Here is a 116,789-nt window from a genome sequence, read left to right as displayed (position 1 = left end):
TTTTTTGTAGCGCCAACCAACAAAACAGCTTGTGTAAAAGAAAGAAGATCTCCAGTGTCTAGACTCCGTTCATCATCCCAAACAGGTATATGTGGGGAGAGACGCCGAAAACACAGCGATATTGGTACAGTAAAATAGGTCATATAAAATCAGTTATATAAACTATTCGAGAACTATAAAGAAACTAAAGTACTAAAAAATACTCCAAACGCTCAAAATACTTAAAAACACTTAAAAAAAACTACATGCTGAATCACACTGGGGATAGGAATGTAGCCTTGCACAGCAACCAGTGGCTGACTTTAAAAGGGTAGAGAGAAAAAGAACATGGCATAATAAAATTTTTAATAACAATAGATAAAATTAAAAAAAATGGCTGCACTCACAGAGGCTTTAGTGAATAGCTTTCCAGGCCAGTATTCGGCCACTAATCCAGCTCTCCCACGGCTGTCGCTTTGCCTCCAAACTGCGGGGTTTCTTTGTGGTGTCTATCTCAGCTACTCCTGGGTCTTCCGCTTAGCGGTGGTTCCCCTGGCTCGTGCACAGCCCGGTTTGAGCCCTCCGATACCGTTCCTACCAGGGTCCAGTTTGCGCAAGCGGCTCAAAGACTGGAGCAGGGATATCCTGAAAACCTGACCTGTTGGTGGCTATTGAGGGCTGGAGTTGGCCACCCTGCCTTAGGTGAGCCTATTATGCTCTGCACACGATCATTTCAACCCGAATGTTGGTCCCCTTAAAGGTATCGCAACATAAAGCAAGTCACCATTTCTCCAGGACAAATATGGCGACTGGATCTACAAATTCAAGTTATAAAACAGAAAAGCAAAAAAGGACAAATATATAGGAATAAATTCTTAGGGTGTAATTGTATTCATTAAAAGGTTTAACCCTTATGTAATCCAAAATTGGGTTCCAGCATTCATATCTAAATTCTCTTACAGACAAAATAAGAAAATGTGTATAAATTAGCTACGATTTAAAGTAAATAATATCACTTGTGAGCACATTCACATTGCTCAGACAGGTCTGTAACCCTGTCTTTCCCCATTATCTCTTAGCATACAGTGCTTCCCCTGCAGCCAGGGATTCTGGGAAATGATATGCAAATAAGCACATAGTGTCACCTTTTGCTTCTTATCTATTTTAACACGGACCCCTATAAGCATATGCCTGCTGTATTACACCGCTTTTCAGCACAGCCTAGGTTAAAGAAGTGCAGAGCCAGTAACCCTACTCACAGACAGTTGTTTTGTCTTCCCAGCTTCATATTGCAAAGCCAGTATAACTAACCTCACACTGATGAGACCCCTATGTAGGCCTGGGGGGCACGGTGGTTACAGAGGCTCGCGCTCTTCCCCAAGGCATTTAAATTAAGTGCCCGGGGGGGGGGGGGGGGGAATCGCACGAGGCCTTTGTAACTTCTCTTACCTTGTCTCCGAAGACGGGGCAATGTGAGGACACGTGACCCCCTTGGTGTCATTTGACACCGGAGACAAGGTAAGGAAGGGGGCAGTGCAGGAGGGAAAGTTTGCACACCCCTGATGTAGGCTGACTGAGATATGAATGTGCTCTACAGTTTAAATAAAATGTAGACAACATCGGTAAGTATGTACAGTATAGGTTGCAATTCACACAGTAAGCCTTATTCACTTGCATACATACATTTAAAATCAAACTGGATAACATGGGTACTTGAGATATGATACCAATTAGACACAAGACTCCAAAGACAACACACACACACTTCAGAAAGTACAGTACTGTTTCCCAAGCCTAAATGAGCAGTTGAATCAACTTCCTCTGGGTCAAAATCTGGCAAGGTTGACTTTAGATTGGAACGATGTAATTAGACGATTTATTTGAGAACTCAGAAGGCTGATGGCTATAAATTGAGGGAAGGGTGGAAACTTGGTAAACGGTAACTTTATGGGTTTTGATGTTGAATTACAACGAATACACATTGCACTTTTAAATACAAAAGCAACTTTTCTACCAGTAAAGTTCTGACATTGACGGTGTTATTTCCAAATATGTAAATGGTGCCATTCCATGTGACCAGCTTCAAAATAGCCTTTTGTAATCAATGTAACAATCTAATCAAGCAAAAAAAAAAAAAGCATATTCTTGATTTCTTTGGAAATGAATTACAATTGGCATATTTTGGGGCCTCTAAATAAAGATGTAATTTGTCAGTGAAGTCTTTTTTTAAAACTTTTATCCCACCCTGTTCTTATCAGGGAGTCAATAAAGATACGGGCCATCAGACAAAAGGCAGTAGCAGCCACAATATTTCGGGGCACTGTACCTTTAAGCAATATGTATGCTGTACAAATAGATAAAGGGACATTCGTTCTTAAAGAAACCCAATTTTCCTTGAAAATAAAAAGTGTACATGTAAGTTTTTAAATAAGGGACTGTTGGTACTGAGCAGTGGTACTCGGCACCCAATAGTATCATTATACTTCAACCACTAGGGTATATGAGTACTGTTCTGCAATGCAAAGCGGTCCAACAGGGGGTTGTGAGCAAACACAGACCATCGTTTTCAGCGGTTGTCAATTAAATATTGAGCCAACCACAAGTATCTGGCCTCTAATAGGGAAATCAGTTGTAAAAACAATGCCTGGGCCAGCTCTGGGCAAAAGTTTCCAACAACTCCTTGCTTTATTTAGACTGGCTGAATCTGCCAAGAGTCCAGCAATCCGAAAGACAGCTACACCCAGAGACACTGTCATGTAAGTGTTTCCATGTAAGGTAATAACTGTGTTTATTTTATTGATAGTTAATCCTTTCGATATATATTGATCAAAATAATCCATCTAAATCATCCCAAGTGATGGGCGTCACGGTTCCCCTCTGTGTGCCGCCATGTTCAGCGTCTCTGATGTTCGACTGTCACCTCCTGTGATGTCATTTATGGCTTTGCCTGTGACAAAAAGAGTGGGACAGGGACAAGGGACCATTTGGTAACAGCAGTAGGGGAGAGACTTTAAAAGTTTGTGATTCGAATGTAAAATTATAATTATGGGGTCCTTCATCACCCCCTAAGGGACCAATAAGGTCCTCAATCACACCATACCAATCATTTTATATATGACGTACCGGTACCATTTCAATATTTTGATTTCATATGCCAGCAAAAGGAAGAAGGACATACTGTCCTCGAGATAGGTACAAAGCAAAAATACCAGCAGTTAGCTAAAAATTTCATTTAATGCTACGAAAACTGAACACAAAGAAACCTCAAATTGTTAACAAAAAAATAAATGAGAACGATGTTGTGGTTTCTTCTCAATTCAAATCTGGGAACAAGGGACAGTTTTCGATAAGGCAAGGCGCATATCAAGGCTTGCAGGGGTGTAACTATATAGGGGGGGTGGCTCGGCTGGGCGTCAGTGGGAGATAGACATGGCCGGAGGTCGGGGGCCCCATCTCCATGTAGGGCTGCCGGAAACCTTGGTTTGCTGTGGGCCCTCACGCCAAGCCCTCCTCCCCCCCTGCCAGTGTATCCGTGTCCTGGTCGGTGCCAGAAACCCGGCCCAAATTCTTCATCTGCCGGCGTGACCCCAGTTTCCGACTGACGCAGGACCTCTAGGCCTTGCCTTCGTCCCACATAGTCCACAAGGCAAGTTAAGAGGGGGGAGATTGAGTGACAGTGAGCCTGTGTCCACGCTACCGCTGCGGTCAGCACAATCAATTTTAAAGTATCTGCTCACGCTGTGCTCGTGGGCGCTAGGTGCTTGCCGAGACAGATAAAATTGAGTTTGAGGCGCGTTTAAGGGTCACATGACCTCAGCCATGCTTGTAGAGTTGGTGACGTCATCATTCTCAAGCATGAGCGCGGTCAGCGGCACGCGGGACGCAGTCTTAAGAGAGGAAGAGTGAGAGTTAAGGAGGAGGGGGGAGTTAGTTAGACTGAGAGGCGGAGGGGAGACGGGGAGAGTTAGGGAGAAGGGAGGGAGAGTTAGAGGTAGAGAGGAGTGTTAGACAGAAGGAGTGGGGAGAGTCAGAGAAGGAGTGCAAAGACTTCGAGATGAGGGAGGGAAGAGTTAGAGTGGGAGAGAGTGACAGAGGTGGGCCTTTAAAACATTTTTGCATGGGGCGCCAAAAATTGGAGTTACGCCACTGGTGGCTTGCATCCAGCCGGTCCCAATCTTGGTTTGAATGGCAACCAAATTGAAACACCCTGATTCATGCAAATAAGTGGTTGCGTTTAGTAACTATAGACGAAACAATTGAAGCATGCCCAAGAAAACAGCGCATCAAAAAACCTTGTGTGCAAATATCAAAAATATATACAAGTGTGGCTAGGATAATGTATGGGATAGCAAATAACTGAGCAATGAGTCCACATAAACTTAAGGCTGATTAATCCCGCAAACAAAAGGTAAATCCTCCTGATTGAAGTAACTTAAATCAGTAAAGCATATCAACATACATCAAATGTGAACAAAAGAGACTGAGGTCTGGTCCCGTGAGGAAAAACCTGTTCCTCAAAATCTAATGATATGCATGCAATGAGGAATTGACACAGTCCACAATATTTGAGTAAACAGGACGACTTTCATAGAGAAAGAGACTGCAGGGGTACTCACGGGATCCCTTTAGGTGTGGGCTTCCGTTGGCGTGCTTCTGCCGTAAGAAAGATGTACAGCTACGAAGATGGAATGCACAGCGCATTCGAAAGAACCGAGGGCTGGAACTTGCAGCGGTATGAAAAATGCATTGGCACATCACATAAAACAGGGTAAAAAAAAACACTCCCAACGCGTTTCACACCTTGCTGGCGCTTTGTCAAAGAGTATAGGGCCCCCTCTTTTTAGTAAGCACGTGTAATTAACGGAGACGAAAAATAACGGGGTTGATCCCTATCGACCGCGCATTTGTGTGGCGGGACATAAAGAAGCTTTCACATGATGTCTCAGCCACGTGTTATTTTAACAGAATAAAAGTAATAAAATGCTACAAAGAAAGAATGGAACGAATGTTTGATGTCTCGAGTTTAGATACTTTTTCATATTCCAAGACTGAACCACTGATTGAGCCACCTGTGCTGAAGCAGGGATATCCAGAAAACCTGACCTGTTGGTGGCCCTTAAGGACTGGAGTTGGCCGCCCCTTGCTTTAGCCTCACACTTACCATACGATGTTTTAAGTCTTGGCACATCTTGTTGCCCTTTCACTGGTCATTATAAAAAGAATAATAAATACATTATTAACATTATCGTTTATTTAGAAAGCGCCCCAACATATTGCTGAGCGCGGTACAAAGCAGGTACAGAATGATGTATATTACATAAACATAGAAAAGTAAGAACCCCTATGCAGATGCTCCAGATATGAGGGAAACTTCAAATATAAGTAATCATCATGTCTCGTCATGAGTATACATAAACGTTTGCGTAAGTGAGAATGACGGGAGAAAACTGCTGTTGATCTATGTTGAGTTTAAGACACCGGTGCCTGCCGTCGACTGAAAACTGCAGCTAGAGGAAGGAATAATCGGGGAGAGTCCTGCAGCCTGACCTCCAAAAGCCCCTCGCTAGCAAGACACCAAACCCCCTTACTAGCACTTTGCAGTGCTACGCCTAATTTTTTCTTTTTTATGTAGCCCTCATTGGTTTTGGGCTATAGGTCTGCCCTCCTCCTGGCAATAATTCCTAGTAAGGGTAGGTTTGCCAGAAGTAATGATGGGTTTCCCCCATTCATTGCAGTGCATTGAGTCAGAGAAGGTAGTGTAATCAGGCCTTGTGTCCAATCAGAGGCACAGGGGTGGTTCCTGCTGGATCTGTATTTAAGGCACTAGACTTCCTTTATTTAGTCAGTTGCCTCTACCGTGAGAGAGGCTGGTCTACCCGAGAGCAGGGTGCAGGGCTCTGCACACTGTGTGCCCTCCCTTAGGTGGGCGATGGGAGACTGTTCCCCTTACTCTACCAGAGAGTAAGGGAAGAGCTAGGACTGCTCTCAGTGCCCTTTGGCTGGGAGTGAGGTCAGGGACATCCTGAGGGTGGAAGCCCTATAAAGCTGAGATCTGACTGCTGTGCTGAATACGGAGGGAATAAAGAGACCTGTGTTTTACTATACTTCTGGCCTGAGAGTGAAGTCTATTGGGAAGAAGGTAAAGAGATTCTCCTGCAGAGACTTCTCCCCATACACCTGGGCGGGGGGGAAACAGGGTTACATTTGCAATATTACATAAACAGACTGAGATACAATTAAGGACAAACAAGCACAAACAGATAAGAAGGTAATGAGGGCCTTGGCCCTGAGAGCTTACAATCTAGAGCAGTGTTTTCCAACCAGGGCTCCCTGCAATTTTCTGGTCAATTGAAAATTGTATCAAATACAGAAGACTTTACAATTCATCTGATCTCAGACGCGCTATTAGGTAGGGTTGGGCTTCCTTATGTAACAGGGTATGTCTTTTCTGCCTGTCTTTCCTGCCCTGTTATGTAAGTCCTGCTAACTACAGGCTGTAAGGGGTTCATCCTATGGGCTTGTGACCCCCCACCCATGCTCCTCTCTGATGGACAGAAGTAAGGTGGTGACTCATGGCCTGTGTAAGCCTACCAGGGATAGGTATAGACCATGAGCCCATCCCTTCTGCTTCCTGATTAGGGGAGTGCCAAATTTATTCAGTCCTGCTCTGGTTGAATAACAGAGCAGTAGGGCTATGAGCCTCTCCCATCAAGGGATGACCGTGCCCACCTCCAGCCCCTGAGGCTGGGGGAACATCTGATCATACCATCAAGATGCCCTATAATATCTGGGGTAAGCATCATCCGGAGGCCTGGAGCCTCTGAGACCCTGCACCGCTGTGAGGAAGATCTGCAGTGAGTGCATGTCATGCAATAAAGACCCTTCACTATCATACTCCTGTCTGCATGTCAGTCCCTGGGCAGGAGGTAAGAAACATGCAATAGTGGGGGCTGATCTCCGAACTCCATGGAGCCCACTACTGCTGGAGGCGCTAAGCACCCTGAGAAGAGCTCGGAGAAGAACCTAAGCCTGTCCTGATCTCCATACCACCGCAGATCAGACTCAGCTCTCTTGACCCTAACTGGCACTTGCACCACACACAAGGTTTCCTGACAAAGCTGCTGTATGTAACGAAACACGGTGAATCGAAGGAGTAAACTGAGTGACATCGTGGTGTGCCGACACTGAGCAGATTTGGTGTTTCTTGCGGCTGCAATCTGGAGCATCTTCCGCCCGGCGTTTGTGTTTCACCAGGCGTGGACTCTGACACTTGGAGGATCGGTGAGGACATCTTAGCTCCATTAACCTTTTCCTATTTGCCTGTTTTTAATGCACAAATTGTAAGTGCGCACTTGTGAGTTTCCTTTATTAAATATATGTCCTAGGTAGTCTACGCTATGGTGTCTCTCTCTTTCCTGTCCTAGTACACCCCTACACCCTTCCTACGCCCAGAGGGCCCTTCACGTTGGACCACTGTTCCTATACACCTTATTTGAGTGTGACATGCTTTACTTGCTCACACGTATGTGAGTATAACATTCGCAGACTCTCTGTGTTCTCCACTATTCAGTCTACTGTGCTGTACTATTTTGTTATTTTTCTTTTCTGCATATGCGGTATCCCGCTCCCTCACTCCATTTGCCCGTTACCGCACACAAGGTAGCATAATCTGTGTATCTCCCTCGGGGGGTGGGGAGGGGGGGACAGTGCTACACTTACAATGCATCTGATCTCAGACGCGCTATTAGAGAGATTGAGAAAGAGAAGCGCAGATTTAAATACAAATGAATATACAATGAGCTTCTCTGTGGAGCTTTAAAATAAACAATATCTAGAATATCGTATGGAAGGGTAAGTGAAAAATTAAAAAGCGCAATAGAGTGCTGACACCCCAAAGTATCTCTAACTGGGAAATATCCCAGTACCTGTGATGTGATTATGGTTAGGTGAAGGAATCACTCACAGAATCTGTAGAGTGGGGGTCTGGTTAGGCGTAGCTCCCTCTTAGAGAATAAAATATAAAAAGGAGTACATGGCATAATACAGTTTTAATGCACAAAATGGATTGAATTCAATTGGAAGGACACACTCACAGTCTCCCGAAAATAGAATAGCCACTCTGGTACCGCCACTGGAAATTGAAGAGTCGCGTTGTAGGTCCCTGCTCGCCGCCTGGATACTACGATCCTCGTTGTTTTGGGCGGCCGTCTGCACTTCCGCGTCTGCGCGCGCAGAAAGATACGGTGGCTCGCAAGGGACTTGGACTTCTTCCCCACCAGCTACGGAGTCTCCAGAGGGCCAAAAACCCTACGCGTTTCGCCTACTATCCAATTCGGCTTCCTAAACCCCTGAGGGGTATCCAGGCGGCGAGCAGGGACCTACAACGCGACTCTTCAATTTCCAGTGGCGGTACCAGAGTAGCGAGAGTGTGCCCTTAAAGCACTCACTGTGATTCTATTTTCGGGAGAATGTGAGTGTGTCCTTCTCCCTGAATTCAATCCATTTTGTGCATTAAAACTGTATTATGCCATGTACTCCGTTTTATATTTTATTCTCTAAGAGGGAGCTACGCCTGACCAGACCCCCACTCTACAGATTCTGTGAGTGATTCTTTCACCTAACCATAATCACATCACAGGTACTGGGATATTTCCCAGTTAGCGCTATTAGAGAGGGTTGGGGTTCCTTACAATGCATCTGATCTCAGACGCGCTATTAGAGAGGGTTGGGGTTCCTTACAATGCATCTGATCTCAGACGCGCTATTAGAGAGGGTTGGGGTTCCTTACAATGCATCTGATCTCAGACGCGCTATTAGAGAGGGTTGGGGTTCCTTACAATGCATCTGATCTCAGACGCTATTAGAGAGGGTTGGGGTTCCTTACAATGCATCTGATCTCAGACACGCTATTAGAGAGGGTTGGGGGTTCCTTACACTGCATCTGATCTCAGACGCACTATTAGAGAGGGTTGGGGTTCCTTACAATGCATCTGATCTCAGACGCGCTATTAGAGAGGGTTGAGGTTCCTTACAATGCATCTGATCTCAGACGCGCTATTAGAGAGGGTTGAGGTTCCTTACAATACATCTGATCTGATCTCAGACGCGCTATTAGAGAGGATTGGGGTTCCTTACAATGTATCAGATCTCAGACACGCTATTAGAGAGGGTTGGGGTTCCTTACAATGCATCTGATCTCAGACGCGCTATTAGAGAGGGTTGGGGTTCCTTACAATACATCTGATCTGATCTCAGACGCGCTATTAGAGAGGATTGGGGTTCCTTACAATGTATCAGATCTCAGACACGCTATTAGAGAGGGTTGGGGTTCCTTACAATGCATCTGATCTCAGACGCGCTATTAGAGAGGGTTGGGGTTCCTTACAATGCATCTGATCTCAGACGCGCTATTAGAGAGGGTTGGGGTTCCTTACAATGCATCTGATCTCAGACGCACTATTAGAGAGGGTTGGGGTTCCTTACAATGCATCTGATCTCAGACGCGCTATTAGAGAGGGTTGAGGTTCCTTACAATGCATCTGATCTCAGACGCACTATTAGAGAGGGTTGAGGTTCCTTACAATGCATCTGATCTCAGACGAGCTATTAGAGAGGGTTGGGGTGCCTTACAATGCATCTGATCTCAGACGCGCTATTACAGAGTGTTGAGGGTTCCTCAGAATTGGACTTAGGGTTCCTTAACTAAAAAAAGGTTGGAAACCACTGATCTAGAGTATAGGGTCTTTTTTTTCTTTAATAGCACTGACAAGGTCTACAGCGCTGTACATAGATTTTTTTTGCAGGCATAAGTTCTGCCCAGAAGAGCTTACAATCTAATTTTGGTGCCTGAGACACAGGGAGCCAAAACGATTTGCACACGAGGAGCTGACACCGGGATTTGAATCAGTTCTACCCTCTTGACAGTCGGGGTTCTTCCCTCCCCCTTCAGCGCTCTGCTCTTCCCCTCCCCCTTCAGCGCTCTGCTCTTCCCCTCCCCCTTCAGCGCTCTGCTCTTCCCCTCCCCCTTCAGCGCTCTGCTCTTCCCCTCCCCCTTCAGCTCTCTGCTCTTCCCCTCCCCCTTCAGCTCTCTGCTCTTCCAAAGTGACTTATTGTCGTGCAATGACTTTCCATGGCTGCCGTATCCCAGCAAAAGACAGGGGCTAATCTGTACTCAGCAGTCTTACCCCTCCCAGCCTATTGAAGTGAATGGGAAGGGAGGTGTATTCCAGCAGGGAAGGGGTCTTATAGCAGAAGACTGCTTAGTAAACATGTGCCAATGTCAGCAGCACAGGTACAGCATAGAACCGGTTCCTGTGCCAAGATACCAAGACCCCACCCCACTCCCAATGATATTAACCTTAATACTGAGTATGATTTCATAGAGCAGCGGTGTGCAAACTGGGGGCGTGTGGGGGGGAGGGGGGAGGGAAGGTGCAGCGGTTAGAGGCCCCATGCTCTTCCCCAAAGTATTTAAATTAAATGCCGGGGAGTGCACAGGGCCCCTGTAACTTAGGCCTCAGATATAATGGGTGCGCAAGCGACAGAGTGCATGGCGTTGCGTGCGTGTGTCACCAGAGTGATGTGTGAACAGAGATCGCTCGTGATGGGGAGGCGTGGCCGTGATGTCATGTGGCTGGATCGCCTTCATTGGCTGAACTGCTCACGTGACCCAGCCGTCGCGCGACAAAATCAATTTTTTTTTGTCGGCTCAAAATTCTGCCGCGCGGTCGCGCTCACTATGGCCGGCCCTATAGAACTGCTGCATTTTGTGCGTGCCGCACGTGCCAATCGCTCACACTATGGACCAGCCTTCCTTACCTTGGCTTCGGGTGACACGTTGACGTGGGTGATGCGGGGTCATCTGACGCCGGTTCCTAGGTAAGGGGGGGGGGGCGCAAGCACTCGGGCTGAGCTGGCAGGGGGCACAGCGCAGAAAGTTCGCGCTCCCCTGCCATAGAGCATCCTCACCCCGGCAACTTCCAGCTGTAATCATAATAACAACGGTGCGTGAAATCTGGGCGATTTATGCATTGAAACAAAAATCCTTATGTATCAGAGTATGTCTATTCTGCCTCTTTCCCCTTGTTATGCAAGTTCCTGCTAGCTGTAGGCTGGGACAGGTTAATTCTGTGGGCTTGTGACCCCCCATACATGCTCCTCTCTGATGGACAGGAGTGTGGTGGTGACTCATGGCCTGGGTAAGCCTATCAGGGATAGGTATAGACCACGAGCCCGCCCCTGATGAGAGGCAGAGACAAATTTAGTCAGTCCTGCTCTGGAGGAGGAAGGGAGCAGTAGAGCTGTGAGTCTCTCCCATCCGGGATGAGTGTGCTCACCCCCAGCCCTAGAGGCTGATTGGAATCCAGTAGATTCCATGTACTATCTGGGGCAAGCATCATCCTGAGGCCTGGGGCCTCTGAGACGCTGCACCACTGTATGAAGAACATCTGCAGTGATTGCCGAATAAATACCCTTGTTCATTATACTCCTGTCTTAGGCCGCGTTCAGGGTGGCTGCTACGCGACACCTCGCACGTCCGTCGCAATTTCAGGTTGTTCGGTGCGAGTGTTCAAAACTGAACACTGCACCGGCGGCAAAGTGCAGCGCTGACGCTGCTACATTTTGCCGCTACAACCAAAAATGATATTTGGGGCTGCAGTCGTGTCACGTGAGCTGGTACAGCGAACCAGCTCCGTGACACGTTCGCCCCGCCCCCCGCCCCCAATCGCAGCGACCCAACTCCTGCAGCCCGGGAACAGATCGCGGCCGTAGCAGCCACCCTAAACTCGGCCTACGTGTCAGTCCCTGGGCAGGAGGGAAGAAGCATGCAATAGTGGGGACTGATCCCCAGACACCCTGTAGCCCACTGCGGCTGGAGGCGCTAAAAACCATGAGAAGAAGAACTTTAATCCTGATCTCCATCCATCGCAGATCAAACTCAGCTCTCCTGATCCTAACAGGTACTCGCACCACACACAAGGTAGCAGAAGCTGTGTATCTCCCACGGGGGTGAGGGGGGGGGGAGGTGTGTGGGGGGGGGGACAGTGCTATACTTATACTTGTCTTTTTTAGGCATCTATCACCAATGTTTCCCCCATTTCACCATTGCCATTAGATCGCCCTGTTTGGGAATGTAGTTGTACCTTTAGCCCCAGAACAAGGCGTTAACATAATTGCTGGAGCGAAGGGGTTAATCATTAACTCACGCCCCATAAATTAAATGAATCATCCCTCTAGCAATAACTAAGGTTTCTTTGGAAAGCAATTTGCCTAAAAGGATAGCTATGCATCCTGGATGGCTTCCAATTCTGTAAAAGCCTTTGCTGTCACATTAGTTAGGGAGACTTATTCCCATTAGGACACAAGGTGGTGTTGGCCTTGAGAACTGACCGTGCGCTCCTTACCTGCGTGGCACGGCTGCGGTATTCCACTGGTCACCAAACGCCGGCGTTGCCTTAAAGCCGCCCCTGTGTCACCTCACGATGTACTAGTACATACACAGACATATAAGGGTGTGGGGAGGATACCTGCGCTAACTCCTATTCATGGGTCCCTGTTTCCCTCAATAAACACAGATTTACCTGTGACAGGTGTTTACTTCACTGGGGACTGAGAATGAAGATATCAGCCAAGGTTTTCCCTATTCAATGTGCCTTGAAGCCGCTTCCCAGAGCTGGAGAAGACTTCTGCCACACAGAGAAGCTGTTTTGTGTCTTATTGAATAAGGGACATTCCGTTGGCATAGTTGTATTTTTAAAAATGTCATATATTATTTCATTATTATGTAACCGCTACATCCCAGGTGCTTAAAAAAGACACCTTACTGATATTGAAGTATGAAGCGTCCACTGCAGTTACAAGGGTGCATTATATATCACATACAGATAGATTGCAAGCTCCTTGGTGCAGGGAGCTCCTTCCTATTGTCTCAGTTTGTTTTCATATATATCTTAATATATATGTACTCTTTTGTCATACAGTATTATTGTCCTCCCTCCCACATTGTACTGCGCTGCAGAATATGCTGGCGCCATTCAAATAAAAGATAATAATAATAATAATAATAATTGCAGTGATATAATAGCCTAGTAATTTTAAATTAAAGGCCAAGTTTATTTTGGGAAGCTGTTTGCCCTGTTCGCTATGTATTTGGACACCTCTTAAAATATTGTTACCACATTTTGCACAATGGTTTCCGAGACCAAGGGGCCGGTTTTGTGTCAATCTTTAGATATAATTGGATACGTTCTATTTTTCATTCTATGAGTTACATAGAAATGACAATTTCTCTGACAAGCAAGTCAGCCACTGGGTGTTGTACCTGGCAGGCGACATCATAATGCACATAGCCTGGTGGCAGATGAGGAGAGTCAGATGGCTATAAAGGTTACACAGAAAGCAGGCAAAGAAAGAGGGAGGAAGTCAGTTGGCACGTGAGGAGAAAGTAAGGCTGAGTCCATAGAAGGACAGGCAGCGCTGAGCCGCGCGGACGCTCCGCGAGGAGCCCCGTCATCCTCAATGAGGATGTCTTGAGAGGGGGATCCCGCGAGCGTCCGCAGGCGTGCTGCGGCGCAGGGATTTTCAGCCCACAGCAGAACCTGTTTCTCAGCGCGCTGTCGGCTGAAAACCTCCAATCAGAGCGAAGCAGCGTCAACGCCACGGCGCCGTGACGTTGACGTCGGCGCTTCGTGGGCTATTGGCCCAGCGACGTCAGTGCCCCGCCTCCCGATCGCGCGGAGGAGCGCGGCCCCCCCCTCTATGGACGCAGCCATAGAATGCTGGAGAAGGAGAGAGAGGAGGAATTGGGGACAAAGTAAGGCAGGGGAGCGCAAACTTTTGTTGCTGCGACCCCTGCCTTTCCTCCATTTAATTTAAATGCATTGGGGAAGAGCGCAGGGCCTCTGCAACTGCCACACCCCTCAAGACAAATCTCGCGCCCCCCAGTTTTTGCACCCCTGAAAGTGATGGGAGAGATGGGGGGAAGGAGAGAGATGGGGGAGAGAGAGAGATGAGGGGGAAGGAGAGAGATGGGGGGAAGGAGAGAGATGGGGAAAGAGATATGGGGGAGAGAGACAGATGAGGGGGAAGGAGATAGGGGGGAGAGAGAGAGATGAGGGGGAAGGAGATAGGGGGGAGATAGAGAGATGAGGGGGAAGGAGATAGGGGAGAGAGAGATGAGGGGGAAGGAGATAGGGGAGAGAGATGAGGGGGAAGGAGATAGGGGAGAGAGAGAAATGAGGGGGAAGGAGAGAGTTGGGGAGAGAGAGAGAGATGAGGGGGAATGAGAGAGATGTGGGGAAGGAGAGAGATGGTGGAGAGAGAGATGGGGGAAGGAGAAGTATGGGGAGAGAGAGAGATGAGGGAGAGAGAGAGATGAGGGGGAAGGAGAGAGATGGGGGATAGAGAGAGATGAGGGGGAAGGAGAGAGATGGGGGGAGAGAGAGATGAGGGGGAAGGAGAGCGATGGGGGAAGGAGAGAGATGGGGAGAGAGAGATAAGGGGGAAGGAGATGGGGAGAGAGAGAGATGAGGGGGAAGGAGAGAGATGGGGGAGAGAGAGAGATGAGGGAGAAGGAGAGAGATGGGGGAGAGAGAGAGATGAGGGGGAATGAGAGAGATGGGGGAAGGAGAGAGATGGGGGAGAGAGAGATGGGGGAGAGAGAGATGGGGAGAGAGAGAGATGAGGGGGAATGAGAGAGATGAGGGGGAAGGAGAGAGATGAGGGGGAAGGAGAGAGAGAGAGATGAGGGAAAAGGAGAGAGATGGGGGAGAGAGAAGAGGGGGAAGGAGAGAGATGGAGAGAGAGAGATGAGGGGGAAGGAGATAGGGGGGAGAGAGATGAGGGGGAAGGAGAGAGATTGGTTTCTTAGAATTCCTGAGCAACTCCAGGTGCTTCCAGCTATATTATATACATATATGCTGAAGGTTTACTTCAATGGGGAATTCCAGCCCAAAACTGCCCACTCAGCTGATATAGAAAAAGCCCTCTACTCTTTGGTAGACAGTCTAATTTACAATACGCCTCATTCATTACAGAGCGGTCTCACTAGTTGATGGGCACTGGACAGTAGCTGTCATTATAAATCAGTCTCCCTCTCATTTGATGTGTTGGCCCTATAGAACAGGGATGCGCAAACTGGGGGGGGGGCTTACAGAGGCCCCCCGCTCTTCCCCATGACATTTAAATTAAATGCCGGGGGAGCGCGCAAGGCCTCTGTAACTCTCTTACCTGTTCTCGGCCGGCTTCTAGCGATGGGTCGCCATGACAACGCAGTGTCAAATGTCAACGGGTTGCCATGGCAACATGAGGTCGTGATGCCAAATGAGGCCGCCGATGCCGGAGAGAAGGTAACAGGGTGGGGGCGGCCGTGAGCAGGGGGCTGCAGGCAGGGGGTGGGGGGGGGGCACAAAGAAAAAAGTTTGCGCACCCCCCGACTATAGAGTATACGTTTCCGAATCTCACAGGGTACTTCTTCAGGATTTAAAGCTTGTTCCCTGTAAACTAATGTGGTACCAATGAGAGGTATCTCTGCCTGTCTATTCTTCCTTTTACTATTTTATGTGGATGTAGCCAGGTCCCCCGTGGATGTCTACTGTCCCGCGACCCCTCACCTGTGTTCTCCCCTGCCGCGGGTCACTCGATGGACCCGCCGGCACTTCTGGATGGTGGGGGCCAGTGCAGGGAGAGCTTTGCCGTTCCGGCGGTCCCCGGCTGTTCCCGAGCAGGGCGCCGCATCTTGATGCAGGTTGCGCATGCGCAGTAAGTCCCCGGCGGCCCTGCAGAGATCGCGCATGCGCAGGACAGCGTGAGGAGAGCCTGCAAAACCCTAGCCTACCAGGGAAGGCTCTAGGCAGGGACTATGAGTCCCCTGAGCCTCTGCGCGCCCCACGTGATGCCAGGGAGCCAATAGGGCTTAGGATCTCCCTAGAGGGGGAGAATAGATACTCTTCGCGCGCTGCAGAACGTCAGTTGGAGCTGGGAGCTAGGAGGGAGCAGGAAGGGTGTAGGGAGCAAGTGAAGCTCCTGCACCAGGTAGGTTTCCCCATCCCAGGTAGGCCCCAACTCACCATCAGGCTAGTGGGTAATTGACAAGGGACGGCCCTAGGTTAGGGACGCTGCCCTTAGGTTCGTGAGGGGCCTTATTGTCCGGTCACAGCGGTCAGTGCTGTGAGGGCGGACAAGAGGGCATAGTGTTAGGTTGTAGTGCGTTGCTGCAGGGATTAGGAGAGGCAGGTAGCGTGAGGCAACTGGGGGGGTCATAGCGGTTACCAATCCGGGGACCATGGCCCAGGGCCCGCGTTACGAGTAGTGTGGGTGCAGGGGGTCAGGGACCTACCTGTATAGAATAGGCGACCCCGTAGGCCCTAGGAGTTTTCCCCTAAAGTCATGCAAGGTTGCTGTGCTGTAGGGATGGCCTATAGTACAGCGAGTGTCACGTTGGTTCACGGAGTCAGTTAAGGACTTCTTTGGTTACGCTGCGCATCCGTGCAGAAGGTTGGGCGCCGTTCTTCGTTGCGGCTGCAGAGGCTATCCTGGTGGGATCGTCCTGGAGAGGGGTTCCGGTGTTCCTCGGTCGCCGGATCCTTTGTGAAGCCAGTTGCAGATCCGAGCATACTCTAAATCTACAAGTGCACCAATAAGGCCTATCACACTCACAAGGGACATAGTGGCTGCGCAGTCACACATATCATTCTTACTGTGTAGGGAGGAGGAGAGGTGGAGGTGACGGAGGAGGTGGAGGTGAAGGAGGAGGTGGAGGTGGACGTAGCGTCTTGCATGACGCCGTGTATAGTGTCGCCTCTAGGGAGGGACACCGGTTAATATATGTACATGTGTATGAGATTGCCTGCTACTAAAGTCACTGATTGTTTTACCTACGTGTGGAGTGATATATATATATTTCCTGTGAGGAACCACTCCCCCTCTGGTGGGAGCCATCGCAGGTGGAGGCACTGCACCCAATATAGTATTGCGCGAGTAACCCCAGGCTCTCCGTGGCAGAGTCTTAGGCCCTGTGAGCCTACAGGTAACATAGCACATGGTAGCCGCTTGCTAGCGATAGGAAGCAGGGTTACATTTGGAGGCGCTGCTGAGATCGGACCTGGGGTAACCTATTGCAATTTTTTTCAAATTGTCCATCATGGTGGTAAAGTCCGGACACGAAGTCCTTGCCTGGGCTTTGAGGCAATATATGGAACCCGGCCAGGTGGTGGCGGTAGGGGGCCTTCCCGCAGATATACCCGCGGTCAGGGTCGAGTGTTATGTGCGTAAAATTCCGGGGTGGCCACACGCCTGTGTCTTAGCGGAAGAACACGACCCCATGTCCCCAAGGAAAACTATACTTTTTGTGGCAACCCACACGGAGGATAAATGCTTGTCAGAAGCACCACACACACTGTTTCTGCCAGGGGCCCCGTCTGAGGGGTACCCCTTAGTCTATGCCGACCCAGTAAAATGGCGTCTCCCGCCAAAGCAGGAGGTGAGTGCGTGTACATTTAATAAGGGACTGTGGCAGGACGGCCTGTAGCCGAGGTCAGGGAACAGTCCACACGTGTAGTTTCAGGATAATGAAAAACGTTCAATGGCTTTATTTCTCCATTACAACATAACATGCGGGTACACTGTCCCTTTAAACAAATGAATCCTGCTCCATGTTGGGAGAAAAACTGACTAACACAGCAGACCTATCTAGCAGGCTGGCTGGCTAAACCATAACCAAACCTTCAGAGTCTTTTAAGCAGTCATGAAACAAATGAAACAAATCTTACTTTGGCTGCAGTAAGTAGTGTGCTGTATCCGTCTGTCTAGCAGCACATATATCCATGTGCTCTTGTCTGAGAGCCAGCTACTGCTAGTAACAACATCCTTTTCTACCTTGCTGGCTCTCAGGTGTCAGATTACATCCTGACTACCTAACTTCCACCTGAGTTAACCCTTATGAGTGCTGGATGAAGCACTCAGACATATGTCTCCCAGGCGTAACTGATAGGAGTTGACTTCACTCTGTCACATACCTCCCCTGTTTGTGTGTGGCTAGTGTCCCACACGGCTGAAGCCCGACCCTCCACTCCTCATGACAAAAAATCAGCATTTCCATGGTCCTTTCCAGGTCCATGCTGAATATCAAAAGAGAAGGGTTGGAGGGCCATATACCACCTGGTCAACCTTGAGTTTTCGTCCTTCATGGTGTTTAACCACTTCAAGGGCGCATGGTCAGTGACCAGGGTGAAGTGTACTCCGGCGACATAATGTCTCAAGGCCTCAATTGCCCATTTTATAGCGAGGCACTCCTTCTCAATGACGGAATACCTCACTTCCCTTGGGAACAGCTTCCGGCTGATGAACAGTATGGGATGTTCAACACCATCAAATTGCTGGGACAGCACTGCTCCCAGTCCTACCTCTGAGGCATCCGTCTGGATGATGAAGGGCTCTTTAAAATCTGGGCTCCGAAGAGCGGGGCCCTCTGACAGGCACTTTTTAAGCATGTCAAAGGCGTCTTGGCACTCCCAAGACCATTTAACTTGGGTCGGGGCACTCTTTTTTGTCAGATCTGTTAGGGGTGCAGAAATTTCTGAAAAATTGGGGATAAACCGCCTGTAATACCCTGCTAACCCCAAAAGTGCGCGGACCTGTGTCTTTGTCTGTGGGGTGGGGACTTCCTTTATGGCGGCCACTTTGCTAGCTAGTGGCCTTACTATCCCTCCCCCAACGGCATAGCCCAAGTACTTTGTAGTGGATTTACCCAGGGCACATTTTTTTGGATTTGCAGTGAGCCCTGCTTCTTTAAAGGACGTTAGGACTGCCCTTAACCTTTTTATATGCGACTGCCAGTGTCTGCTATAGATGACAATGTCATCCAAGTAGGCCGCGGCATATGCCCTATGGGGTCGTAGTACCTTGTCCATTAATCTTTGGAACGTGGCTGGAGCCCCATGTAACCCTACTGGCATAGTGACGAATTGGTATAGACCGAGAGGGGTGGCGAAGGCAGTTTTGCATTTGGATTCTTCCGGTAGAGGTATCTGCCAATATCCTTTCGTGAGATCTAGGGTGGAGATATACTCTGCTTTACCAAGCGAGTCAAGCAATTCATCCACCCTAGGCATGGGGTATGCATCAAATCTGGATACAGCATTTACCTTTCGCAGATCGACGCAAAACCTCACCTTCCCATCTGGTTTAGGGACCAACACGATAGGGCTACACCATTCGCTGTGAGACTCCTCGATCACGCCCAATTCCAACATGTCTATTATCTCCCTCTCTACCAGGTCTTTTCGGCCCTCTGGCAATCTATAGGGACGGGACCGTACTTTTACGCCAGGTTCTGTCTCAATCCTATGGGACACTAAATCAGTCTGCCCTGGCAGCTCAGAAAAAACATCTGGGAACTGGTCACATACCTCTAGTAGGTCTGACCTTTGTTCTGTTGTTAACTGCCCTCCCATGGGAACCTACTGGTCATTGTACATACTACCCTTTGGAAGCTGTGGACCCAAATCGTCTCTCCTTCCCGAGGGTGAATGAACAGTGATCTCATCGTTTTCCAGGGTTTCAGGAGGTTCACGTGGTAGATTTGTTTACCCTTCCTGGACCCTGGTTGAGAGATCTCATAGTTCACCTCTCTCGGTGCGGCGGAGAACTTGGAAAGGACCCTGCCACTTCGCAAGGAGTTTACTCTCTGATGTCGGTAGTAGTAGCATCACTTGGTCCCCAGGTTGGAAGACCCTCAAGCGAGCATTTTGGTTGTACTGCCTCTCTTGACGTTCTTGGGCAGATTTGAGGTTTTCCTTAGCAAACCGACCTATCATGTCTAGGCGGTTTCTAAGGTCTATGACATACTGAAGGGTATTCTTGGAGGGGGAAGGCTCCTCCTCCCAGGATTCCTTCAGTAGGTCGAGAATACCCCGAGGTTGGCGTCCATATAGGAGCTCAAACGGGGAGAAGCCTGTGGATGATTGGGGAACTTCTTGTACCGCAAACAACAGGAAAGGGAGAAGTTCATCCTAAGTTCGCTTTTCAGTGTCCACAAACTTCCTAAGCATGGTTTTTAAAGTACGGTTAAACCTCTCTACCAATCCATCAGTCTGAGGATGGTAGACCGAGGTCCGGACGGATTTTACCTCCAATAACTTCAGGACATCCTGCATTAACTTTGCCATGAAATTTGTTCCCTGGTCAGTAAACATTACTTGGGGAAGTCCTTCCCTAGAAAACAGTTCTAACAGCCTGTGAGCAACCTGTTTAGCAGTGGCTGATCTCAGAGGGAAGGCCTCAGGATATCTGGTGGCATAATCTACAACAACGAGTATAAATTTATGTCCCTTCGCAGAGGGTTCTAAAGGTCCGACCAGATCTACCCCAATTCTCTCGATGGGACGGCTACCAAGGGCAGAGGAACCAAGGGAGCCGGCTTCTGTCCTTTTTGGCTAGTTAACTGGCATTCAGGACATGTCTCACATAGTTTCATGATGTCACCATGTATGCCTGGCCAGTAAAACCGGGACGAGATGCGGTCCGTGGTCTTATCTCTGCCCAAATGACCACCCCATGAGAGAGTATGGGCTAGGGTGAACACTGTTTTAATTAACCCTTTAGGGACTAGCATCTGTCGAATGACCTCCCCTGTTTGTGTAACCTTATTCACACGATATAGGATGTCATTCAACAGTTCAAAATGTGGGAACACTTTTACACCTTGTTCATCCATTATCTTGTTGTTGACATATTGTTCTCATATTGTCTAGCCAGAGATGGGTCCTCCCTCTGCCTCTGACGGAAGTCAGGAAGATCCAGGTCTGGCAACATTCCCGTATCTATCTGTTCCCCACCCTGGTCATCCCCAGCCATGACCTGCAGTCCTTTGGGCTGACTAATGTTACCAAGAGTCCCAGCCTTTCTTAACCAGTCCTCTTTTTCCGCACGTCTCTGTTTACGTGTCTTTGGGACATGGTGTCTATGGGGAAAAATCTCTGGGGAAAAAGGGAACAAGTCTCCGGGCTTCTCCGGTACCAGAGAAGTAGGCTCCGTAGGAGTAGGAGCCAACAATGTTTCGAGGTAGGGCCAGTCTCGGCCAAGTAGAACAGGAGCAGGTAGCCAGGGAGCAACTCCCACTAGTAGGCTAGCCTCTTGATCCTGGATACGCAGAAGAACGTTCGCCGTCGGGTATCTCTTTGTATCCCCATGGATACACTCGATATTCCAAGGAGAGTCATAAGATAGTCTATTGCTTGGAATTAGGCCCTCTAGGATCAGGGTTTTTCCAGAGCCCGAGTCCAGCATGGCGTTTACTTTTGTCCCCTCCAGAGATGCTGGGACTAACCACGGATTGTGGTCCCCTCGGAGACAAGCTGTGGCAGTGGTTCTGCCATATGAACAGTCCATCTCATCATCTCCTGAGTCCGCAACCTCGGTCGTCAGCGGCTCTCGACGGGGCTCGGTGTTTGGACCTCTCCGCTGTTGGATGGGATCCTCCCTTCTGGTTGGTGGGGTTATCCTCTCCACCGGGTGGGTGACAGGAGTCCAGGTTCTCGGGGAATACTGTGGGTGGCGACCTCCCTTGAGTGATCCAGTGGCCTCGGACCCGGGATGGGCATCTCTGCAGGAGTTTGTTCCAGGAACCCTCCGAGATGGGAAAGGGTCTTCCGATCGGGTTGACTGGATCTCCCGAGCTGGCGGGTTGTAGACCCCTCGATTGTCTGCTCTCCTGCCTCTAGCATCACCGGAAGCAACTGGTGTTTGCACTGGCCGTTCCCAGCTATCCTGTTTTCCACCAAGCGGACTGCTGACTCCAGGAAAAATGCAGCGTGTCTTTTTACCCAGGAGCGGGAGGAGGGGGGCAGTATCTGTATGAACTGCTCGAGCACAAACTGTTCAAGGATCTCTGCCTTGGTATGTTTTTCCGGTTGTATCCACCTGGTACATAAGTCTACTAAGCGGTGGGCTACGACCCGGGGTCTGTCTCTGTTTATATATTTGACTGTCCGGAACCGCTGTCGGTAGGTCTCTGGCGTGAGGCTTAGGCGATCCAGAATAGCAGCCTTTAGTTTCTGATAGTCCATGGCCTCGTCCGCTGGAAGAGCCTGGTAGGCTGCTTGAGCTTCCCCTATGAGGAGTGGAGCCAGAGTCGTTACCCAGCGATCAACTGTCCAGCCGTGGGCCGTGGCTACCCTTTCAAAAGTGAGGAGAAATGCCTCTGGGTCTTCGGTTGGCTTCATTTTAGGCAGCATCACCGGTGGGTTATTTGGAATCCCTGGTCTGCCTGGGGCTGGGCCTTCGGCCAGCAATTGGAGTAGCTTTTCCTCTCGCCGGGCCTGTTGCTCATCTTGCTGGGCTTGTCGCTCATCTTGCTGGGCTTGTCGCTCAGCTTGCTTCTCTGCTAGCTGGAGCTGTTGCTCAAGGAACTGAGAAAAGATTGTCTCCATTTTTTTTTCTTTCTGTGTGGCCCTTCAGATACAGGGGCCGTCCGACTTCACACTTCTGACACCACTTGTGGCAGGACGGCCTGTAGCCGAGGTCAGGGAACAGTCCACACGTGTAGTTTCAGGATAATGAAAAACGTTCAATGGCTTTATTTCTCCATTACAACATAACATGCGGGTACACTGTCCCTTTAAACAAATAAATCCTGCTCCATGTTGGGAGAAAAACTGACTAACACAGCAGACCTATCTAGCAGGCTGGCTGGCTAAACCATAACCAAACCTTCAGAGTCTTTTAAGCAGTCATGAAACAAATCTTACTTTGGCTGCAGTAAGTAGTGTGCTGTATCCGTCTGTCTAGCAGCACATCTATCCGTGTGCTCTTGTCTGAGAGAGCCAGCTACTGCTAGTAACAACATCCTTTTCTACCTTGCTGGCTCTCAGGTGTCAGATTACATCCTGACTACCTAACTTCCACCTGAGTTAACACTTATGAGTGCTGGATGAAGCACTCAGACATATGTCTCCCAGGCGTAACTGATAGGAGTTGACTTCACTCTGTCACAGGGACCAATATGGCTATCACTATTTTCTCATATGATGTAAAACATTCATTTTCCATGCAGTATACCACAGGCGTCAATCCTAAATTGTCGAGGTGAAAATGACCCATGCGCGCTTCCGGCCGGAAGTCGGGTCTAGCTTCCGGTGCCCACCAGGCAAAAAAGAGGCCTGGCACGGGGGAGAGGCTCGCAGGAGCTGAGGAGGGCCAGTGTCCGGCGGCAACCAGAGATCCGGCGGTTGGCCGAAGAGGTTGGGCCTGACCTCTGGTTGGGTTGAACTTCCAGTGCCAGCCAGCCCCCCCCCCCCCCCCACAGCCACCGGGCCCGGGAAACACTAGTCCCGATGACCCTGTGTGTGCATATCATTTCGAGGCATATGAAACAGCTGTCTCTGAGTGGGTTCTCGGACTCAGCAGCATGAATTGCTACTGTAAGGCTAAGATTATAGTAGGTGTCACGTGGACCAGTCGCCAGAGCGCTGGGTGAACTGAGCTTCCAGCAATTGGGGAGGCGATGGGGAGGCGTGGCGGACACGTAACCAGGCTGCTTCACCCTCATTGGCTGAACCGCTGACGCGGTCTTTGAAAAAATATGCCGCGCGGTCGCTCTGCATCGCCCCCGCACTACGGCCGGCCCGTAACCACTGCTGCACTATGTTCTAGCAGCACGCGAATTCGCGCACGCACCGTCGCGCCTACTATAACTGCGGCTTAACAAATTCAACCTCTGGTAAAGAAATCAGCAGAGAATTGTTTTTAATTCATGGCAATTTGATGCGGCAAACGGCAAGCTAGACCAATTTATCGTGCGTATTGATGCGGAAGTCTCTGGAAGTGACACGGCTGCAACGTCCTTGTGAATCCTGGAGATAAATCGATACTCGTGGCCAGGATATCCTCATGATAAAACAACTGTCCTTGAACTGGTCATTCAGTTCTCTGCTCCACGCTTATCGGAAATATCGTATTTGACACGGAGTAAACTTGGATTTTTGCAGCATGAGGGCGGTTATCTGGCTCCAATTTACTGTGTTTCTTCAAGTCTTCCGGCTGTACAACTCCGCTGCAATTAGTGCAATTTAGCCTTAGAGAGGACTGACCCTTCGCAGGACCACAGGGTACTAATGCCAGGGTACTAATGCCAGGGTACTAATGCCAGGGACATGTTTAAGGGCGCACATCTGGGCAACAGATGCATTTTTTTTTTAACACAAAATATGACATCTGGTCTGACATCTTTCAAATCCTATTTTTAAACCTGGTTCGTAAACATGATGAGCGGAGACGTGGGACCCCCTCCCCTGATTTCCCCTGGCTGCTCCTTTTTATCTGGTATCACTGTGTGTTCTACAAGAGTTTGCACAGGCAAAGCCCCCTCGTCCCCTGTTCTCATGTTTATAGGATCTCTGATAAGGACGGGGTGGGATAATGGTAAAGAAAACACCTGATTGATAAACACTCCCCCATTCGGAGGCCCCTAAGAAAGGCAATTTGCAATTAATTGCCAGAGAAACAAAATAAGACAAATCTTTGCGTTTTGCACTGTTAGATTAGATTAAGGAAGCAAATTAGTTTTGTTACACTGTTTACAAAAGGTTGGTTCTTTTGGCCGGCTATGTGGGATTGCCCCTGTAATCCTTTAAATGCCCCATGACGTTATGGCAATGTCCTATTATGTGGCAACCAGGGGGGGCCATGTTGCTCAAGGGGAGACCATGACTTCAGCTCTCAGTGAGACTACATCGCGATCTGTAGAAGGGCACCTCCTTTTCTGTTCCTAGCACCCCCGGGGAGATCGCGGGCATGACTTCGAGGCCTGGGTCGGTGGCACTGGGTGCAGCAAACCTTCCCGCACCCAAAGGGTTAAGGGATTAGGGTGAATGATTATCTCAGGGGGTGCTCAACTCCAGTCCTCAATCCCCCCCACCCACCTCCTAACAGTTCAGGTTTTCAGGATACCCCTGCTTCAGCACAGAAGGATTAATCAGTCCCAGTTTCAGCACAGATGGCTCATCGGTCCCTGCTTCAGCACAGGTGGCTCAATCAGTCCCTGCTTCAGCATAGGTGGCTCAATCAGTCACAGATTTAGCTCCGGTGGCTCAATCAGTCCCTGTATCAGCACAGGTGGCTCAATCAGTCACAGCTTCAGCACAGGTGGCTCAATCAGAACCTCTGATTGAGCCACCTGTGCTGAAGCTGGGATATCCTGAAAACCTGACCTGTCGGGGGATAGGGCTGGAGTTGAGCACCCCTGGGTTATCTGACTGGCCAGTCAGTGTTAATGAGTTAGTCAATGAGTTGATTTACCAGAAGAATCCAAAGTTGACTCACTGGAAACAGAAGGAATGTGGAAACGCCCCAAAGCAATGAGCAGGCGCTTCATCACCCGGCTGTTTTTAGCCTTTGGTCAGGTCTGGAGAGGAGGAGGCGTAAGGCAACTCTGGACTTAAACTCACAGGCAGGAATAAGTTCATTGAGCAGGGTTAATGGGACTTAAATGGAACATGTACAGTTAGGTCCGGAAATAATTGGACACTGATACAAGTTTTGTTATTTCGGCTGTGTACCAAAATAAATTCAAGTTACAGTTAAATAATGAATATGGGCTTAAAGTTCAGTCTATCAGCTTTAATATGAGGGTATTCACATCCAAATTGGAGGAAGGGTTTAGGAATTACATCTCTTTAATATGTAGCCCCCTCTTTTTCAAGGGACCAAAAGTAATTGGACAATTGACTCAAAAGCTGTTTCATGGACAGGTGTGGGCTATTCCTTCGTTATTTCATCATCAATTAAGCAGGTAAAGGGTCTGGAGTTGATTCCAGGTGTGGCATTCACATTTGGAAGCTGTTGCTGTGAACCCACAACATGCGGTCAAAGGAGCCTCAATGCAAGTGAAACAGGGCATCCTTAGGCTGCAAAAAAAAGAAAGAAAATCCATCAGAGAGATAGCAGGAACATTAGGAGTGGCCAAATCAACAGTTTGGTACATTCTGAGAAAAAAAGAACGCACTGGTGAGCTCTGCAACACAAAAAGGCCTGGACGTTCACGGAAGACAACAGTGGTGGATGATCGTAGGATCCTTTCCATGGTAAAGAAAATCCCCTTCACAACATCCAGCCAAGTGAAGAACACTCTCCAGGAGGTAGGCATATCATTATCCAAGTCTACCATTAAGAGCAGACTTCACGAGAGCAAATACAGAGGGCTCACCACAAGGTGCAAACCATTCATAAGCCTCAAGAATAGAAAGGCCAGATTAGACTTTGCCAAACAATATCTAAAAAAGCCAGGCCACTTCTGGAACAGCATTCTTTGGACAGATGAAACTAAGATCAACCTGTACCAGAATGATGGGAAGAAAAAAAGTATGGAGAAGGCTTGGAACGGCTCATGATCCGAAGCATACCACATCATCTGTAAAACACGGTGGAGGCAGTGTGATGGCATGGGCATGCATGGCTTACAATGGCACTGGGTCACTAGTGTTTATTGATGATGTGACAGAAGCAGCCGGATGAATTCTGAAGTGTATAGGGATATATTGTCTGCTCAGATTCAGCCAAATTCAGTGAAGTTGATTGGACGGCGCTTCACTTTACAGATGGACAATGACCCAAAACATACTGTGAAAGCAACCCAGGAGTTTTTTAAGGCAAAGAAGTGGAATATTCTGCAATGGCCGAGTCAATCACCTGATCTCAACCCGATCGAGCATGCATTTCACTTGCTGAAGACAAAACTTAAGGCAGAAAGACACACGAACAAACAACAACTGAAGACCGCTGCAGTAAAGGCCTGGCAAAGCATCACAAAGGAGGAAACCCAGCGTTTGGTGATGTCCATGCGTTCCAGACTTCAAGCAGTCATTGCCTGCAAAGGATTCTCGACAAAGTATTAAAAATGAACATTTTATTTATGATTGTGTTAATTTGTCCAATTACATTTGAGCCCCTGAAATAAGGGGACTGTGTATGAAAATGGTTGCAATTCCTAAACATTTCATACGATATTTGTGTTCAACCCCTTGAATTAAAGCTGAAAGTCTGCACTTCTATTGCATCTCGATTGTTTCATTTCAAATCCATTGTGGTGGCATACAGAGCCAAAATTATGAAAATTGTGTCAGTGTCCAATTATTTCCGGACCTAACTGTATGGGAAACAAAAAGACCTTCTTTTGGATTATGGTACTTAACCCTTTCAGTGCCGGAGGGTTGGGCCTTCTCCGCGTCCACGGACTCTCCGGCAAGTCCGCCTCACGTGAATGCTTTTCGGAGCGGTCATGTGATGGGGTTTCTGTGCCTGCGGTCGGGCCAGATGTGACAGGGAGAGGGTCACAGGGCGGGGGGGGGGGGGAGGGGGCGTCCCGCTTTAGTTTAGTATGTGTGGGAGCGCTGATCACATACAGCCCCTAAAAAACGAACAAGGGGTAATGACATAAGGGCCCCTGGGGTAGCACTTTTATTGACGTACATTAGGGCAGCGCAGCGGTGGATTTCCAGATGCGCCGCCCCCTCGCTCTCTTCCCCTCACTCCTCCATCTTTCACTCACTCTCTCTTCCACTCCACTCACTCCAACAAACCCCCCTCCAACAATCTTGCCTTGGGGTGAGGAGGTTTCCTCACTGCTGCGCCGGTCCGGAGACTCCGCAGCTCCCTCCTCCGGGTCGGAAGTTGGACAGGAGGAGGGAGAGGTTGCAGTGACCGCCCCGGGCTGCATGGGGAGCTGCTGAGACAGTGTGTCCAATGACCAGCAGCACGGGCTGTGTCCAGCCTTGACGATCATTGTGTCCCACAAGTTGAGAAGCATTGCGTTAGGGCACCGGAGGGATTAAAGGGGCACAACCTTTTAGGAACAAAGTGACCTCAGTCCAGTGACATATGTAAAGGGTCTCATCTGGGTGATTTGATGTAGGTATATCTTTGTGTATATATATATATATCACAATTATTAAGGTTATGGTGGGTAAAAAAAGTGACAAAAACCCTCCACAGTAAAGCATAAAGCAACTGTAAATATTACTGTATGTTCATTTCCATGTCTTAGACAGGTCTGCAACCCTAGGGTTGCAGACCTGTCTAAGACATGCAAATGAACATACAGTAATATTTACAGTTGCTTTATATATATATCTATATATATATATATATATATATATATATATATATATATATATGTATATATATATATATATATATATATATATATATATATAGCGCCATCCAGGTATATAGCGCTTCACAGCAGTAATACACGTGACATAATAATATAACACAACAAATAATACAAATACCACATAATGGGAATAAGTGCTTCAGACATAAAAGTAACATGTATGTATGTGTCCGGTATTACCTCTCTGGACATTGTGACCTGACCGGCTTGGGGGGCCGCTGGATTTCCCTGAGCAGAGAGAGAGCAGGGCTGCAGCTAGGGGGCTGGGCAACTTCCTCCGGCCTGATTGGCTGCATTACCCAGTAGCAGCCAATCAAGAGGAGGTGTCAGGAGCCTGAGGGTGAAGCCAAGGAGAGGAAAAAACAGCATGGAGCAGAGAGAGAGGTGTGTGTGTGTGTCTAGAGCGCGTCGCACCTTTCACCATTGTGTGCAGTATTTTTGGAGAAGTCGCCTGGCCACCCTACCCATATCTGACACCTTTAAGTATTTGTAATGTATTTGTTGATGTCAGGCTTGGGAGGGGGTTTATGTCCTCTGAGGGCTTCCCTTGTGTGACCAGCATGTGCTTGCACAGCCAGGGTGCCCCCACCTCTCTACCTCCCCACCTCTCCTTATCTGTATTGGATCTCTGATAAGGACAGGGTGGGATAAGGGGAAAGAATACACTTGCGTCACAAACCCATCCCCATTCCGAGACCGGGAAGGAATTCTACTAGTAATTGATTTCCTAAAACCTGAAAGCAGCCAACGCTTTGCTGATGGCATTATTAGAGGTGTTTAGGGTAGGGGTGGCCAACTCCAGTTCTCAAGGGTCACCAACAAGGCACGTTTTAAGGATATCCCTGCTTCAGCACAGGTGGCTCAATCAGTAGCAGTATGAATTGATGTTTTAAGCAGGAATGACAGACAAACACATAACATCTACTGCACACACACACAAATTCTCATCATCTTCAGCCATAGTCTCCCCACTGCTGGATGAAGGCCTCCCTCTCCAATGATCTCCCAGGTACTGGGGTTGCAGCCTCTCCTCTCCACGTTGCTCCAGCACACTGTCCGATCCCATCCTCCCATCTTACTTTTGGCCGTCGTCGCCTCGGTCTTTTACATCTCTCTTGAGAACGGAAAAAAAAAGAGAAAAATGTGAAGCGAGGTTTGATGACTGCATGTTTATAAACATATCCCCCAAATGTTCACCAAGACACGTCTCCATTCGTTTACACAAGTATTCCCGAAGCCACCTTAGACCACAACACACCCATGTATCCTTAGCACAGAGTGACTGCACCTTGCAGATGTATTAGTTGACCGTGCTACATTTGTCTCTGTAGCTCTGTTGTTGGTCATCGTCTAATGACTTCTTTGTGTTTCCTTCTACCTGGAGTTTTCTCACGCTTCCGATAGAATCTCCCGTATTGTTTTCCTGTCGCTATTGCATGTGTCGCCTTCTCTCATTTTCTTCCTGGGATAGTCTTCCTTTGTAGCTGCAAATTTAACACGTTCCTAGTCAGTACGTTACTAAAATATCAGAGAGGTCTTCCTCCCAGGACCAAAAATCGCTGAGTTTGGGGGTTCTGGGCCAACAGCGAAATGGGAACGAGTAGTCAGATTTATCAGAGAGACTCCATTGAAGTCGGTGAGATGGAGCGGGACATCTCGCCGCCGCCATCTCGCTGCATCCATTTATCTGCCACTGGACATCTCACCGCTAGCATCTCGCTTCCGCCGCCACCGCTAAGGTAAGTGCAATAGCGTTGATTAGTATTAGGGGCTAACTTGAGGAGTTTTAGGGTAAGCGTTTAAGCTTTTTAGGGTAAGGGGTTAAGGTTAGTGGTTTTAGGATAAGTGGTTAAGGTTAGGGGTTTTAGGATAAGGGGTTAGTTAGGGGTTTTAGAATAAGGGGTCCAATTAGGGTTTTTAGAAATATGGGTTCTGATTAGGGGTTTTAGGAATATGGGGTCCGATTAGGGGTTTTAGGAATATGGGGTCCGATTAGGGGTTTTAGGAATATGGGGTCCGATTAGGGATTTTAGGAAGATGGGGTCCGATTAGGGGTTTTAGGAATATGGGGTCCGATTAGGGATTTTAGGAAGATGGGGTCCGATTTAGGGGTTTTAGGGAAAGGGGTCCGCCTAGGCATTTTAGGGAACAAACACACAGATACCCACCAAGCTCTCAGAAACCCCCCCAAATTTCCACAAAATATATATGTGTATAAGTGTCAAAAGGAGTGCTACTGGGCGTCGCTAATTGTATAAAACAAGAAACAAAGAAGCAACATCCAATGTGACAAAAATACACAGTGAAATAGCTATATATCTGGTTCAATGCCAGGACCATCCTTCCCCTAATTATAGAGGTAAATAAGGATTTTAATCAGTTAGTGTTAGGACCTGTGATATTATGGTCATGCCTTGAAAGTGGCTCGCAGGCTTATACGCTTTGGCCAAAGAGTTAACTAAATTACCCTTTTTTCAAGAGATATACAGGTATTTGACTGTGTATTTTTGTCACATTGAATGTTGCTCGGGACTTCTTTGTTTCTTGTTTTAGGGAAAGGGGTCAGATTAGGGGGTTTATGAATATAGGATCACATTAGAGGTTTTAGGGAAAGGGGTCCGATTGTGATTCCAATTCCAGTTGCTCAGAGATGTTAACCTCTAAGGACCCAGATCAGTGAGGTTTGGGGTATTCCTGACCCCCCCCCCCCCCCAAAAAAAATGGCAATCCCATACAACAGCCTACCAGTGACGTCGATGAGGCAACAGCTTCTTAAACCAGCGCGTTCACGGAATATCAGAGAAAGTTCACATCTGGTTGCTATGTGGGGCTGTCACACATCAGGAAATCTATGATTACCTACAAGCGGTCTCCTGTTCTACCGAGATAACTTATCTCGCTCGCTCTTGCACCAACAAATGCTTCACACGCCGGCTTGTTTGGGTATAACTCATTTATTTAATTTATAAAGCGGTGTTACCAGGGAGTAATACATTGAGAGTTACCGCTCGTTTTCAAGTATGTCCTGGGCACAGAGCAGGGCCGGCTAGGAACATTGCGGGGCTCGGTGCCGGGCAGGAGTGCCGTGCCTCTTACCTTCTCCTGCACGATCTCTTGCTGTCATATCCCTCCTCATGGCGCCGCAACGTCAAATGGTGTTGCCCGTTAGGCCCGGGCCTGTGGGCGGCAACATTTTGGGGCGGCAAAAATGTCCGCCATATACATTTGCTGTGCTCTGGGGGCCTCTCGGGCATAATGGGAAGTCATTTTATTTGTTGCGGCCAACCTGCTTGCCTGCCGCCCTGCTTCTCCTTCAGAACCGCAGCGTCAAATGACGCCGCGGGCGTCACCAACGTGATGTCACGGCATCACGTTGCCATGGAAAAGCGACATCGCGGCGTCAAATGACATCATGATGTCGCGTTACCATGGCAACGTGACGTCGCTGCGGTTCAGGACGAGGAGGGGGGGCGGCAGGTAAGGAGGCAGCCACAACAGCTAAGTGCATAGGGGCAGCGGATAATGAAATCCGCCGCTGGGAAGGTGGTACCATTCCAGGCGGCTGTGGCCGGAAGGGCGGTGACCTTCCAGGTGGACTTTGTGGAAGGCGGTACCATTCCGGACTAGGTTCGGTTGGTGTGGTAGTGACCTTCCGGTGGGGGCTCTGTGCATTCAGACTAAGGTAGTGAATGGCTAGATGAGCACGAGCTGGGGGTGTAATAAATAAAGCGGTGGCCGTTAATTTCTCCCAAGAAGCTGTATGGTGTGTTTATTGGGAATGGGAGAGGGGTCCAGCTCGAGGTGTCGGTAAGTCATGTTTACTAACTAAATTGAAAAAAAAATCGAATTTAAAATACTTTTCGGTAGGTGGAAATAATTGGAACCCTCAAGCGCTGGTCACAGGAGGAAAGTATGTGAGGGAACGAATACTACTGTATTTCTTTATATACTATCCCCCTGACTCTTATGCTTCTATTTCAGGATTGTATAATGGCGTTGGTCCCATTTCGCTACCGCTCTCCCCTTTCTCGTTTTTGTATCCTTTCCCTTCTTCCCCCCCAACCCCCCACCTCCAGCAAAATGTCAATAACATGTTTTAAGTGAGACACTGTCACTGGCATAAGTACACTTTGGTTTTAACACACAGTGCTCATTTGCATGTCATTACCCAGAATCCCTCGCTGCAGTGTAAGCACTGTATGCTAAGAGATAATGGGGAAGGGCAGGGTTGCAGACCTGTCAGAGACATGTGAATGTGCTCACAAGTGCTATTTTTATTTGCTGTATACTGTACGGTGCAGGGTTTTTGTCACTTTTTTTACTCACCACAACTTGCTTTGTGACTGGTTCTCAGAATTCCACATAGTACCATAACGTGTGCTAATGGCAGTGACATGTTTAAGGGTTTCCAGCTGAGGGCCCTGCCTCTTCAAAACCACTTTGTGTTTTTGGTTTCATTCTGCTTTTACTCAGACAGGAGCAGGAAATGGCTGAATCAGAACATACTGACTGCCAAACGTTTGGGATTTGGGATGGACATTGCTCATTGTGTGTAAGCACTAGTCTGAGATTATAGAGTCGTGCGATGGCAAGAACAACAGGCAGAATCCCCATGGGGCCGCTCCTAGTGCGCGCGCGAGGGCGCAACCGTGTTTTGAAAAGACCGAAAATGTTGTCTTTTCAAGCGACGGCTGCGTCACATGAGCGGTTCAGCCAATCACGGCGAACCAGCCTGGTGACACGTCCGCCACGCCTCCTCATCGCCTCCCCAATCGCTGGAAGCTGAATTCACCCAGAGCAAGAGGTGCGCGTTACGGCATGCGCACGGGTGCCAGCGCGGTCTATAACCTCAGCCTTAGGCTGCGCTTATAGTGCCGGTGACGGCGACCATCGCGTTAAAACAAATAGATTGTCGCCGTCGTCGGCGCTTATAGTGCATGTGACAAAGCGACGGAGCGACAGCGCTACCAAAAATCTGGTAGTCGGTGGAATTTGATTTTTTCGGCGACGGTCTCCCCTTGCGGCCAATCAGAGTACTTCTCCGTCACTCTGCCCTCCCCCTTTATGACGTCGCTGCCTTGTAGCCAGCGACATCGCCTAAATTTGAAATGCAACTTTCGCAATGGTGACGGCGACGGGTGACGTCATCGGTCGCGTCGCCGGCACTATAAGCGCGGCCTTAGTTTAGCAAGGGTTTTGTGCCGGACAGAAAAGCATTGAAACGTCCTTGGTTCTCTTAACCAGATGTGATTTATCTCACTCCCCAGCTTCCGCTGTATAGCATTAGAAGTCAGGGTTTCCTCCTCCAGGAAGCTGACACAGCATACTCACAAGTGATAAGAAATATTCATGTGGTTACACCACTTGCATCCAAAATAGAACGCGGGGTGATGAATAAAGGCGCGGTTTCTCTTCTCAACACAGTCTGTGTGTATGGATAGTTACAAATGCAGGAAACCCCCGAAAATAATGACCTTCTTTGAAAGTGAGTCAATGTGTTTCCATTTACAAAGGCCCAAAGCCTGCAGTAGAGTGTTCACTTCTATTTATTTATCTCAATGTCTTGTATATAGCGCATCACACACAGAGCAAACCCTGCTCCTATGCACTTTTCAAAAACTCCCAAAGGGGAGCGAAGAATCAATCGGGGTTCGAAATACATTTGTTGTTTATTCTAACTTGTTCCACCCTAGTACAAGGGGCACAGAGGCTGTTCTCAGTGGCGATCTCTAAACAGGTTTATCAATGACACAGTCTTATCCTGAGCCTCTCTGATAAGGTTTTTTGAAGTCTGACAATGTCAAGTGAGAGGGCGGGAGTAGCCGCCATATTAGTTTAGGTTTCTTGCTCATTTTGTTGGGAACAAGGAACATACTAGGACATCATCAATACAATACAACGAAGTCAAATCAATGGGTTTTTTTCCCCAGACGATCGTACATTCGGGGTATATTAAATCACCCCCTTTACAATCAGTGAGCAGGGAAAAACCAGACAGGTGAAATCAGAATTAGCCTTATAGTACAGTATTGTGCATACATCTTTAAAACAGGAAAACTACACATGCAGGAGGAACGGCGATATCATAATAATGCGGTTACATGCCATTCTAGGACCAATGAGTTGTTGGCCCCTCCGGCAGCGAAAGGGTAAATGGGACTAAATCTGGGGGATAACATGGCCGCGTGTCCGTCCCCTGCGTAATCTAAAACAGGAGGGGGGTCCACTTCCGTTCCATTCCCCAAACGCGATCTACTCCTAGAAATGAGCTTTAATAGCAGACCAACGAGGAGCGCCAAAAGGGCTCAGGCGTGAGACGCCATCGAGAAGGAGCGGTTCAGCGAGTAACGACACGGACTCTGGTTCAGTCCCCGGTGTCAGCTCCTTGTGACCTTGAGCAAGTCACTTCTTTATCTCCCTGTGCCTCAGGCACACAATTGTATTGTATTGTATGTCTTTATGTGTATAGCGCCATTAATGTACATAGCGCTTCACAGTAGTAATACACGTGACAATCATATAAATAACAAATCTTATACTATATTAGTGAAAGCACTGTATGCCTGTCTGGATGTCCGGTGTCCCTAGGGGAAATCTCATTGGTCCCTTGGCCTGCCTGCCCCCGCACACCTCTCATTGGCCTGAGGCGGAGTGACGGGCCAAAGGACGGAGACACACACACACACCTCCCCCCCCCCCAAAAAATAAGTACAACACTCCCCCCCCTCTCACCCCTGTGGACTTGCCCCCCCCAACTGTCACCCCTCTGGCCCTCCTCAACGGCTGGCCGCCCTTGACCACCCACCCTCTCACCCCTTATCCCTTCCCGGCGCTGGCCTGCAACAACAGAGCCAACCTCTATCACCATTACGGCCCCTTTGCTACGCCCTTACCCCACGCGGCACTTTCCGCCGCGGGTCCTCTAAAACGAGCACGCTGCCGGCGGGGAGGGGTGGTTTCGGGGAGCAGAGGGGTCTGGCGGCCAGAAGAGGTCTAGCAGTCAGGTTCCCCGCTTCGGGTCCGGCGGCCGCGCACGGTAGGCGGAGGTACAGCCACTGGTGTGCCATGTGGTGCTCCCGCAGGGGGAGCACAGGCACTGGCGTGCTCCGAGCGTTAGGCCCGCCCGGTCCCAAGGCGGGAAGTGGAGCGGCCAGCCATGCGCCCCCCCCAACAACACCCTCTATCAGCACACGTACCCCACATCACCGCCGCCAGACAGCAGAAACAGAACACTATCACCACCCCTCCTGCCACCACTCTGCGGGACCTCACAAACAGCCCGCTCACCCCCCCCTCCCCTCTCTTTCTCCCCCCCCCCTCCCCTCTCTTTCCCCCCCCCCTCCCCTCTCTTTCTCCCCCCCTCCCCTCTCTTTCTCCCCCCCCCTCCCCTCTCTTTCTCCCCCCCTCTCCTCTCTCCCCCCCCTCCCCTTTCTCCCCCCCTCCCTTCTCTTTCTCCCCCCCTCCCCTCTCTTTCTCCCCCCCTCCCCTCTCTTTCTCCCCCCCCTCCCCTCTCTTTCTCCCCCCTCTCTTTCTCCCCCCCTCCCCTCTCTTTCTCCCCCCCTCCCCTCTCTTTCTCCCCCCTCCCCTCTCTTTCCCCCTCCTCCCCTCCCTCCCCCCCTCCCCTCTCTTTCCCCCCCCTCCCCTCTCTTTCTCCCCCCCTCCCCTATTTCTCCCCCCTCCCCTCTCTTTCCCCCCCCTCCCCTCTCTTTCTCCCCCCCTCTTCTCTCTTTCTCCCCCCCCTCCCCTCTCTTTCTCCCCCCTTCCCCTCTCTTTCTCCCCCCCCTCCCCTCTCTTTCTCCCCCCCTCCCCTCTCTTTCTCCCCCCCTCCCCTCTCTTTCTCCCCCCCTGCCCTCTCTATCTCCCCCCCTCCCCTCTCTTTCTCCCCCCCTCCCTTTCCCCCCTCCCTCTCTTCCCCCCCTCTCTTCCCCCCCTCCCTCTCTTCCCCCCCTCCCTCTCTTTCCCCCCCCTCTCTTCCCCCCCTCCCTCTCTTTCCCCCGCTCCCTCTCTTCCCCCCTCCCTCTCTTTCCCCCCCCTCCCTCTCTTTCCCCCCCTCCCTCTCTTTCCCCCCCCCTCCCTCTCTTTCCCCCCCTCCCCTCTCTTTCCCCCCCTCCCCTCTCTTTCCCCCCCCCTCCCCTCTCTTTCTCCCCCCCTTCCCTCTCTTTCTCCCCCCCTCCCCTCTCTTTCTCCCCCCCTCCCCTCTCTTTCTCCCCCCCATCCCCTCTTTTTCTCCCCCCCTCTTCCCCCCTCTCTTTCTCCACACCCTCCCCTCTCTTTCTCCACCCCCCCTCCCCTCTCTTTCGCCCCCCCTCCCATCTCTTTCTCCCCCCCTCCCCTCTCTCTCTCCCACCCCTCCCCTCTTTCTCCCCCCCTCCCCTCTCTTTCTCCCCCCCTCCCCTCTCTTTCTCCCCCCCTCCCCTCTCTTTCTCCCCCCCTCCCCTCTCTTTCTCCCCCCCCTCTCTTTCTCCCCCCCCCCTCTCTTTCTCCCCCCCCCCCCCCTCTCTTTCTCCCCCCCCCTCCCCTTTCTTTCTCCCCCCCCCTCCCCTCTCTTTCTCCCCCCCCTCCCCTCTCTTTCTCCCCCCCCTCCCCTCTCTTTCTCCCCCCTCCCCTCTCTTTCTCCCCCCCCTCCCCTCTCTTTCTCCCCCCTCCCCTCTCTTTCCCCCCCTCCCCTCTCTTTCCCCCCCCTCCCCTCTCTTTCCCCCCTCCCCTCTCTTCCCCCTTTTTTCCCCCCACACCAACCCACCTCTTTTCCTTTAGATACAAAGGGGGTAGAGAGAAGACATCCTTGAGCAGTACGCAAGAGTGGTGGGATGGTGAATTCTTTCAACAATACTTCTATTTAACCATTTTAAAATACTTTGACGTCGTTTTCCGAAAGATTAAAACTTGGCGAACATTGCTCGGTCTGGACTGTAAAATTAGCTTGAAGTTGCGTAGAAAGTAGTCGTCGTTCACTCAAACATATTAAACATTGGGAGTTTACTTTAGAAATGTTGATGCTGTAGAAACAGCCATTGGGAAGCTTTCCCATATAGATTTCTTTTAGGAAGAAGGTAGAAATTGTACGTTTGTAAATACAAAGTAGTAATACTCCAAACCCCCGAGTATCATCTCGCTTCTAACTTTGCTTTCAACAAATTAGTTAACACATACTGCGCCCTATATAGTGTCGAATTTCCAGGTTTTAGTCTTAGAGGTCACGGCGACCTCTCCGTGAGAGACTGCTATTCTAACGCAGGGGGTGATAAACTCCAGTTCTCAACCACGCCCCAACAGGTCAGGTTTTCAGGATTTCCCAGCTTCAGCACAGGTGGCTCAATCAGTCCCAGCTTCAGTACAGTTGGCTCAATCAGTCCCTGCTTCAGCACAGGTGGCTCAACCAGAGGCTCAGTCGAAGATTGATTGAGCCACCTGTGCTGAAGCTGGGATAGCCGGAAAACCTGACCTGTTTTGGGGGCTTGAGGCGCACCTATCGAAAATCGCCTTTTCCACTTTCCTCCGATTTTCGCTTTACGCGGGTCCTCAGAACGGAACCCGCCGTATTAGTGCGGCCTTCCTGTATCTCAGAAAAGGAGTGCAACAAAATCTGGCATTCTGCCTGTATTGATTAGGAATGATCTATGCGGCCAAACTCCAGTCCTCAACGGCTGTAAGATTTCCAGTTCAGCGACATTGTTATATTGTAATTAGGTTTGAATCCGGAATATGAAAACAAGTGCCACACACATGATAACATTCTGATTTGCAACGATTCTTCCTTAATACAGACTGTCACATTCTTGAAGGATTCTAATAGTAAATGAATCTTCTCTGCAGATTAATTGTTACATTAGGAAAGGGTTACAAGTTTTATAATGGGATTGCAGTTGACTTGACATGTCTGGGAAAGGGCCGCGCAGGTGACATTTTAATTACAATCGACAGACAGATGCTATTGATAACTGAAGATACGCTGAGGTCATCATTTCTGCAATATGAGGTTATTCCCTTGTATGGAGGATGGGCAGTTCCTTATCAGGTATGACATCACGTTAACAATAAGGGTTAATAGCATGACATGTTAGGGACATGTTACCACTCTGTAGGTACAGCAGGATTCAGACACCGGTTGCAGGACGTTCACCCTCAGAATGCTGGTGTATGATTCCAAAGTAAGCAGCTCAGCGTTGGGGAACCTTCCCACACCGTCACGGAGCTCTCAGCAGGGTTAGTCGCCACGCTGCTTCCGGGTTACTCCACGCCGGCGTGTGACGTCATTAGGCGGCGTCTCTATGCTGGTCGCGTCTTTGATGCGTCACTGTCTCACATTCAGCAGTCCAGCGGCACACAGAGTCCCAAACACGTCCCGTAGCAGAACAAATGTTCGATTTAAAACCGCAATGGGGATACAAAAATATAAGAATGAAGGAACGCGCCCTCTCCTACGCGTTTCGTACTTCCGTACTTCGTCAGGGAATGAAGGAGGAGGTTCCGAGGGCGGTTCTTATACGCTCAGCATTACTGCTATTGGCCGGGCTGATTGACTTCAACTCCCCCCACCTGGAGAGACACTTAGTCATCCCGTGGGGGCGCTCGATCAACAATTAAACATACATAAGATAAACACTAAAATTAATAAACTTTAATATCATATAGCCTGTCTGTATCAATATATGATATTAAAGTTTATTAATTTTAGTGTTTATCTTATGTATGTTTAATTGTTGATCGAGCGCCCCCACGGGATGACTAAGTGTCTCTCCAGGTGGGGGGAGTTGAAGTCAATCAGCCCGGCCAATAGCAGTAATGCTGTGTGTATAAGAACCGCCCTCGGAACCTCCTCCTTCATTCCCTGACGAAGTACGGAAGTACGAAACGCGTAGGAGAGGGCGCGTTCCTTCATTCTTATATTTCTGTATCCCCATTGCGGTTTTAAATCGAACATTTGTTCTGCTACGGGACGTGTTTGGGACTCTGTGTGCCGCTGGACTGCTGAATGTGAGACAGTGACGCATCAAAGACGCGACCAGCATAGAGACGCCGCCTAATGACGTCACACGCCGGCGTGGAGTAACCCGGAAGCAGCGTGGCGACTAACCCTGCTGAGAGCTCCGTGACGGTGTGGGAAGGTTCCCCAACGCTGAGCTGCTTACTTTGGAATCATACACCAGCATTCTGAGGGTGAACGTCCTGCAACCGGTGTCTGAATCCTGTTGTGCCTACAGAGTGGTAACATGTCCCTAACATGTCATGCTATTAACCCTTATTGTTGATGTACGTGCAATACTCACCATTATACTATAAATAATTTTTTAAATATACTACACAATGGTTTTTTTGCGCTGTTCTTTTTTTGTTTCCATGTAGCCTTGGTGTTTGAGCCATTCCCACAGACCAGCTGCACAAAACCTCACCCGTAAAGGTTGTATTGTATATTTTATACATACCTTTATATGTAAATCACTTTTCCTATCACAATCACTTATGAGCGCAAGTCCTGTTTTTGTTTTCATGACATCACGTTAAATGAAGTAGGGTGTTCTGATAGACGCACTATGCCATATTTGGTCACAGTATTTGGAAGATGGAAGGGCTGACTATGGGATAGTCTCTGGATGAATACAGTTGTGGCAGATTTAGCTAGTGGAAGAGAAGTATTACACCAAGAAGAAGAGACAGGGTTAACATCGGGAGAGAAGATACACCGCAAAGATCGGACAGAAGGTTAGCACCAGGAAAATAATAATGATGCAATCATCTTTGAAGATATTATAACTTATTTGGCGTCACCGCCATTTATATACTATTTCTGACGCCTCGTTTGCATGCACTTTTCACACAATTTGCTGTAACTGCATGGCATCAAAAAGCAGAGGGTCTCTAGAGCTGAACCCCATTAATTTAAGCTCTGGGGATCCCCTGCTTTCAGAGATAGGCCTCCGTAGGGGGTGCCGGTAGGCGCTCCTCCTGGGCAGACTGGGGTATAAAGCTTCCGCGTCATACAGGCTTAGAAACTCCGCCAGTACATGAACCCTGCTAGCCGAGTGGAGAGGCTACCGGCACCACCTACGGCGGTAAATATCTCCAGATGCAGTGGGTCTCCAGAGCTGAAACTAATGGGGTTAAACTCCCGAGACCCCCTGCTTCAAACCTATGTTAATCTTACTCCCCTCCTAAAGGGTTACTAACATAGATATTGTATACTGGGCCCCACCCTAGGCTGCTATGGGGATACAGGCATCACTCACGGGTATTTAAGGAGGAGGGACATTCCTAGAAGTTTAGGTTCCAGAAGGACACGAGGAGAGGAGCCTCAGGGAGAGTAGATCACTAATGTTTCCAAACTAATAGTACAGATCAGCCCCCCCCCCCTGTTTATTATGTTGTAGATAGGGACAGTACCCGTTAAGTTAGGATTTCTGAAAGAAGGAATGGAGTCCTGAATAAGTAATATAAAGGAATACGGCGCGCCATAGAGGGTCTCGGGAAAGAGGGCTCCCGGGTGCCGACGGATCAGCTCTAACTGTGGATCGGTGCTAAAATTCCTCATCAGTCTGTGTAGAAGTGGGAGCTTCCAAGCAGGCAAAAGGTATTGGGTCACGTAGGAAAGACCCGCCAGGACTCCCATAGGGGCTCCAAATAATCGGATTAATACCGATGATGCTTCCGAAGCAACAAGGGGGGCCGGGTCCCACACTTACTCAGAGCACCTAAGTTAAAGTATCTTCATTTGAGTGTTGAGTGGGTCGCTGATGGATGAACCGTATTCATGTATGTGTGATATAAAATACAGTGCAACGTTATTACTATGTGTATGAGCGTCCCTGTGCTTGGGGAACACGAACAAATGAAAGTTGTACTACAATAGCTCCTGGCTCCCATTATTTTACAACCTCTCCACCTCATCGCCCAGCCCCCGGACTCCAGCTCCCGGGACCTGGTAACCCATGCAGGGTTATACATATCACACCGACCGATGTGACCTCCCAACAAGACGGACAGAGAGGGTTGCATTAACAAAATCACATGCTTGGATTCCCTATTTAACAGTCATAATCGCTGTAGATTATAGTAATAACGGTAATAAAAGTAATCATAGTAATTACATTAATAGTAATAATGGTTATGATGGCGATAACAGTGATAATAGTAATGACAGTAGTATTAGAAATGATAGTAACAGTAGATGCAATAATAGAAAGGGAGTCTTTTTATTTATTTTTATTATGATTGATATCTTAATAACAAACAGAACAAAATACACTAGAGTATAACACTGACAGAAAGAAGGATACGGCAAACGTTACACACATATATATATATATATATATATATATATATATATATATATATATCATGGAAATATTACTGTGCGCTCATTTGCATGTCTTAGACAGGTCTGCAGCCCTGCCTTTCACTATTATCCCCCAGCACACAGCACTTCCACTGCAGCAAGGGATTCTGGGAAATGACATGCAAATGAGCACTCAGTGCCACTTTTTGCTTCAAATCCATCTTGACATGGAGTCCTATAAGCTTACAATTCATTGCAACACGTTCAAAATGTGTGCGGTTTAACCCTTCCCTAACTTCTCCCATGGATAACCCTCGGGCAGCGCACTGCGAGCTCTGAAACGCGCTCAGCGGGCGCCGTTGGATAATATCGCTGCGCTTTATTATTTCCTCTGCCTTCTTTCTAAATAAAATATTTTAAAAAAAAAATCAAGTTAAAGAAACACAGTAATGTCGTGTTTTTGATATTTAATGTGTTATTTATATATCTCAAAATCACTACATTAGTGAGTTTCTTTAAATTGATTTTTAAAAAATTTTTTATTTAGAAAGAAGGCAGAGGAAATAATAACGAGATGCGACATTATCCAACGTCGCCCGCCGAGCGTGTTTCAGATCTCGCAGTGCGCTGCCCGAGGGTTTTCCGTGGGAGAAGTCAGGGAAGGGTTAAACCGCACACTTTTTTTTAGAACGTGTGGTAATGAATTGTAAATCTGTTCCTTTCCTCGGTAGCACACGCCCCACGTCACAATCGGACTACTCCCCGTATGGGTTTTTTTTATAGCAACTGAGACGTAGCCCTGGCAAACAGACGTTAGGTCATACATTGCATCAGCTCAGTGTAACAGACCCAACTTATCCCAAACAAGCCTATTAGAGCAAGACTCAGGCGTGGTGCGTCACTGGCTGCACGGCAGCGCCTGGCGATGTATCACAGAGATTCAGTGAGCTGACCGTCTTGCCAATAGGGAGAAGGCTCAGGGAGTAAAGACACTGCCTGGCGCTGAGTTTGGAGCAGGGGATAGTGGAGAAAGGAACTACGGCGCTCTCTGGGACAAAAACAAATAAAAGGTTTCGATACTACCGTACGCAGGACCTATACACAGGATACTATTGATGTAGGTGCACTACTGCGAAGACCAGCGACTGCCGCTCGACCCTAAGGGTCTATCCAGGGCCCTCAGAATGAAGAATGAAACATGGAAAAGGGTAAGGGGAGCGCAGAACAAACGAAATACAGTAATAATCTCACGAAGGGGTTAACACCAATCACCCACTAAGATAGGGGGAAAACTCCACAGGCTGCAAACCGTGGTAGGTGGAAAGGGTCAAAGTGAAGCATGAAATATATATATATATATATATATATATATATATATATATATATATATATATATATATATGATAAAGAATCACTGGCACTCCAATAAAAATTCAATAATGAATAGGTGCATGTCCCATATAAATAATAAAAGTATACATTACCGCATAGCAGCAAAGAGGATTTACACAGCCATGTGTAAGTAAACGGCATGGAAAAAGTTTAAAAGACAAGGAATTTAGTTTTTTTATTGTGTGACAATGTGTGCAGCGCTGTACATCAAATGCCGTGGGCATGTAGCACCTGCCCTGCAGAGCTCACACTCTATTTTGAAGGAGCGGCTCAGCGAGGAAAGGCACTGGCTCTGGAAACAAGGACACAGACATTTATGTAAGTCGAACCCCGGTTCAAATCCACGTGTCAGCTCCGTGGGCAAGTCACCTTAACTCACTGTGCCTCGGGCCCCCCACCCCCAAAACATTAGATTGTAAGCTCTTCAGGGCAGGGATTGTGCCTGTAGAAAGATATGCACAGCACACTACTGTAATGGTCAAGGTGTTGCAGTCCCATTGGGAGAAAAGCCGCTATATGAAATAAAGTGATCCTGTTAATTCGGTACCTGAGGCACAGGGACATAAAGTGACATGTCCAAGGTCACGGAGAGAGCTGACACCGGGGTTATTAGAACCAAGACCTGCCCAGGACGAAAGGGAACTAGGACAGTGACATCTTTAGTAGGATACATGAAGCCGCTTGATACCCTTTTAAAGTATTTTAATAGAAAATATGTTTGTTTTTTTATCAGCTAGCTCAGGGGTGGGCAACTCTTGTCCCCAAGGGCCACCAACAGGTAAGATTTTCAGGATATCCCTGCTTCAGCACAGGTGGCTCAGTTAAAGACTGAGCCACTGATTGAGCCACCTGTGCTGAAGCAGGGATATCCTGATAACCTGACCTGTTGGTGGCCCTTGGGAACTGGAGTTGGCCCACCCCTGAGCTAGGCTCTATTGAAGTCTATGGGATGCTGCTGATGTTATAAATCAGTGAGACTGACCCCAACTCACAGATAAACAATGCTGATATGCCTGGGGCTTGCCCCTGCGTTGTGGGAACCATCAGAGATTAATGATTCACTTGTTTATCCCCTGCCTCTCTCCCCTCCCTCCCCTCTCCCCTCCCTCCAGCCTACACTGTCCCGTTATACAGAGCCTGGGCAAGAAGGAGGGGGGCGTTCTTCATTGTAAGGTTGCTGGCATCTGTCATGTAGGATAGGGAGTGTCAGAAACAAGGCAGAAGCAAAGCCAGAGAGGAGGAGGAGGGGGAGAGACAAGGAGAGGAGGGCCTGGAAGAGGTGAAAGAGAGAGAGAGAGAGAGGAGAGTGAAGGAAGAGAAAAGGGAATAAAGGGAGGAGAGTGAAAGGTAAAAAGGAGGAGGGAAGAAAAAAAAAGCAAGTGGAAGGGAGAGAAGAGAGGGAAGAAGAAGAGTACAGATGTTAAGGGGAGAGGAAGGGGTGGGGGATAAAGGAAAGGACAACCAAACAAGGAGAAAGAAGCTGGAGCAAAAAAAGGGGGAGGGAGTGGGGAGGAGAGCAGAGGAGAGCAGCCCCGGGAGGAGAGAAGTTGGCTGTGTGTGAGTTGTAGCGGCACAATCAGATCAGCACTCTCACTGGGAGCAGCAGCACTCTCACTGGGAGCAGCAGCACTCTCACTGGGAGCAGCAGCACTCTCACTGGGAGCAGCAGCAGCACTCTCACTGGGAGGAGCAGCAGCAGCCGCAGCAGCAGCCTTTATTGCTATCACTGGGAGCAGCAGCACTCTTATTGCTATCACTGGGAGCAGCAGCACTCTTATTGCTATCACTGGGAGCAGCAGCACTTTTATCACTGGGAGCAGCAGCACTTTTATCACTGGGAGCAGCAGCACTCACTGCAGCATGTCTCTGTCTGTGCCACAGAATGGAGTGCTAGAGGACAAAGACAACCTCATTGAACTCTTTGTGAAGGTAGGTGGATTCTCTCCCTGCAGTGCCTGTGTGCCAACCCACCTCTCACCCACTCCCTGTGTGCCCACCCACCTCTCACTCCCTGTGTACCCACCCACCTCTCACTCCGTGTGCCAACCCACCTCTCACCCACTCCCTGTGTGCCCACCCACCTCTCACTCCCTGTGTGCCAACCCACCTCTCACCCACTCCCTGTGTGCCCACCCACCTCTCACCCACTCCCTGTGTGCCAACCCACCTCTCACCCACTCCCTGTGTGCCCACCCACCTCTCACTCACTCCCTGTGTGCCAACCAACCTCTCACCCACTCCCTGTGTGCCAACCCACCTCTCACCCACTCCGTGTGCCCACCCACCTCTCACTCACTCCTTGTGTGCCAACCAACCTCTCACCCCCTCCCTGTGTGCCCACCCACCTCTCACCCCCTCCCTATGTGGCCACCCACCTCTCACCCCCTCCCTATGTGCCCACCCACCTCTCACCCCCTCCCTATGTGCCCACCCGTCTCACTCCCACCCTGTGTGCCCATCCGTCTCACTCCCTCCCTGTGTGCCCATCCATCTCACTCCCTCCCTGTGTGCCCATCCATCTCACTCCCTCCCTGTGTGCCCATCCATCTCACTCCCTCCCTGTGTGCCCATCCATCTCACTCCCTCCCTGTGTGCCCATCCATCTCACCCCGTCCGTGTGCCCATCCACTACCCCGTCCGTGTGCCCACCCACCTCACCCCCTACCTGTGTGCCCACCCACCTCACCCCCTCCCTGTGTGCCCACCCACCTCACCCCCTCCCTGTGTGCCCACCCACCTCACCCCCTCCCTGTGTGCCCACCCACCTCACCCCCTCCCTGTGTGCCCACCCACCTCACCCCCTCCCTGTGTGCCCACCCACCTCACCCCCTCCCTGTGTGCCCACCCACCTCACCCCCTCCCTGTGTGCCCACCCACCTCACCCCCTCCCTGTGTGCCCACCCACCTCACCCCCTCCCTGTGTGCCCACCCACCTCACCCCCTCCCTGTGTGCCCACCCACCTCACCCCCTCCCTGTGTGCCCACCCACCTCACCCCCTCCCTGTGTGCCCACCCACCTCACCCCCTCCCTGTGTGCCCACCCACCTCACCCCCTCCCTGTGTGCCCACCCACCTCACCCCCTCCCTGTGTGCCCACCCACCTCACCCCCTCCCTGTGTGCCCACCCACCTCACCCCCTCCCTGTGTGCCCACCCACCTCACCCCCTCCCTGTGTGCCCACCCACCTCACCCCCTCCCTGTTTGCCCACCCACCTCACCCCCTCCCTGTGTGCCCACCCACCTCACCCCCTCCCTGTGTGCCCACCCACCTCACCCCCTCCCTGTGTGCCCACCCACCTCACCCCCTCCCTGTGTGCCCAGCCACCTCACCCCTCCCTGTGTGCCCAGCCACCTCACCCCCTCCCTGTGTGCCCAGCCACCTCACCCCCTCCCTGTGTGCCCAGCCACCTCACCCCCTCCCTGTGTGCCCACCCAACTCTCACCCCTCCGTTTGCCCACCCAACTCTTCTTGCAGTGCCTGTGCGCCCACCCACCCCCTCCCTGTGCGCCCACCCAACTCTAACCTCACCCTGCAATGCCTGTGTACCCACCCACTTCTGACCTCTCCCAGCAGTGCCCTTCCACCTCTCACTACAGTGCCTGTGTGCCCACCCACCTCTCACCCTTCCCATGTACTTCCATGCACAGCTGGGTGGTTCTCCATGTACTACCATGCACATATGTGAAGCCCCTGTTGTAACAATCAGACACTGTTTAGCTTGGGCAGCGATCTGGTAATTGTGGCATGCTTATCTTGCAGGCTGGGGTTGGATGGCAATAAGACACTGTCAATGTCTGGTTACCTCCAGATAACTTTGATCTGTTTTAATTTGCTAGCTGGTCTCCTAGTATTTGTGTTGCTGCTGTGGTGTGGTCTCCATGTCTTTCTTGTGTGCACATTGTCCAACTTGATTTTGTGTGATCTTTGATAAGGCAACAAGGCACTTCTAATGCATGGCCACATTTTGGAATATATACTTTCTGCTTACAGACGTGGGCCTGTGATGGTAATAAAAGAGGTTAGGTCGCCTTTCATTAATTTTTGGTTTGCCTTTTCTGCAACTTTTTCTAACTTTAGAGAGTCTCTGCTGGTAATAAGGCACTGATGAAGTTGGGTGACCACGTGTTCATTCTGACATCTTGCGTCCCAACCTATCTGTGATGGTAATAATACACCAAGTTGGTTGCGTGGCAACCAGATCATTGTAGTATGCTTCATTTTGCAACTTGTACTGCCTTTGGGGGAGATGAAAGGGACAGTGGGAGGTTGACAGTGTCTCCATATAGAAGCAATAAGGCACTTGAGAGGTTGTGTGGCTAGCAGGTCTGGTAGCAGAACCAGGATAGGCATAGGATCAGCAGGGAGTCACGGTCTCAACCGAGAGCAGAGCTAACACAGACATGTCATGCTGGTCCTCAGACCTCATGTACCGACCCCTCACTAGCTCTGGATCAGGCGAATCTAGAAAACAAACCGGGATAGAAGGAAATGTCTCCTTTTTGCGCAGTCTGGATATGCTGGATCACACTGGCTTTATTTTGGCAACAGCGAGTGCGTAAAGGGGGCATCTCTGTTCGGTGTACCCCCAAATCTTCTAGTGCACGGGGCAGCCGACTCCAGTCCTCCGAGCCACCAACATGTCAGGATTTCAGGATATCCCTGCTTCAGCACAGTCGGCTCAGGCAGTGGTCGAAGACGGGGCCACTGATTGAGCCGCCTGTGCTGAAGCAGGGACTGATTGAGCCACCTGTGCTGAGGCAGGGATATCCTGAAAGCCTGACCTGTTGGTAGCTCTTGTGGCCTGGAGTTGACCACCCCTGCCCTAGTGCTAGTACAGCCATGGACAATGCCCGGCTTGATGTACCATTCCCGCTCTGACCTGATGTTGCTTTTTGTCCTAATGTTACCCCGCACGCTGGGAATGTTCCCCGGGGAGAGATCTGTGTCCTATTTTCCCCAGCCAGCTGGAAAACTCCCTGTTCTCACGGGCCAGCACACTGCGCTCACTTTTAAAGCATCAGCGGGCGGGTCAACGGCCTCCTGACCATGCGACACTGTATGAGAGTGCCGAGTATCTTTCCATTCTACACCCTGCAGCGCATTGCGACAGAGTAAAAGGGCCCAGCTTCCGCAGAGCATCACCATGATATTCCTTTTAGTTATTATCTGCAGCAAAGGTCATTGCACAGTGACCTCCAGCGTGAGCGAGACGGCAAATACAGGTTTTAAGGGACAGTCCCTCCTAGGACTAGAGATCTGATGACAGCGAAAAGTTTAATGTTAGCAAATGGCCCCCTTAAAAAAAAAATTAAATAAATAATTTGCATAAAAACCCCACTGGTGAGCACATTCATGTCTGCAACCCCTGCTTCCCCCCATTATCTCTTAGGCTAAAGCCCCAGTGCGCCCCCCACAGGGTGCCTGGTGGCGTTCGTTCTCTGCATCAGCACGACCTGATGGACCCGAGGCGTGGCGGGGGCGCGCAGCCATGACATCACACGGCTGGTCCGACCCTCATTGGCTGAGCTGCCGACGTGGCCAAGGCTCGGCCACCGCGCCAAAAAACACGAATCTTGTCTTTTGGCCAAGGCGCGTCGGGCTTTGTGAGCTCGCGCCCACGCTGGGTCCGGCCCCATAGAGGGCTGTACTTTGTGTGTGGCGTGCACGGGGGACGAAGACTTCGCATGCAATGCATCCACTGCAGCCAGGGATTCTGGGAAATGACACGCAAATGAGCACGCAGTGTCACCTTTAGCTCCTATAATACAGTAATCTTTCCAAAATTGCTGGTCAGGTTTTTTTTCTTCTGTTTGCCCGCTGTTGTTTTATTTCCACGTGTTATGCAGCCATAATTATGCAAAGAGATAAAGAGGAAGAGCACCAGTTGTCCGATAAGATTTAATCACATACACGAATGAAAACAGAAACATGTTTATTTTTACATGGGAAATGAGTGAAAACTTGCTGGTGATTCATTTTTTACCAATAAGCTGTCTTAAACTTTATTTTTATGTGGGACAATTAATGATGTAAATTGTGCAACTGTACTCAGCACTGCTCTATAGTGTAGTATAAGTGATTTGGGACCTTAGAAATAAACCACTGTTAAGCGCATAGTGAATATTTACTGCGGCAGGTACTATAGTAAATAGTTGCAGCAAAAATCTCTGGATACCAGAATCTTTCCTAAATAAAAAGAAACTTTATGCTATTTGGGAACATAAAAAAAACCTCCAGGATTTTGCCTCAGACGTTTAGGGTTTGTAAGGCATTTTCTTGGCTCCCAAGCAGGAAATATCACCATTTGCTGACTTTTTTTGTTTTTCTTTCTCGCTGCAGAATATTTACAAAATTCTGAGCGAATAAGAAAATGTGAGATAACGGCCCAAGAAAGAATTAGGCCAAATATACTGGCAATGAGAATAATAATATTTCTGAAAGTACAGTAAATCTGACACATTTATGATGCTTCCTTAGAGTCTTCCTGAAAGGTGTGTGTGGTGTGTGTGTGTGTGGTGTGTGTGTGTGTGTGTGTGTGTGTGTGTGTGTGTGTGTGTGTGTGTGTGTTCTGATGGTGGATTTGTAATCCCTTTTCAAACAATAGAACAAAAGTGATTGATTGACAATTGACCAATTCTTCTCTGGAAAGAGATTAGATAAGGATTGTAAAAACAACAATGGTTACCGTGGAAACATTTAAAGGGACAATTGCTACGTATTCATTTTGTACAGTACAGTGCCTGTTTTTTCTTCTCTATAGTATGTTCGTGCTCACAATTATTTTAATGGTGTATTTTATTCATAAGAAACTAGCCCAAAGCCTCGCATTATGACTGCTTATCCTTGTCATTAGTGGCCTTAAATCTGAGAAAGTTAAAAAAAAAAAAAAAGGACTCCCCCCCCTCCCCCCCTTCTGATAAGAGCCCTTGCAGTTTGCATGGAAAACAGCCCTGTGCTGCCGCGTGTGGCAGAGAAAGTGAGAATACACAGCAGAGGTGCCATGTGAACATTCTGCTGCAGGTGCTAGGCCTTTAAAAAGAAATAAATACAATATAAGACTAGGAAAAAATAAATAAAAAGCCTGTATGAATTTAACTCCTATAATGTTAGTATTTCCTGCTCTTTAAAATAAAATAAAAAATAGCGTTGAAAATCATGGTGGCCTTAATCTCTAGCGCCAGAGGTTACCGTGGTAACGTTTATACCAGGGGTGGCCAACTCCAGTCCTCAAGGGCCACCAACAGGTCAGGTTTTCAGGATAGCCATCTTGAAAACCTGACCTGTTGGTAGCTTTTGGAGGACTGGGGTTGGCTACCCCTGCTTTATACCACTCTGGGCTCTGGGCCGGGCTTCATTTTAACCTTCCAGATAATAATAATAATAATAATAATAATAATAATATTTGAAATACTTTTATCTGAACGAAGCATCAGAATAAAAACATATAAAAACAGCGATTTAGCATGGACTGAATGAAATGGCGTCACACGGAGCTCACTTCCAAAATAGGCCGTACAGGGGGGGAACTGCCCCCCCCCCCTTTTTTTTAAAACGTTTTAAAAGATATTTATTTAAAGTGCTTTTACGTGTCATTAAATTACTTTTCGCCTATTAACACTGCACATCACAACAGTTTGACACCCAGTCCTCCCCTCTGTGTCCACGGACATTCCAGCATTGAAAGGGTTACAGCCCCCCCTGCAGTGATCCAGCATTGAAAGGGTTACAGCCCCCCCTGCAGTGATCCAGCATTGAAAGGGTTACAGCCCCCCCTGCAGTGATCCAGCATTGAAAGGGTTACAGCCCCCCCTGCAGTGATCCAGCATTGAAAGGGTTACAGCCCCTCCTGCAGTGATCCAGCATTGAAAGGGTTACAGCCCCTCCTGCAGTGATCCAGCATTGAAAGGGTTACAGCTCCTCCTGCAGTGATCCAGCATTGAAAGGGTTACAGCCCCTCCTGCAGTGATCCAGCATTGAAAGGGTTACAGCACCCCCTGCAGTGATCCAGCATTGAAAGGGTTACAGCCCACCCTGCAGCGATCCAGCATTGAAAGGGTTACAGCCCCCCCTGCAGTGATCCAGCATTGAAAGGGTTACAGCCCCCCCTGCAGTGATCCAGCATTGAAAGGGTTACAGCCCCTCCTGCAGTGATCCAGCATTGAAAGGGTTACAGCCCCATCTGCAGTGATCCAGCATTGAAAGGGTTACAGCCCCTCCTGCAGTGATCCAGCATTGAAAGGGTTACAGCCCCTCCTGCAGTGATCCAGCATTGAAAGGGTTACAGCCCCTCCTGCAGTGATCCAGCATTGAAAGGGTTACAGCTCCTCCTGCAGTGATCCAGCATTGAAAGGGTTACAGCCCCCCCTGCAGTGATCCAGCATTGAAAGGGTTACAGCCCCTCCTGCAGTGATCCAGCATTGAAAGGGTTACAGCCCCTCCTGCAGTGATCCAGCATTGAAAGGGTTACAGCCCCCCCTGCAGTGATCCAGCATTGAAAGGGTTACAGCCCCCCCTGCAGTGATCCAGCATTGAAAGGGTTACAGCCCCCCCTGCAGTGATCCAGCATTGAAAGGGTTACAGCCCCTCCTGCAGTGATCCAGCATTGAAAGAGTTACAGCCCCTCCTGCAGTGATCCAGCATTGAAAGGGTTACAGCCCCTCCTGCAGTGACCCCGATCCCTTGGGGCAATAAAGGAGGGTCCCCTGGAGAAACAGTGCAGATGTTATGCAAAGGATACACCTGTCTCCGCCCATGGGGACCCGGTTGCTAGGAGAGCGACAAGAAGGGATGACGCTGCGGAAGATACGTCTTCTTAATCCTTTGTATAATAGCAGTGTATGTTAGGCTGCGCTTATAGTGCCTGGCGACGCGATGGCGCTCCCAAACAAATCCATTGACTCTGTCGCAAGCGCTTATAGTAAGTGCAACGGTGACGGTGTGAGCAAAAATTTTGAAGCCGGGTAAATTTTATATTTTAGAGACAGTCGCCACATGTGACTGTCTCTAAACCAATCAGATTGCGCTGCCCGCCCCCTTAGTGACGTCGCTAAAAACCTAATTACAACTTTCGCTAATGGCGACGGGTGACGTCATCCGTCGCCAGCACTATAAGCGCGGCCTAACACAGCTAACAAGTTATTGTATCAGAGTTATCATGTCTGAGTTAGAAACAATGGCGGAGTCTCCGTGAGGGTGTGTGAGGGTGTCTTACCTTTTCCCTAGCAGGCCCTCTCCTTTAGCGTGGCGGCGTCACATGGCGTGTGACATCCGTTGCAACGACAACGCAGCAGCATGACGTCATATGCCGAGGAGGGCCGCCCTCCAGCCTACAGGCAGCAGAAACGTAATCCCGCCACTGGTCTACAGCAGTGTTCAGAAAATGACAGTGATTCCGTCTTTTAAAGGGGGGAGGAATTGAATGACGTACACTGACGTGTGTAGTAGTACAGAGACGTGTGAGGTGTGTAGTAGTACAGAGACGTGTGAGGTGTGTAGTAGTACAGAGACGTGTGAGGTGTGTAGTAGTACAGAGACGTGTGAGGTGTGTAGTAGTACAGAGACGTGTGAGGTGTGTAGTAGTACAGAGACGTGTGAGGTGTGTAGTAGTACAGAGACGTGTGAGGTGTGTAGTAGTACAGAGACGTGTGAGGTGTGTAGTAGCAGAGACGTGTGAGGTGTGTAGTAGTACAGAGACGTGTGAGGTGTGTAGTAGTACAGAGACGTGTGAGGTGTATAGTAGTACAGAGACGTGTGAGGTGTGTAGTAGTACAAAGACGTGTGAGATGGGGAGTAGTACAGAGACGTGTGAGATGGGGAGTAGTACAGAGACGTGTGAGGTGTGTAGTAGTACAGAGACGTGTGAGGTGTGTAGTAGTACAGAGACGTGTGAGGTGTGTAGTAGTACAGAGACGTGTGAGGTGTGTAGTAGTACAGAGACGTGTGAGATGGGGAGTAGTACAGAGACGTGTGAGGTGTGTAGTAGTACAGAGACGTGTGAGGTGTGTAGTAGTACAGAGACGTGTGAGGTGTGTAGTAGTACAGAGACGTGTGAGGTGTGTAGTAGTACAGAGACGTGTGAGGTGTGTAGTAGTACAGAGACGTGTGAGGTGTGTAGTAGTACAGAGACGTGTGAGGTGGGGAGTAGCACACTGACGTGTGAGGTGGGGAGTAGCACACTGACGTGTGAGGTGGGGAGTAGCACACTGACGTGAGGTGGGGAGTAGCACAGAGACGTGTGAGGTGGGGAGTAGCACAGAGACGTGTGAGGTGGGGAGTAGCACACTGACGTGTGAGGTGGGGAGTAGCACACTGACGTGTGAGGTGGGGAGTAGCACACTGACGTGTGAGGTGGGGAGTAGCACACTGACGTGTGAGGTGGGGAGTAGCACACTGACGTGTGAGGTGGGGAGTAGCACACTGACGTGTGAGGTGGGGAGTAGCACACTGACGTGTGAGGTGGGGAGTAGCACACTGACGTGTGAGGTGGGGAGAAGCACACTGACGTGTGAGGTGGGGAGTAGCATACTGACGTGTGAGGTGGGGAGAAGCACACTGACGTGTGAGGTGGGGAGCAGCACACAGACGTGTTTAGTACCAAAGCACAGATCCCGGCCAAAATTGAAATACTTTTTTGATTTAAAAAAAAAACTTGATTGGAGCCGTGGCGTGTTCCCGTGCTACATTGAGCCGTGGCGTGTTCCCGTGCTACATTGAGCCGTGGCGTGTTCCCGTGCTACATTGAGCTGTGGCGTGTTCCTGTGCTACATTGAGCCGTGGCGTGTTCCCGTGCTACATTGAGCCGTGGCGTGTTCCCGTGCTACATTGAGCCGTGGCGTGTTCCCGTGCTACATAGAGCCGTGGCGTGTTCCCGTGCTACATTGAGCCGTGGCGTGTTCCCGTGCTACATTGAGCCATGGCGTGTTCCCGTGCTACATTGAGCAGTGGCGTGTTCCCGTGCTACATTGAGCCGTGGCGTGTTCCCGTGCTACATTGAGCCGTGGCGTGTTCCCGTGCTACATTGAGCCGTGGCGTGTTCCCGTGCTACATTGAGCCGTGGCGTGTTCCCGTGCTACATTGAGCCGTGGCGTGTTCCCGTGCTACATTGAGCCGTGGCGTGTTCCCGTGCTACATTGAGCCGTGGCGTGTTCCCGTGCTACATTGAGCCGTGGCGTGTTCCCGTGCTACATTGAGCCATGGCGTGTTCCCGTGCTACATTGAGCCGTGGCGTGTTCCCGTGCTACATTGAGCCGTGGCGTGTTCCCGTGCTACATTGAGCCGTGGCGTGTTCCCGTGCTACATTGAGCAGTGGCGTGTTCCCGTGCTACATTGAGCCGTGGCGTGTTCCCGTGCTACATTGAGCAGTGGCGTGTTCCCGTGCTACATTGAGCTGTGGGGACTTTGTCTCAGGTGCTCCTGTTACTTTTTTTTTTAAAGATGGCGCCCGTGGCCATCCATTAGGAAGACACCATTGGGATGTCCCATTGGCCTGTGGTTTGGCAGAAATGTTGATTTCCCAGGATGGGTGGAGAACACGGAGCTCCTAAAACTGAGCATGTAAGTATCTCGGGATGCCCGGGAGGACCACTGAGCAGAAAATAGCACGGCGCGGCTCCGGAAAATCTCCCGGTTCGATTCCCGTTAGAAATGTTATATACATTTGCGTAGACGGGATTGCTACGTTAAAGCCGCAGTCCAAGCTGCCGGTTATTTTTTTTACATTTTATTTATTTTCCCCTTTAATATGTGCATCAATACAATCCGCACAATAAGTAATTAGCTAAGTTGCCGATCGATCCGTTCTCCCGTGATCGATCGATAAAGATTTGGCTCGGGGGTTCACTAAATGGCTTCCAGTGCAGCAGAAGAGGACCAAAGATGCAAAGTTCTGTGGGGAAGATCATGTGACCAGGCAGTCACTAGATACAATTGGTGCACTGCTAGAGAGAGGGCAGGGCTCAAAAAGGAGGTGTGCCAGAGCCTGTTTCAGAAGAGGAAGGGGATGCGACTTTGTAAATGGTTGCTATAGAAACAAAAAATGCTTGTTACATTATAATACATTAAAAATGTCATTCACAGTGGGTTGAAAAAAACAGGGCTACAAGTATTTTCTCATAGCACAGAAAAAACACACGTTTGGTCTGCAGCTTTAAATTATGCTGATTAAACACATTTGAGAAACTGTTTTACGTTTCTGCCTTATTTTGGTCACTTTGATACGGTTGCCGAATCCTTCACTTATAACCTTTAAAATTTCCCCAAAACTCCAAAGCAGGAGATTATAATGCTGAATATTCGGTGATCTTCCCTACGGCGTTGAGGCCTTGCGAGCAAAAGTATCATCCATCAGCAGCTCCGTCACCATCTCGCTTCCTTTGAAGTGGGTGAAGCCGATTTCGGACCCCAACCTCCGGTCCTTGTGACCTTGGGCAAGTCGCTGCATCTGCCTGTGGCTCAGGCACCAACATTAGATTATAAATTCTTTGGGACAAGGGCTCATTTTGCTGGCAAAATTCTATGCACCAGTCTGCGTACAGTATCGGCGCTATGTACAGTTATGGCGGCAGATAAGCTGTTCCATGGCTGAGTGCTTCCTCTTTCACCGGATCTGACTTGGCGATGTCTGATTAATGCTCTCTGCTCTCTTTCTCATGACCCTTCCCCCACAATGTCCTCTTTAGTCCCTGCCCCCCATTCCCAGCCCCACCATGCTGTTCCCTCTCCCCACCCCACTCTCACGCTCTCTTGACTTGTGTTGTCATGCCCTCTGCTCATTTTCTTCTCCCCAGTAGCCGCTATGCTCCCCCCCCCCCTCCCTCCCTCCCTCCCTCTCTCCATCTCTTTCTCCCCTTTGTCCTCCTCTCGCCTCCAGCTCCTGGTTGAGGGCAGCGCTGGGACTCTGGTAATCTTAACCCCTCCCCTGCCAGAGACGCCTGCGCATCGTTTCAGGAAAGATTTTATCGAGCCTCTGTAGTCGTGACGGGCGACATTTTGGGGGATTTGGATCTGCGTCGGAATGGCCGGTTCCTTTGGGACGCCGGATTTCACGCGAGCCAGTCTCAACGAGGACGTGTTAGTCTCTTCCGGATTTGGTTGATCACCGACAATCTAATCAGTGGGTTCCGCAATCCGCTGGTGGATCTTAAGAATCCGTGGATTCGGATTGCTGAATCCGCTGATTGGATTCTTTCAAATCCGCTGATTGGATTCTGAAGTCCACCAGCCGTGGTTTCGGATGAATCCGCGCCGGATTTAAACTGGAACAATCCGTCGACGGATTTGACACCGCCGAACAGATTTTGAATGGAAAGCGCGGGAAATCCCGCGAGACGGATTTTGACAGCTCCGCTCGTCTCTACTCTGTAGCAACTAACATACTTTCTCCAATTTGCGTTGCGTTAAAATTGGCAGCGCTGAAAAGTAATGCAAAGCTTCAGAAAAGCCGCGCCGTGGCTGTGCAGGCTTCTTACATACGTCGCGGCGTTTGTTGCATAAAGGGATTTTTGACACAGCCCCCAATGTTGAATACATGATACGATTTTAATTTAAAACAGAATTATGTTGGTTTGGTATTTACAACTCGTATTGGTAAATATCAATGATTAGTATAATATTATTAATAATAGCTATACTGTCAAAATAATACAAACAAATGTAAGATAATGAAACGTCCGTGTGTGCGTGAAATCAATATTTGTTTTGATACATAGCAACAATTTTTTTTAACATTTAAAAAAAATAAAATAAAAAAAAGGACACTGGTTTGAAGCAGGGGAGACGTGTTAACGGAACAATTCATGCTGTTTTAATTTTTTTTTTTAACAGGATTGAGCAGGGGGTCTCCGGAGCTGATCCTCATTAATTTCAGCTCTGGGGACCCCCTGCTTCCGGAGATACTTACCTCCGTAGGGGGTGCCCGGTAGTGAGCTAGCTGTGGTTTAAAGCTCCCTTGTTACGCGGGCCAATAGGAAGCTACACCTGATGATGTCACGGCTTCCTATTGGCCGGCAGGACGCGGGAGCGTTGAAAGCGGCCATTGCTTGATCACCGCAATGCCAAATCTCCGGAAGCAGGGGATCCCCAGAGCTGAAATTAAAACCCAGCCAGCTCAGCCGGAGCGGCTGTGAGCACCTACTTCAGAGGCAAGTATCTCCGGAAGCAGGGGGTCCCCGAGCTGAAATTAGTGAGGATCGGCTCCGGAGACCCCCTGCTTCAATCCTGTTAAAAATAAAAAAAAAATTAAAACAGCATGAATTGTTCCGTTAACACTTTGACCGACCTCTCAACTCTCGCTGGTAAAGATTTAAAAGGACAGGAGTCCGCTGGGATAAGCTTTTTCAATAATACTATTTATCTTAAAATCACTTTGACAAACGCACAATCCATAACCGCTTCGTACACAGAATAAAACCGACAGTGATGTCACAGCAGCAAGAGAGACGCCAGCTGCCAGAGTGGAGGTAACGGCCGCAGCAGCAGGAACTGAAACCCGTTCCACCGTCGGATTGTTGATTTTATTTATTTTTTGGAAATACACAGCACGCTACAAAAATCAGCCAAAAAACAGCCGGATTTCCTGCTCTCCAGCCCCGGGGCCTCTCGCTCATGTACTTGTCACGTCAAGACCCTCGAGAGGCTGACGCAATCTCTCTGCAAGATGTACAAGGCTCTCCCTGTCTGCGTCATCTGTTACCGGCAGGAACGCTCAAATCTGCCGGTTGGAGCGGATTATTACCGAACGGCGTTTTCTTAGGCTGTGCTCATGGTGGCGGCGTTGCTACGTGCGCGCCTCTGGAACTCTTTACCGGTTTTCCTATTGCAGTTCCTCAAGTTGCCCGCTGCCGGAGATGTAGCGCGTCGACGCTGCTACATTTTGGCCAGACGAGTCAATTTGTCATTTCGGGGCTGCAGTCGCGGGACGTCGGCGTCACGTGAGCTGGTTCAGCCAATGAGGGCGAACCAGCGTCGTGACGCTATTGCCACGCCCCCGATCGCCTCCCCAATCTCCTGCAGCCAAGTGCACAGATCGCTGGGGCTGCAGAAGTGCGCGCAGGGATGCGCATGGTTGCCCGCATAGTAGCGCGCACCTCCACGAGCACGGCCTTACAGCGCCCTTGTGCGTTTTATTGGCAGTCGCTACTGGGACCAGTGTGTACCGATGGCAGGGTCAACAACCCCTCGAGTGCCTCCCGTGACATGGCCACCACGGGATGGAGGTCCGGCACGTGACGCCCACGACGTGGTGGGGACGCCGTGGGCTCGCTGCTCGTTTTTTTTTTTTACGGGAGATGAACAGCGAAGAGCGATCACATGATCGTGATGTGCCTGGGGGGAGACGGGGGCCGGGGGGGTGGCAGTCCCATATCTTGGTGCTTTCAGCGTTCAAAGGCTTAAGGAGCCATATCTGGGTGATTGATGCCTGTTTTACCCAAATCTGACACCTTCAAGAATTTTCTAAATACTAAAGTTAGTTTGCGAGTTACTTGCTGGGTAATTGTACCGGAGTTACTGCGTGGGGTTTTTTAAATGTCCGATTTAAATGGGAAGCCCTGACGGATGATGTTGCGCCTTCCTATTGGTCGGCGCGAGGCAGGAGATTTAAATCCGGCCCATATTTGCCGGCGAGTATCTCGGGAGCTGCTGGGTCCCCGGAGTCCAACGTAGTGTGGTTACGTCTCGGGCTTTCAGCTTGTTTTCTGGGGGAGACCGCGTCCTGCGCTTCCGTCATCCCTGACCCCGCCCGCGATCACGTGATGGCGATGTGCTGCAGGGGGGCGGTGACACTCTGGTGTTGCTGCCTCTCTGGCACCCCAAATTCTCTCTGTGCCTTCTCAGCTCATGTAACTCCCCACGAACCATGTGCCTCTCACAGGTTAACCCATGAATGCCAAAGTGGATGTGGTATCGGAGTCTCTCCATGGCGTGGTAGCTCACGTCGGAGAGCCAAAGGATTAACATTTTCACTGCTGCAGAGACGCCCCAACCAGAGGGTTAGTGTGACGGCCCTAGGGTGTATGCGCCCCAACTTTATTTCCACGCCGACAGTACCACAAATAAATAAATTCACTTTATAGAGATCAATAAACATTTTGACACCTAGGAAAGGAAAATTGAAAACAAATGGGGAGGGGGGGTACCTTCTATCTTGTTGATTCTGGTTTTACCCATTTCCTTTTGGTCTTTTCATCCATTGCTTCCTCTAGTCCTGACTCCCTCACCGACTACTTAACGTTGAACTATCTAGGTATCCAGCCAGCGGGCCCCAGATCCCATGGAATTTTTCGGTTGAGTGCCTTTCCACCAGCATCACTTCCCCAATTCTGTTTGTCCCCATTGACCTGGAAGGAGGTGGTGGACTCTTTCAGGCACCTGGCGGCGTCAGAATGTGCGCAATCATCCGTTTAATCGAGAACCTCTTGGTTTATTTATTTATAAAATATTTTACCAGGAAGTAATACATTGAGAGTTACCTCTCGTTTTCAAGTATGTCCTGGGCACAGAGTTAAGACAAATAATACATGGTTACAAATACAGTTACATAAATGAACAAGGTATACATTATATACAAGACATTGCATGCACAGTTAAAGAAAATTGGCGAACAGGTACACAAGAGGGTCGAGAGGCATTGTTAAACCAGCTGTCTCCCCAATAATTCCCTGGATCATCCCCCAATAGGTTTGGATTGCCGGGCAATCTCACCATATATGGACCACGTCAGTCTAAGTTCTTTCAAAACTGGTCTGTAACTGTTACATACGCTTATAATATATATTATCTCTAACTGTGCATGCAATGTCTTGTATATAATGTATAACCCTGCTCACTTAATGTAACCATGTATTATTTGTCATTATAACTCTATGCCCAGGACATACGTGAAAACGAGAGGTAACTCTCAATGTATTACTCCCTGGTAAAACATCTAATAAGTCAGTGAGACTGCCCCTTTTACACTGCACGCTGCTTTGCTGAAGTGTGTTTTCACAGACCTAGCATTGTCTGCTCCGGAAGTTTCCATGGTGAGCGCAATATCGTGTCTGGACACAACAATGCGCTGGGAAGTGGCAGGAGAAAGACACAACAAAGGGGGAAATATCAATGCAAAAATACTAATGAGCCGAGCCTGAAGAAGGGTTATTTAACCTGGAATTCAAGGCGGTATCTCGTAGCTTTGAAAGGTGAGGAAGTATTTCATCACGGAAAGGGGGGGTGAGGGAGGGATGTGTGCAAGGTCCACATCCTTAAACTTACCACGGATGAAGGATCTCAACGTGGACAGCTGGGAGGAGAGAGGGGGTGGGCATGAGGTGCAGGAGGAAAGCATATTTCAGAGAGAGAAGTGCTAGAACGAGAGGCCACGCTCCGACGCTGGAGTGTGGGAGGCCCGGGGGACATGTGAGGAAGTAATTCGTCATGGAAAGGGTGGTGTGTTAGTGGAATGGCGTCCCCAGCAGAGGTGCTGGAGGCTAGTACAGTAAGGGAATAAGGAAATGTACGGGATAGGTATGAGGTGATCCTACATATGAAGGAAACTACAGGATCTTAAAGGGCAGGGCGGCCAACTCCCAGTCATCAAGGGCCACCAACAGGTCATGTTTTCAGGTTATCCCTGCTTCAGCGCAGGTTGGCTCAATCGGTCCCTGATTACGCACAGGTGGCTCAGTCTTTGACTGAGCCACTGATTGAGCCACCTGTGCTGAAGCAGGGATATCCTGAAAAGCCGACCTGTTGTTGGCCCATGAGGACTTGAGTCGGCCACTCCGGTCTTACATTTCCACACCTACCCACACCATTGGTATACACTCCCACTCCACACACACCTTTTGTAAAGCGCGGTATACAGTACTCTGTGGGCGCTTTACAAATGTATATTTACATACACACTCTTACATCACTTACATTCAGGGACTATTTAACACCTTGTCATGAAACGCATACTGCACAGGGGGAGGGATAAGCTTCAATCACAGATCACATTCCAGGATGCACTGTTTTAAAGTTAAAACCCTTTTTTGGCTTCATTCATTGTAACATCGCCGGAAGAAGAGATCAGCGTATCTCGAAAGCTCGCACAAATAAAAGCATTTCGTTAGCCACAGAACGGTATCGTCTATTCATTTTTGATAATAATAATTAAACATTTATTTATATATCTATATATCTCTATATATCTCTATCAGCATTGGACTAGCATAAATGTGTCAATAAAAGTGAATTTTAAGGTGAATATACAAATATAAATTAAATAAATGTGTGTATATATGGTCATGTAGTGATAGGAAGTAATATGGCCAATAGGATGCATCTCAATGAGGATATACATATCCTCTGACGATATAACTGACGACCTCCATGCTGCCAAAGACAGAGGTCATTACACTCTGCTCATATTACTCGACCTCTCTGCAGCATTCGACACCGTGGACCACCCTCTTCTCCTTCACATTCTCCATACTCTTGGCATTCGGAACAAAGCTCTATCCTGGATCTCATCCTACCTCTCCCATCGTACTTTCAGTGTCTCTTCTGCTAATACCTCCTCCTCCTCCTCTATTGATCTCTCTGTGGGGGTACCCAGGGCTCTGTCCTGGGACCTCTTCTCTTTTCTCTGTATACACTCTCTCTAGGTGACCTAATAACATCTTTTGGGTTTAATTATCACCTCTATGCTGACGACACACAAATATATTTCTCAACACCCGACCTTACACCTACTGTACAAACCAAAGTTTCTGAATGTCTCTCTGCTATATCATCCTGGATGGCCCTCCGCCGCCTTAAACTCAACATGGCTAAAACAGAGCTCCTCATACTTCCTCCCAAACCTGGCCCTACTACCTCCTTCCACATTACTGTTGGAACTACGATCATTCACCCAGTAGCCCAAGCACGCTGCCTTGGGGTCACACTCGACTCCTCTCTCACATTTGCCCCTCACATTCAAAACATTTCTAAAACCTGTCGCTTTTTCCTCCGCAATATAACAAAGATACGCCCTTTCCTCTGTTGCTCGACTGCTAAAACTCTGACTCAGGCCCTCATTCTCTCCTGTCTTGATTACTGTAACCTCCTGCTGTCCGGCCTTCCTGTCTCCCCTACAATCTATCCTTAACGCTGCTGCCAGAATCACTCTACTCTTTCCTAGATCTGTCTCAGCATCTCCCCTCATGAAATCCCTCTCCTCGCTTCTGATCAAATCCCGCATCTCACACTCCATTCTTCTCCTCACTTTTAAAGCTTTACACTCTTCTGCCCCTCCTTACATCTCAGCCCTAATTTCTCGTTATGCACCATCCAGACTCTTGCGTTCTTCTCAAGGATGTCTTCTTTCTACCCCCTTTGTATCTAAAGCCCTCTCCCGCCTTAAACCTTTTTCATTGACTGCCCCTCACCTCTGGAATGCCCTTCCCCTCAGTACCCGACTAGCACCCTCTCTATCCACCTTTAAGACCCACCTTAAGACACACTTGCTTAAAGAAGCATATGAATAGCACTGTGGCTATTCTGAACACATGGCACATAAAGCTTGGCCCCCTGCAGATGCACTTACCAGAACTCCCTCTTACTGTCTCTGTACGTTCTCCCTACCTACCAATTAGACTGTAAGCTCCTCGGAGCAGGGACTCCTCTTCCTTAATGTCTAAAGCACTTATTCCCATGATCTGTTATTTATTGGATTACCACATGTATTACTGCTGTGAAGCGCTATGTACATTAATGGCGCTATATAAATAAAGACATACAATACAATATCCAAATAATGAATAAAAAAGAAACAAAGCACAATCCTATATAGCAATACAAAAATAGCTGGGAAATCTATTAAAGGTCTCTGGACATAGCTGTCTATGAACAATAACACATATAAAATGTATACCACACAATAATGGCGGGTCAATCAATATTGAGAAATATGATCAAAAAATATATGACCAAAAACAGTCCAATATAACTACTGTGGAGAAGTGAAGGATTAGTGTTGTTCCTTGCAACATAAATGCGGAATGATATACTACTGGCACAGGAGGAATACAATGTAGCCGCGTACAAAGAATATTTAGGAAGTGATACAATTCCTGTATCAGTTGCTGGCTGGAAGATATCCTCCGTGATGGTTAATATGCTGGAAACAGACGACAAGCACTAGCAGGGACTGGGGGTAAAGGGCCGATCTCACCAGATTGTGTATACACGACGGTCCCCGCGTCCTTCCGTCAGCTGCACAACGCGAAAAGACGCTGCTCGGTGACCATGTGTTGGTGATCCGGGTAACACTGGAGACGGTCTCCTGCCTTTCCCCCAGCCTGCCACAGACTCGTAGATTTAAAGCTGCACCCTGCAATGTGTGGGTCTCCAATCCAAGCAGGAGAATGTCAGTCTCAGCCGCAGATGTAACAGAATAACAGACTTCCAATTGATACAACTGGCATGTATTTAGGGTGTCTTCAGTCCTCACTCTTCACTCCTCACACAGACGGCTATTGGACACAGTGTGTGTGTGTGTGTGTGTGTGTGTGTGTGTGTGTGTGTGTGTGTGTGTGTGTGTGTGTACACACACACACAGTTAGGTCCGGAAATAATTGGACACTGATACAAGTTTTTGTTATTTCGGCTGTGTACAAAAATAAATTCAAGTTTCGTTAAATAACGAATATGAGCTTAAAGTGCAGTCTATCAGCTTTAATTTGAGGGTATTCACGTCCAAATTGGAGGAAGGGTTTAGGAATTACATCTCTTTAATATGTAGCCCCCTCTTTTTCAAGGGACCAAAAGTAATTGGACAATTAACTCAAAAGCTGTTTCATGGACAGGTGTGGGCTATTCCTTCGTTATGTCATCATCAATTAAGCAGGTAAAAGGTCTGGAGTTGATTCCAGGTGTGGCATTCGCATTTGGAAGCTGTTGCTGTGAACCCACAACATGCGGTCAAAGGAGCTCTCAATGCAAGTGAAACAGGGCATCCTTAGGCTGCAAAAAAAGAAACTCCATCAGAGAGATAGCAGGAACATTAGGAGCGGCCAAATCAACAGTTTGGTACATTCTGAGGGAAAAAGAACGCACTGGTGAGCTCTGCAACACAAAAAGGCCTGGACGTCCACGGAAGACAACAGTGGTGGATGATCGTAGGATCCTTTCCATGGTAAAGAAAATCCCCTTCACAACATCCAGCCAAGGGAAGAACACTCTCCAGGAGGTAGACATATCATTATCCAAGTCTACCATAAAGAGAAGACTTCACGAAAGCAAATACAGAGGGTTCACCACAAGGTGCAAACCATTCATAAGCCTCAAGAATAGAAAGGCCAGATTAGACTTTGCCAAACAAAATCTAAAAAAGCCAACCCAGTTCTGGAACAGCATTCTTTGGACAGATGAATCTAAGATTAACCTGTACCAGAATGATGGGAAGAAAAAAGTATGGAGAAGACTTTGAACGGCTCATGATCCGAAGCATACCACATCATCTGTAAAACACGGTGGAGGCAGTGTGATGGCATGGGCATGCATGGCTTACAATGGCACTGGGTCACTAGTGTTTATTGATGATTTGACAGAAGTCAGAAGCAGCCGGATGAATTCTGAAGTGTATAGGGATACACTGCTCAGATTCAGCCAAATTCAGTGAAGTTGATTGGACGGCGCTTCACTTTACAGATGGACAATGACCCAAAAAATACTGCGAAAGCAACCCAGGAGTTTTTTAAGGCAAAGAAGTGGAATATTCTGCAATGGCCGAGTCAATCACCTGATCTCAACCCGATCGAGCATGCATTTCACTTGCTGAAGACAAAACTTAAGGCAGAAAGACCCACGAACAAACAACAACTGAAGACAGCTGCAGTAAAGGCCTGGCAAAGCATCACAAAGGAGGAAACCCAGCGTTTGGTGATGTCTATGAGTTCCAGACTTCAAGCAGTCATTGCCTGCAAAGGATTCTAGACAAAGTATTAAAAATGAACATTTTATTTATGATTGTGTTAATTTGTCCAATTACATTTGAGCCCCTGAAATAAGGGGACTGTGTATGAAAATGGTTGCAATTCCTAAACATTTCATATGATATTTTTGTTCAACCCCTTGAATTAAAGCTGAAAGTCTGCACTTCTATTGCACCTCGGTTGTTTCATTTCAAATCCATTTTGGTGACATACAGAGCCAAAATTATGAAAATTGTGTCAGTGTCCAATTTATTTCCGGACCTAACTATATATGTGGGTTTGATTTCCTCTGGCTGATCCCTTCTGTCTCATGTTGCTGTGCGTTCTACAAGAGTTTGCACAGGTAAAGCCCCCTCTTTCCCCCTCCCCCTATCTTAGGCATTGGACATAGTGTGCGCGGTGCGAACAAAATAATCAATGTTTCAATCACTCCGGCCACAGTGCGTGCGGAAGCGCGATAGCGCGTCGGGATTTTGAGGAGACAAAAAAATAGATTTTTCGTGCGACGGCGCGTCGTGTGGGCGTTTCAATCAATGAGGTTGAACCAGCCTGGTGACGTCACGGCCACGCCTCCCCGTCGCGCCACAGCCCGAGACCACATATCGCTCAGGCAACAGGCGCGCGCTTGCCCTACGGCCGCACCCTTTATTGGCTGTCTGATAAAACAAGGTGGGGTAAGGCCAAAGGAAACTGTTTAAGGAATTACATTTGTTATTAAATCGCCCCCCCCCCCCCCCTCCTCCAACACAACTTTTTGTTTTTAGCACAGTCAGATTTGTAGTTTCACCGCTTCATTTTTGGCGTTGTTTCTGCGTAGGTGGGAAGCAGGGGGATCTCCAGAGCAGAACGCCTGGTTCCCGAGATACCTCCCAGGGTGCCCCCCCCCCCCCCCCCGACACAATCCCCTGCTGGGGAAATAAAATGGAGGTTTAAATCGTGTGAGCCAATGGGAAGCCGCGGCTTCCTATTAGCCGGTGTGCCGCGAGAGATTTAAGAACCAGGTGGTAACCGGCAGCAGCTACATGGGTAAGTATCTCAGGGAGTAGGTGGTCCCAAGAGTGAAATTAACGGGGGTTCAGCCCCGGGGATCCCCTTGCTTCATAACCATTGATTTTTTTAAAGTGCCTCTAGGAAATAATGCGGCTTTAATGTCACCTATTTGGAAAGAGAGCAGTGGGGCGCTCACATGGCAGCTCCGTTTACTCTCACTTTCTCCTCTTCACCAGGAAGCACAGAGCTGCTTTCCATGCAGACATCAAAGGGTCTTCCAAGAAATACATTGGTATCTTAATCTTCTTAGGTGAAGTGTTTTTGAGGTATACAATGTCACCATGTGAGAGAAATTTAGGAGCCCTGTTAATTTAGGTTTCAGGCTCCCAGTTAGAGATTAAATAAACAACAACAACAACAACAACAAATCAGTGAACAGGGAAATAATAGGAACTCCCCCAGTAAGTCTGTGGGGGAAAGTGGTTGGTGTCAGGGAGTGATCCCACATTCCAGAAACGATCCCTTTGAAATCAGCATTGGTAAAAGCATAGATCCCGTCGTGCCGCTCGGGTTAGCTCGTCCACGGAGAAGTTTAGAAGGTTTTAGACCAATCTTAAGTGAGGACATGACGCTTAGATTGTAAGCTCTCCGGGGCAGGGCTTTCCTTTCCTATTGTCTGACTTGCATTTATTGCACTGTAATTCCCGGCACTGTGTTGTCTCTCTTGTTAAGCGCTGAGTACCCCGTGGGCGCTATATATACATAAAGACATGCAGACATACATAGAAACAGCATGAAGCGTGTTCTTGTACGTCATTGCTTCCACTCGTAAAATATACTCCGCTAACAGGGAACGGTGCCTTAGAGATCCCACACCTTCTAGCAAAGGGAACTTCAGGGCAGGGCGGGGACGTTACATTACTGACTAATCCCTTGTTATATAATCCTACGTCACCCTGGGGAGTGCTGCAAAATTCATGTGCTGACAGCCGCTGCGACAAAGCTGCATGCGGTGTGCTGTTTAGTTAATTATAGGGGATTAGAGGACCAGGCTCCACGCTGACACCCTCTCACATCCACGCCTCAATGGGGTCCGTGGTGCGGACGGACCATACCCCACCCTGAGGTCTACTCCGCCCCACAATGAGCAGCCGCTTCACCTTTTCGGTTCAACACTGCCCATTATTCCCTCTAAACCAGGGGGGGGGGAGGGAGGAGGGGAGGGCACAGCTCCTGTCATCAAGGGCCACGCTTTTCAGGATATCCCTGCTTCAGCACAGGTGGCTCAGTCTTTGACTGAGCCACCTGTGTTGAAGCAGGGGTATCCTTAACACCTGACCTGTTGGTGGCCCTTGAGGACTGGAGTTGACCACCCTTGCTCTAGAGTGTAAGCTCTCAGGACCAGGGCCCTCACTCCCTTCTGCATCTGGCTGCGCTTATTTGTATGTCATTGGGCTCCATGTGCGATTTCCCCCCCCCCCAGGACAACTAGCCTTTTTTCAGCTACCATGTCATGCCCCCCGTCCCCATCCCAGGGCACTCAAAGGGTTAAAGAGCATCACGCGGAGATCACCTTAAAACCTAAGTCCTATTGGGGTAACTGCACCTTTTTAAGGTTATTCCGAATATCCGGCGTCACGGCTCGTTCACCTCTGTGTTTTACGCCTGCGCTGATCTCCTGTATCTTGTACCAAGACCATCGCGTTATCCAGCCGGAAATAACGATAGTCTGAGGCTGAGTCCATAGAGACGGCAGGCGTGCGGAGGCGCGCGGAGGCTGAGGGAAAGCGGGTGCTTTCCCTGGCCTTAGTTCGCACGCCGTCCGGGGGCGTTTCGGGGGGCGGGCCAGTGACATCACGGAGCTGGTTCGCCCTCATTGGGCTCATTAGGCCCTGCGCTCCCGTGAGCTAAACTAAAAATTGGATAAGACCTACGCTTGCGGAAGCGTGCGCGAGCCCCTGCTAAAGCCGCTCTCATTGCGGCTGCAGGGGCTCACTGCCGAGCGTCAGCGCGCCTCAGCACGGGTCAGCGTCAAGCGCTGACCCTGGACTCAGCCTAAGGCTGGGATTATGGTCCCTGCGCAGCCGCGCGCACTGCTGCAGCCCAAGCGTTCTGTGAACTTGGCTGCAGGAGATAGGGGGAGCGATGCGTGGGGCGTTGCGGCCGCATCTCAAAGCTGGTTCGCCCTCATTGGCTGAACCAATTCACGAGCGCTGACGTCACGCGGCAGCCGCCTGAAAAGACATTTGTTGTCTTTTCAAAACGCTGCCGCGTCAATGCATCGCTGGTAGGCACGCGGGCACTGGGGTTACTGCAGTAGCCGAACAGGACAGAGTCCCTGACGCAAGCGCGTAGCGACACCGGCACCATAACCTCGGACTTACGCTCTCAAAGCAATAACCTACTCCCCAAGAAACTCTCCCTTACAGGTACTAATGGAGGATGAAGGAGTGGCTCAGTGAGTACAGACACTGGCTTTCATAGCGACAGGTTATCGTTGTCGCCTGGTTCGATTCCCGGTGTCGGCTCTTTGTGCACGCCGCTGTATCTCACTGTGCCTCAGGCACCAAAATCATAGATTGTAAATTCACAGGGACTGTGTCTGTAACAATCCTTTGTGCTGGCTGCCGCTCACTGTACTGTCATTGTAATGCGCTTTGAGCCCCAAAGCGCTATATGAAATATAGTTATTAAGTACAATCTTCTGTAGATTTTTCGATCGTATGCATATCTTTATTAATATAGCGCCATTAATGTACACAGCGCTTCACAGCAGTAATATACGTGACATAATCATATAAATAAAGCATAATGGGAATATGACATAAATGTAACATTAGGAAAGAGGCACCCCTGCCCCGAAGAGCTTACAATCTAATTGTCTAATTGTGATCATTGATACCATTTCTGGATCCCCAGGGAAGTAACGTGTTCTCACACATAAGCGCAGAATTCCTTAACAGTCCAGACGTGCCAGGGATCAGTATGTTACAGTATGTTACACACCTGGTAACCCTAATATATACTATAATATACATTTTCTTCCTGTGGCATTTTGCATGCACACTGAGGCCCTATCCCACAGAGCTTGCAATCTTATTGTGGTCCCTGAGCCACATGGAGATGAAGTGACTTGCCCAAGGAGAGCTGGCACCGGGGTTTGAACCTGGCACACCCACGTCAAAGGCGGGCGTTCTTACCCCCGTGCTTCTTCTTCACCCGAGATATATTGTTTCTTTATTTTCATTGTTGAAAAGGCTACAACAACCTTTTTTATTTGTTGTTGGAGAAATATCTATGTATCCTATCTTCAGCTGGCACTATTAAAGCACTGGTTTTCCATTGTGTATGGTGAAAACTATTAAAGATGGCCACCTTTCTGTTCTTCTAAAAAGTGCTCTGCGTATCTGTATATTTTTCTGAGTGGCACTGCAGCTTTAATCTAGTTAATCTATGTTGGATTACATTTTCACCATACACAATGGAAAACCAGTGCTAGTAATATACGTAATGCTGGATATTAATGCAAGAAATTAGTGCGAGCTAAGGTGGGAGAGGATCCGCTTAAATGTCTTGCCCTCTCCCTCTACACTCTCTTTCACTCCACTCTCACTCCCCCTTTCTGTCGGTCTTGGTCTGTCTCTCTGTCTGTCTTTTTTTCCCCCTCTCCCCTTCTCCCTTTCCCTCTCCCCTTCTTCTTTTTCTATTTCCCTCTCCTCCCTTTCCCTTTCTCTCTCTCTCTCTCTCTCTCTCTCTCTCTCTCTCTCTCTCTCTCTCTCTCTCTCTCTCTCTCTCTCTCTCTCTCTCTCTCTCTCTCTCTCTCTCTCTCTCTCTCTCTCTCTCTCTCTCTCTCTCTCTCTCTCTCTCTCTCTCTCTCTCTCTCTTTCCCTCTCTCTCCCTCTCTGTCTCTCTCTGTCTCTCTCACTCACCCTGTCTCTGTCTGTCTGTCTGTCTGTCACTCTCTCTCTCTCTCTCTCACCCTCTCTCTCTCTCTCTCTCTCTCTCTCTCTCTCTCGCTCACCCTCTCTCCCTATCATACTCATTCCTTCTCTCTTTCCCTCTCCCCTCTTTCCCCTCTTTCCCTTTCTCACTCTCTCTCTCTCTCTTTCCCTCTCTCTCACTCACCCTTTCTTCTCTCTCTGTCTCTCTCTCTGTCTCTCCCTATCATACTCATTCCTTCTCTCTCTTCACCTCTTTCCTCCCATTCTCTCTCAGCCTCATTCATTTCTCACTCACTCATTCCTTCTCTCTTCACCTCTTTCCACCCATTATCTCTCTCTCACTCACTCACTCACTCACTCACTCACTCACTCTCCCTTTCTCTTTCTCTGTTACTCTTTCTCTCCTCTCTCTTCCTCACTATTTCTCGCCCCCTCAGTGTGACCAGTTCTCTCTCTTCTTGGCACCCACTAACATTGGAGTACTGATTGGATTCGGTCTGCACGCCCGTTCAGTGCCTTATTTTCCTCTTGGCTGAGCAAACACCCAGCCATATGAGAAACAATATCAGTACAGTTCTGCAGTCGGCATCCAACCACATCTGGAACTTTTCACAAGCAGAGCTACTGAGAACCGCCTGTTACGGACACACCAGGCGTATGTTTGGTCTGGCACTTTCTATAAACATTACTTGTAGCCTCTCTGTCTGCAGAACAGAGCAGATCTTATGCTTAGTATGTGCCATAAAGGGTTAATCCCTCCTGGCACCAAAGTGACAATAATGGCAGTGACATGTTTAAGGGGGTCACATCTGGATCAGTATTTTTAAATCATTTTTTTAAACATGATGATCTGAGATTTGGGAGCAGGTTAATTGCCTTTGGCTGGTCCCGTTTGAAGGCGCTGTGTGTTCAACAAGAGTTTGCACAGGCAAAATCCCCCTCTCTCCCCTTCTCTTATAAAGACAATGTGGGCTAACGGTAACGAAAACACTGATTGGAGGCCCTAAAGGAATGTAATTTGTAATTAATTTCCAGAGAAACAGAAGCAGCACAATATTAGCTTTTATCGTGGTTAGATTGGTTCAAGGAAGCCAGTTAGGTGGTCGAATTATTTACCACGGTTGTTGTTTTTTGGGCTGTCGCGTTGGAACACCGCCTTCAAACGTATGTAAACGATTACAACAACGGGGGTTATTCATTAAACTGCGATAGTGCCGATCAGGGCACTGTTGCATGGAGGTCCTATTACAGTCAATGGGAGTTTCCGGGCAACAGTGCCCCGATCGGCACTATCGCAGTTCTATGAGTAAGCCCGTAGACTTTAACGCCTTCCCTGCCAGAGGGGCTCGGTAACGCGTGCCAATGAAGGGGTTAAACGCACATTTGCTTGGTTGACAGAGCGGGTTTAGAAACGAGTCATTCTCTTTATAAATGGCGGCCTCTTTTTAAGGCCGGGACGCCATCTTTTTTATCTTTCTATTTAATCCATGCAGGATTTCAGGCAGAGCTGAAATATCATTGTAACTAAAGGAGGATTTAGAAAGAAATCATTGTTTTGTGTTTTTGATTTAATGGATAGTGGATTTTAATAGCATAATAATCGCTTTTTCCTCCTTCGCTACAAAAAAGGGATAGGATGCATTGTAATATATTCGTGGTGAGTATGTACTTTTACCGTTAAGATATCTTTACTTATATTACATCTACATTATATTCTTACCCATGTATAAATGAAATGATCGAGTTGAGTTTGAACTTTACCTTTGACAAAGTTCCTTCCAAAACAGCATAAAAACTGAAATTAATTACCTGATTATTACATGTCGGATTTGTACAGTATTTAGTGTTACAATGACCGTGTTCGTAAATGTAATTGTTACAGTATATTAGCGTGTAGTAGTTTGTGTAGCTTTGTGCATATGTGAGTGTATATCATTGTATGTATGAGTGTGCCTGTGTGTAGACTCTTATCAGTTTCAGTATGTTAATGTGTCTTTGTGTATCAGTGTGTTAATATGTCTATTGTGTATATCAGTGTCTGTGTATCAGTGTGTATATGTATATGGGTGTATAATATGTGTATTGGTTTCTTTATGTGTATCGGTGTAGTAAAGTGTGTTTCAGTGTATTAGAGATGTGTTTGTGTACTATCTGTATCTGAATGTGTATCAGTTTATTAATGTGTCTGAATGTGTGCCAGTGTAATAAGGTGTACTGTGTGTGTATCAGTGCGTTAATGAATTTGTTCAATGGTTAAAGACCACCAGACTCTATCGTTGGGGGTCAGCAGTTATAACTGGCAGAGGGCACTTTTAACATGTCCACTTTGTAAGTATTGGCCTTGTCAGACTTTACTAAAATGTATCAAATTCTGCTCCATTGAGCATAATTTTCATCACTTTTTGGTAGTACAGCTCAACCCCCTTTATAACACTGTGCAAAGAATCACATCGCGTTATAAGCGGATCGCGTTAGAAATAATGTACAATTGGATGCATTGTACAATAAAGTATTTAAGATACCAATAATCGTGTTGTAAAGTATTCATAAATACGAAAATTGGGAGCCACGCTCGCATCGTGTTATAAGCGGTTTCGCGCTGTAACGGATCGCGTTATAACGGGGTAGAGCTGTATTAGCCTTCCGGTGTCACAATCATCTCCAGATGTCCAAAATGTAACCCGCCTCTTACATGTGATTCCCACACATGCAGAAAATAGTGGGGCCTGTGAAATCTCTCTATTAATACACAAACCCCTTAATATTCATGTCACATGACGAATGCTTGGCCTTGTATCATTTTGCTAATGTAAGAGAGTCTGTGTGAGTGACATTACTTTCTAACAATGTCATGCTGAAAATGAATATTTGCATTAAAGGAGCCATTTTCTGGCTCGCAATCCATCACTCCGCTGATGCTTCTTAACAGCTGTTCATTAAAAATTGTAAATGTTTTGGCTTTTCCCCGTTTCAATAAGTTCTGGATTGTCTCCAGATATTAAAAACTGTCACAGCCGTCACGATAAATATTATACCGCCAGTCTGAGTATATTCACCATTTTAATGTGTAGAGGGATTAGGGTTACCAGTATTGAGCCGGACTGTCCTGTATTTGGACACTGTGTCCAGTAAACAATGAGAGGTAATACTGGACATGTCTGTATATACCGATATTACCTCTCGGGACATAGTGACCTGACTGGCTTTGTGGGCCCCAGGATTGCCCCGAGCAGGGCTGTTGCTAGGGGACTGGGCAGCTTCCTCCATCCTGATTGGCTGTTTCTGGGTAATTCCCCATTGTGTCCAGTAGTTTTGGGGAACCCACCTGGCAACACTATACAGGGCTTTAATGGCGTAGCCTCCTATACAGGCATACCCCGCATTAACGTACGCAATGGGTCCAGATCATGTATGTAAAGTGAAGCACTCCCTTTTCCCCACTTATCGATGCATGTACTGTACTGCAATCATCATATACGTGTATAACTGATGTAAATAAGGCATGTGTAACAGGCTCTATAGTCTCCCCGCTTGCGCACAGCTTCGGTACAGGTAGGGAGCCGGTATTGCTGTTCAGGACGTGCTGACAGGCGCATGCGTGAGCTGCCGTTTGCCTATTGGGCGATATGTCCTTACTCGCGAGTGTACTTAAAGTGAGTGTCCTTAAACCGGGGTATGCCTGTATGTTGGATTTGTAATCAAATGAGAGCACTTGGTCATTTAACACGTTTGCTAACAATTTAACGTTTGTTTCATAGTCCAAGTTCTTTTTAATTGCCTAAATTCATGTCTTCCTAATTCATTGCATTTACTAGCGTGTTTGTCATAGTGGTTACCATGTAGATAGCTATAGCTACATCTTTGAATAGGTGGCAAAAAGATTACTCTCTTATACTGGCGACTTCCCCTTTTTCTGAGTAATACTCCCTTAAAATGAATTGTGTTACTTTCTCTCTGGCAGACATTCACTCACCCAATGGTAGGGATGTCCTGCAATGTCTTACCTAATCTCTTGGGTGGTACAGCTGCCAATCACAGCTGGAGCTTCCAACGTTATGCCCCAGAATGCCTTGCAGTGGTGGGCACGAGGTGTTGTGGGGCACGATTTTGGAAGCTCCCAGACTCCAAAGTGATTAACAGTTTGGCCAGTGGCGGATTTGCCATCAGGCCTGATAGTCCCGGGCCTATGGCGGCAACATTTGGGGGTGTCAAAAAATTTCCGCCCCCATACACAGAGCGGTCTCGGACCTGAGGGGCCGTTCCTTACCTGCTGCCGCCTTCCGCCTTCTTTCTGCCTTCTGTCTGCAGCGTCAAATGATGCTGCGACGTCACACGGCGTCTCCTTGCCATGGCCATGCGACGTCAAATGACAACGTGACATCACATTGCCATGGCAACAAGACGCCGTGTGACGTCCGCAACGTCATTTGACCCTGCGATTTAGGAGCAGACGGAGGGTGGCAGCACCAGGTGAGTGGCATGGGGCAGCAGATCTTGGAATCCGCCGCTGGGTTTGGATTCTTGCTAAGCGCTCAGCCCCGGAACCAACTACACTGAACAGGAGCGGTCAAACCGGATTTAAAAAAATATATATAATAGCAAAGTAAAATCTTTCCCTCCTGGCATAACTGACAGCGATAAGGTTAAGAGTCTTTATAATTCATGGTGCGTTAGAGGGAGTCTTTATTTTTCTGTGTGATCAAGATGGGTATTTTGCATGGCTAAGGCCGGTTCTATACTGCGTACGCACACTACACCGTGCGTGCGGCAGTTTTAGTTGGCTGAGGCTAGTCAGCCTCTCTATAATGGTGCCGCGCGCGCACGGCAGGGAGCATGGAACCGACCGACAGGGGAGGGGATGAAGAAAAGAAAGAATTTGCGCTGCTACCGCTGCTGAAATGTGTGTGTGTGTGTGTGTGTGTGTATGTGTGTGTGTGTGTGTGTGTGTATGTACAATGTTAATAAACAATTTATTAAAGTATTTATTTATTTAGAAACTTATTTAAACAAACACACATACATACAGTACCTCACTCACAGCATACACACAAAAAGCTTGCGGCACATGCACGCGCGTTCACACAGGCGCGCGCGCACGACCGCACACACTATAGAACAGCCCTACGTATACTGAAGGAGCGGCTCAGCGAGTAAAAGGGACTCACTGATAACAATGACACTGAGTTTGCATCAGGGGAACCTTCTGCCCATTGGATAAGTCACTTTATCTCCCTGTGCTTCATAGATTGTAAGCTCATCTGGGCAGGGACTGTCTGTTAAAATCATATGTATAATGCTGCTTACCGTGTGCTGTATTGTAATTGTGACACGCTTTGAGTCCCATTGGGAGAGAAGGGCTATCTGAAATAAATGTATTGTTATTATATACTGTTTATAATGACTAAGTATAGGGCAGCAGTAATTCCTGCTGTGCTATGTATAACTTGGATGGTGCATCTGGTGACTTTTTCCCCCTTGACCGGGGATTTTCAGTGACATTTCCCAGCCCTGGATAAGGCAGCTCAGAGTGGTCTGTCTCTATATAAGGCCTGGACACTGGTGTAAGTCCGTATGAATGCTGCAGATAAGAGAAGCCAGAAATGACTTGGACTAAGAATAGTTCATTGTGTTGGAAGCTCTGACTGTGCAGGGTTCATGCTCTGTCCTTTTATAGTCTGCCTGCTGGTACTAGGGAGGTCAGCAATGCCTTGCAAGACCCTCTGGCAGGGATGGGGTTAATTGTGCCCTTTGCCATGTGGCTGGTGCTTCTAATGTCAGCACCTGGTATTCTTGAACCACTTTGCACATTCACTAACACGCTCGCTGTATGTACACAGGAACACTGCCAGACACACTAATACTAATACACACACTGTCTACATATATAACACAATTATACACATATACCCTGATATATACACTGTAGTCAGACATTAACTAACACACTGATACACACATATACTACATACTGTTATATAGATACAGACACATACACATACTTATATACTGTTATATAGATAAAGACACACACAAACTTATATACTGTTATATAGATACACACAAACACACACATACTTATATACTGTTATATAGATACACATAGACCCACACATGCTTATATACTGTTATATAGATACACACAGACCCACACATGCTTATATACTGTTATATAGATACACACAGACCCACACATGCTTATATACTGTTATATAGATACACACAGACCCACACACGCTTATATACTGTTATATAGATACACACAGACCCCCACACGCTTATATACTGTTATATAGATACACACAGACCCACACACGCTTATATACTGTTATATAGATACACACAAACCCACACACGCTTATATACTGTTATATAGATACACACAGACACACACACACTTATATACTGTTATATAGATACACATAGACCCACACATGCTTATATACTGTTATATAGATACACACAGACCCACACACGCTTATATACTGTTATATAGATACACACAGACCCCCACACGCTTATATACTGTTATATAGATACACACAGACCCACACATGCTTATATACTGTTATATAGATACACACAGACCCACACACGCTTATATACTGTTATATAGACACACACAGACCCCCACACGCTTATATACTGTTATATAGATACAGACCCACACATACTTATATACTGTTATATAGATAAAGAAACACACAAACTTATATACTGTTATATAGATACACACAGACACACACACACTTATATACTGTTATATAGATACACACAGACACACACACACTTATATACTGTTATATAGATACACACAGACCCACACACGCTTATATACTGTTATATAGATACAGACCCACACATACTTATATACTGTTATATAGATAAAGAAACACACATGCTTATATACTGTTATACAGATACACACAGACCCACACACGCTTATATACTGTTATATAGATACACACAGACACACACACGCTTATATACTGTTATATAGATACACACAGACCCACACATGTTATATACTGTTATATAGATAAAGAAACACACAAACTTATATACTGTTATATAGATACACACAGACACACACACACTTATATACTGTTATATAGATAAAGACACACACAAACTTATATACTGTTATACAGATACACACAGACACACACACACACACTTATATACTGTTATACAGATACACACAGACACACATACACTTATAAACTGTTATATAGATACACACAGACCCACACACACTTATATACTGTTATATAGACACACACAGACCCACACATGCTTATATACTGTTATATAGATACACACAGACACACACACGCTTATATACTGTTATACAGATACACACAGACCCACACACGCTTATATACTGTTATATAGATAGACACAGACCCACACATGCTTATATACTGTTATATAGATACACACAGACACACACACGCTTATATACTGTTATATAGATACACACAGACCCACACATGCTTATATACTGTTATATAGATACACACAGACCCACACCCTTATATACTGTTATACAGATACACACAGACCCACACACGCTTATATACTGTTATATAGATAGACACAGACCTACACATGCTTATATACTGTTATATAGATACACACAGACTGTACACTGCTCGTTCATTTTCAAGAACGGGATTCGTCCCGTCGCTCTGGCAGTGAAGGCGTTAAACTGCAATGCGTGGGTGAGTTGGCAGGCGGCAATTGTTCTTTATTAAAGAGTATAAGGTCAGGGCGCTCCAAGAACTCCTCAACCTCGTGTCCACATCTGTGTTCCTGCCAGTGAGTGGCATGGGCTATTAGCTAATGGATCTGTAATCCTATTCAAGCCACCGGGCTCACTACAAAGGGATTTCTGTTTGGGTAAATCAGATGGCGCACGGGTGACCAGCGCCAGTCCTCAAGGGCCACCAACAGGTCCGGTGTTAAGGATATCCCTGCTTCAGCACAGGTGTTAAGGATATCCCTGCTTTTACGTGCCAGAGGGGTGGCATGCCACCGAAAACGAGCAAAAGCTCTTGGCGTACCTACCACGGCGCCCGTATTGTTCCAGACCTCGAGATGTGGTGTCTTAAGTCATGGGACACCCAATGGGTTACGTTACTTGTCGGAGATCCATGCCTCTTTTACCCAGATCTGACACCTCTATGTTTTTTGTAAATCATTTTTTAAAGTTGTAACCCATATTCCCCCCCCCACCCTAATCGCAGATAGGGTGTATATGAGGGGATCTATATGCATTACCCAGTGTGGTGCTTTACCTGTTAGGCTCACAGGAGGCCTAAGCCTCCGCCACGGAGAGCCTGGGGCACGTATAACAATATGAATAACCTTGTACTTGGTGCAGCGCCTCCACCTGCGATGGCTCCCACCAGAGGGGGAGTGGTTCCTCGCAGGACACTATATATATATCACTCCACACACAGTATGTAAAACAACCACTGACTTTACTTGTGAGCATAGGAAATGTACTTTTGCATATAATAACAGGTGTCCCTCCCTAGAGGAGACACTAACCACTGCGTCTCGCAGGACGCTACCTCCACCTCCACCGGATGATTCCACCCAGTGTCCAGTAACCCCACCCAGTATTACCCCACCCTCAAGTGAGATGTATATGTGTGACTGCGCAGCCACTATGTCCCTTGTGAATGTGATATGACTCGTTGGTGCACTTGTAGATTACCTGCCGGGCACTCCGGTGCCCGGGCCTGCCAAGGAACTTCACAAAGGATCCTGTTGTCAACTTTACACAGGAACTACCGTCCGGGGCGATCCCACCCGGATGGCTGCTGCAGCAACAGCGAAGGTCTGAGCCCACACCTCTGGATGGACGCGCAGCGTCTGCGGGGCCCCTAACTGACTCTAGATAATAAGTGGCAGGGTCCCTAACCTGGGGGCTGTCCCTGACACAACTCACACTACTGGGTGGCTCAGGGCTAGCTGGGGCCTTGGGGGCTGCTGGCCTAGTGCAGGGAGTCACTGACTCCTGCACCCTACCTCCTTCCCCTGGCGCCAACTGCTCCACGAGCTCCAAGCCCGCGAAATGTATCTATCTGCGTCTCCAGGGCAATCCTTCAGCCCTATTGGCTCCCTGGCATCACATGGGGTGCTGCTGAGGCTCATGGAACTTGTAGTCCCTTCCAAGAGCCTTCCCTGGTAGGCTTATCCCTGCGCATGCGCGACTACTCAGGGCCGCCGGCAACTCCACGGCCTCTTCCGCGCATGCGCGACCCCGGCGCATGCGCGCGCAAGTGCAATGGCGGCCCCCGCTTGCCGGGTGCACCGCCAAGCCTCCTAAGGCTCCAACCGCTCCCTGCTCCGGCCCCCACCTTTGGAAGCAGCCGGTGGGTCCGTCGCTGGCTCGGGCGGCACCCGCGACCGCGCTGCTCCAAAGGAGGGGGGTCTCTAGGAGCCGCCGGGGACCGGGGCTACAAAGTTATTATGTAAACGCGCTGAGCGGAGACTTGGGAGGGGGTTGGTGTTCTCTGGCTGTTCCTTCTGTCTGATGTCACTGTGTGCTCTACAGGAGCGTGCACCGGCAAAGCCCCCCTCTCTCTCCCACTCCCCTTATCTTCATTGGCTCTCTGATAAGTACAGGGTGGGACAAGGGGGAAATAAAACACTTGATTGACAAACACTTCCTCATTCAGAGGCCCCCAAAGAAATGCATTCAGGGCCACCTGTGCAGAAGCAGGGATATCCTTCAAACCTGACCTGCTGGGGGCCCTTGAGGACTGGAGTTGCCCACGTCTGTGTTGATGGTTTACCTGTAATTGCTAGCCCTGTGTAACCGCTCCGTGGGAGAGTAAACTCATGGCAATGTCTGTATCTTTGTCCATTCAGGCGGGAAGCGATGGGGAGAGCATCGGAAACTGCCCCTTCTCACAGAGGCTCTTCATGATACTCTGGCTAAAGGGAGTCGTGTTTAATGTCACAACGGTTGACTTAAAAAGGTAAGACGCATTTCATGTAACGTCTCCATCTCTGTCTACTCCTTCCTGCTGCTGGGGATCTCCCCTAAGCCTGCAGCCAGACATACACACCTGCTCTCACCCACAGGGAGGCACCTCTTCCCCTGTAAATGGTGTTAAAGGTGTTAACCCTCTCATTTAACACTGACTAACCTTAAAACTCGTCCCAGAAATCCAGCATCCCAATAGCCTGCCCTCATGGCTACTGTCCCACACTCAGTCACTCCTACCTGCCATTGAGGCCAAGCACTGCCATCTACAGCACTTATTCCCTCACCTGCTGTCTCTGTAAGTCTCCCATTAAACCTCTTAGATTGTAAGCTCTGTATGTGATTGTATGTACTGTATGTGATATACAAATAATATATTAATGTGTTTTCTTTCCATATATTCTTTCTTTTTTTACACTTCCCCTGGTGGCATAGAAATGCGCTTGCCATTTATCTGGTAGCCGACCCTTTGAAGAAAAAAAAATCAAATAAAAAAGGACAGACTAAAAATAGCGGTGTGCAAACAGGAAAGACTATTTAGCGTTCTGCGAGCTGGGACAGGGTGACTGAATGAACATCCCGGCACACTTCCAGCTCTCCTCTGCATGGTTATCCGGCAGCCGCCTCTCTCCCCTCTCCCGCTGCAGGAACGCTGCTCACTATTGGAAGCAGTTCTGTCGCGGCTCTGAATAGGATTCTACGAGATGCTTATTGTACCTAATTAAAAGAAAATAATGTATGCTTGGGGTTAAAGGTGAAACCCTACGTGGTGACATACGAGTTGCAGTAATGAAAGCACGTGCAGTTAGAAAACGTTCTGTAGCATTTTCCTGTCTCAATTTAGGGCACCTTTAATAACTTTATAATAACTACAGCTCATACAGCGCTTTTCTCCCCATGGGACTCAAACCCCTGCACAATCACAGTGACAGTACAGCACGCGGTGCGCAGCACATAGGAATGTTACAGGCACAGCCCCTGCCCCGTGGAGCTTGCAATCTATGATTTGGGTGCCTGAGGCACAGGGAGATAAAGTGACTCGCCCGAGGTCACAAGGAAGCTGCCACTGACACCAGGAATAGCAGGGGTTCCCCGGAGGTGAAATTAACGGCGGTGAACTCCAGAGACCCCCTGCTTCAATCTTCTGTTTGACACTTTTTTTTTTTTCTGAAATGCTTCAATCAGAGCTGCCGGTCGCCCGCAAACACGGCGCGCGTTGGACTGTTACCAAAAACACACCGGATGTGAATCGGTAACAACGGAATTCTTATGAGAACAATAAAACCGGATCATTTTTCAGTTACAGTCGATGACAAAATGGTTTCTTCACTTGGTGGGGTCCCTTGGAGCTGATCTAGCGTCACCCGGCTTTGGGGGGCCGGCTTTGGGGGCCCCCGTGGTTGTCGAAATGTTTGTGGAATTTTGTTTTGTGCTCCAGTTTTGACGCAGTAAAAACAAATATGGCCGCTGTGACGTCAACACAGCAATATCCTGTTGGCTGCTTGAGCGAGCCTGACCTCAACCGCTGTTTGTGTCCAATGGGCCAGTATTCTTGTCTGGTGACCACACTGGCTTGTTGATCCACGTGGGGGGGAAGGGTGGCACGGGACCTCTGCTTTTACAGGAGTCCATCGCCACGTCAGTCGCTTGCGGGGGCCCTCTTGCAGCATAGCGGTTATTAACCCTTTGGCTGCCCAAGGACTTAGCTACCCCCCATCATGGGGTGCGACACCCCAGGGGCCGTATAGCTACGCCCTAATCTATTGGCGCGTTTTGTAAGGAGGGGGGGAGAGACAACGCGGTCTGGCCCCCGGCCGAGGAACGGAAAGAGGACACGCTCCTTTCTCCCTTCCCGTCGTCGGTGACGCCGCCAACACGCGACCGCTTCCCGAGGGAACGGTCACGCGATCACGGCAGTGCCTGTGGCATGCGGTGGTGGCGTGGCCCCTCTGGCACGCAAAGGGTTAAAGTGGCCTCTTTGGTCCTCGGTGGGACTGCGGCACCGCCAGATTATCGCTGCGTGTTTGTTCAGCGGAGAGGAATTTGGGTTATGAGCTTGTCGGGGGGGGGGGGGCGGGGGGGGGCGGGGGGGGGTGCCTGGCATGAAACGTGATTTCCTGCAGTTGTTGCCCGAGCAAAGCCATGAATGTTAATTACAGAAAAGCCCCAGCCGAGGTTTTCCCGCGCGGTGAGCGCACGAGGACTCCGTGCGTGTTGGCGCCGGCTCAGACACCTTCACAGATAGGTCCGTGTAGGGCTTCGTGTCCTCGGGCCCCGGCACGCTGTTCTGTTAACCCCTTCACAGCCGGGGCCTGATTCACAGATTTTCTGTTAAAGGCGGCGTGGCTGAGATCAGCAAGTCGTGTGTAATAAGACAGGGACGCTCTTACCCTGAATGGGTTGTAGGATCTTCTCCTCCTAGGGCCAAACTCTACCTAATCTCTTGTGCAATAAGACTGTTTGTAAAAAAATCTTATATATACAACAATTACCAGATGAGGTTAGAATTACTGTAGAATATAGAAACCTATTCATCTTTACACAGGAAGAATTGTTTTTTTTTTGTAAAGGTGCAATGCCTCCCACGACCAAAGTGTACTAATATATGTGACATATTTAAGGGGTCACGTCTGGGTGATAGATGCCTTCTTTACCTAAATCTGACGCCTACAAGTATTTTTAATTCGTTATTTAAAGTTATTAAGTAAACGCGCTGAGCGGAGACTTGGGAGGGGGTTTGGGGTCCCCTGGCTGCTCCCTTCTGTTTGATGTCACTGTGTCTTCTACAAGAGATTGCGCAGGCAAAGTCTCCCTCTCCCCCACTCCCCTTATCTTTGTTAGCTCTCTGATAAGGCCAGGGGGGGTTATGGGTAAAGGAAACAGTTGATTGACAAACGCTGCCCATTCCGAGGCCCCTAAGGCTGCGGCCCCAGTGTCGGTTCCTGCACGCGTCTTGCTGTCTGGCAGCGCGGGCATAGGTGCAAGCTGCGGTCTGTGCTTGAGCTGCAGGGGGAAAGACAAGGTCGCGATGGGGGGGGAGGGGAGTAGCGGGCGCACGGACATAACGTCACGCGGCTGGTTCGCCCTCATTGGCTGAACCGCCGCAGTGACGTGGCAAACGCTCGGCCACCGCGCCAAAAATCTTGTCTTTTGGCCAAGGCGGCCGCCAACTGGGGCGTGCACACACACCAACTGGGCCTGCCCCATAGAGGGCTGTGCCTTGTGTGCGGATCGCACGCTGTAGCGCGCACCGCAGCGGCCAATGGGGACCTGGCCTAAGAAATTCAACTTGTCTACCATATATATTGGAAAGCTGTTCGTCTGTTCTCCATGCATTTGGACACCTCTTAAAGCCGCAGTCCAAGCTGCCGGGTATTTTTTTTACATTTTATTTTATTGCATCAATGCAATAAACACAATAAATAATTAGCTAAGTTGATCGGCGAAGATTCGGCTCGGGGGAGTTCACTAAACGGCCGTCAGTCAGTGCAGCAGAAGAGGACCAAAGATGCAAAGTTCTGTGTGGAAGATCATGTGACCAGGCAGTCACTAGATACAATTAGTGCACAGCTAGAGAGAGGGCAGGTCTCAAAAAGGGGTGTGCCAGAGCCTGTTTCAGAAGAGGAAGGGGATGTGACTTGGTAAATGGTTGCTATAGAAACAAAAAATGCTTGATACATTATAAATGTAATTTAGAGTTGTTTAAAAATGCTACAAGTATTTTCTCATAGTACAGAACTGATTTATTTAAAAAAAAAAACATGTTGGATATTGCTTGGTCTGCAGCTTTAAGATATCGTAACAAAATGTGCATGATGGTTCCTGCGATCAAGGAGCATGTTTTTGTCTGTTTGGATACAATTCACCAATGACATCACCAATTACACGATCCCATCACACAACCCTCAAGCTCCCACTTAATCTTGGTCACTCGGAAATAACAAGTTGCAACATTAGCAAAAATACAGGGAGCAGCCAACGTTCCGCCAGAGGGCGAGGTCATAGTGTGTGACGAGAGTGCAGTGTCCCACACACGCAGCATTGGAGGCTCTCGAACACATCAGGACGCCCGAGGAAATGCAACTATTGAGTGGAGCTGGGGATTTCGCATTAAGAAACTAACAAATTACATTCTCCATTTATAAATGGGTATTTTTTTTTTTAACCATTTCCAAGCGACGCTGGGTACTTTCCGCTAGTAATAAATAAAAAGCAAAGAGACCCCATGCGCTAGGAACACGGTAATTGTTTGGAAGCGAACCCAATTAGACTGTTAAAAATGTGTTTTTTTTGTTTTTTTTTTAAAGGTTGTTTTCTGACCGGCTGCGTAGGATTGCACCTTTTTATAGCGATGTGTGAATGTTGTTAAGGAAGTCCGTATCAATAAAGTTGTCTTGACGTATAATAACCCTTTAAAGGCCGGAGAGGCTGCAGCACCATGGTGATCGCGGCTTCACCAATTCCATAACCCGGGGGAGTCATCCTCTTCCGTTTCCTCGTGCGACAGATGGCGTTTTGCCTTCCACAGGAGTAACGAGCAGCCGACCACCCCCCCCCCGGGGGAGTGCCAGGCACCATGATGTAGTGGTGACACCGTGAGGCACTCGGAGGGTTAATTTCATCCTATTGTTGACTGCGGGGGGAAAGGGAATATAATGTCTTTCGAAATGCCAAAATGTTGCTTTGTTTCCCCCCCCCCCCTCCCCCCCAGGAAACCAGCAGATCTGCAAAACCTGGCCCCGGGAACTCACCCGCCGTTTATCACGTACAACCACGAGGTGAAGACAGACGTGAATAAGATAGAGGAGTTCCTGGAAGAGGTGTTATGCCCACCAAAGTAAGCAACGTTACTGGCTCCTGCGTTTAAGGGGCAGCCCCTCCCAGGACCCGGGGGTACTAATGCCTGACATGATTAAGAGGTCACGTCTGAGCAGGGTTGCCACCTTCTGTTAAATGATAACCTGGAGACTTTATTAAAGGTTTTCATTTGTATATTTAACTCTCTTACCTTCTCCGGCGGCATCTCCCCCCTGAATGGCCCCGTCAAGATGGCTCCACGAGGTCAAGTGGCGTTGCCAATGCAACGGAACGTGATGGCGCGGTGACGTCACATGGCCACGACAATGGGGAAACACCTCAAGGCACTGCGATGTCACGCGACGTCCCGTTTGTCGTGGCAACACCACAGCGTTTGACGTGGCAGAGCCATCTTGACGGGAGATGTCGCCGGATGATGCCGCCGCGGCTGGAGAAGGTAAGGGCCGAGGTTCCTCCACATGTCGCCGCACCAAACATCCCAGCCCACCCTGCAGTAACCCGGAGAGTTCCAATCTCAACCCCGTCGCCCGGGGATACCTAGCCAAAACCCGTAGCCTCCCGGAGTGGTGGCAACCCTCGCGTCTGCGCCGTTTTTACCAACATCCGAGACCTATAAATATTTTTAAATATAATGAGCTGAGACTTGGGGGAGGGCGGGGGTTGATTTTCTTCTTTCTGATATCACAAGAGTTTACACAGACAAAACCTCTCCTCCCACCCCCCTCTCTCCCCTTATCGGCTCTCTGATAAGGATAAGGTCAAAGAAAACACTTCCCATTCTGAGACCTCTAAAAACTGCGATTTGTAATGAATTTATATTAATTTATATGAATTATTTGTAGTGAATTTGTAATAAACAAATGGCAAAAAAAATAAGTACTCTTTGCTATTAACATGGCTAATGTAATGTTGAGGCTTAGGGCACACGTCCTTCCCCAAGGTCACCCACACAGGGGGACACGGGGATTTGGGCGCTATTATAGCGGGAGGTCTTATGGGACATTTACACTTTAGCGGCAGGTCTACCAGGAAACTCCGATATTAAAACAAAATGATTACACTATAGCAAACTACAATATTACAACCAAATGACTTTATGCATTGACCCATATCAACATGAAACTACAATATTACAACCAAAGTGTGAGCTAAATAACAATTCCTACTTTATTTCATTCGAAACACATCTTGTTAGGGTAGGGGGGTTTAGGGTAGGGGGTTTAGCGTAGGCGGTTTTAGGTTAGGGGCTTATGGTTAGGGTTTTTAGGGTAAGGGCTTAGTGTAGGTTTTTTTTTAGGGTTGGGGCTGTCTCGTGCGCTTACAACTACTCCAGCGGAAGCAGAGCGCCATCTAGTGTAGAGTGCACCCACCGTTTGGTAGACGAGAGATAGCCAGGGAGACCTCGCGCTATGGCAGCACCAGGATTTGATGTGGTGTCACCCACTTTAAAGATGTTGTTGTTCTTCGAGTCAAAATAACCCATCCGCCCCCGGGATTAGGCCTCATATGGGATTCCCATTAAGTTACATAGTTGATGAGGTTCAAAAAAGACATGCGTCCATCTAGTTCACCCTATGCTAAATTTAGACAACAGATACTTTATCCTATATCTATACTTACTTATTGGTCCAGAGGAAGGCAAACAGAACCCCACCCAGTGACACATCATCCAATGATATCTCATAAAGGGGGAAAATAAATTACTTCCTGACTCCCAAGAATTGGCAATCGGATTACTCCCTGGATCAACATCCTTCCCATGTTTACTTATTTGGTATATCCCTGTATACTTTTCCTTTCTAAAAAGATGTCCAACCTTTGTTTGAACAGATCTATTGTATCTGCCATCACAGTCTCCATGGGTAATGAATTCCACATTGTAACTGCCCTTACTGTAAAGAACCCTTTCCTTTTGTTGCTGGTGAAATCTCCTTTCCTCCAACCTTAACGGATGACCCCAAGTCCTTAGTACTGCCCTAGGGATGAATAGTTCTTTTGAAAGCTCCTCGTACTGTCCCTGAATATATTTGTATATAGTTTTTATATCCTCTCTTAGACGCCTCTTTTCTAATGTAAATCAATCTAATTTTGCTAGCCACTCCTCATAAGTTAGATTGTCCAGCCCCTTTATTAATTTGGTGGCTCTTCTCTGCACTCTCTCTAGTTCCATAATGTCTTTTCTAAGGAGTGGTGCCCAAAATTGTACTCCATACTCAAGGTGTGGTCTTACTAATGCTTTGTAAAGGGGCATAATTATGTTTAATTCCCTTCCATCCATTGCCCGTTTAAGGCAAGATAAGATCTTGTTCGCCTTTGCAGCTACTGCATGACTTTGGGCACTATTGCTAAGCCTTCAGTCTACAAGCACTCCTAAATCCTTCTCCATCAAGAATACAAACTTTTCAGCCCTGCATCCCATTTTTTTCTGGCAGTCGAGAGGTTAATATGTATATAACTGTTCTCTTTTAAAAAAAATAAAATGTTCTGCTTAATTCAGATACCGAAAGCTTTCCGTGAAGCACCCAGAATCGAACACCGCTGGTATGGACATATTTGCCAAATTTTCAGCTTACATCAAGAATTCACGACCAGAAACCAATGAAGGTAACGTTTCCTGCAAAATACAGCCGAATATAGAACCTCGGTCATATAATTTACACGTCTGCCTGTCGCTCTGTGTACCTCCTCCATCCTTCTGATATCCGGTTATGTTGTAAGTAGACAGAACGTTTTCCGTAAGGACTAGAGTTACCAGGGGGAGTCTCCATACTGGACGCAATGGTGAAAGGTGCAACGTACTGGAGACACACACACACCTCACACTTCTCCGCTCCATGCGGTATCCTCCTCTCTTTGGCCCCACCCCCAGGCTCCTGACACCTCCTCCTGATTGGCTGCTCGTGGGTAATGCAGTCAATCAGGATGGAGGCAGATGCCCAGCCCTCAAACAACAGCCCCGCTCTCTCCCTGCTCGGGGAAATCCCACGGCCCCCCAAACCGGTCAGGTCACAATGTCCCGAGAGGAGTCAACCTTCTGCTCCACGGGAGGTTTCTGTCCTCCCTGAGCTCGCCTTAGGACACCTGCGATACGGGTTAACAGGTGTACCGCCCCAGTCAAACTCCCCACCTGCCACTGTCCTCGGAGCGGGACCACATGTCCAGTATTACCTCTCATTTGAGATGTTACCACATACATGACCAGTATTACTTCTCATTTTTTACTGGACAGTGTCCAAATATAGGACAGTCAGGTTCAATACTGGACACCTGACAACCATAGGACTTTCCAGGAAAAGTATCGCCATTTCCAACATTTTCACCCTGAAAATTTGTCAGTGCAGTGACAGTGGGGCGACGGAAGCAGGATATTGGATCCTTGTCTCTGATGTAGATAGAAAGTCACAGTTGCGTTCATTGTACGACACTGCCCTCTGCTGTTCATACAGGGTATTTATCTCCATGCCTCTAATAAAATCCCTGCTAAAACAAATAGGAACCAATCTCAGAGGCATTTTGAGGGCCAGAAGCTTCTGCAAACACCCTCTGGCCCTGAAGAAGGGTTGGCATTAAATGTGATGATCAAAGCCTTTCTTTTTGTCTTACAAACCCCACATTGGAAATGGGGGGAGGGGGAGTGTTTAATAATAATAATAAACATGTATTCACTCCAGGTTAGTATTCCAGCTCTATTCCTAATAATTTCATAATCCCTATATGGAGTTTCTTGCTGATCCCTTAAAAAAAAATTATGCCCCAAAATTAGCCCAGAGTATAGAAGATAATAGATTTACTGAATGTGTTCACTTCATTCCATATATAATAAGATCTGTGTGCTGTAGGGTCCCAGTCTTTTTACACTGGGCCCCCGTAAAACAATAGTCTAATCACTGGGACGCGCCCCCCCCTCCCCTGATTATTTAGGGAAGAATTTGGGGTTTATTTACAGGGTGGGATTTAATAATGAGGTTACTTACTGCCGAGGAAAGCCACAGGAATGCAACCGTGGGCTCCCCTGGCTGCAGGGGTTACACCGCGGGAAGCCTGATGGACCTTCCCCTTCCCCCCACCACAGGTCACTTCGGATTTTACCTTCTCTGGAGCCGCGGGATTTGGCTTTTTATGGGCCGTAAATCCGGCTTCATCTAAATGTCTCTCCTTTTACCCCGAGTCCCCACTATCCCTATACAAGCTCCCCACCCCTACCAAACACAGCACTTATCACCTGAGATCTGACTCCAAAAGACTGTTCACGGTCCCAAGGTTCAACAAGGAATCCGGCCGCTCCTCCTCCTCTTACCGTGCACCCCAAAACTGGAACAGTCTGCCGGAGACTCTCACAGCCGCCACCAGCATAAGTAATTTGAAGATTTCAGCTGTCTCACATTTTAATCTGGTCTGTAAATGTTACATATGCCCATAACATATATTATCTCTAACTGTGCATGAAATGTCTGTAAATTGAATATTACATAGTTACATAGTATATGATGTTGAAAAAAGACATCCATCCATCCATCCATAAAGTTCCACCAATGCTAAATTTAGATGACATATACTTTATCCTATATTTCTATTTAGAGTATTTTGATTCAGAGGAAGGCAAATAAAAAAACACAGTGTCATATCATCCAATAATGTCTCATACGGGGTAAATAAATTCCTTCCTGACTCCAAGAATTGGCAATCAGATTAATCCCTGGATCAACATCCTTCCCATGTTTACTTATTTGGTATATCCCTGTATACCTTTCCTTTCTAAAAAGATGACCAACCTTTTTTTGAACAAATCTATTGTATCTGCCATCACAGTCTCCATGGGTAATGAATCACACATTGTAACTGCCCTTACTGTAAAGAACCCTTTCCTTTGTTGCTGGTGAAATCTCCTTTCCTCCAACCTTAAGGGGATGCCCCTGTGTAGTATAACCTCTGTTTAACATTAAACATAACCATGTATTCTCACCGCAACTCTGTGCCCAGGACATACATGGAAATGAGAGGTAACTCTGTGTATTACTTCGGGGTAAATAAAATAAACTACCAACGTCTATGGGTCCCCCAACTCTGCGTCACACAAGGCTGTTTCCATCCTGTCCTGCAGTGCTGGAGAGGAGCCTGCTGAAGACCTTGCAGAAGCTTGATGACTATGTGAACTCGCCACTGCCGGACGAGATAGACGAGAACAGCATCGAGGACCTCGCAGTCTCGAGCCGCAAGTTTCTGGATGGAGACGACATGACGTTGGCTGACTGCAACCTGCTTCCGAAACTTCACATTGTCAAGGTAAATAATGGGAGATTCGGGGGACAATGAGAGGAACATGGCAATAGGGTGTAACAGAGGGCTTCTCCGGAGCAGAACCAGGGGACCCCCTGCTTCCGGGGATACTGACGTCCTGTAGGGGCTGCCAGTGGTTCTTAAAGCTCCTGCAGGACGCGGGGCCAATAAGAAGCCGCGGTGGAAGAAGTCACGGCTATCTATTGGCTCCTGTGCCGCAGGAGTTTTCAACCTCCATTTTGTATCCCCAGCCAGGGATGGTTCCGGGGGGGAAGAGGGGTCACCTTCCGAGGTAAGTGTCTGAGGAACCAGGAGGGCCCCCGTGGTCAGAAATGAACGTGGTTGGGTTCCCGAGACCCCCTGCTCCCCACCTAGAAGACATAGGCGAGACCCTCACCTTTTAACCATCCAACCCCCCAAAATGAAGCACCTTATCGGTGTAACCTGCTTCCTTTCAAAAAATTTGGTTACCCTTCAGGTAACAATTTTACTTATTTGTATCCTGTGAACAATGAATGTTTTTTGTTTTCTTGCTGAATTCAGCGGCTTCTGGTTTTGTCTTTTTGGCTGCTGATTAAAAAAAAAATTATTTTACAAGTGAAAAAGAAAACTATTTTACCCGTAGATTTGAGGTATTCCCAACTAAAGAGATGAAGTGTGGGTTGTAGGAACCTCAGCAGCTTGCGTTTGCAGCGGAAATGTTAAGTTAACAACATTTATAGGAAAACACTCATCTGATTTTTTATTATTTAATTTTATATGATGTCGCTGTGTTCGACAAGATCTTGCACGGGCAAAGCCCCCTCTCTTCCTTTCCCCTTATCTGTATAGGCTGTCTGATAAGGACAGGGTGCGCTAAAGAAGGCACTTGGTTGATAAACACTCCGAGGCCCCTAAAAAATGCAAATTAATTTCCAGCGACCAAAATGGGCCAAATCTTTGCTTCTGGCACATTTAGATTAGTTTAAGAAAGCCAATTAGATTGTTACAATGTTTACAAAAGGTAGAGAAAAAAAAATTGGCCAGGCTACATGGGATTGCACCTTTTTAAAGGAATTGAACCGCGGGGGGACTCGCTGAGATACGTACCTCCCGACGGTGCTCTCGTTATGCCATCGACTTTGCGTGACACGGGCCAATAGGAAGTCACCACCTCATCCATTGGCTCATGTGACCGGGAAGCAGGGCCGGCCTGATGGCGGTGCAGTCGCACAGAGCCCCCGCGCTCACAGAGCCCCCGCGCTTACAGAGCCCCCGCGCTCTTCCCCACAACAGTTAAACTGAGTGCCGGGGGGGGGGGGGGGAGAGCGCGGGGGCCTCGGGAAGTGCCTCTTACCTTCTCCTCTCCGGCATCGCCTTATCTCTTCCATCTCGCAGCGTCACGTTGCCATGACGACGTGACTCTGCGACGTCGCTGGGATGTAGAGATGACGGAGCAGGTAGGTTCAGCTCTGGAGACCCCCCCCCCCCCCGCCTCCCACCCAATGCTTTAAACGTCGATCACCTTGACCCCAGATGACCACGTTCAGCTGCTCAATCTGTTGGTGTCCCCGTTCCTCTGCAGGTGGTGACCAAGAAATACCGGGGCTTTGATATCCCCAAGTCCATGACGGGAATCTGGCGGTACCTGGGCAACGCCTACAGCCGGGACGAGTTTACCAGCACCTGCCCGGGAGAGCGAGAGATCGAAATCGCCTATGCAGACGTGGCCAAGAGACTCTCCAAGTAAACCGTGGTCTGCGACCACGACGAGGCCTTAACTTCCGCTCGCTCCCTGGACACTGACCCCAACTGGGGCATTTGGGGGGGAAAAAATAGGTTTTTTTTAAAAAAATATTATTATTATTTTTTTTTAAAGAATTACACTCCCCTCTTTCCCCCCCCCCCCGACCCCCCCAAAAATACTAATTGGGTGATACATAAGATAATTAACCTCTTCACTGCTGGAAGGGCAAAGGTTTAGTCCCACTTAGGAGCAGGTTGGGCCGATTTTGGGAATACGTTGAACGGGTTCAGTCTCGGAAGAGGATGGCGCGCACGCCGATGCGGAGCGTATTCTGCACATCCAAACGCCCAGACCAAAAAAAAAACACTTTGGGGGTTCAACTGACCAAATATCGGGGGGCGCCTTCAATGCCTGAAATGTGTGGGCGATCCTGACCGCCGACCGGTTAACCGGCTGCAAATCTGATACGTTGTAGAATCTCCGACTCGGCTGCAGAGGCCCGCCTGCGCAGTGTTGTATAACTGCGCATTGTCCGCCCCCTGGCAGGGAGAGGGTTAATGGCATTCACGGCTGTGCCGTATGTGCATGTAGAGCAGAGAGGTGGGCCAACTCCAGTCCTCAAGGGCCACCAACAGGTCAGGTTTGCAGGATATCCCTGCTTTAGCACAGGTGGCTCAATCGGTGGATCAGTCTTCCACTGCACCACCTGTGCTGAACAGGGATATCCTGCAAACCTGACCTGTTGGTGGCCCTTGAGGACTGGAGTTAGCCACCCGTGATGTAGAGCAATGAATGGCGCCTCCGCCGTGACAGTTTAGCGCAGCCCCGGTCAGTAACGTAGCGGGATCTGAAGACGTGCGGGTCGGGTATGGCGGTGACGCAGTTAGTTACTTAACGCAGTGCAAAACATCAGTCGTATGACTCGTGTTGGAAGTATTTTTTACATGTGACGAAGACCCAGCAAAGGTTAATATCGTCTCCGACACGGAGGAGTTTAATTACAGCAGAAAGACGGGAAAACAGTGACTGTTATAGGAACAATCTTTCATACATCCCATTATAATACTGCAGAGACAATCCTCGCCTATATTGCCTCTAACTGCTCCTGTAACTCCTCGACCCACTCCCTATAACTCCTCCCCTAACGGCTCCTATAACCACTTCATCTAACTCCTCCCCTAATGCCTATAACTCCTCCCCTAACTCCGATAACTCCTCCCCTAACTCCTATAACCGCTCCCTATAAGGCTGCGCTTATAGTCCTGGCGACGCGACCGCGTCACGTCATCCGTCGCCGTGGTAATAGCGATTTCTACTTATAGTGCAGGAGACGAGAGGGTTTGAATTCTGTAAAAAAAAAAATATAGATCTTTTTTTTTTTTTTAAATCGGCATACAAGATGGAGGGCGGGCTGCTGCTTTAATTCATTATGAACACTTTAACACAATCTGTTCTGCCGTTCAACATCGCACCTCAAACGGCTTTAGCATATTATCTTCAGCAATACACCAAAGGACCCTTTCTTCCTTAGAACAATAACTTGGGCATTTGCAAGTCACCGGACTTTTTATATATTTATATATATATATATATATATATATATATCGGTTTGTTCTATTGAAGAGCGACGCTGGATTCTTGAGCGCTCTTGTTGTAGTAGAGACGGCGGAACGCGTTGGTTTTCGGGAAGTGACTAGGATTTGTTTTGGGGAGTAAATGGTAGCTGTGTGAAGGATTCTGGGATGTTACAGGGAAGATGTGATTTGAAGGTGCACGTATTCCAAGACTTTACATAGGGGCAGATTATTAATGGTCTAGGGCATTTTGGTCACGGCATTTTTGCCACCACTCACCTCGCCGCAGGGACATCTGTCTGCCGGCAGATCAACCCACCCCCCTAATACTAACCCTACGCCTTACCCTAAACCCCCTAATACTAACGCTACGCCTTATCCTAAACCCCCTAATACTAACGCTACCCCTTACCCTAAACCCCCTAATACTAACGCTACCCCTTACCCTAAACCCCCTAATACTAACGCTACGCCTTACCCTAAACCTCCTAATACTAACGCTACCCCTTACCCTAAACCCCCTAATACTAACGCTGCCCCTTACCCCAAACCCCCTAATACTAACGCTACCCCTTACCCTAAACCCCCTAATACTAACGCTACGCCTTACCCTAAACCCCATTATACAAACGCTACTCCTTACCCTAAACCCCCTAATACAAACGCTACCCCTTACCCAAAAAAACATTAACCCTTTACCCCAATCTCCTTAAAATCTTAACCCCGTAGCCTAATTCCCTACCCTAAAAACCTAACCCTTTACTCTCCTTAACCCCCTACCCGCGAGAACTCTTTAAATTAACTTTATTGGCAAAATGGCTGGCGGCCGAGTGTCTGGCGGCGGCGATGAAGGGTCCCCCGACGGCCGCGACCCCAATGTCCAATTACTAATACCCTGACCCGAAGATCCGTGATTTTAAGATCCTCACAGATGTGTTTTTACGTTGTAAAAGAGCGGCGGTAGGGGGTAAACAGCACCCGTATCTGACTTCCTTCCGTGTTAATGGAACCGTGTCACTTGTTTGTATTTTGTGGAAAATGTACGCGTTGCTTTTCTCCGGGAACACCTCGGCTCCTTCTGTTTCCCTGTTTCCGAATGTTACGTTCAGAGTGACTTCGCTAACACGGAACAGTCGCCCTAACCATGTCCCTGCAGGGCTGACACACAGTCTTATCCCCGAAGACATTAGGTAAAGATTGTAAGCAGAGAACCCACAGCTTTTGTTTACTGTGGGAATGGGACCAAATGATTTACACATATGAACATCGGCCCCTTCCTCCTTTGTTCACTGTTGACGGTCGTATTGGGTGACCCCCCGTATTTCCCAGTCCGTGCCTTTCATTAAATTATTTTAACCCCTTCAGCGCCATGGGGTCCGGTTGGGATCAAGGCCAAGTCGTCCCAGACAAATCGGTCTATGATAACAGGAACCCCAAAAAAGATTTCTAGAACACCTCAATCTGTAATGGGTTTGTTTCTTTGCATTCTGCCATTAAATGGAGTGGATGCACGGAACCGCCTCCTGGCAGAGGTGGCACAAATGAATACAGTAAAGACGTTTATAAATTGAATATAAACAAAACGGGTTGTGTAGCTTCACAGAAGGTTGGAAGATGGGCCGTGTGGGTCGTTAGTTGCTTTCAATGACAAAGAAGAAACTTAACTGGAGGAGATGAGGAAACGGGAGGGTATTTCCCCCCCAAAAATGAACGTGGGTTCTGTCTTTAAAACGTAAAACATTGTTATGTAAAAGCAGCTTCTACATCAGGGGCGGGCCAACTCCAGTCCTCAAGTGTCACCAACCGGTCAGGTTTTCAGGCTATATAGACTCCATTTAAGTCGATGAGACTTGTCAACTCGCACGTCACAAATTCAAAACTGTCAAGGAAATAAGAATATATCAGCCATTGTGTTATACATCCACTAGAGAAGCTAAACCAAAATGTACATGTTGAACGACACAAATCCAAAATGGCCGAACTTTAAGTAACTGCCGCTCCCTCACGCTTCCTCTGGTTTGCATGCGGGACCAGAATCCTTTGCCATACATCTCTATATTCTATTACAAGGTTCCAAATTCTGCCCTACTTTGCTTCAAATATATTTCGAGCTGAATAAAACCTATGTGGGATCATGCTATAAGGCCGTCCTCTTCTATATCAGTGACCTTTAACCTGTTTATCTTGCCTTCAATTACCGCCCTTCATCGCCACATCCAGTGCTGAAGGGGTTACATATAGTTGACCAGAAATATATAGAGATTTTTAACCTCCAAGCATTGTTCCTAAATCAGTGACTCGAGACCCAAAAGGTCGGAGTAGCTGTCTGTGAGCAGGGTTACTGGCTCTGCACTTCTTTAACCCATGCTGTGCTGAAAAGCTGGGCAATGCGGCAGCCATACGCTTCCATGTTAAAATGGATAAGAAGCAAAATGTGACACTGTGTGCTCATTTGCACGTAATTTCCCAGAATCCCTTGCTGCGGTGGAAGCACTGCATGCTGGGAGATAATGCAGGAAAGGCCGGGTTGCAGACCTGTCTGAGGCATGTGAATGTGCTCACACGTGATATTTTTATTTCCTAAATCAGTGAACGTTGAGGGTTCCCCCCCCCAAAAAAAAATATCACATTTTATGTAAACATGGTGTACTTTTAAAATGGCTCATGCTTTTACACGCCACAACATCAAGCTATTCGGCAGGGCTTTGTCAAATATTTGCGAATATTGACTGCAAGTACTAATATGGACACAATTATATGCTAATGTTTGATATGCACTGTTTCCCAACACCTATTACAATCAATCGATGGGAACCGACTCGGGATCGGAGAGAAATTATAATATCATACTGTACATAAACTCCATTTTTCTTTGCATTTCTATTATTAGAGAAATGTGTTTTAAAGATTTGTGCTTTTTTTTTTTTTTACATTTTTACATTTTCATTTATATTTTATTAACATTATCAATTCGCAGTTTTATGTATATATTTAAAGGTGCAGTCCTCTGAATTTTTTTACGCTGTTAATGAAAACTTGTTAAAAACAAACAAAAAAAAAAAAAACCAGTATCGTTATATATATTTTTTTCATTGTTATACGTATTGAACCAAAATTTTCGATGGCAGCCATACTGTTCTATCCCCGAAAATCCAATAATTGCGAGAAGAAATCTCTGCTGCGCTTTATCATATAACAGTCTCTGCATATAACACACTTTAAAAAAAAATTGATATTAATACGGGGAAAAAAATGTGTACGCAAATAAGTTTTTATCAGGGATCGCGTCTTTACGATTAGACGTTTTCAATCCCAGAACTCCCGTGGGCAGGAGAAAAATGGGCGGCGGCGGCTTCTTCGCCAACGAACCAATCGGGTAACAGCGACGTCATCGACGCGCTAATAAAAATGATGACATTGCTGAGTGTTTTAACCCGTTGCTGTTATTGGGGCCATGCAGTGCATTGTGTCCATACGGCGTTCTACGCTCTCCCGACCGTATATGGGATAGGACGGGACTTTTGCTAATTGGCGATCTAGATGGAAATGTTATGGTGGGCATAGATTACATTGTGATAGTGCCAATCGGGGTGCTAGCCTGCGGGAAACTCCCATGGGAGTTTCCGTGTGCTAGAGCCCCAACCGGCACTATCGCAGTAGAATGAATAGCCCGCTCTGAGTGCTATGTATGTTGTTACATCACGGGAAAGAAGTTGCCCTATTTTGTACTCCTCTTTGTGACATGTTGAACACGTTGCTTCATTTTTATGGTTCACGTTTATTAACAAATAAAGAGGTTTTATCATATGCTGGTGTTTCGTGTGTTGTGATTTGTGTGTGTTGGTGTGTTGTGCTTTGTGTGTGTTTAGTGTGGTGTTCTTCATGCGTGTTGGTGTGTTGTGCTTTGTGTGTGTTGGTTTATTTTGCTTTGTGCGTGTGTTGTGCTTTGTGCGTGTTGTGCTTTGTGTGTGTGTGTGCTGTGCTTTGTGTGTTGAAATGAAAAACACTTGGCAGAGATGTCCACCTCCAGGCATTAAGGGGGCGGGTGAGGCCGGGGGTCAGTGAGTTCTGGGGGTTCTGAGCCAGGAAATAAAACTGTAATGATTAGAAAATGCTGGTTTGACACACTGAGATCCGTGAGGTTCCACTGAAGTCTGACACTGAGATCCGTGAGGTTCCACTGAAGTCTGACACTGAGATCCGTGAGGATCCACTGAAGTCTGACACTGAGATCCGTGAGGATCCACTGAAGTCTAACACTGAGATCCGTGAGGATCCACTGAAGTCTGACACTGAGATCCGTGAGGATCCACTGAGGTCTGACACAGATCCGTGAGACTCCACTGAAGTCTGACACTGAGATCCGTGAGACTCCACTGAAGTCTGACACTGAGATCTGTGAGACTCCACTGAAGTCTGACACACTGAGATCCGTGAGACTCCACTGAAGTCTGACACACAGATCCGTGAGGCTCCACTGAGGTCTGACACTGAGATCTGTGAGGCTCCACTGAGGTCTGACACACTGAGATCCGTGAGACTCCACTGAAGTCTGACACGCTGAGATCCGTGAGGCTCCACTGAAGTCTGACACACAGATCCGTGAGGCTCCACTGAGGTCTGACACTGAGATCTGTGAGGCTCCACTGAGGTCTGACACTGAGATCTGTGAGGCTCCACTGAGGTCTGACACTGAGATCTGTGAGGCTCCACTGAGGTCTGACACTGAGATCTGTGAGGCTCCACTGAGGTCTGACACTGAGATCTGTGAGGCTCCACTGAAGTCTGACACACAGATCCGTGAGGCTCCACTGAGGTCTGAGACTGAGATCTGTGAGGCTCCACTGAGGTCTGACACTGAGATCTGTGAGGCTTCACTGAAGTCTGACACCCTGAGTCTTCCCAGGAGTAGACGTCCCAGCAAATTCACCCCTAGGTCAGACCGTGCAATGCTCAGATAAATTGCAAAAACCCAAGAGTTTCATCTCAGACTCTACAGGCCTCAGTTAGCATGTTAAATGTTAAAGTTCATGACAGTACAATTAGAAAAAGACTGAACAAGTATGGTTTGTTTTAAGGGTTGCCAGGAGAAAGCCTCTTCTCTCTAAAAAGAACATGGCACCACGGCTTAGGTTTGCAAAGTTGCATCTGAACAAACCACAAGATTTCTGGTACAATGTCCTTTGGACAGATGAAGAGAGTGGAGATGTTTGGCCATAATGCACAACGCCACGTTTGGCGAAAACCAAACACAGCATATCAGCACAAACACCTCATAACAACTGTCAAGCACGGTGGTGGAGGGGTGATGATTTGGGCTTGTTTTGCAGCCACAGGACCTGGGAACCTTGCAGTCATTGAGTCGACCATGAACTCCTCTGTATAAAAAAGTATTCTAGAGTAAAATGTGAGGCCATCTGTCCGTCTGCTAAAGCTTGGCCGAAATTGGGTCATGCAACAGGACAATGATCCCAAGCACACCAGAAAATCTACAGAATGGCTGAAAAAGAAAAGAATCAAGGTGTTGCAATGGCCTAGTCAAAGTCCAGACCTCAACCCAATTGAAATGCTTTGGCTGGACCTTAAGAGAGCTGTGCATAAACAAATGCCCACAAACCTCAATGAACTGAAGCAACGTTGTAAAGAAGAGTGGGTCAAAATTCCTCCACAGCGATGTGAGAGACTGATAAAGTCATACAGAAAACGATTACTTCAAGTTATTGCTGCTAAAGGTGGTTCTACAAGCGACTGAATCATAAGGTGTACTTAGTTTTTCACACATGGCTTCTCCATTTTGGCTTTATTTTTGTTAAATAAATCCTGACACGGTGTAATATGTCGTGTGCTGTTGTTCATCTGAGGTTGTATTTACCTAATTTTTAGACCTGCTAAGGAACAGATGATTGAATTCTATGGTTTTACATATCAGGACATAATAACAAAGAGGGTGTACTTTCTTTTTCACACAACTCTCTCTCTCTCTCTCTCTCTGCCTCTCTCTCTGCCTCTCTCTCTGCCTCTCTCTCTGCCTCTCTCTCTCTGCCTCTCTCTCTCTCTCTCTCTCTCTCTCTCTCTCTCTCTCTCTCTCTCTCTCTCTCTCTCTCTCTCTCTTTCTCTCTCTCTTTCACTAGTTTTCCAAAAGCCGGGTCCACCAGTGCCAGCTGACCGGGCGGGCTCCCAGCAGCCACCGGGTCAGGTGTCCCTGTTCTCCACCCTGTTTGCGCTTCTTGTTATCTTTTTCTTCCTTGACTTGAAGTGGGAGTGCACTGCTAATCGTCACCGGCTCATGCTCAGGAACAGATCTGTCCACTAGGTGGGGCACAAACAACATGAGCAAAGACCATTCCATATAACCGTGAATACAAGTCCCATTCAGCCACTTTTACTTGCTACATGTTTAAAGGTAAATGAGTTAGGTCCATATGGAATAAATACATGGGGGGGAGGGTGGGGGTGTGTGTGTGTATATATATTTTGGCTTTATTTTTGTTAAATAAATCCTGACACGGTGTAATATGTCATGTGTTGTTGTTCGTCTGAGGTTGTATTTACCTAATTTTAAGATCTGCTAAGGAACAGATGATAGTTATTATGTCCTGATATGTAAAACCATGGAATTCAAAGAGGGTGTACTTTCTTTTTCACACCACGGTATATATGTACAGTATTATTATTATTATTTTTTTAAGTTATGGTGGGTGAAAAAGGCAACATAAAACCTCCACCGTTAGCATATAGCCAATAAAGAATATCACTTGTGAGCACATTCACATGTCTTAGACGGGTCTGCACCCCGCCTTTCACCATTATCTCCCAGCATGCAGTGCTTCCACTGCAGTAAGGGATTGTGGGAAATGACATGCAAATGGGAACACAATGACCTTTTGCCTGAAATCCATTTTTACATGGAACCCTTATAAGTAATTGCTTCGCTGTTCACACAGCTTATCTTTATTAGCTGTATGACGGTGGAGGTATACTCTAGACAAACACTGCACCTTATCCCTCTGATGACTGTGTGCTTTAAAACAGTGGTACTAGACCTAGCTCAGGGAATTGCACACAATATGTTATCTGTTTGTAAACATGAATTGGAGATCAAATAATCTGTCGAATATATTATATTTGTATAGGGGCCCCAGATCCGGCACTGGTTAAGGGTGTTTAGTGCTGGTATATTGTGGGGCGGGTCCTGACTCAGTGACATCAGAATCCAGTGTCACGCAGAATTCTTTTAAAACTTTTTTTAATATTTTCTCCAAAGTTTGCTGGGTTTTTTTATTTGTAAAAAAAAAAAAAACCGGATCTGTGGATGCGCCTTTCTTGGGTTTGTGTTTGAATTCGAAAGTTTATTTTGAAGTTGGCAAAGTTTGGATTTCGCTCCTGCCCATCATTGGTATTAAGTTCTATAGCATAGCTGCACCCTAAAGGCTGAAGGAGCGGCTCAGTGAGTAAAGGCACAGACTCGGATGACACCAGTCAGGGGACCCTGGTTCTATTCTGGTGTCAGCTCTTTGTGACCTTGGGCAAGTCACTTTACCTCCCTGTGCCTCAGGCACCAAAAACAGAGAGTGTAAGCTCATCTGGGCAGGGACATGTGCCTGTAACATTCCTATGTGCTGCGTATCGTTTGCCATACTGCCATTTTCAAGGGGTTTTGGGGAAATAAAGTTCTAATTAGTAATGCCCTAACCTGATCCTAGTTACAAACCATATACATAACGTCAATATAACATTCTCTGCTGCTTTCCTTTTAAGCAGAAGTATTAGTGTAAAGTTATGTTTTCTGACTTCCATTGTACATTTTCTAAGAACTAATCAGTCCCACTTTGAAATGTGTACGTAGCCTTTAATAAAAGCCGTGTGTGTTGTATCTCACGGAGGCATGCTGTACTGTAATGCCGGTTTCAACTTCCGCGACTAATTCTGAAAGGCTAATAAGCCTATCTTAAATAAAGAAATGAACATCAAAATAACAAAGGAAGTGTTGGCTTAGTCCTGTCAGTTAATTGAAAGTAACACAGCTTTTTTTTAAAGGTGCAATCCCACGTAGGCGGAAAAACAACAACCTCTTGTAAAGAATTGAACTCTCTCATTGGCTTTTTTCACCTAACGTAGCCACGCTAAAAGCAGTTGGCGGCTGTGCTACTATGTAACTATGTAATATGTCAATAATGAACAGAGAAATTAAACTGTTCATTATTTACATATTACATAGTTACATTGCTACATAGTAGATGGCGTTTAAAAAAAGACATGTCCATCAAGTTTAATCTCTGCTAAATTTAGACGACAGATACTTTAACCTATATTTCCAGAGGAAGGCAAACAAAAAAACCCAGTGTCACATCATCCAATGATATCTCATAAGGGAAAAAATAAATTCCTTCCTGACTCCAAGAATTGGCAATTGGATTAATCCCTGGATCAACATCCTTCCCATGTTTACTTATTTGGTATATCCCTGTATACCTTTCCTTTCTAACAAGATGTCCAACTTTTTTTTGGAAGATATCTATTGTATCTGCCATCACAGTCTCCATGGGTAATGAATTCCACATCGTAACTGCCCTTACTGTAAAGACCCCTTTCCTTTTGTTGCTGGTGAAATCTCCTTTCCTCCAACCTTAAGGGATGACCCTGTGTTGTTTAATTAATATTTATTTTAAAAAGCCCCAATGCATATAAAAAAGCACCAAGACATAAAAAAAAACACTCCCCCAATACATACAAAGACTCCCACTCCCCCTAATACATACAAAAAGACCCCCACTCCCCCAAAACATATAAAAAGACCCCATCCCCCTAATACATACAAAGACCCCAACTGCCCCAATACATATAAAAACACCCTCACTCCCCCAAAACATATAAAAAGACCCCATCCCCCTAATACATACAAAGACCCCAACTGCCCCAATACATATAAAAACACCCCCACTCCCCCAAAACATACAAAAACACCCCCACTCCCCCAAAACATATAAAAAGACCCCATCCCCTAATACATACAAAGAACCCAACTGCCCCCAATACATATAAAAACACCCCCACTCCCCCAAAACATATAAAAACACCCCCACTCCCCCAAAACATACAAAAACACCCCCACTCCCCCAAAACATACAAAAACACCCCAACTCCCCCAAAACATATAAAAAGACCCCCACTCCCCCAATACATATAAAAACACCCCCACTCCCCTAAAACATATAAAAAGACCCCCACTCCCCCAATACATATAAAAACACCCCCACTCCCCTAAAACATACAAAAAGACGCCCACTCCCCCAATACATATAAAAAGACTCCCACTCCCCCAAAACATATAAAAAGACCCCCACTCCCCCAATACATATAAAAACACCCCCACTCCCCTAAAACATACAAAAACACCCCCACTCCCCCAAAACATATAAAAAGACCCCCACTTCCCCAATACATATAAAAAGACCCCCTCTCCTCCCAATACATATAAAAAGACCCCCTCTCCTCCCAATACATATAAAAAGACCCCCTCTCCTCCCACTACATATAAAAAGACCCCCACTTCCCCCCCCCCCCCCCAATGCATATATAAAAAAGTAGACATACCTTGGGGATGGTCGGAACCGGGGGCTGCGGGGGCTGCCAGTCACGGCTGGGCCCCCGACTCTCCATCCAGAAACGGCAGGCGCTTGGCGTACAATTAACGGCATGTAGTAAAAAAAGATGTTTGTGTTCCACGAAAAGGAGAAAGTGCGTCAAAATCGCCCGCCAAGTTGAACCTGGCGTAAACCTTGCACAGTCTGTTTATATTGCGAGAGCAGGATGTATCAACCAAAAATGTTTCATTATCTATGTTAACAAAGCATTAATGTCGCAGTGTGGCTATTATACATAATTACACGAATAATGCATAGCTCCGAATAATACTTCTAAGGAAATACAAAATACACAACATTCTGTGTTCATTGAAATGGTAGCAATCAAGTATTCGGCATTAGGCTGCGTCCATACTTTAGCAGTCGGCGCTCCTCCGCGCTCACGCTGAGGCTCGTCCGCGCAATCGGGAGGCGGGGCACTGACGTCACTGGGCCAATAGCCCGCGAAGCGCCGATGTCACGGCGCCGTGACGTTCACGCTGCTTCGCTCTGATTGGAGGTTTTCAGCCGACAGCGCGCTCAGAAACAGGCTCTGCTGTCGGCTGCAAATCCCTGCGCCGCAGCACGCCTGCGGACGCTCGCGGGAGCCCCCTCTCACGACATCCTCATTGAGGATGACGGGGCTCATCGCGGAGCGTCCGCACGCATTGTCCTTCTATGGACTCAGCCTTAGGGAACGCGTCCAACTTCATTTCAAGCAACAGACTGTGCGTCACCTGGCGGAAGTCACATAACACCCGCCGTACATAACATGCACCTTTTAGGAAGGTTTGGCGCACAGTACTTTTTAGTACGGCCATTTTAACGCACACACAAAAAAAATATGATCTTAGTATATAAAGTGGGCTCCTTTTAAGGGACAGGGAACCCCATGTCTGCAAAATGTTATCGTGTGCGTGTCTGTGCGTGTCTGTGCGTGTCTGTGCGTGTGCGTGTCTGTGTGTCTGACTAAGTGGAACTGTACTTTTGCGATCACTGCCCGAGGCTAAGCCAATGATTAATGTGGGCAGTGACACTGTTAGGAAAAGACTGATATGTAAATCACTATTGTAACTAACACCCAGGGAAGGTGACTGAGAACAAGCAGGTGAAACATTTGCTTCAATGATTAATCATCGTGGAATAGTCCACAGTTATTTCTGAGTTATTTCTATCAAGCGGCAGGACCAGCGCACAGTGTGCTGCGTTGGATTTCTTATTGGGATGAATACCAGGGGCTTTGGAATACCACTACTGTTTTATTTACACACCCAGTCTACCACTACTGTTTTGTTTACACACCCAGTCTACCACTACTGTTTTGTTTACACACCCAGTCTACCACTACTGTTTTGTTTACACACCCAGTCTACCACTACTGTTTTATTTACACACCCAGTGTAGTACCACTACTGTTTTATGTACACACCCAGTCTACCACCACTGTTTTATTTACACACACACAGTACCACTACTGTTTTATTTACACACCCAGTGTATTACCCCTGTTTTATTTAAACACCCAGTGTACCACCACTGTTTTATTTACACACCCTGTGTACCACCACTATTTTATTTACACATCCAGTGTACCACCACTGTTTTATTTACACACCTAGTGTACCACTACTGTTTTATTTACACACCCAGTGTACCACTACAGTTTTATTTACACACCCAGTGTACCACTACTGTTTTGTTTACACCCCCTGTGTACCACCACTGTTTTATTTACACACCCAGTGTACCACCACTGTTTTATTTACACACCCAGTATACCACCAGTTTTATTTACACACCCAGTGTACCACTACTGTTTTATTTACACACCCAGTGTACCACTACTGTTTTATTTACACCCCCTGTGTACCACCACTGTTTTATTTACACACCCAGTGTACCACCACTGTTTTATTTACACACCCAGTATACCACCAGTTTTATTTACACACCCAGTGTACCACCACTGTTTTATTTACACACCCAGTGTACCACCACTGTTTTATTTACACACCCAGTGTACCACCACAGTTTTATTTACACACCCGGTGTACCACCACTGTTTTATTTACACACCCAGTGTACCACCACAGTTTTATTTACACACCCAGTGTACCACTTCTGTTTTATTTACACACCCAGTGTACCACTACTGTTTTGTTTACACCCCCTGTGTACCACCACTGTTTTATTTACACACCCAGTGTACCACCACTGTTTTATTTACACACCCAGTATACCACCAGTTTTATTTACACACCCAGTGTACCACTACTGTTTTATTTACACACCCAGTGTACCACTACTGTTTTATTTACACCCCCTGTGTACCACCACTGTTTTATTTACACACCCAGTGTACCACCACTGTTTTATTTACACACCCAGTATACCACCAGTTTTATTTACACACCCAGTGTACCACCACTGTTTTATTTACACACCCAGTGTACCACCACTGTTTTATTTACACACCCAGTGTACCACCACAGTTTTATTTACACACCCGGTGTACCACCACTGTTTTATTTACACACCCAGTGTACCACTTCTGTTTTATTTACACACCCAGTGTACCACTACATTTTTCTTTTCACCTACAGCATACAACAAAAGACAAAAATACCCAATGCTATGTCTTTTGTTGTATACATTTGGCCACACCCAGTAGCACTCCTTTTGACACACATATATATATATATATATATATATATGGTGTGGTGGGTGCTGGGGTTAGAGCTGGCTGGGATTATGTGTTCACACCTACAGCATCACTACTTTCTTATTTATAAAATAACAATGCCATCTTTATTTGAAATAAAAAGGGATTTGTTTTTTTAAGAAGCTTCCCCCCTTCCTATTATTACGGCATAAATATTATTTAAATCTTTCTAAAATACAGTCCAAATAACTTTGCCCACAATAAATGTAGATCTTTTTTTCAATCAGACACACCACTACTTTTGACCGTGGAATAAGACTGTTTGTCTGCAGGTAAGTAAGTCATTGTGGTTATTTTCTCCTTGTGAAGTTGTTTTGCCAGCATTAGTTAAACAATGCACAATGTAGCCCAAGATGTATCTGATGAGGATTATTTTCTACAGCCCCAGGGAAAGAATATACCAATAAGTAGGATGTTCTATATTAAGGGTGATATAATCATTGTAAGAAAAAAAAAATATATATTAAATTAGTTAAATTATGGTGGGTAAAAAAGTGACAAAAACCCTCCACAGCAAAGCATACAGCAAATGGAAATATTACTGTGCGCTCATTTGCATGTCTTAGACAGGTCTGCAACCCCGCCTTTCACCATTATCACCCAGCACACAGCACTTCCACTGCAGCAAGGGATTCTGGGAAATGATATGCAAATGGACACACAGTGTCACCTTTTGCTTCAAAACCATTTAACACATGGTTCCCTATAGGCTTAAGCTTGCTGCATGGTCACAGCTTTGAGCACAGCCAGGGTTAAGATGCATACCCAGAAAACCCACCCACAGACAAAAAATGGGTTTGAAGCAAAAAGTGGCACTGTGTGCTCATTTGCATGTCATTTCCCAGAATCCCTTGCTGCAGTGGGAGCACTGTGTGCTGGGTGATAATGGTGAAAGGTGGGGTTGCAGACCTGTCTATGACATTCAAATGAGCGCACAGTAATATTTCCATTTGCTATATAAAATTATATATACTCAACTGTTTAATCTACTAATACACTTATCTGTCACATCATCGAGCTGTATTGTCTTGCATGTTGATAGAACACTAAGTCAGAGGTGCGCAAACTGGGGGGGGGGGGGGCGAGAGATTTAAATTAAATGCCGGGGGATCGCGTGAGGCCTGTGCAACTAACTTACCGAGTTTCTGACGAGCTGCAGGGACGCGTTGCCATGGTGCCATGCGGAGTGATGTCACACGTCCATCTCCATGGCAACGGGGTCACGTGACGTCACGTGACCCCCACCCCCCGTGAGCAAGGTGAGGGGGGCGCGAGAGCAAAGGGGAGCAGGCAGGGGGGAGCAGCTGGAAAAGTAACAAAGTGGGTCACCCCAGTCTCATATTGTTCACAATAATTCCCTGTTCATTTTCTCTGTGCCAGGGGTCTGCGACCAGCGGCTCACAAGCTGCATGCGGCTCTGTCCGGGGGCCCTGCCGGCTGGGGCTGGAAGCTGGGCCCAACCAGAGGCCGGGGCTACACGGCTACTGCTGGGGCTGGGCCCTCCCTCTGCGGCCAATACCTCCCCAGCCTGCTTACCTATTATCTGGAAACACCTACCTGTTCACCCAGGCATTTCATTAATGAATCCCCACCTGTCCGGCATTTAATAGCGACAGTACCGTCCCATCCTGCATTGCATCATTCCCGTTGGCTGGTCTCGTTTATAACCTTAAATGTTTTCTTTTTCCCTTCTTGTAACTGTGAAACGCGTCGAGTCCCATTGGGAGAAAAGCGCTCTATAAATAAAGTTATTATTACCTTGTCAGTGCGGGGCGCCGGAAGTTGGGCCTGTCCAGGAGCCGGGCCCATCTTCCGCATCCGCCTGCGTGGCCTCTCCAGTGACATGGGACCAGAGCAGGTCTCTCACTGCCCCCCGGGTAAAATGATTGAATTGAGTGTGTGGGGGGATGGGGCGGGAGGCTCTTCTTCCCTGAAAGATTGCAGACCCCTCCTCTGTGCCATTCATCCATCCGTACACCTGTATCCTATCTCTCCACCCCCTCCGTTGCCATGCCTGCCTGACTCATGGCATTATGGCTCTTCAAGAGCTGACGGACTTATTTTCAGCTCCGGCGCCCCTCCTGGTTCCGGAGACACTTGTAGACAATGACAATAACCCCTTGGGTGCCGGAGGGTCCTGCCACCTCCGTGACCAAGAACACTCGGGAACTGATGGATCCCGTGACCACTCGCGTGAGCCATTTCTGGGCAGGAAGTGAAGGGGAAGGGTGCTTCCACTGCGTACAGCCCCTAAAAAAACAGCCAATGACCATGACGTAAGACGTATGTCATAAAGGGCCTCAAGGGTGGCACTTTTCATGACATTAGGGCACTCATGGGGTTAAGTTACTTTCAAAATCTTGTATTTGTGGTCACTACCAGGGGTTGTACCTCCGACAGTGAGATCCTTGTAGTGCAATAAGGGTAATCTTCCATAAAGGAGACCCTGCACAATCACAAGGGGCTGTATATCCTGTGCTGCAACATGGATAGAAAAGGTGCAGTTTATATTCTCACGCAAGGCAGCAGGGCGGGAGAAGCAGGTGAGTTTAGCGCTCACTAGTATTGTTAATGAAGCAGAGCGCGCTGCGTACATGGGGAGTACTAGCCGGAGTGGGACAACTCGCTTCCGCTGCCAATCAGCCACAGAGGGCAGCTCGCCGCTGGCTGTGTCGCCCCCTAAGGGAAGTTATTAACTGGTTAACTTTAGGGGTTTAGGCATTTACAGTTAGGGTCCTAGGGTAAGGAGTTAAGGTTAGAGGTTTTTTAGGGTAAGGTATTAACGGTTTAGGGTTTTAAGGTAAAGGGTAACCGGTTAGGGTAAGGACGTAATATTAAGGGCTTTTGAGGTAAGGTTAGGGGGTTATTTTTGTGGCGAGACATCCGGCGAGCTGCCCTCGGCAGCTGATCAGCAGCAGCAGCGGGTTAGCTGCGGAGGAGTCGGCTGTGGTGAGTTAGCTGCGGAGGAGTCGGCTGTGGTGAGTTAGCTGCGGAGGAGTCGGCTGTGGTGAGTTAGCTGCGGAGGAGTCGGATGAGGTGAGTTAGCTGCGGAGGAGTAGGCTGTGGTGAGTTAGCTGAGGAGGAGTCGGCTGTGGTGAGTTAGCTGCGGAGGAGTCGGCTGTGGTGAGTTAGCTGCGGAGGAGTCGGCTGTGGTGAGTTAGCTGCGGAGGAGTCGGCTGTGGTGAGTTAGCTGCGGCGAGTTAGCTGCGGAGGAGTCATCCTATGGTCTCATCTCATAATAATTACAAAGTAACTTCAAAAAATATTTTAAAATACGAAAAGATTTCCGATGTTAGTTAAAAATAAAAATGAAGGCATCAATCACCCAGATGTGACCCCTTAAACATGGCTCTGCCATCAGTACACTCTGGCCTGGGAGGGACTGACCCCTTAAACATGTCTCTGCCATTAGTACACTCTGGCCTGGGAGGGACTGACCCTTTAAACATGGCTCTGCCATTAGTACACTCTGGCCTGGGAGGGGCTGACCCCTTAAACATGTCACTGCCATTAGTACACTCTGGCCTGGGGGGACTGCCCCTTCGAAGCTCAATAACTTTGCTTATCCTGTATGTATTGTGCAGTGTACGCGGCATTGTTAGTGGAAAAGAAAGCTTTGGGTCTGGGATAGCATAATTAGGGGGTTCATATTACTCACAGAACAATAGGGGAACTGGCAAACCAGATACTTTTTATATGGGTTCTCATGGAGGAGAAATAAAGGAAACAGGATTATATTCCACACCCAGTCCACAGTCTGATTGTTGTACCTGCCTCCTATAATCACTAGTACAATCAGCAAAACTGTGCATTGCAAAATGACTCTGCAATTGTCTACTATGCAGTATACTGCATATACATTACACCAGGGGTAGCCAACTCAAGTCCTCAAGGGCCACAAACAGGTCAGGTTTTCAGGACATCTCAGCTTCAGCACAGGTGGCTCAATCAGAGGCTCAGTCGGAGACTGAGCCTCTGATTGAGCCACCTGTGCTGAAGCAGGGACTGATTGAGCCACCTGTGCGGAAGCAGGGAAATCCTGAAAACCTGACCTGTTGGTGGCCCACGAGGACTGGAGTTGGCCACCTCTGCATTACACAGTACAAGGTAAAACTGCAACCCCTCTTAGGACCACAATGAACTAGTGATATGTTTAAGTAGTTAACCTTTTCAGTGCCGAGAGGTCTCTGGCACCTCTGCGTCATTGTTCCATACGCTCCCACTGTACTTATTTGTCTGGTACTGCACCCGTTTTCTTTAAGGTGCTGTGCTTATTAAATTCCCCTGTTGCACCCCTCTCTGCCAGTGGTCGAAGCTCAGAACCTTCAGCTAAATAAAGCATCTGGGAGATTTGCAGCTAGTGATCAGCTGGTTATGGGGTATTTAACCCCTCTTCCAATTCCCTGGACCAGGCGGGGAACATGAAGTTGATCCCAGGGAACCCAGGACCGTTCCTACGGGCCAAAACCCTTCCAATGCACGAGGTAGTGGATTGCTGTACTCTTCTGGAGTCAAGAATCGGCTGACCTCGAACTCCTCCTGTCCACCCACTAGGAGAGGCTGAGGTGGGACCACGGGAGCGGGGCCAGACGGGTCCCATACGAAAGGCTTCAATAAAGACATGTGAAACAAGGGACGACCCAGTCCGTAACTTGTTGTGAGCGAATTCTCCCCATGGTAGCAGATCAGCCTAGTCACCCTGGGTGTCGGTGATGAAGCAGCAGATGAACTGCTCCAAGGACTTAGTCTGTTCTGTCTGTCTATTGGACTGTGGATGGTATGCGGAAAAGTAGTGCAGATCTATCCCGAGTCGTAGACAGAATGTTCGCCAAAACTTAGAGACAAATTGGGATCCCCGATCCGACACAATGATCTAAGGTGCCCCGTGGAGGCGGAAGATCTCCCGGATAAAGACCTCAGACAAGGTGCTGGCACTTGGGAGGGATTTTAAGGGAACAAAATGGCCCTGCTTCGTGAAGCGATCCACCACCACCAGAATTGTGGTCATGCCCCTGGATGGAGGTAGCTCCACGATGAAGTCCATGGAAATGTGGGTCCATGGGCGGTATGGAACAGGAAGTGGTCGGAGGAGACCCCCCGGACAACTCCTAGGAGTCTTGGTCTAGGGCATGCTATCACGAGGGTCCCCACGGATCTCAGGCCACCAAAATGTCCATTCCAGGAGTTCCATAATCCTCCTCTCACCCGGGTGCCCAGCACTCTTGGAGCTGTGACCCCATTCGAGAACTCCACGTCGGAAGTGTGGCAACACATATAGCCGACCAACCGGGATGACGATGCCCCCTGGGATCCGAGACTGCTCACGAATGAGGTCCTCCAAGGCGTTGAAGGTGGCGGCCGCAATAATCCAGGAAGAAGGCAGCAAAGGTTCTGTGCAATCTTCCGCTACGTCGTCCAGTGGGAGAGAGCGTCCGCTTTTATATTCTTGGAGACGGGAATGTAGGAGAATAATAAATGTAAGCGCGAAAAGAAAAGAGACCATCTGGTCAAGATCCCAGGTAACGAGCGCCTGAATGTACATCGAGTTTTTGTTGTCCGTAACAATTGTGATAAGATTCTCAGACCCTTACAACAGATGTGAAGAGACTCCTTGAGAAAGTGCCACTACGGCGTGAAATGCGTGGGAGGAAGCTTTCTGCTCTGAGACTGCCACATTTTTATATATGTCTCAATAAAGCCTCTGCAATTTTTCATTACCTGGGTACCCATGTTCATTTCACTTTGGATTCCTTTCGTTGGTGCTCCGGATCTTCTGTTGCAGTGTTCCTTCCAACAGATGCATCCATTCCTGTAGCGCCATCTTAATAGCCAAAAGCTCTCGATTTCCCACATCATAGTTATACTCGGCTGGTGAAATTTTTTAGGGAGAAAAAGCGAGCAAGGATGCAATTCCGCCTTCTTGCGGCAATACCGCCCCTGCCCCGACTTCAGATACAACCATCTCCTGTAGAGGATTTTTGGACAGCACGGGCAAGCCAAAAGCACTCACAACTCACCGGGTTGGGACGAATTAAAAAAAGTTTATTGAACTACATAATAAAAAACATAATGGGGACACAAAACAAAAAAGGGGTTCTCCTCCCACGCGTTTCACGCTGTCATTAGCGCTTTCTCATGGAGAGCCACTTTTTTTTCCATTTAAAACTGCAATTTCTGTTTGAAGACAAAGGATTTATGTTAAATATTCTTTTAGCATTTGTTCAGTTGTTAATATCACTTCTTGTAAATGTTTTGGACTATATAGTGGCAGTATAAACACTCCCGATGGCTCCTCCCAACTACTCCTACAACCGTTACGTATAAGGCCATGGCGCTGCTGCAGCGGGCGCTTCAGGGACAAGAGCCGCCCCTCAATGGGGCCGGGCCCGCTGCGAGGGGGGGCTGCCGCGCTGCGAGGGGGGGCTGCCACGCTGCGGGGTGCGTTTTTCCTGAAGATAGGAAAATTGAGCTCAACACTGGCGACGAGCGCGCTGGCCACGCGCCCCCGCGGTTCAGCCAATGTGGCCGAACCGGACACCAACAGCTTGGCAGGCGCGAGTGCAGCGCTGACACCGGGGCCGTAGCCTAAGGCTACGGTACCAGTGCGTTCTGTAGCTTGCGCACCCGGCAGGGGGAGTGACGGAGGCGCGGCCATGACATCACCTGGCAGGTTCGCCCTCATTGCCTGAACTGCAGGGGGGGGGCGTGGCCACTGTGCTCGTCGCCAGTATTGAGCTCAATTTTCCTGTCGTAGGATAAAACGAACCGCGCAGCGTGGCGGGCCCGGCCCCATTGAGGGGCGGCTCTTGTCCCCGCAGCGCCCGCCATAGTGAGCGCTGCAGAAACCAGTGGGGCCCAAGCCTTAGGCCTCGGCCAGGGTGGTGCTGAGCAGCGCTTAGAGCAAGCAAATTTGATTTTGCTGCTCGCAAGCGCGTCACGTGAGCGGTTCGCCCAATGCAACACACACACACCAACAAGACAAATACACACACACCAACAGGACAAATATACACACACACCAACAGGACAAATACACACACACCAACAGGACAAATACACACACACCAACAAGACAAATACACACACACCAACAGGACAAATATACACACACACCAACAGGACAAATATACACACACACCAACAGGACAAATACACACACACGCCAACAGAACAAATATACACACACACACCAACAGGACAAATATACACACACACCAACAGAACAAATATACACACACACCAACAGGACAAATATACACACACACCAACAGGACAAATATACACACACACCAACAGGACAAATACACACACACGCCAACAGAACAAATATACACACACACACCAACAGGACAAATATACACACACACCAACAGAACAAATATACACACACACCAACAGGACAAATATACACACACACACCAACAGGACAAATATACACACACACCAACAGGACAAATACACACACACCAACAGGACAAATATACACACACACCAACAGGACAAATACACACACACGCCAACAGGACAAATATACACACACACCAACAGGACAAATATACACACACACCAACAGGACAAATATACACACACACCAACAGGACAAATACACACACACCAACAGGACAAATATACACACACCAACAGGACAAATACACACACACACCAACATGACAAATACACACACACCAACAGGACAAATACACACACACCAACAGGACAAATATACACACGCCAACAGGACAAATACACACACGCCAACAAGACAAATACACACACCAACAGGACAAATACACACACACCAACAAGACAAATACACACACACACCAACAGGACAAATACACACACGCCAACAAGACAAATACACACACCAACAGGACAAATACACACACACCAACAAGACAAATACACACACACACCAACAGGACAAATACACACACACCAACAGGACAAATACACACACGCCAACAGGACAAATACACACACCAACAGGACAAATACACACACGCCAACAGGACAAATACACACACCAACAGGACAAATACACACACACCAACAGGACAAATATACACACACACCAACAGGACAAATATACACACACACCAACAGGACAAATATACACACACACACCAACAGGACAAATACACACACACGCCAACAGAACAAATATACACACCAACAGGACAAATACACACACCAACAGGACAAATATACATATACAGACCAACAGGACAAATACACATATACACCAACAAGACAAATATACACACACACCAAGAGGACAAATACACACACACCAACAGGACAAATATACACACACACCAACAGGACAAATACACACACACGCCAACAGAACAAATATACACACACACGCACACACACACACCAACAGGACAAATACGCACACCAACCGGACAAATATACATATACAGACCAACAGGACAAATACACATATACACCAACAAGACAAATATACACACACACCAAGAGGACAAATACACACACACCAACAGGACAAATATACACACACACCAACAGGACAAATATACACACACACCAACAGGACAAATATACATACACACCAACAGGACAAATATACACACACACCAACAGGACAAATATACACACCAACAGGACAAATATACACACACCAACAAGACAAATACACACACACCAACAGGACAAATATACACACACACCAACAGGACAAATATACACACACATACCAACAGAACAAACACACACACACGCACACACACACACCAACAGGACAAATACACACACCAACAGGACAAGTACACACACACATACACAACTAACAGGACAAATAAACACACACACCAACAGGACAAATACACATACACACACCAACAGGACAAAACAAACACACCAAGAGGACAAATACACACACACCAACAGGACAAATACACATATACACCAACAAGACAAATATACACACACACACCAAGAGGACAAATACACACACACCAACAGGACAAATATACACACGCCAACAGGACAAATATACACACACACCAACAGGACAAATACACCAACAGGACAAGTACACACACACACAACTAACAGGACAAATAAACACACACACCAACAGGACAAATACACATACACACACCAACAGGACAAAACAAACACACCAACAGGACAAATACACACAGGACAGAGACACACAGCCTCACCTCCCTCATATCCATGCTGATTCCTCCTCTGCTTGGCCACACCCCCAGGCTCCCGCCACATCCTCCTGATTGCCTACATTGCTCAGCAGCAGCCAATCAGGATAGAGGAAACTACCCTGCCCCCTAGCAACATCCCTGCTCTCTCTCTGCTCTGGGAGATCAGTGAAATCCTGGGTCCCCTTTTGAGCCTCTCCCGGAACCCCGGTACAGGGCTGTGGAACTCCGGGGCAGGGCCGTGGAACCCCGGTACAGGGCTGTGGAACCCCGGGGCAGGGCCATGGAACCCCGGTACAGGGCTGTGGAACCCTGGGGCAGGGCCGTGGAACCCCGTTACAGGGCTGTGGAACCCCGGGGCAGGGCCGTGGAACCCCGGTACAGGGCTGTGGAACCCCGGTACAGGGCTGTGGAACCCCGGGGCAGGGCCGTGGAACCCCGGTACAGGGCTGTGGAACCCTGGGGCAGGGCTGTGGAACCCCGTTACAGGGCTGTGGAACCCCGGGGCAGGGCCGTGGAACCCCGGTACAGGGCTGTGGAACCCCGGTACAGGGCCGTGGAACCCCGGTACAGGGCTGTGGAACCCCCTGGCAGGGCCGTGGAACCCCGGGGCAGGGCTGTGGAACCCCCTGGCAGGGCCATGGAACCCCGAGGCAGGGCCGTGGAACCCCCCGGGCAGGGCCGTGGAACCCCGGGGCAGGGCTGTGGAACCCCCTGGCAGGGCCATGGAACCCTGAGGCAGGGCCGATGAACCCCAGTTGGGAAACACTGTGCTAAGGGCCAGATACACAAAAACTCCGGTAAATCAGGGCAATTAATGTTAGGTTACCGAAATTAGTAAGGGTCGTTATAGTCACCGAGTTTAACGCATATCCACAAAGCTAATAATAGGCAAAAACTACGGCCGCTGTTTAACACATTAGCATAGGTTAATAACAGGTAAAATTAGGACCGTCTTGCGTTAGCTTCAAATAATATTGCCCCCGTAACTAGGGTGACCATATTTTTCCCGGGACAAACCGTAACATTTGCGCATGCACAGTCGGCGTGGGCGGTTCCCCCGTTCTAAGGCACGGCAGGCTCCTGGCGATCGCGCATGCACGGGTGGCGATTGAAAGAAACGAGACATTTACTACAAGTCCGGGATACCGGGATAAGTAACAAAAAAAACGGCACTGTCCCGGCTAAACCGGGATGTTTAGTCACCCCACCCGTAACCCGTAAAGGTCGTGTTAATCTCACCCAGACCATGAATTATGAGTTGGACAGAGATGTACTATATGAGAGAACCAAGTGACATATATGTCCCCAACACGCACTTTTAGACAACATGTGAAGCGGTACCGGAGCACACAAAAATAACACACCTGAGATACCTGAGATCTATGCAAATTTAGTTCATTTAATTACATTTGGCATATTTCCCAGGTATTTCAGGTGTGCTCCTTTTTGTGTGCAGGTGTCTCTGTACCTGTTGTATAAAGGAGCGGGTTGGGAAGTCACTTGAAACTTTACATAATTACTCTGTTGCCTTGTGTTATTTCAAGAAGGAGCACTGGGTTAACGTTAGGTCCGTCTCTTTAGTGGATATGTGTTATGATAAACTTAACGTTCATTTAGGTTAACTAGCCTTACAGAGTTTAATGCACCGTGCCCTTAATAGGCCAACAACAAAATATTTAAGCAAACAATAACCATGGTCCGGCACTCAAAAAAAATAATTATATATATATATATTGGCTGAAAGTACCCGGCGTTGCTTGGAAATTCAATGATAGTAACCTCATCCCTTATCCTCTCTTTTCAAAATTAGGGTCGAACATTTTCAAACTTTTTCACAAAACGTTGTAGTTTTTTTTTAGCAAACTCAGGAGTGAAAAAAAACCCAGACACACAAAACCGCAGAATGAGCCTCTCAGATTTAGTCCTCACATTTCTCTCTGATTAAAAAGTGTGTTCCAAAGGTGAACTTATTCCTGAATTGGGCAGAATTTCATTTAGAATTAAATTGCTTTTGACAATGTGGACGCTTAGAGCTAAAAGAACATTTCCTTTCTTTTTACTCTGTTTTTTCTATATAATGATGTCCATATGACACATTTTTTTTAATGTACCAGATTTGATATAGTTTAGAACAGTATAATTGAGGGGATACAGCATCCCGCGCCTCTCCCGCGCGTTACTC

The 116,789-nt window shown here is 47.9% G+C and overlaps 1 protein-coding gene across 2 annotated transcripts; it reads left to right on the top strand.

Annotated features, from left to right (window-relative positions):
* Positions 1–42,583: 42,583 nt before the first annotated feature.
* On the top strand, positions 42,584–96,878 carry CLIC4 (chloride intracellular channel 4). Of its 2 annotated transcripts, none has more exons than XM_075603723.1 (6): positions 42,584–42,622; positions 79,559–79,668; positions 84,388–84,513; positions 86,992–87,098; positions 89,596–89,777; positions 91,336–96,878. In XM_075603723.1, the coding sequence occupies exons 1-6, from the start codon at positions 42,599–42,601 to the stop codon at positions 91,498–91,500; spliced, it is 714 nt and encodes a 237-aa protein (XP_075459838.1). In that variant the 5' UTR covers positions 42,584–42,598; the 3' UTR covers positions 91,501–96,878. The 2 variants fall into 2 exon arrangements, with proteins under 2 accessions (XP_075459838.1, XP_075459837.1); XM_075603722.1 differs by lacking the exon at positions 42,584–42,622 and adding an exon at positions 44,321–44,735.
* Positions 96,879–116,789: the final 19,911 nt, after the last annotated feature.

Source organism: Ascaphus truei, chromosome 6, assembly GCF_040206685.1.
Source record: "Ascaphus truei isolate aAscTru1 chromosome 6, aAscTru1.hap1, whole genome shotgun sequence".
Lineage (NCBI taxonomy): Eukaryota > Metazoa > Chordata > Amphibia > Anura > Ascaphidae > Ascaphus > Ascaphus truei.
Note: the sequence above shows the minus strand (reverse complement) of the source record. Positions and strands in the feature narration are given on the sequence as shown.

Excerpts from the sequence above, each read along its gene's own strand:
- CLIC4 (XM_075603722.1), top strand. The coding sequence starts at position 44,667 with ATGTCTCTGTCTGTGCCACAGAATGGAGTGCTAGAGGACAAAGACAAC. Across the intron at positions 44,736-79,558 it reads TCATTGAACTCTTTGTGAAG|GCGGGAAGCGATGGGGAGAG; the intron begins GTAGGTGGATTC and ends TTGTCCATTCAG. Across the intron at positions 79,669-84,387 it reads ACAACGGTTGACTTAAAAAG|GAAACCAGCAGATCTGCAAA; the intron begins GTAAGACGCATT and ends CCTCCCCCCCAG.